We start from the raw sequence: 131,809 nt of genomic DNA, 5'->3' as shown, positions 1-131,809 counted from the left end.
TTTCCTAAGTTGATGGGCACCACGGCTTCTACTGACTTAGTTTTTCTAAAGCCCACGTTAGTTGGTCTTTCTAGGTAATTGCAAATCTTAGTTAAACTATTCAAAACCAGGGATGGATCCAGCCTGTAATTTTTGAGGGGTGCTGCTGAAATCTATTTTCATTCAAGGAGGTCCATCAGTGTGGCACTGTCAAAATGTGTCTCTGCTTTATTTGGCATATATATATACTGATAAGCATTCATGTTGTTTACAGATGTTTTTGTTTAATATTAATAAAGACCTGAAAACGGAGAAAGTGTGCATGAAAAACCAAGTCTTAAAAACAAGCATGAATGAAAAACACTTATGGTATAACAAAATTCAAGAACGTGATGAAATTTTGGGAAATATTCTAAAGTTTAAAAACATGAGCATGAGCAGTACAAAACACATTATTATTTCCATTGGTACACATTCCATAATCTGCACAGCATCAATTCGTTACATGCTGATATAAACTGATATTTTTTGGGGGTGCGCACCCCCCCCCCTTGGATCCATCCTTGTTCAAAACCAAATTCTCAAGTGAAACAAGGAAATAGAGTTCAGATACTAAGTTTCCCTTGCATCTTCAATTTTTTATCAACTGCATTTTTTATTTCTTCTACCATACATTAAATTATTCAAAATAGGTTCAAGTACATGAAGATCTAACATTAAATAGACACAAAAAACAATAATGTAAAGAAATACATAGAACAGCTTCAGTGTAGCAATGTGCAATCATCAAGAAAGGTGCTAATACTATAAACGATATCACTAAACAAACACAATTCAAGATCAGGCTTAGGGATATGGTAACAGATAGAAACTATTACTCAAGCTTTCACTAAACTTTGTTATAATTATTTTATTTTCTATGCAGATTCTTGATTCAACATATGTCAAGTTCAATTTACAATGCAGACTACCGGTATGATAGTGGCACAAAAAACAAACTATTTTTTACTACTATATATATCTAAGCTAGATCAAAGTGACCTATAATTTTTCAATTCAATGACTAAACTTACTACTTTCTGGTATATCCTTCTCACTTTGATCAACATTACCAGGTAGATGAACAGAATTGTTTGAAGAGAATGACACATTTGGTTGTTCATTTGAAGAAATAGGAGTGTCATCCATAATGACATCAATGCAATCTGTTCAACCAATCAAATCACACAAAGGTTCAACTTTACATTCGTTTGTCATGGCCTACAATAATATAAAGCTGGACCAACCAAGATCTCTCATCTGCAAATAGAGTATATAAAAAAAGAAACAAAAACCCCTCTTTAACCAAAGTGGGCAGAACAAAGAAACACCTCGGCCTAATTCTTTACAAAACAAACACTAAAGAGTTTACTTAGCCTAATGAATTAATGATCTACGGTACGGTACCTCAACTCAATAACGTTGCAAACGAAGTGTTGCAGGACTGGAATACATAAAGTCGTATTGATTCTTAAAACCCCAGCTGCACTAAGATACAAGTTCATAAAACAGTATGGGTTACAATTACCACACTATTCCTCAACAACAAGTTGGCAACCTGATATCGGTCTACTAGTGAAACAGCTGACTTGATAACGATTACACTGCTGACATCATGTTTGCCTGCTTTCTGTTGCTGAATTTAGTTGTTATGGCGCTGCGCAGTGCACACAGCTGCAGGATTTTTTTTGTATTCTTTATGACTGATCACTGAACCGTACAATCAAAAATTTATTGAATAAAAAATAGGGGAGATGTGGGACCTTTCGGACACAGGGACCAATCGGACAGCGGCATATTTCTGATACCACGTGACCGTGACGCGTTGTTTTTCTTCTATGGAACCGAGATTTCATTCTTTATCAGACCACATGTTTTTGTAAAGATTAAGCAAGAGGTGTGAATTTGCAAAGAGAAAAGTGATTTTCATGCTTCAAAGTAAAAATAGTGAACCAGATACTTTTAGAGTTTTTAGACATTTCTTAAATATTTTTGTAACTTTATTTATGCTGTTAGGTTAAGTTTGTTTAATGGTTACAGAATGAATAGAGTTTAGTTACAAACGCCTTTCTTACTTCAGAAAATTTTGTAACTTTGTTCAAAATGGCTGACAGGGGACCTTTCGGACATGATAAAGAGCCACTGTCCGAAAGGTCCCCACTATTGCATGTGTACTTTTTTTTCATAAATACAGAGTTAAGCTAATCTGAAATTGTAAAAATGCCAACGTTTAAAAAAGTTAAAGGGGAAAGAAGATTGTTTACTGATGCTCAGCTGCAAACTAGCCTTAAAAAGCATATTAGAAGGCAGCAGCAGCATCAGAAAAGCGGCTAATGATTTTGGTGTTCCCAAGTCAACCTTAGCAGATTATGTCAAACGTTCAAAGGCAAGTGATGGCTCAAAGTGTGTTTCAAAGCTCTCTATGACTACTAAGCAGGTACTGTGACGCTTGCTATTGTTTAATTACTTTTATCATATGTCATTTATAGTCTTTTAAGGTACGGTATACAGACATCAAAAACAACACTCCTTATACAGTAGCTTATGTTGTTACATTTAAGTTAAAAAAACCTTTCTTTCTGGGTTTGCCATAGGTTTAATTTTTTATATATGGCTACCTTATCGGTACGTCATCATTTGCTCATTTTCTTTTATATGCAGGTTTTCAATTCAGATGAGGAAAAAGCTTTGGAACATTACATACTTCAAGTATCAAAAATGTTTTATGGTTTAACAAAACTACAGACACGACAACTTGCCTATAGATTTGCTAAGAACAAAAATATTTGTATGCCTAAAAACTGGATAGAGCAAGAAGCCGCATGAGAGGACTGGTTACGTGGATTTCGAAAGAGGTCAGGAAATCTGTCTCTTCGTAATCCAGAGTCGACAAGCTTGGCCAGATCAATAGGATTTAATCGCCCTGCAGTGAATACCTTCTTTAGTAAATTAAAAGAAGTTGTTCTTAGAGAAAGTGGTATATCTCCGCAAAACATCTGGAACTTGGACGAGACTGGTGTATCTACCGTTGTAAAACCAAGTAAAATCCTTGCAGAGAAGGGAGTGAAACAGATAGGGCGCATTTCGTCAGCTGAACGAGGAGTGACAGTGACAATGTGCTGTTGCATTAACGCCATTGGCAACTCGCTTCCGCCGGTTTACATTTTTCCCCGAGTGCACTTTAAATCGATTTCGAGTAATGGGTAGTACCAAATTTAAGTCATAAGTAAAGTAGATAACCGGAAAACAGACATTGCCGTCGGCTGCAGCGTGGGTCAGGTGTATGTCGGAAGGCGTACACCGATGCATAGCGCTCAAGTCCGCTTTCCCGCAATGCAGGATAAAGATAAACAAACAAACAAACAAACAAGAGTCACATGTTGAAGGGTGCTCCTTCAGGAAGCTTTGGTTTGACTTATCCATCGGGATGGATGACCAGTGAACTTTTTCCCAAAGCATTGGGTCATTTTATTGAATTCATGAAGGTGAGTAAAAGCAACCCTGGTGTGCTACTAATGGATAACCACATCAGTCACCTTTCTGTGGATGCAATTGACATGGCCAAAGAGAACGGGTTAAGTTTGCTTACATTTCCGCCACATTGCAGCCACAAGCTACAACCACTTGATGTTGGTGTGTATGGGCCGTTCAAACGCTACTACTCTACACTATGCGATTCATGGATGACATCCAATCCAGGAAAACCACTCTCCATTTATGACGTTGCAGAATTGTCAGGCCAGGCTTTTCAAAAAGCATTCACGATCGAAAATATAACTTCTTCTTTCAAGTCCAGTGGCATTCACCCTTACAACTCTGACATCTTCACTGATGACGTGTTTCTACCTGCTCTTGTTACAGATATTCCTTTTCATGGGAATGCAGATGAAGATTCTTTTCCTGTTCCATCGACAAGTGGTCTGTCTGCAATCTGCATCTATAACACCTACAAGCCCAGCCATTTCAAATGAATTATGTGATAAAGTAATTCTCACCACAATCACACCATTTCCTAAAGCTAACGTTGCCCGAAAACGTTCCAATAAAAAAAGGTGCAAGAGTGCAATAATTACAGATACCCCAGAAAAAGAAATTATTCTTTCACGTCGCAAAAAGCTGCCGAAGAAACGTCCAAAAAGAGCTGTTTCTTCCAGCAGCGAAAGTGATATATCTGTACACTTATCATCGGACACTGTAAGTGATGATGATTCTATATTGAGTGGAATAAGTGAAATCTCAGGTGGTCCAACTTCTATAGAGCACAAGGTGGAAGTTGGAGATTTTGCTGTCATTAAAGTTTTTTCATCAGAGGGAAAACATAGAAATTTTATCGGTAAAATCTGTGCCGGGCCTGATGAAGATGGTGACTTTGAGGTAAATTTTGTGAAGCGATCACAGAAGATCAAAGACGGCTTTCACTTTCCTGAAGATGTAGATGCAGCATCAGTTACGTTGAATGACATTGTTCAAGTGCTTCCCAAACCATCCCCAGTTGCCACTATGAAACGACTACGTGAAGTTTTTAGGTTTGGCGCTGATCTGGCTTTGTATGGGTTGTAAATAAAATTGTGTTCTGAAGACGATTTTTATATAACCAATCTTCACAGTTTTAGTAACATCGGCAATTATTAACGTTGTAAAAATATTATTTCATGATATTTTACTTCATTTTTTTATGTCCGGAAGGTCCCCACCCTGTGTCCGAAAGATCCCCACCGGTGGGGACCCTTCGGACATTTGAGTCATCTTTTTCATATGTAAATAAAATTACTGTTATTATTGGGAATCGCTGTCTATGGGTCCGTATGAGTTCGTTATAAATGTAAGTGAATAAAAACACATAAGAACATTCAACACCGCTTTGAAAATTAGAAATAAAAAGAGTTAGGTCAATTTTGTCCGATAGGTTCCACATCTCCCCTACTTCTCTATTCTCTTCTCCTTCCCCTCCCTCTTTCTCGACCCAATCTTGCCAGACCTTACAAGTAAATTTCGAAAATACAACTGCATAATTTTCTTTCCACACATTCGTTCTACTAAATATATTTTCCACCTTTTAAGAACAGTTTTTTCAAAGCCTGGATGGGTTATTGATTGATTGAATCTTTATCCTCGGACTGGGAAAGCTATTCCTTCAGAGCTTAATCCTGGCAGTTTTGCATACTTGTAGAGCAGTGGTTCTCAACCGGGGGTCCGCGGACCCCTAGGGGTCCGCGAAGCAATTTCAGGGGGTCCGTGAAAGCTTCTAAATTTGCAGAATGATTGATAAATGGCGAAATTTAAAAATTGGTTGGTTGTAGGCTACTTTATTTGTGTATTACCTTGATTTTCAAACTGTACTTCCCAACGAACTGGTGCGATGTTCTTTGAACTTTCAAAGGACGTTGCACAAAAGTTTAGTTTCCTAACTAAAAAAATATCATAAAAATGAATTAGTTTTTTAATAAGGCTATGTTCAAATTAATTCTGTTGAGACAGCAGTCTATTGAACAATGCTTAACTTAGCAGCAGTCTATCACCACTCAAAGTTTTGCAATGACAAAGATTATAATAAATTAATATTGATTAGAAATGAAAAAATGGAGAAATTCTTGGTAACGGTGGCAAAATTACGCTATATTGATTTGCAGTGTTGTACGTTGACGCCGTCAAATTGACAGCGTCATTTGACGGCGTCAACTTTTTGTTGACGCTGAGGCTAGCGCCGTCAATTTATTTTTCAGTTGACGGAAGTGATAGCGCCGTCAACTATTTTGCCGATTTTAAGCGTCAAGCGCTAAGCGTCATTTTTTGTTTTCATGGAAAATCTCGTTTCACAATAAGAGTTTCACAATGTATTCTGGCCAGCGCGACTCATCCGAATTACCAGTTTTTGCGTTGGTTGGAATGGCTTCCTGGAATACATGCGGAAGAAGTTCGTCAAATGGTGATCACCCATGTGTTGAGAACGAGGGATCAGAGACAGAAAGCGAAAAATCAATGAATGGCATCGCGGACGTTGAATATACTTTATTTCAAGAGCTCTATGCCCTTGAAAAGAGCGGTGTTGGTGCAGTGGACCTCGTTAAAAGATTTATACATGCTAAACTATCACAGCACGCTTGGAACAGTGATACCTTTCCGACTAAACGTTTTCAACTTGTTTTTGAAATACAACACACCAATACCAACCAGCGCTGGTGTGGAACGCATGTTTTCACTTGGAAAGGACAATATGCGCAGGGCGCCGGAATCGGGGGTGGAGCAGGGGGAGCGGATAACCCCCTGCCCTCAAATTTCTGTAGATGGGGAGGGAAGAGGGGGCAATGGTGCTCTTTTAAGGTCATGTAAGCTACTGCACACTTTGCAATATAACAATTTATGCTATTCGCTTTTAGCCTAATTATAATGTTCTATTTTTGCCTCAAAATAATATTCACGACACAAAATTCTCCATCACAGTAAGTTAAAAATAGCATGATGCTTTTCCGTGCCATTGGTCTTTGTATAGCGGATACTTGTATCATTACTCGATAATGAGCTGATAGATGAGCATTATCGCTATATCTTATCTTAAAACTTAAAAAAAAAATTGGCCTTTCAGCAACAAAAGTGCCCTTATTTCATACTCCTGCCCCTCCAGTCAAAAATTGCTTCGGCGCCTCTGAATATGCGTCCCATACGCAGCAGATTGTCAGACAAACGTTTTGAAATGCTTGTTTTTCTGCAAGGAAATAACTAATAGGCTGAGCAGCTAATTACAATACAGTCTCAAAACATAATACCTGCTCTTTATTTATAGCTATTGTTAACCTGAACTTGGTTGAAATATTTGCGTTTTATGAGACGCTGGCAAAAAATAGCGCTAGAAATTAGCGCTGACGCTGACGCCGTCAATTTCTTTAAGAGCTTACGCAGTCCTTTACGCCGTAAAGTTTTTAGGCAATTTGCGCTAACGCTGACGCCGTCAAATTATTTCAATGACGCGTACAACACTGTTGATTTGTGATAAAAATTTATAGAAAAACATAAAATCAACATATAGATTACTGATTTTTGATGCTGTCTGCCAACATAAAGCTCATAACATAACTTCGTCAATGTCATCAATCGTCATAAATTTGTTGCGAGTTCAGCAAATTCTTCTAAGTGTGTGGCTTCGAAACTTATGAAACATTTGATTTCATTATAAGAGAAGCGATATACCAAAATTTCAGATAAATTTTTTTTAAGGGTCCGCGACCGCTTCGAAGGTACCAAAAGGGGTCCGCCAAAACAAAAAGGTTGAGAATCACTGTTGTAGAGGCTTTGAATCACTGACGCAGGCCTGGTCAGTGGTCAGCGGTCTCCGAGATTGGCATAGTGAAGTTTCCGATTGTTGAAGTCTTGTTGCCGGGGAACTATTCCATTCATTAGATGCCGCTGAATGGAGATTCTCATACATTCTCATAGCCTACTTGTAGTTGTAGAGGCTCTTGACGCAGGGTCGGTTACCGAGATTGGCAGAGTGAAGTTTTCCAATTGTTGAAGTGTTGTTGCCGGGGAATTATTCCATCCATTAAGTGCCGCTGAATGGAGAACAGTCCTGAAATGCGTTGCTCAAGCGCACACCCCGAGAGTCGAACCAGCGCCGCGTGACCTTGAACCGGGCGCGTAACCATTGAGCTAACAGGGCGGACGGGATGGGAAGGCAAGAAACCTTATCTTTGTGTCCATCTTCATAAATGTTTTCACTTGTCTTGCCAAAGACACAGCCACATGCTCTTGAACGGTGTCGAACCGGCAACCATTTGAACGCCGAGTCAAGACTCTCATCACTCCGCGGCAGCCGACTTCAAAGCGAATACCAGGAATACATCACTGATCTAATAATTGCGTAAAGCTGAAAATGTCTTTTGTAACTTTAAACAATGTTAAATTTTACAAGCTATGTCAGTAATTCGAGACATTCACGTTTTAAAGTTTTAATTTCTTTGTCAGACAAAGTGTAGGCCTATCATACAAAATAAAATTTTACTGGAACGTTACACCAACTAAAGTTCTCATTTTTTTTTACTTTTCATGATTTGTTTAATGAGCTCGCGATGACCCATCAGAATGCTACTTACTTAAGTTAACTTAAGTAGACTTATATGATGCCATGGCCCAGGCTTACTCAACTACTGTAGCCTACTATTAACAAAGGTTTAGTTTGACAAGTTGAATATTTTTAGCGGTCTGGTAAATAAGTCATTTCACATGCAATCACGAAAGTTAAACTATCAGTAAGATAATGGTGGGTCCCAATCGTCCTATACTGGAATCCAAGCATTGGGGGATAAGAAGATAAGGTTTTCATTATACTAAGCCTTCGGCACTAACGAGAGTAGGGTGGCCACTGGCCAGTTCCTTTCTGTCGGCCGCCTTTACTTCAGAAACTACGCCCACCCAACTTATTACCAGTGATGTACGTGCATACAAAAAATATTGACGCCGTCAGCGTAAACGCAAACGTTCGAAAAACCATACGCCGTAGGCTATGCGTCAACGTAACTTGCAAAAAAGTTGGCGGCGTCAGCGCATACACTAGCGTAAAATCATTTTGTTTGCTAGGTGCCAAACATTCACACGGTAGGCTATAAACCACTCGAAACAAACAAGTTTTATTTTGAATTTCCACCGGGGAGATTTCCACGAAGAAACACAAGCATCCGAAAGTGTTCATCTGACATTTTGCTGCGTTTTGGTTTCAATAGGCTGTGTCTTTGCCATTGAAAATATTCTTTCAACTTATTCAAAATTTGGAAATTTTGATAAAAATAAATGCAAACAACAGCTAAGACATTAAAAAGTATGCGTTGACGCTATGCGTTAAAAAACCGCGAAAACTTTACGGCGTGGCCCAAGCCCGCAACCAGGGGGGGCATTGGGGGCATTTGATCCCCCCGAAATTTTTTGAAAAAATTTTAAGCGTTCTATGCAGTTTGAAATGTACTATGAATAGACGTGCGTCGTACACGTACACTCGTACAGCCATACTGTAGAGCAGGGTTTCCCAAACTGTGGTCCGCGGACCATTGGTGGTCCGCGACGACTGCACAGGTGGTCCGAGGCGATATGACAAGAAATTAAAAAGTCACACATATGCGTTGTAGGCCTACAGTACGTAGCCTACCCAGTCAAAGATAATTGCCGCAGTTCTTAATTAATACAGAGTTGATTTTCTCTGACGTTACACAACGTTTGGAATTGCTTTCTGCACATTTCAAGAAGTACTTTTTAAAAGAGACATATGAGAATTTCGACTGGATTTTAAACCCTTTCGTTGTAACAAAGACTGATCTGTCAGGACGCGAAGAAGAAGAATTAGCCGAATTATCATCTGATCGAACTTTAATGCTTAGTTTCAATCAAACAGAAACAGCTATTGCATCTTTCTGGTTGAGTGTTGTGGAGGAATATCCATCGCTATCGCAAAAGGCAACTAAAATTTTATTGCCTTTTGCCACGACCTACATGTGTGAGACAGCATTTTCAGCTCTTACCAACATGAAGACAATATACAGGTCCAGACTTTCCGTGGACCCTGACTTAAGAGTTTGCGTTTCACAAATAACTCCCAGAATTGATGACTTATGCAATAAGAAGCAATCCCATCCGTCCCATTGATGTTGTCAGTTTTTTAAATAAACAAAATTCGGTTTTATTCATTTTTACCATTGTATTGGAATTGGGGGTTCGCGAATAAACAGATTCACAAATAGTGGTCCGTGGCCCAAAAAAGTTTGGGAAACCCTTCTGTAGAGTGTAGACTATCGAAACCGAAAGTAGGCTACGCTGGTTGGAAGCCATGCTAACGATTTTGTTTGATAAATTAGGCTGGCATCCTCATTATCTGTTTCGTTAGCGTATACATAATATCAGCATCCATCATCACCATAAAAAGCGTTTAAAAACAACTAAATAATTCGAGATCAAAAGCAGCTACGACAGCGTGGTGAATAAGCTACTCAGTTGGGCTTAGGCATTTGTAAATATTTGTATTATCGTAATTTTCTTCCTTGGGTAGTCATAGCTAAATGAGAAAAGGTTACAAAGGCTAGTTTCCTTTAATGCTGTAGCCTACTAAACAAAAACGTGATTGACATAAGTTATGACCACTGAACCGTAACATGGTAGTGCCACACACTCTTATCCCTTATCAATGGGCGTAGACATTAACATAAAAATGTCACAATGCATCATTTTAATGCTGGTTCTTTGATAAAATTTAAATGCCCCCCCCCCCCCCCCCGAAAATAGTTGCTGGTTGTGGGCCTGGCGTGGTCTCAAGCGACAACTACGGTATTCAAAAAAATGTGGCCGCAAGCGTTAGAGTAAACAAAAAGTCTATGCCGCAAGTCTACGGCGTAGAATTTGCGGCGTATAGCCTACGTAGGCTACATCTCTGCTTATTACACCCTGGGTAGAGGTGAGTGGTGTTTGTCAACAACCAGCATAAGAGGGGAGTCGAACCAGGATTGCATGATTGGAAAGCGAGCGCCTTACCTGCTGCTCCATCCCACCGCCCATCAGTAGGCTACCATCAGTACCGAATCATTTTTTTAGGCAAAATGTAACTCGACTGGGGTTTTTGACAAATTGAAATTGGTGGGGTCTGGAGGGCTTCGCCCCGGAGTAGAATAATCACAGAAAAAAGTGCTTCATTCCAGTAGAAATCTGTTTAAAGAGGCCCTGAAACGTAGCAATAAAGTTATTCTTCCGGAAGCTCGCGGTCCATCATCATCACTCAGAAGGTCCGGATTCGGACCTCGGTCCGCTAGTTGAGTAGACTGCCATGAAGATTGTTATTGGGATTTTGCATCTCTAAAGCCATGCAAAAGTATCTTTCGTTGCTGTGTGTCATAAGAAATACGTTTGTGCCATAGGCTAGGTAAGCAAAGTTAAATTCAGTTTGTTTTTATTTCTGACCACCACATGTTATAATACTTGGCATTCCCATAACAATTTAATCATCTGACCAATCCTAACCTTTCTTCATTAACTTTTGCATTCACCACATGCCCAGCACTAGCTGAGGTGAACGAGAGAAGTCACTTTTTTTACTCCGGTTCTGGTCCTGCTCCGAAAGTAATATCCGGCTCCTGCTCTAACTCCGAAATTCATTTTGAAGTAAAATAAGCGTGAAACTACCTTTGTCAAATAGTTTTTAAAAAACAAAAAAAAAACACCCGCGCTTTTTGCCCGGGATTTTCTCAAACCTACTTTTGCTACACTATGCCCCTCCCCCCGGACAGGAAAATAACTAACTTTTATGATTTAATTTAAGGTGCTTTTAACAGAACATTTTGCACGTAAAGCATTAAATTACCACTTTGGGCCCCTAATTTGCTCGCAAAGCACTCGATTACTTTTCTGGGCCCTTTTGCTAGATTACGGGCCCCCCAGGACTAAAGAATAACAACTTTTATGCTTGAAATCAGTCGTTTAGGATGGTTTTAACCAAACATTTTTGCGCGTAAACTATAAAACCACAACTTCGGGCCCCCCAACAAACACAAGCCTGGGTCCTCAAGGGTACGCCGTACCCCCCTCTCATAGGCATTTTCTCGGACCAAAAGTAGCGCGCGCAACCGCTACTTCGAATGATATCACCTTTTAGTACAGTGCCACAATTGTTTGCACTACCATTTTAACGTCATTATGGAAAACAAGTTTTCCTGCAGATGAAATTTTATTCCTATATTTCAGTGTTTCTATCAAAATCTTTAAAACGATCCATTTTTCCACTTGAATAGGAAAGTAGCGAAGCGAGTAGCGTAAGTATGACTGAACCAATGTAACGCCTCTACGCTACCGTCACATTGAGAAAAAGTAGCGTCGCTACTACAGTCGCTACTTTAACAAAAACGTGGCGCCGCCACCGCTATTGCTAATAAAGAGAAAATAGTGCGCTACTGCCCCCCTTTAATTTTAAGCAGTGCAAGATGGGAAGGTCGCGTTGATACTTTGAGATCGCTGATATACTGTAATTGTTCTGAGGTGTATGACTTTTCGATAGATTTTAAAACTAAAAGTCAAGAAATTTCACATTTCTAGCATATTTCCTTCTGGCATTGCTAGTTCTTTAATTGCATTCGAGATTTGAGAATATGTTCGTTTCGAATGTATCAGTTGCGCAATGACCTGTGACCTCTATGGTTGCAAATCTTGAGTAGTGTATATTTTGTCGTAGAAACATTTTGTAAGCAATCGATTGCCTGTGTTATAATAACAATGTTCTGGATTATTTATTATTGCTCTACGACTGTAAAGAAGTGCTATCGACAGGGCTAAATCCTTTGATTTTTGTATCATATTCAGGATGTCATCACATTATTACCCGACTTATTCTCACTGAGTTATGCAAGAAAGAACACAATTGGTACCGTGTTTAAAGTCTTCGGTTTAAACCGTCCGGGAATCGATTTCAGATCTACCAGCACTAAAACCGAAAGCGAAACCACCTGATGTTACGGTTTTATTTATTGTCGCTCTACAACAGCTAAGGTCTTTTAGCGACAGGGCTCATTTTTAATTTGTATCGGGTTTACGATGTTATCACATTATTACCCGACTCATTCTCACTGCGTTATGCAGGATGGAACACAATCGGTACCGTTTTTAAAGTCTTCGGTTTGACCCGACCTGGAATCGATCTCAGATCTACCAGCACCAGAGCCGAAGGCGAAACCACCTGGCCACTGAGCTGTTAAATCAACTTATTTAAAAAGCACAACATCCAAATCAACTGTTATAAGCAATCCTATTTGCTGTTAATTTGATGCAAATAAATTATCAAACAACGTTCGTTTAGTTTTTTTGTTTTTTTCCTTCTGCGTTTTAGCTTCAAGGCAAAATTGCATTTCCGTCTCTGTTGATTATTAAGTTTCAATCATTTCATAATAATTTTTCAGTTTGTGACATTTCAACGTTCATTTATGTTGATCTGGCAATTTCTAGGAATCGACTAAAAAAGTAGCTTTTGAGCTGAAATTTTTCACAAAGCTCAGTTTGAAAAAACAATATGGTCAACATGATTGGACAACCGGTAACGAAAGCTTTAGTTTGAGAAGGTTTTTGTTAATTTGAACAAATCTATTGTAGTCAGAAAGTATGCTTTGCGTAAAAGTATGTTTAATCAATGCCTTCATGTTAGTTACAGGCGTTCTTCAATTAAATTGAGAAAGTAGTGGAGTGGTCCACATTGAACCCACCTGGGGACCGGACGATTTTGGGGATATTACGTGGCTGGGCCTATTAACCGTAGGACTACTAAGCGAAGACTACTTACAGTACAACAATTGCACTTAGAAAAGAGTGCTTGTGATGAATTTGTAGGTTGACTTTTAATTCTTACTTGCACAATAAAACTCCTTTCAGCTGTTATTAAAAACTCACATTCTTGTGTAGATTTTGACAACATTTAATGTGCTTTATTACCACATTAACAACTTTATTACATTGAGTGAATTGACCTATAAATTTTTTTACGTAGTAGCTTTTTTGGATGACCATCAAATTTTCTACTGCACTGTAGTCGATTACTTTACATTGTCGATTTTACAAAAGCATACATACAGCTCGCTGCATGAGAAGCTGTTGTAGTGTAGACCTTCTGCATTCTTCAGCAAAGTTTGTTTATCCATAGATTGTATTTATTTTGTGTGACATGTCATGGTTCCTTTTATCTAAAACTAGATCACTGGTTGGTTGAAATCAATATGAAATTAAACAGCAATAAATTTTACCTACTGCATTTTTAGCCTATTAGTTTTATTTGGTGACGTTTAAGTGTTTTTGTTTACTTTTGTTCGGATAAATTGCATGTTTTCAGCTGAAGATAGAAAATGAGTAAAATATCAAAACTGCTTTCGCCACCAAAAAGTAAGTAAAACTATTTTAGCGTTTTCCTCATTTTATTTCATCATCATCGATGAGTTTTTTCCTCTCGTCGAGGGTTGGAGACAATGAAGTGCCAAGTTTCTCTTGTGTGATATTTTTCTTGCAGTTTTGTAATCAAGTCCTGACCAGTTTTTAATATCATTTGTCCAAATTCCTGGTGGTCTACCCCCATTTCGTTTTTCATTTATTTTTCCTTCTAATTCTTTGAATGGAATTATTGCAAATCATATGGCCAAAATACTTCAATTTTCTTGTTTTTATTGATTGAAGAATTTTCATTTTGATTTGCATTCTAAATAGTTTATCTTCGTTTGTGATTTTATTTCTATCATTCCATGAAATTTTAAACATTTTAAGCGTTTTATTTCAGCAATGCTACATTTAATTTACTCCTTATCTGACACAAATTATACAACTTTGCGTAGAAATCAAAACTACGACTACGGCGGTCTATTCTTTGGCTGCGGTCGACGATGAATCATATCTTCTTCTTGAATGCGTCGTCAACACCACTCAAAAAGAGTCTTTCAGTCCACGAAAACTGCTTCAATCACCTTTTTCCAGTTTTTTTGGGGGCGCAACACGTTCTAGACGTCGTCAATCGACTCCGGACAAATTAAGTCTAGTTGATGAAAAAACAAAAAATGAAAAGTTAAACCCTAAAGAGGACTTTTCAAAACGTCAGTCACCTGCTGACGATTCTCTGGCCAGTCCCAAAAAAGTACCTCGATTATCTGTCACCCCTCCTTCTTTGGCATCAACAAGTTCGGATTGTAGTCAACCTAATCCTCAAATTGTTGCTGGTCAAGTTCGAGAAGAAACAAAGGAAGAAGATTCAAATGATGACGTGTCAAAATCTGAAGAGCTCTGGAATCCCATCACTGTGTTAAGATTTCCTCGCCAGCTCATGACTGCTTCCGGAACTGGTAGGTTTAGAGAAAGTGCAGAACCCGAGCTGATAGAAAAGTTAAGCAAAAAACATTTTCAAAATCAAGCAATGATTTGTCAATCTGCAAAATCATCTCGTGCATCAACTGATGATGAAGGCGCCTCAACATTTCAAGCTCAAAATGCAACAGGACAGGTATCACTATAAAGTCAAAATAACTTCAACAGAATATATTTTCAGTATAATGTTGTTTTTATAACTTCACAATGTTAGATACACACGACCTGTTTTAGCCTGATGTTGCGAGTTCACTGTGGTAGTAGTGAATTGCACTAGCTTTCGAAACACAGTTCCAAAAGGTAGTCGCTACCACCACAGCAAACTCGCAACATCCAGCTAAAACAGGTCGTTAATATCCACATTGTGAAGTAAGCAGCGATCATGCTGCTAAAAGCGAAACTCAATCTATTGTTTTTGTTACTAGTTTGTAGCTTTGCTTTCTAACAAATGAATTGTCATCACAAGTATGAAGTTGATAGTGAATCATCAGCACTGATCAGGTGCTTTTGGATCTAAAGTTATTCAGTTTAGAAATAACCTGCGAACATCTTTGTGCGTTTGAATCTAGCGGTTAGAGTCTTGTCCTGACCGTGTTGATGTGATTCCATTAACCATGGTTTGTATTTCATCGCTTTTGAACCCAAACCGAGATAGTTCTAGGAGCACAGGATTGTTGTAATGGAATAAAATTTTAGGAAAACATTGAATAGTTTTCAACCATGTCTCGTTTGCAGCCAGCCCTTGATTTTTGCAGACAACCTTTGATTCTTCAGTACAATGTGTTTCCCCGATAATTTCACTAGTATTTTTGTATTAACCCTTTTTCTTGATTTCGTTTATTTTTTAATCAGATGTTAAGCGACGGAATCATGAGCCTTGTGTACTTTCATCGCTATTTGTATCTGATTGGAATTGTTGTTGATGGTAAAGCAACTGAGCTTGTTTATCGGACAGAACTTTTTCGAAAGGACGGCAGAAAACAACTTTGTCTGCAGTGGGAAAACGTTCCCCCTCTTCCAAGCCCATGCCCATACCATGCCGCCAATACTATGATTGATTGCACAGGTTTGCTACATGATATTTTCATGATTCTATTTGAATAAGGACCTTCTGATGATCCTCCTTTTAGGGTGAAACAGTCTGTCAAGGGTATAGAGAGTAATAACTACATTTGATATTCTTATGATATATATATACAGTGTTGTACGTTGACGGCGTCAACTTTTTGTTGACGCTGAGGCTAGCGCCATCAGTTTATTTTTTAGTTGACGGAAGTGATAGCGCCGTCAACTATTTTGCCGATTTTAAGCGTCAAGCGCTATGCGTCATTGTTCGTTTGCATGGAAAATCTCGTTTCACAAAAAACGTTAAATTTTGTTTGACGTTTTGACTTTCAGGCTGATAACAATGAACAACCTTTTTGTGTGGCAGCTGTTCGTCTATCCAATTATGCAGTTTCAAGTTTGTTTATTGTATCCTGGGTTAATCTGAGTTGACAAAAGACAAAATCGTCTTTCGCAGCTCAAAACAATCTTAAAAACCAAACTTGTTAGAAGTCGAATACTTCCGTTTTGTGAGACCCTGGCTAAAATAGCGCTAGAAATTAGCGCTGACGCTGACGCTGTTAATTTCTTTAAGAGCTTACGCAGTACTTTACGCCGTAAAGTTTTTAGGCAATTCGCGCTGACGCCGTCAATTTATTTCATTGACGCGTACAACACTGTTGTATATACATTATATTGATGTATAAAACAATAAAACTATTAATACTACAAAAAGTGTTCAATGCTATGCAAAAAAGCAAAGCAGAGCGAATTAAATCAAATATAGTTATTACTATCTGAATTCTTAACAGCCTGTTTCACCTCAAACGGATCATCAGAAGGGTCTGATTCGAATAAGACCCTTCTGATGATCCGTTTGAGGTGAAACAGGCTGTTAAGAATTCAGATAGTAATAAGTATATTTGATTTATATTGATGTATATATATATATATTTTGTGTATAACATACCAACAATATTTATGAAAAGTATGATGTGTACAGTGTACACTTCTACAGTTTATGTGGACGCAATTTGCCAGCAATGGTAAAACCGTTTGGTGATGATGATGTTAATGGTTGTGGTGATCATAATGGTGATATGGTATAGCAATGGATCGATTTAGATCAATCAGATATCAGTTTCGGTGCGCCATGTTTACCACTCTTTGCAGATGTTCTTGTGTTGTTCCAAGGCAGAATCAAACAATACTCCAAGCTGAATTGGAAAGTGACGGACATTTTCTAAGAGTAGTGAGCTAAACATCACTTGAAAGAAGACAGTATAGGCTATAAGGAAACACTATTACACTACATGATCTATTGCTTGGAATACAGGATAGCTTTTAGTGCTTGGTGGCTACAGAAAATATGTCAAATAATCTCAAAACAGTCGTTACGGCTAGAATTAAGGCTGCTTGATCAAACTGGATGTATTATTGTTGTTTTTCTTTGTTTTTTTCACGCTACTCTGTATTTTTACAATTATTTATCGTAGCCTACATAGTAAAATATTTTATGTGAAAGCACCTTAATTTACGTAAACGCATATTTTTTCGGTGCCTCTATGGTGTAACTTCCATAATTATGAATAAAAGTAATAGGCTACGTTTTATTTTCTGGTATTGCACATTGAAATGATTTTAGAGCTATGCCGAAATAAACTTGATTGGTTAATTAATTGGAGAAAACCAATTGATAAACTGTTTGACAATCTTATTTCACTGGACCAAAAATGACGTTATAAGGCAGAGATTCGTGCTATTCGGCTTAGAAAAAATGAAAAAGAAGAATGGACAACAATCAAGTGAGAAATATACAGGTTGGAAGTTAACAAAGTAAAGATGTTGCTATGGGCTGCTGAAACAATGAAGTCCGATAGAATCAGAAATGAATACATTTGTAGTAAATCAAACAGTGTTCCGCCAGCAACACTTCAACAGTCGGAAACTTTACTCCGTCAACATCGGTAACCGGTAACCGACCTTGCGACAGTGATTCAAAGCTTCTACGAGTATGCAAAACTGCAGTACGCCAGGAATAACGATTCGATTTCAGGCTTTGTAAGTCTAAGGCGGTGGGATGGCGCAACGGATAAGGCGTTGGCTTTCCAATTATGCAAACCTGGTTCGACTCCCGGCTTCAGCTGGTTGTTGAAAACACCGCTCACCTCTACCCAGGGTGTAATAAATTGGGTGGGCGTAGTTGCTGAAGTAAAGGCCGCCGAGAGAAAGGAACTGGCCACCCTACTCTCATTAGTGTCGAAGGCTTTTATAGTACAATGACAACCTTATCTTCTCATACCCGACACTTGAATCAAGTATGGGACCCCCCTTTACCTTTACCTTAAGTCTAAGGATAAAGATTCAAATTCAACCAACCAAACTAATATATTACATTAAACTAATATTGATAGTTGAGCAGAACGAATTATACAAAGTGTAGTCCTTATTCTTCTAAAAACGTTAGCAGATGATTTCACTCTTTTGAAGTCATGGAAAGGTTCTTATTCAAATAGAATCTATTAGATTATAAAATAAAAATTATTGGAATAAGAAGCTTTTGATGATCTCAACAAGGGTGAAACAGTCTGTTGAGGTTTTTAGGTGAATAGCAACTATACATGTAATGAGTACAGTATACAAGTTTTAAATGGTACATGTGATATAAGTATACATGTTATATGTGATACATGTGATAACCTATAACCAATATAGGTTACACATATGGTATGTCGTGTCAAGCTAAAAACGTTTACACCTTCAAATCATTTTTTTTAAAGAAATAATACCTAAATGTGGCAGACATCATGACTAATTGATTAACACTTCTAAAATTTTATTGTTTTATGAGACAAACAAACAAGCGACACTATTTATAAACTGGCACCCAAAAATGATAACTTCAAAGGCACATGTAGCCTAATCGAAATTTTGATTGGTTTAGCAGCCAATCGTTTTGCAAGATTACTCACAAATGTGTTTTTTTAAGAACCAAACTTTTTTCAAAATTTATTCTTGAGATATTTTTATCCACTTCTGTTTGACTGAGTCTTTTATCCGTTTATTTGTATGGTATAACATTCAAAATTTCAACTAATACAACCATGTAGTTATTTCTATGTGATAAATAATAGTGGATTGTCTAAAATGTAAGTGGCAGCTGATAACATAACCAGGTGCATGGCACATACAGTTGGTAAAGGAGCAGAAAAGGCGAATTGCATCTTACCCAAAAAACCACTGAACCTCAAAACGTGATTTTCAATCATTCAAAACCACGGCATTTGCATTACGAAGTTGAACAATGCGGATCCTTATTCGCGGTGCTTTTGACATGAACTAATCTTTATGTCACTGACAATAATTCAATTGTTTAAATTTAGATAAACTCGATTCAATCGTGGTGATTGGAGGAGAATCGGCCTCAACCCGTCTCCTTACGCTTTGCTTCACCGATGAGCGTTATGAGAAGATAATTGGATGGAAAGAAGATGACATGCGCCATGACTGTATAATAACGAGGATGAAGCATTGTTTAATAGCCAATAAAAGTGAGGGTTTGAAATTATATCTTACAGTTCTAAATTATCATAGGATTACGAAAAATTTAATTGAACTTGGGATTTTGTAATAACGCTAAAAGTTTAATGAAAGTATGGGACTGTTCATAGCGTATTTATTTAAAAACACTTATTCGAATGTTCAGCTGAAAATATCTTCTGTAATGGTGGACTATGTGACATTTCACAAACTAACCTGTGTTACTAGTTTATGCAGTTTTAATAATTTATCTGAGGTGATTTATCAAGTGAGTTTCACTTTAGCTTTTGTGAAAATTTTAGAGTGGAAATGTGGAGAATGTCAATGTATTCCAATGCATATCGATTACTGAAATTAGCAGTGTTGAAATGCATTGCTCAAGCGCACACCGCGAGAGCCGAACCAGCGCCGCTTGATCTTGAGGCAGGCGCTTAACCATTCAGCTAACCGGGCGAAAATAAACTATATATATTACGTTACATTGAAAATGTCTCACACACACCTTGAAGTAACAGTCATCGCAATTCAATGCTGGTTTATGTCAAAATATACATTGTTTCCTTTCAGTTGGTATCTATGTGTTGGGCGGTATGGATAAAGATGGTCTTCCAGTATTGTTTTCTGAAAAAAGCGTAAACTACCCAGAATGGGATTATGCGCCTTGGCATTTTGTATCTCCGCTAAGCCACGCAAAAGTATCTTTCATTGTTGTGCCTACGGAGAAATACCTTTATGCGATTGGTAAGTAACATTTTGCGATCCTTTGGATTGAAACTAGAAATAAAATTTACCAGTGGTCTTAGAATGTACTTTTGTATTCTAAAATTAGGGCTGAGCTTGAAATTAAAACTATCCCCCCACAACGATTAGCCAAGTTAATGTCTAGTTGTGGAAATGTTGAAGTTATAACAAAACAAAATGATTAGATTTGATATCTGTAGTTGGGCACGCCATCAATTGTCTTGCAATAGACATACTTGTGTTTATTGTAAGAGCCGAAAACAACAAAGAGAATGAGCAATGTACAAGTGGGTATTGCGTTTCGCTAACTATACCGATGTAGCAACGCTAGTCATAAAGACTTTTCCATAAACATTTGTTTGTTTGTTTGTTTATCTTTATCCTGCATTGCGGGAAAGCGGACTTGAGCGCTATGCATCGGTGTACGCCTTCCGACGTACACCTGACCCACGCTGCAGCCGACGACAATGTCTGTTTCCGGTTGTCTACTCTGCTTATGACTTAAATTTGGAACTACCCATTACTCGAAATCGATCACTGGGTAGAGGCAATTATCGTAAAGTTTCTTGCCCAGAGAAACAACAGCAGGTGCGGGTGGCTGGAGTCGAACACGCAGGCTCTCGACTGTGAGCCCAACGCGCTAACCACTCGGCCACTGCTGCCGGCTTTTGTTTTTGGGCTGTCGAGTTTGGTAAAAATTGAGGTAAGAATTTACAGCGATGGACACGTGTTTTTCCTATGAAGCTGGGTCCATCAGTATCGTACCACTAATTGATGCCACAGAGTTCTCAACTGCTGCTTTTGCCAGTCAAGGACTCCGACCATTATTGTCAATTCTTGCAATACTCGACTGTCGAGAATCAACAATATTAGTGATCTCTGTTAAATGTCTTCACACTTTTAGCATTCAAATTCACTTCTAAGAATTGCCTAAACTTTTAGCAACTACTTAAGTTTGTTCATTAACTGTTGAGCCAATGTTCGTGGTATGCTTTGAAGGTGGAAGTCATACAACAGAGAAAGGCGTCGTAACAGTGGAAAGATGCAAAACTAGCGGCGTATCACCTGAAAACTGGATAACATTAAATGGATTCCAATCGGATACCCATTGTTTGATTGGTTGTGTGATTGAGGACAACATTTGCATTCTCGGCGGGTAAGATTCTCAAATAACACTGGTCAACAAAAAAATGTTTTTCTTGCATGGGCTTTGAGAACTGATTTAGGGTAATTTTGGAGTGCTGAATCCGAATCTGAGCTCAGATTTCCTCCATCACATCACGTTTTTTTTGCAATCTACATGTTGTATATTGATGAATTATGTAAAAGTTGCTCATTCACTCACGAGTTTGACACCACACACAGGCCACTAAGCTCCCGGAGGCCATTACTTGGTGACCAGGACAAAAATTGGGCGCCTCATCATCACTACTTGCGCCGCCTCATCTGCACTACTTGCGCCGCCTCATCACTACTTGCGCCGCCTCATCTGCACTACTTGCGCCGCCTCATCTGCACAACTTGTGTCGAAACACTGAGGTCCTGGTCTCAAGGAAAAAATGCTAAACTCAAATTTGGTGTGCCAATGGTTTGGAAAACCGCAAAACAACGTAGATGTCTGCTACTTCTGCCTTGTAAACGTCAAGGGATTTAATAAGAAAAACAAGCATCACTTGCAATACCCCAGCATACCATCTGCTATACCTGGCATACCATCTACAACCGGTTCCCCAAAGTGATGAAATACCCCTACCCATTTTCACCGATCTCCCAGACTCTGATGAGGATGAGTTGACTTCTTCCACGTCTTCATCCAGTTCTTATGGAGAAGAAGAGGATAAAGCACGAGGCATGGGATGCTGATCAAGCTTCTCTGTATAGCCAGCCAGAATTAAGCAATCTTATCCGAGATTTAAATTTTCCAAAGCAATCTGTTGAACTGCTGACTTCCAGGCTACAGGAGTAACATCTTCTCAAAACCGGTACAAGCGTTTCATTTTATCGGGACAGAGAGGCCAAATTGAGAAAGTACTTCCACTCGGACGGTCAACTTGTTCACTGCACAGATGTTGAGGGGCTTCTTTTTTCTATGGGTTTACCTGCATATCATTCAAGTGACTGGAGACATTTTATTGATAGCTCGAAAAGAAGCCTAAAATGTGTCTTGCTCTATAATGGGAACAAGTATGGATCCATACCTATAGGACAGTCTGTCTCCCTGAAGGAGAACTACACAAACATCAAGGTTGTGCTAGAAAGATTAAAATACTGCAATCAACAGTGGCTGATCTGCGTGGATCTTAAATGGTGCATTTCATGTTGGGACAACAAGGAGGTCACACAAAGTATCCTTGCTTTTAATGCTATTGGGATATTAGAGCCAACGAAGAACATTGGGTAAGAAAAGAATGGCCACCAAGAAATACGATGACACCTGGAGATAAGAATATCATAAACATCCGCTGGTTGATCGGGAAAAAATCAATCTACTACCATTGCACATCAAACTTGGACTAATGAAGCAGTTTGTCACTGCACTTGATCGTTCTGGGGACTGTTTTGGCTACATATGCTCAAAATTTCCTGGTCTTAGCTATGAGAAGAAAAAAAGCAGGGATATTTGATGGGCTTCAGATTAGAACGTTGCTCAGGGACCAGCACTTCGTGACTACCATGGCCACCATGGAGACTCGAGCTTGGAATGCACTTGCTAATGTGGTTCATAACTTCCTAGGAAATAAGAAAGCTGACAATTACAGAGAGATAGTGCAGGAGCTTCTCATCAGCCTGCACGAACTTGGGAGTAGGACGAGCATTAAAGTTCACCACTTGCACAGCCACCTGATCGAGTTTCCAGAGAACCTTGGCGACGTAAGTGAGGAGCAGGGCGAGCGCTTCCATCAGGACATCAAAGTGATGGAAAAACGTTACCAAGGTCGATGGAACTGCAACATGATGGCAGATTACTGATGGGGTTTGATGAGAGATGTCCCTTATGCAGTTCATAAGAGATCAGCTACAAAATAAAAGATTTTAATGTCTTACCGTGACTGCGTTTGTTTGTACCAAGATATGCTTTGGATTTTTACAGCACTAAGCAAATGGTTTTTAGGTGACAGCATTACCTTTTCTTGCATATGTTTAGTTTAAATCTTCAAATTCAATTACGTGAGAAAAACAAATAACTAAGAAAAAATTAGCTTTTCGGTGGTGCCTTACCTGTGATGAGCACAGTGCTTAAAATTGTACTTTTTCAAATATATTTCATTTATTTAGTGTTTGTACAATATACTGCAGTCAATAATGATCGAAAAGGGTGCAATCACAAAAATAGTTTCGGAACAGCATAACAGCTGCCTCCCATTGCAAACATTATTCCATTTCGGCTACGGATGCTTAAACGCCACATAAATTTTATAACTTAAATCGGTAAGATTATCAATTTAAAAAAAGTTTTCATATCTCAAAAACGTGATGTGATGAGCAAAAACTTACACCAGATTCGGATTCAAAAATCCATTGAAAACTCCATGCAAGAAAAGTTGTGTTGATCAGTGTAATAAATCAAGATTTTAATTAAATGCATGAGATTATATTCCCTTGTGTCTACTAGCCGGCATTCGTTTGATGAAAGGCACAACTGGAAACTACAAGCTAAGTGATGGTGCACACAACTCAATGTGAGATGAAACTAATCGAACAATAACCTTTTTGTAGTTGACAAAATGTCGTTAGAAAAAAATTTAACGTGATAGACCGCGCTTTTGGCAATAGCCTTTATGTGATATTGGAAATTGTTGGGTTTCATAAATGACAACTTTTTGGCTCTGCTTGCCAATCACTATGACTGTAACACCAAGTTCCAGTTATAACTAGTTCGACATCCCTTACTCCTATGAACTCATAGTTCAGTGACGTAGGGTCGTAGGCTAACTAACAGAAACAGAACGCTTTACTGAAAAATTTCCGAAAATTGGTTTCCTTTCAAAATATATTTTGCATCAAAATTGTGGCGTGGTATTATTTTAGTAATGCTTGCCCTCACAATACAATTTGAAATGTTTATCTGAAAATTATAGGTTGCCCAACCATGCCAAACCACTACAAAGTATAAACTCCTTTTTTACATTTCAGGAAACCGAAAACTTTTGATTTGAAGTCATCTGAGGACGTTTATTCGATAACTTGGAACACGTCACCAACAATTTACCTTCCGACTATACACTTCGAGAATACAGTTTCTACTGTTGTCCAACATTCACACACTGAATAACTATCCAATTATATGTTGCAATGCTCCCTCAAAGATGATCTGTTATTTTGATTGATTTGTTTGATTTCACGCAGGCGCGGATCTAGGAGTTTTTTTCGGGGGGGGCCAGAAAATTTGAAAATCAATTAAACAGAAAGAAAAAGATAAAACAGATGTGAAAAATGATACTACGACTGTAGCGTAGCCAGGAATTTTGAAAAGGGGGGTTTTGATGGCCGGCGGGCGAAGCCCGTCGGCGTCTTCGCCAAAGACGACACCTAGCGGAGGGGGGTCTGGGGGGCAGCCCCCAGAAATTTTTGAAAAATTACTTTGAGTTTGGTGCATTCTGAGAGCATTTTCAACAAAAATGTGGGTATAAATATTCCTGTAAAATGGTGCTGTCTGGTGGCATAGCAAAAGGATAAGATCATGTTTTCTTCGGATTTTTCGGTAATAAACCTAAGTCTCTATGTTTTCTTGTTGCTAATTCTTGGCTGAAATATTTGAATGTTTAGTATTGGCAAAACTCGCTCTTTTAATGCAGTTTCGTTTAAAATTAGGAAAACTTTGTTTTAGAGACATAGAGACTGAAAGCACCATTCTCAATATCGTGATGTCACACGCGTGCCAAAGGGGGGTTGTAACCCCCCTCCCCCCTTGGCTAAGCCACTATACCACTATACTACGACATATACGATATGCCATAAAATAAAACAGACATTAAAAGAAACAGCCATTTCATCAATTGTGAATGTTTGAAAAAATACATTTTGTTTGAATAAAAATAATTGCTAAGCATGCAAAGTAAACTTGAAATCTGGTTTAAAATCCTGTATGCAGTGTCCATGACCAATTGGATGTTTGTATGTTTGCAAGCATAGACGGCAATTGATTGAAATTATAATGAAGGCTAAAAACTATAAAACAGCCATTCAAGGTTTCAGATTGTTTCAACTGACGTCATTTGGTTCAGCATTGGTTTCAGCTGAGTCAGCTCCAACAAATGTTGCTATTAAAATGCATTTACAGTTGTATAACGGAATAAAGGAGTCTGATCGATGGATGATTTTAACCATAATTATACCGTAACAAACAAAAAATTACCTCCCCCCCCAGATAAGTTAAGTCCGCCGTGGGACTAATATCAGCTGTTTAGACGTACATCAAACGATTTGATGCGGATACATAGAATTTCAACAATAATTCCTCACAACATTTCGGGGGGGGCCCGGGCCCCCTGGGCCCCCCCCATAAATCCGCGCCTGATTTCACGTATTACATATTTTGCATACAAGGATGGCTGTCTGTGTTGAAAGAAATTTTCGACTTGAAATGGAACAACTCGATACTGAAGGAGCATTAACAAACAATGCTTAGCAACACCATAACAATTAACATTATAACAAAACAAAAATAAATTACAATAGCGAACGTTTTCGATTATTTATTTAGTCCTTTACAAGCCTTTAAAGGCCAAAAACTTTTCAAGCCAAATACTAAGCATTTGATTTTACTATCACGGTTGTTTGCACTCGGAATGATTTTTTTAAACAAGCCCCCCCCCCCCCCCCAACTTAAATCGACTTAACTGATTTCGGTTTCACAAAAGAGAGCTTATGCTTGTTTCTACAACAATCTAACTTGACAATTGATTGAGCAAATTGTTACTTTGTAAATAGTTTGATTGGTTTTCGTATCTGTATCCTTGGACTGACAAACCCTTTCTAATTTTTTTTTAACTGTAGTGTAATGTTTCGTTGCACGTGTTTGGAAATGGTATACAGTAGAACATTTTTTATGCGGTTACTGTTACTGGTAATCCTTTTGTCACGTGACTAGTTGCCTTTGCCACCGAAATAACTCGCAACATACAAAATGAAGACATACGCAATAATCTATGAGGAATTAGGCCGAGGATTCTTGATTTTTCAAAATTTGGCAAGCGAGTTTTGAAAGAATTATGATTGAAATTAACCCATGAAGTACTGAACGCTCAAAATCACCAGCAGGCCTACGCCTTAAATCTTGGTAGAATACATTTTAGACTGTTATTAAAATGGTAAAAAAGTCCTTTCAAAAGTTAAAAGTTTTCTACAAATTACACAAGCCAACACACTTATTGTGTCAGCATAGTAAATGCCATTCTAGGGTATATTGTGGGTGCTGAATTCAAAAATCACATCAGATTTTTTGTATCACATCAGGATTTTATGATAGGCTATCTGAATGCTGTTTTGGCAAAAATTGGTAAAATTGACTCCTGATCTATATTGGTAGACTAAAGCATTTCAGGGAATTTGAACCTTTTTTTGTCAACAAGGTCTACGATAAAATCTAAGTTCATTACGATAAAGTCTAAAGCATCGTTTCTCAACCTGGGAGTAGCAAAGGTCATTTCATGGGGGTCGCAAAGATATTGATAAAAGTTTTTCTAAATTGCAAAAATCTCCGGATAAATGAAAAAATCTTTGCAGCAATCACTTTAGTAATCACTAATTGGTTGTACAAAGCCAAAGGGATACTCGAGAAGAAGTTATCTGCAAAAATTTTGAAATGTTTTCCATTTAATGATTGACATAAATTTTCTACCACGCTTTCACCTAGACTTAATTTCTTGTTCTTTACTTTCCCAGTGTATAAGTCGAATTGACACACATATCCGTTAGAATCAGCTCTTACCCAAACTTTGTACCCTCTTTTGATTGGTTTCTTTGGAATATATTGCTTGAAGCTGCACCTGCCTTTAAACTTGATCATCGATTCATCCACAGATTGGTATTCACTCGGTTTGTAGCACTTAGAAAATTGGTCATTCAATCCATCCAAAAAAGGTCGCACTTTGTACAATTTATCAAAATGTTCTCTTGAGGGCATTCGGCTATTGTCATTCAAATGGAAATTCGAAAGTAGCCACTGAAATCGCTTGAGAGGCATCGTGTTTGCAATATAGTGGTCTCTTATCATAGGATCAGAGGACCAATAATCTTTGTATGACGACTGTTGCTTCAGCCCCATCATAAAGTTAATCGCAAAGAAGATTTTCATTTCATTGACAGTTGTAGGAGAAAACGGTCTTTGCCTTTGGGTAGCATACAAATTTGTTTGAAATACTATGTGTCCATACATATCCGCTCCTAGCAAGATGTTGAAAATATCACTCTCTGACAGATCTTCCTGGCCAGTAGTTTCGATACATGGTCCTACCTCTTCGGAAAATGGGTAATTAGTGACAGTTTCTTCTCCACTTTGGCACAAAAACTGAAGCAGCTCCTACTTCATCGATATCAGGTTCCTCTTCATCAAGAGCTAGCTGATGAGCTTCACTCTGGCCAGCCGTAGTCTGAGGTGTATCTGAAACATGTATAGACAACAATTAGATACCATATGATAACCTTGTTGCAGTATTCAAAGTAAATGGTAGATTACAGTAAGTTGAGAGCAAAGTCAGATAATAGCTATAACATAAGTTTGGGAATATTACCATCTGACGGCTGATCGTTAGTGTTGATTAGTAAATCTTCTTCATCTTCACCAGCAATTATTTCGTCCTCATCTTCAGATACAACTGGAAAGTCCACAATAACTTCTTCGAACAGAGCGAATAATTGGTCGGCATCATTGATCGGAATTCCATTCATCTCGATTCAATCTCAATTCATCATTAACGTCTGCAGACGTTGAATCAATGTAAAAAGGACCAGTTTTGCTAGCTGGGTTAGTATGCTTTTTATTGCAAGAATAATTATCTCAAAAAGTATTCCCACTGTAGTCTACTAGGAAGGTAAAACAACAACCTATTTTTCACAAAAATGCTCATACAAAGTATAGATGCTATATATTTTAAAACTGGGTTATGTCACGGTGGTCAGTACAACAGTACAACTGACCACTAGATTTTGTTCAAAAACACAAGAAATACTGCAGCTGCAGATTATTAAACAATGTTCCGTATACACTTTATCTCCAACGAAATCACATTGAAATGAAAATATGCTCAATGCATAATTAAATAATTAAGAATGAAGAAAGTACAAAAAAACACAACTTAGGCCTACCTAGCAACGATCTTTGTGATTATGAACAAGAAAACCGCGAAACTGTCGCAAGCACGTGGAAAAGCAAAGGATAATCACTAGAGCGTGAAATTAAGTGGTCAGTTTTGACGCACACTGCCACACCAACGAGATATAACACAATGAGTGGAAACTCACTCTTCTCTTAGTGTTTCTCTTTTATCTCTCTAGTTTCTCTACGTCGTTCGTTTCATGGTTCACTGCTTGCACATGGAAGGCTACAGACTGCGACCGTACGGGTCAGGGTGGCCAGATTGGCCTTTTTAAGGCCAAATTTCTCGAATTTGGCCTTTTTTAAAGTCTGTTGGCCTTAGAAATTATACGTTTGGCCTTTTTCTAGATTTGGCCTTAAATTTGGCCTTTTTCTAGATTTAGCCTTAAATTTGGCTTTTTTTTAAATTTACTCTTCAAAATGCATAATAATCAATATTTCTCATATATCGTAACCTTACCAGATGAAACCATATTCACCATTGTTCAATACATGTTCTACTATGCTTGTTTAATAGTCGTAGCCTATTGTGACGCCGGCGCCGAGTCAGACTGCGCTCACCCACTAAGGCAGCCAGTGGTGCCAGATGTCACCACTGTAGCGGATTAAAACTCATCCGCTACAGTCCTTTTATACTTGCTACCTTTTGGGCTAATTTCAGAATTATTTTTGCTACAATTTATTAAAATCTGGTACAATTCATAAAATATCGATAAATATGAATATTATAGATATTATTTTGGAATTATAATGTCAACGTTCAAAAGTAGGTAGCCTATACAGAAACGTAACGTGTTCACTGTTCACGTTTCGAATGATCGGTAGTCTAACACAGTGGTTCTCAACCGCCGGTCCGCGGACCGGTGCCGGTCAGTGTAATTATTTTGCCGGTCGCAGAAGATCTTACTTTCTGCAGAGCTTATTTAAATGTGAAGTCATTAGCATATTGTAAAATTGTGATTGCACTGTGAAATATGCACAGCTGTAAAACTGACATATCTCCACGAAAAATTGTTTGATAATAAAGGTGAACTTTTTGAAGACCTAATTCTGTGCCGTTGATAATGTTTTTGTGACAAATTGCGCGTAGTTTTCAAAAAGTTTTGAAACACAGAAATACATAACCAAATGGGGAATTTTGTCCTTGATTTTGAAAAATTTTAAAGTCGTTGGAGACGAAAATTTGGAATTAGATAAATTTGAAGTTCCGGGATAGTCAGGCCTGCAATGGAAATTTGCCAAAGTCGGAGTTTAAGAAAGCAAAGATCTTGTTTTTCAAAGACTATGCGGGAAATTGCGCTTCGGAATAGAATGAAGACAAGCCGATTTGCTGTGAAAAATGCTGGTAAAATGAGTGGTGAAAAAAGTAAAAAGAGGTGCTGAGCATTGTGAGTCAACACTTGAAAGAGTTGGATAACAATTTTGACGATCATTTTGCGTAACATCAAGATCCTCGACATGGAAACTTTTGGATAAACAATCCATGCATCGATGAATGATGTCAACACATGCGACCTTAATCTTCATGAAAAAGAAAGTCTGATTGAATTACAATATGTTGTGCTTCTACTTTGCAGTCAAGATTTGAAAAACATCACTGTAACACTTTTGGATATCTCTTGCAAACGAATTCGTGCCATCGAATTGATGGTAATTGTTTCAACTACGACAATTCTTTTTCATCTCTAGCTTTAATAACAAAGCAAAGAAATCGCCTGGATGCCGAAACAGAGCTACGTGTTTTAGAAACTTCTTTGATATCTCGTTTTCCTCACATAGGCTACTGGCAGCGTACCGTAACAGTAGAAAATTTTTCCACAGACATTGATTTTGTATGCAAATGGATTGACATTTTTCTGTTTGAGTTGATTTGATTGCCGTTTTATTCCAATTTTTGTCCTGAATACAAATCATATGCTAAAACCTTGCATTATGGTGCGCAACAACAACTTTGCATAACAAAACGTTTCAAATATTCATTCTATTCACTACGATCTTTGGTTGCCGGTCCGCGAACAGTTTTAATTTTGCCGGTCCCCCACTGTTAAAAGGTTGAGAACCACTGGTCTAACACAACCGCCGGCTTGCCAGCCGAGTACTGTGTAATGTGCAAGCAAGGTGAATATATTGCCAAAGCTAGGCAACATTTCTACACATGAAAAAACAAGAATCACCTAAATAAAATACCAAACTCCTCTTAAAGTTCTCTCACTAAATTTGTCCATGAAGTCACTGATTCAGAAAAAAATAGCAGAAATGGATCTTAGTTTAACCATAGCGTGCTCAATCGATCACATTCGTGATGTGAAGAAGTATCATGGTAACATTTTCACTAGTTACTGTAAAAACAAAGCCTAGAAACAGAACACAAATTCAACTACTGGAAGTTGTCATAAGAATTCGTTCCCACCTGTTGGACCAAAAAATGTGTTGCAAAAACTTCAAGTGCACCCCAAATATGATTGAATTGCACAACAGTGAGAATTTGTATATTTCATCAGAAAATGAATAAACCAACTATTCAGAAGAAATTCTTCAATAATCCAATAAAATATAAGTAAATTTGTTAAATATATGTAATTATGTATATTTCATTATTTTTAATATAAACAGGTAAATATCCATTTGGCCTTTTTTATCTAATATTTTCCTTGTTTTGGTCTTTTTTTTTGAATTATTTTGCATTAAGACCTTTTCATAGTCTGGAAACCGTGATTACAATGCTTATTTTATCTTGTTTGAATTTGGCTTATTTTTGGCCTTTTTTCTACCTATTTGGCCTTAAGTTGGCCTTTTTTCTTGGTGAGTTTGGCCTTGTTTGCAAATTTCAGTCTGGCAACCCTGGTACGGGTGTACGGCGTGCTAAGAATGCACTAAAGCAAGGCTAAAGTGACGGCGAATACCACGAAGCAATTGGACTGTTCCGACCATCGTATTATTAATGTTAGGTGGTTTAAAAGTTTATTTTCGTTACCGCTTGTCTTTTCAGATTATTGTGTGAAATTTTGAAGTAGGTTAATCAGGATGTTACAGGTCAATAAGCAGGGTAAATACATAGGCTCTTGCTAACAACAATATTAAATTAGTATAGGGTAGCAAAGGTCTACGAAATACGATACAAAACGACTGACTGTAGGCTATATGGTTATCAAAGTTTATCTTATTCAGCTATAAACAACCAACAGGGCTAGAAGAAGTTTGGCTTTTTATAACAGTGCAATGGAAAACAGTTCTGATAATTTAACCGTCGAGTATCTTGTGGAAATAATCGAAGATGAAGAATTTCAAAGTATTCCCATTTCAACGAGCGCGTCTACAGTGCAACGTGAATTTGGGTAAGAAAGCGTTTCAAAGGACCTCGCACCTCTAATTAAATTGTGCAGTTGTGTGTTGAAAGCTGAATAAAATTGTTTGGATATATTATCCGGTATTTTTGCAGATGTCACTTATGTCCGAAAACTTACAAAACCAACGGGGGATTGCGTTTTCATGTCAAGTCAAAGCACGCTGGAAACACATGTAATAACACCAGAAAAGGTATGGTACTACAGTTCCGCATATTACCTGCCTGTAGACCGGCAAGACAACTTTATAGCCTGAATCGTCCATTTACACATTGTTTCTACGTCTGGCGACGACGGATCAACGTTAAAATCTGACTGCAGTCAGCCACTTGTGTGTAACAATTGCTGTGGAAGGCATATCCAGTCTGCCAAATTAAAACATATCGCAAATATTGCATCTATTCAACACCTGCCTACGTCGAATCGACGTAAAAAGGGTAAATTGTTAGACCACATTCCAGACGTCAAAATAGCAAAATGAGGCCCCTAATTTCTTGAAACGGAGGCCCATACCCCCTTCAGGTTGCAACTAAGACATCATATATCGCGTTTTCGTTTGCAGAGGGGGCATTGGTCCCCCTGACCCCCCTCTCGGGAGCCCTGATTCTACTGAATAGCGTCATTACACCAATATATAATGGAAACATAAGCTACCGGGACGCATCTTTTGAAAATGTACCATTACATAGGTGTATAGAGGGAATGGACCAATCAGAGGGTTAGGGAAAAGGATAGTAATAATATAGTTGCTAAGATCGAGTTTTCGACCAACCAACATGGCGTAGAGAGTATGCTATTGGCCAGAAGACTGGAGGTCGTTGGTTTGAATCCTCTATTTTGATTAAGATGTCTTTGATTTGGGAATTTGTAGACAAGTTTCCTTTTAGGAAACGTATTGTGGTACACTTTCAAAAGGTGCTACCGGGACATCCGCCACTACATGTAGTATTCATTACACACTTTGTATTTTTTTAGTGTCTGAATCAACAGTACAGAAGATGTGGTTACAAATTGGTGGTTCACTTGATAACTTCACTGATGCAGCTCTTCAATATTACATTCGTGCATTCGAATCCACCACAAATGGAAGCGAACTTTTTCACAAGTTTAGCTGTGATGCAATTGAAGTGATCCCAGGTTTATTTCACGGAAAACTTCAACGTTTGGAAGCAGTGGAGCAAACAAGAAAATTGTTTGATGTGTTTCTGAGGTAAAAACCAAACATATAGTGGCATTTTCATTCTATACCGATGCTATAGCTTGTTTAACCAATGTAGCTTATCAACAGTGATTTACATTTATTTCAATCATGTCTGGTACGACGAACGACAGTTCTGCCAGATTTCAGAAACTGCCTTCAATGATTAATATGCTTATCCAGTGATCTCGTGGGATTGCTGTTGACTGAGCCAATCCCAATCTCTGCGTCTTATCTTCAAGTACGAAACTTGTCTTAATTCAGTCTGTATTTATTGGTCGATATCCAAAAACTTCATATAAAGTCGCCAAATACAGGGTGGTCCACAAAAATGTGACACATTTTGTTTGTTCATAATTTCTACAAATCTGAAGATTTTTCAAAATCCTTTCAGCCGGAGATGGGTCATAGCTATAAGTTTTTGCCCTCAAAAGCACTGTTGAAAAAACGAACCGGTTTCTGTGTTATTTCAATATTTTATAATATGTTTGATCCATGCTCCTCGCTGCTTAATCATCGCTGCCACTCTCACATTGAAATTGTCCATTACTCTCCCTAACATGTCCCTTGGAATTCTTCTAATTTCTCTTCTAATGTTTTTCCTTCAGTCTGTCAATGGTATCAGGATTGTCCTGGTAGACTCAGATATCCCCGGAGGAAGTAGTCAGGAGGGTTAAGATCAGGTGAATATGGCGGCCAGGGGTTGTTGGTCCTCCTTGAAATCAATCGATCCCCAGGAAAGTACTGATGTAGATACTCAAAGGTACGATTGGAACAATGCGGTGGGGCACCGTCTTGCTGGAATACAGCTGTATTCAAGTCGGTCCCTCTTCTCCTCCTTACTGCTGGAATGAATTATCGTCTGAGCAATTTGATGTAACGTTCAGTGTTAACAGTCACCTGGCATCCCTCGTCGTCCTCAAAAAAGTAGGGACCAAAAGTGCCATTACGTCCTATTGCACACCAAACTGTGACTTTTGTTACACTCAAGGGTGCTTGCACATGGGCATGAGGTTGTGCTTCTGCCCAAAATCTCATATTTTGTTTGTTCACATGGCCACTCAAATGGAAGTGGGCCTCGTCGCTAAAGAGAAGCACATCCAAAAGACCGGGATTGTTTTCAATCCGTTCACTGATTTGCTGACCAAATTCAAATCGTTCATCCTTGTTGGCTTGACTTTGAGTATGAAGAAGCTGAATTTTGTATGGGAAAAGTTGCAAGTCAGCATGAATAATTCTATTGACAGAAGATCTTGAAATCCCCACTTCCTGAGAAAGTCTTCTAGTGGATTTCCGTGGAGACTTCTCCGCACGAGTTCGAACATCGTGAACTTTTTCGGGGGTTCTTGCGGTGGAAGGTGGACCACTATGGTTCTTATTGTTGTTACTCACACTGCCAGTGTCTCTAAACTTCTCCAACAAGCGTTTGATAGTATTCCGAGACGGTGTTTTTCTTCCAGGAAAGTCATGACGAAAATGTCTCTGGGTCAAGATTACAGATTTTGTCGAAAAGTAATGTTCAATGATTTTTGTCCGCTCAGCCACTGAAAATTGATATCCCGGCTCCATACTGCTACACATAAAACTTATAGCTGTACTCTATAACTAACCTGAAAATCAAGAGGTAGAATTAATTTTTATGGAAATGACAGATAAATAAAATATGTCACATTTTTGTGGACCACCCTGTAGATAACGCAATTGTCTATACCAGCCAGTAAATGAGACATAGGCCTACTCAAGATGCATAAAACGGGGCAAGATGCATATTTTAACTTTGCCTACATTACCGTAAAAAATACATTTCAGAGATGAAAATAGCAAAGTTTCACAACAACAACAAACGACTAATACAGTGCTTACAACTGATGAAATACACATAATAGAATATATTGGGGGATACGTGTTACGAAAATTGAAGCGCAGTGCCACAGATGAACAACAAGGCACTTTGTCTAAACTAGAAAGTGACACCAGTTGCACAGCGGGTTCATCTATGATTGACACACTACAAAACGACGAATACGGAACATTACTGAAGCCAAGTCCTACTCTGATGAAAATTTTGCTGAGGCTGAAAGTGGATTTTCGAAAACATTTCAGCTTTTGTAATACAATGCAGACTGTGTTTAAGGAGATATAAATGCTATCATTATTATTATTATTATAATTTCACGATTCAACTAGCAACAGTGCAAGACTATAGCCTAAGGTTTTAAAAACATTGTAAGACTTACGACGCTAGTCTAGACGGCTTATTAGAAATTCAGGTCCTTCAAAATTGATTAAGTTGCTGACAGGCTAACAGTAGCCTGGCTGGGTTAACTTTAGGGCTGCACTAGAGTTTAATTTTAGGCTTCTGACAATAACATAATGTTAAATAATAGGTTGAAAATAGCCTAACATGTGGATAGCACCTTACCCATGGTACAAAACTATATTACTAATTAGCCAAGCACCTTAGGCGGTGAGATAGCTCAGTGGTAGAGCTCAACGCACATAAAATCGAAGGAACATCCCATCTAAAACTCTTGTGATGTCCGTTTAATCTACTGCGCAAGTGTCTGTAGTGAAGCGTGACAGCCGACACGTAAAACGGAGCAAAAAGAGGAGTTTCCACTCATTGTGTTATATCTCGTTGGCCACACTAAAGAATTATTCGCTTGGAACGAGATGGTTAGTGCTACTGACCACAACTACTCAAAGGTAAACGTCCCATAATCAGTTACTGAGCTTTGGAAAATGAGGGTTCTCATTCTGGGATCCTAAAGGAACTTCTGTGTATTTTTTAAATATTGTGCATTTGTATCCAATCCATTTTGGAGATTCCTCTGTGAATAAAAAACATATCTTTTCTCGATGATTGTACCTACATTTCCACCTTAAGTTTTTCGTTTCACGGGTAGTCTACTGAGCCGATACGTTTCCTTTCAAAGGCTGTCTCGGTTCGTCAGCTGCACAGCCGAGTGGTGAGAACACTAAACGTTGAACCTACGTCCTTCGAGGATTGAACAGATCCTCCCACCATTCAGCTGACAACTAAATGAATCATTCCCTGCATATTGTTTTGTTTACCAAACCGACATATCAAACAACGCAGCCAGCCAAACAGGAAATGAAAAAAAAAAATTAACACGAAGTAGACCACAACCAAAGTAAGACGTACGTTTCAACTCTTCAAGCTAGTAATCAAGAGTTAACTAAGCCTTGATATCAAAGCGTGGATGGGCAATCGTCATTGCAGAATAGCTTAAAGAAACTAAAGATTAAGCTATTCTTCTTCACCTGCAACCATTGCACATGAGAAGGTGAGGCTGGTGAGCCATAGGCTAATGCTAATATACCGATTGATAAGCTTTTGCCTTGTAAGTAGGCCTAGCCAGCAATAGGCTTACCTTCTTTAACGAAATATTAATTTATGTAAAAACGTTCAATTCTCAAAGACTTTCACTTGTCAATTGTCACAGGTCAATTGCGTTTCCACTGTTCATGGATTGTAATAGGCCTAAGAATAGTTTACAGGGGGGGGCTGGTCAGAAGTGAATCATCTCTAACATTTAGGTATAAAACGCTCCCACGTAGACTACAAAATAAACTACAATGCTGTTTTGAAAAGACAAAAGTCTTCATCTTATTTAGAACATTTGCACAACTCGTTTGAAAGTTTTTATAGCTCGCATCAACTTTCTAAAAATGAAAAAAATATCCTCTTGGAAAATATCCCCTTAGAAAATATAGCCTACTCCCAGAAAAAAAACCACTCCCACAAATATGACCTCTCCGATAAAATTTAAGATGCAAGTACAATAGAAGGCAAACCTTTTATTAAATTGAAAGTCGTTGAAATTCTGACCCTTCAAAATTAGTTTCTAGATCCGCTACTGCCTCAAGAGATTCTTTTGGCAGTCTAGAAAAAAACGGTAGCCACTTTAACAAGTCGAAATTCTGCCACTGCGAATGACTACAATGCAACCGCCAACCAATCAGAACATGTTATAAGAGGCTACCGTCCAATTGTGACCCTTCTAGCACTCATCCAGAGAGTTAATGCTTGTTTTGAACTTTATTTGGTAATTACAGAAGAAAAAGAGCAATAGCAGTGGTGGGAATCGAACCCGCGTCAATGAAATGACTACTTTCTAGCCCTAACCCTAACCTCTAAGCCAACCAGCTGACGAAAAATCCATCACTTAATTTGCTTTCTATCATCTTCTTTTCACCATTTTTTACGTCACTTAAACCGTAGCTTAGGATTGGTTGGCGGTTTCATTCTAGTCAAGTTTAGTGGCAGAATTTCGACTTGTTAAAGTGGCTACCGAAAAAAACAGCGACCAAATGCGAAAGTGAAGACACGGCAAAGTACACTAGAGGAGAGCATGATAGAAAATCGTCCGCCCGGTTAGCTCAGTGGTTACGCGCCTGGCTCAAGATCACGCGGCGCTGGTTCGACTCTCGGGGTGTGCGCTTGAGCAACGCAAGTTAAGGACTGCTCTCCATTCAGCGGCACCTAGTGAATAGAAAAATTCCCCGGCAACAACAGTTCAACAATCGGAAACTTCACTCTGTCAATCTCGGTAACCGGCCCTGCGTCAAGAGCCTCTACAAGTATGCGAAACTACCAGGAATAACCAATCAAGGCTTTATCAGTCCGAGGATAAAGATTCAAAACTAAACCAAAATAGTAATTTATTTTCACCATGAAATCTAAATCATTTTTAAGCATTGTTCAGGCCTCAATGTGGTGATGCCAGTATGGACTCAGTTTGTTGATTTAAGATTCAGTATAGATCAGCTATTGTATCCTAAACACGGTTTGGGAAAATTGTCAGGTCGACCGCGTGTGCGTATTTTGCGGAGACTGTGTTTGGCAGGTCGTGGGTGGATGTAGATGTTAAAGAGCAGTGGAGCCAGGACTGATTCCTGTGGGACGCCATTTTTCAGGCGTCTCAGTCTGCTTTGCCGGTCGTGAGGGTGAAGCTTCCAATCCTGACAAGTTTCATGATCATATGGATCATATGTCGGTCTGGAAGCAGGTGAAGCACTTTGCATGTAAAGCCACGTTGCCATACGGTGTAGTAGGCAACTGTAAAATCTAAAAAGATAGCGCCGGCCTTTTCTTTGCCTCAAAGCATTTCTCGATTTCTTCAGTCAAAAGTGTGACCTGATCCACAGTGGATTTTTTGCGCCGGAACCCAGCTTGCTTCTTGGAAGGAGTGGGTCGATGATTGGATTGACGCGGACATAGATCAGTCTTTCGAGGATTTTGAAAAATACAGAGGAAAAATATCGGACAATAGCTTCGTGGGTGTTTTGGAGGCTTATAAATCGAATTTTCCACTCCACAAAGTCGTGGAAAAACCTAGAAGACACCCTGAGCCAGGACATAAAAACCGTTTCAGCCTATCTCCAGAAATGGCGATTGAAGCTCAAAGAAACGAAAATTCTGGTAACAGCTTTCCATCTACATAACAGGGAAGCTGATCGTGAGCTGAATGTCCTGATCTGAAAGTCACTGTCCTGCCTCGAATCAAAATACATCGGGATGACATGAAACAGATCGCTCACGTAGGCTACCGCCACCATTTGTTATCACTGTGCGAGAAACTGTCATCGCTCGCTGCGCTGCTGAAGCGCTTGGCAGGCTCCACCTGGGGAGCGAGGGCTGACACTTTGCGTATAGCAGCCCTCGCCCTTGTCTTCTCTTTAACAGAGTACTGTCGCACCTGTTTGGTGCCGCAGTGCTCACTGCCATAGCATCGACATTGCCATAAACAGCGCCCTGCGCACAGTGACCGGGTGCCTTCGTTCCACACCATTGGACAATATTCCAATTCTTATTGTCATCCAATCTGCTGAGATTCGTGGCAAACAAGCCACTCTGTCTCTTAGTCGACAGGCATTGTATCCCAACCATCTTCTCTATCCACCCCTGTCGACTGAAATCAACACCCGTTCGTGCCTGCCGCTCAACTTCTGATCAACGTAGCTGATGAACAAAACATCTCTGCGGCTAATTGGGCGGACCATAAATCAAACTCTTAATGAAAGTCAAGCACCACCAGACTCCATTAATTTATCCCCGATGCTGACAAAGGAGCCTACAAAGGTAGAGCCTACAAAGGCAGGCGTGTGTGCGCCTCAACCGTCTCCGTACGGGCGTCGGGCTTTTCCGCTCAGCCATGCACCAATGGGGAATGGCTTTTTTCTCTACTTATAAATGTGGAGCTAAGTAACAGACTGCAGACCACATCATCAACGATTGCACCATCTACAAGCTATACCAAGCAGTGGCGTAGCTAGGGAACCCACCCGGGGCGGATTCAGATTTTGCCGCCCCTTCAAGAAAAAGCATGTGAAAATGAAATGAGTTTTATTTAACAGATTAAAATCAAAATCAAAAATCGTAGTCTGAAAGTGCCGCCCCCAGACGTGCCGCCCGGGGCGGTCCGTCCCCCCGCCCCCCGCCCCCCTAGCTACGCCATTGTCACCAAGTGGAGTGGAAGGTCTGCGTGTCTTGTATGATGACGCAAAGACTGGCTGCTCTCTAGTAGCCTTCCAGCTTAGTCCTGGAACATCGTGAATCTGGAGTGGTAACAATATAGACCAGTAGTCGGTAACCTGCGGCTCCGGAGCCGCATGCGGCTCTTTAGCTCCTCTGAAGCGGCTCCCTCCAGATTTGACATGATTTGGTATAGCCTATGCGTTCGACTGTGATAATGAAACAAAAAAACGGCATCAAAACGTTGTTTACTAGTTGTGCAAGATGATGCAGCAATGAGCCAACTCTGATCGAGTGATAGCCTACTCTGTCAGAAAATAATAGACTTTTTTTTACAATTTTTGTTATTCAAGTTTTGACTTTATCAGGTCAGTTTACAGCTTTTGGCGTGAACAGCATACCCTTTTTTATCAGTAGCCATGCACAAATAAAAAATAGAAAAGTTTTAGGCGAAAACAGAGATGTTACTCAGCATAGACAGTTGGACATAAATATGAACTTTGCATTCAATGTAAATGATGTTGGCATATCTGCATGCTTAATTGCCTATGTGGGGAAAAATCCCAAAATAAATGACTTCAAAAGGCACTGTCAGAACAGCCATAGAGCATTAATTTTGCTGCACATTATCCCCTTTTGGAGATTAGATAAAGTAGGCAGTATTGGAACTTATGCAAAGATCGGAGCAGAGTAAGGAAGCTTTCAATAAATGGAAAACAGCCCCATGCCGCACCAATGCTGCTAGTTTTGTGGCAGCTCAATAGATTGTAAGCAAGGAAAGCCGTGCACAGATAGAGATGACTGCATAAAAAAGAATTGTTCGGTAGCAAAGAAACTGTGGTCTGATCTACTCGAAACACATATATTACGTTTTGTGGCTCTCAGCTGGTCATTTCTGCCAAAATATGTAACAGAATCGCTCTTTTGTTAAAAAAGGTTGCCGACCACTGATATAGACCGGCCCTCGGTCTCAGAGGCTCAATCGACGATTTCGACTTTTAAAATAACGAACAATTTAATTGGAGATAAAGCTACTGTCACCTAATTTTCAAAGCGTTATTGCATTAAATAACTTCTTTGAGCTTTCTGTGTTAGAAAGATCATTATAACTCAAGTGAAAGAAGTCCAAAAATTATCTTTTGTTACTTTCTTTTCAATAGGCTAACTTATTTAGAGAACGATGGTTTTTGTTTATCATCCCATTTAAGTTATTGGTCTGAATATCAAACACACTCTCTAACGCTTTACAATTACGTCGTATCAACGTTAACAAAACAGAGGATAAGTCGCGCGCCTCGGTTCAATAATCACGCTTGAACGAGAAAAAAGGCCGGAGTCTTTTTATGGCGGATAAAGCCGGAAGGGAAACTGTTTTGTTTATTCCAGAGCGCAAGGGCCTGTGAGCACACCTTAGCCTGTGCGAGATGCAGAGGTTAAACAAGAACGAATCAAACGGAATAACCAAAAAACATAAGTGGATCGGTTACCGTGGCAACTGGTATGACATCACAAACTTTGTAAAGTGGCACCCAGGTGGAATGGTCATCGAAAAGTTTGTTGGTCAAGACGCCACTTGCGTCATTGACAGCATGCACAAATATGACGTGTTGGGACAAAGGACGCCAGGTCAGTAAATGTGCAGCAGCTAATGGCCTAAGTTAGAATGGTCGTTTAAAAGCATAAGTTTTTAAAGCCCCGATCAAACGAAAATGAAAGACTCCATACTCGAGTTGCACTCTTGTTTGGGATCATCAGTGGTGCATACCCCTGTGTCTTGAGCGAGAATTGAACCTTAGTCGAATTTGTACCATGGTATCTAGTATGACGTTCTTACTCACTTGGCCGTGTTTCAAGCATAAGTTGTTTGAGCAATATACTTGAGCGTCGAACCAATTTTGCTCATCTGAAACTAGCCTCACTAAACGTTCAGGGTTTAATTTAGCAAGCTGAATTGAAAACCTTTAGCTTGGTTAAATTGAAGTTTCATAAATTTGAATAAACTTAACAAACGGTTGAACACCTAAGCTGCTTAAATAGCAATGATGCGTACTCGATCAAGGTAAGCTAACTTTTATCTTGGTATAACGGCCACAGCAGTTATGCTTCGGCTTAATCCAGTAGTTGAATAATTCGTTTGCTTTTTCAACGCTTTGAAAGATCACGTTTCGATTCTGGTAAATCAAATCGTTCTTTCAAACAATCTCTTCCTCACGTTGAGTCACTTCCTACGCAAGAGAAACTATTGAATAAAATATTCATATTTCAATGCTTCTTCAGTTTCGTCTTTCAATAGAGATTAACATGGCCTTACCCGCAACGTAGCCTACTTCCTTGTGTGAGAAACGAACTTTTTTAATCCAAGCACAGTGTGATGCCTTTTGTGTTTGAATATGGCTATTGCGCTAACCTATCTCAAGATATTGAGCAACATAAAAATTAAGCAAATGCATATATGCTCAATATTTGAGCCTTTGTGTACAGCTATGCAAAACTGCTGGTAGATTTTTCTTACTATTTTTCTACCACATTTTGTGTTGATTTAACGTTTTCAAGTGTTGAATCAATGTAAAAAATGAACAGTTACCCCAACTTGTACTTCAGTTGGAACCTACACCTACGCGCCGGGGCCGTTCGACCGCGCTATGAATGAATTGGAAACGAAATACAAGAAAGAGGGCTACTATGATGACAGGTTGGGTAGTTAGGTTATCTACACGTTTTTTTAACATAACTTTATACAATTTAGGCTTAGAGCTCTGGTGGAGCAAAGAAACAGAATTCATAAAATCTATTAATCTAACTTTCTTTTGTAGCTCTTCTGGTGGAGCAAAATTTGACCAATTTTATAGTGAACAGTTTTATCGGAAATATTTATTTAATAAAAAATAATTCAAGAGCCCAGTTTTACCAAGTCATTTAACGAGAAATCTGCAGTATTTCATAAGATATAGATTAGAGAGCCTTTGTAATAAAATTAAGAAAGCAACAAGAAATGACATGAGCCATTTTGTGGTTTGCTTGAAATTTTGGATCTCACTTGTGCCTCTTCCATGAAACACCTTGCTAGGCCCAATTGTAGCATAAGTCTCATATTTCATTATGTTTCCTCGTCACGAATGGAGCTGCACTGTTTCCGCTGCTCAGTTGTAATTTCCGTCTTTCAACTGAGGATAGGAACGGCAGTAGGCTGTAGCGGTGCAAGGCTGTTACGTATCTGTAGGTGCCAGCACTGAACTAGTGCTATTGAAATCAAAAAAAATACCTTTTTTCACGTTGTTTCAATGTCTGTAGACGTATACAATAGGACTGTAAGCATGCATATCCAACCAGCAAGTCCGTCATATTTAGGTTGATCTACACTAATTTCTTTGTAATTGGGAACTCGCAAGTCTTTAAGATAAATTGAACGCTGTATTTAATGATGAATTCGGTTATGCCATTTTGTTATTCGATAAGCTGTGGTGGTTTGTTGATTTTAATGGTTCATTGTCATGACGGCTGCAACATCTTGTTGGTCTTCAAAAGCGAAAGCTCGTTTGAGCACAGTCGTGAAAAGAAACAATTTTATTCAATTAATTATTATACGAAATCGATTTCTCGATTTTCACAATGAAAAACGACACAGATGTCGATTTTATTGTAGGTTAAATAAAATTTAAACCCCATAAAATACCATTCATTGTATTGCACCTTACTCGATTAAGAAAACATGATAATATCTCACGCGTAGCTTCAGCAGTGGCGGATCTAGGAGGCAGGGCGATCGCCCCTTTCCCGAAAACACATAAAAGTAATTTTATTTATGTATTGTTTCAAAGTCAGATTACTGTAAATCTACTCAGCATTTTGTTTTGTTAAAATCGTCCCCTCCCTTCTTAAGGTTGCTTGTTGAATCCGTCTCTGAGCTTCAACAAGACCACTGAACCCACGCTACTCGATTGCGTTCATTCCTTTCAGCTTCTGATCAACTTTTCATTAAAAGTATTTTTGGGACGAATAAGGGCTTTGTTAGAAATTTTGTTACTTAGCAACCTACGGACGACATAAATTCGCCTTGTTCAACGATGTTAGTTTGTACCAGTCTATTCATGTTTTTTTGCCTTTTACGTAGCCTAATGTTGGCGATAATGTAGACACCCAAAACACATTAAACAGTCTAATTAAATTTTGGCTAGGTCAATAAAGTCACTGTTATATTACATTTAGGTCAATTTGTTTGAAGTTTTTAAGGTCAATTAAAACTTGCCCTAGTTATGGCATAACCCACCAACACAACTAAAGTAGTTATGGTTTTCAATTGAAAATAACGTGGTTCTTAAGTGGTTTTGAAGTATCCTTGTTTACACATAGACCATGTTGTTGGCTGTGCAAGATCGTGATTTTTGTATTTGTTTAGAAGCGTTTTGTTTATGGCTAGAGGTCTTGACTGATGAATGGACAGTATTGTATTAAACGTTGTGACATCATATTTGAAAATTCCATATTTTCTATCGGTTGTGCTATTTCCATCGTACATTAATGGAATACACTTGTCAATGGCAAAGGCACATCATGTCCACTTGTCTAGTTTACGTCATTGATCTTAGATTACCTGCTGGTACTTCATAGTTCGATTGATTTCGTTAAAATCACGTCACCAGGTTAAACCTGAGTTTCAAGAACAACCCAGACAGCAAATCAACCGTCTTTCACATTGATTCAACGTCTGTAAACGTTGAATCAATGTAAAAAAATGGTTGATTTGCTGTCTGGAAACGATGATGGAAAGGTAATCAACAAATAAATATGTTTCTGCGTTGTCGAGTGGTTTGATCAGCGATTAAAGTACAAGGGCTGTGCCTTTACAAGACATTTAATGATTTACTTGAAGATGGGTACAAACATTAGTTTCTTTGCTCTCCTGTTTGCTTAATGTCGTTTGCTCTCCTACTTAGGACCATCGGGCAGTGACGTAGGTTATAGAAACAAAACTTAGGGGTAAAAACAACTGTTTAGGGGTAAACATTGTTATAGCTACTGAATGTCGCCAAACATTTATGACACATCATTCAACAAATAATACAATGTCATTAAAACGTTACAACTGTCTTCAATTCTAACGCTCTTGTCAAATCGTCGTATTTCAATGTTGCCATTCGCAGTTTACTCGTTAACAATTCTCCACAGCAGCATTATCTGTTAACTGGAATATTGTGATTATTACTTGTATTGTTTGTTTTTGCATGTTTGGTAGAAAATATGGACCCATTGATCTGATGTAAATAAATAAGAAAAATATTTGGATGCAAATAATATTTGGGGAGGGGGCAATTGCTCCCACAAGTTGTAGTTGTAGAGCGATAATGAATAAACCATAACATGATTATTATTAAGCTTTTCTGTTTTTTTCCCCCGTGGGCCAAATGAACATTTTTACCAAAGCTTATTTACGATTTTTGTTTTTTTTAGTTTCTGGTGGGGAGTCAGAAAAAGTGCATTTGTGATGTCACTTTTGGCAGTCAATATTGCATTTGTTTGCAATGAAAGGATGATGACGACTGCAATGGGACTCATTGTTTCTGGTTTCCTCCTTGCTTTCTTTTGGCAGCAAAGTGGGATGTGGATGCACGACCTCATGCACAGCCAAGTACGTTTCACTCCATTCATTCATAAAAATCTAATTTTAAAAATATAAATTATTTTGATTTACTTTTTATGTCGTGTTCTGTTTGGGTTAGTGGTTGGTTGAACAATTCGATTAAGTTCATGAAGAGAATCTGGGTGTTCGCTTTAACGACGTCTTTAAGAGCAAATTGTTGGAGCGCCTGGTCAACACAATCAAAAAATAAAGAAGTCAAAATGTAGATACTAAACTGATGTTCAGTAAATGTTTCGAAAACTAAATTGCTTTCATCTCCAAAGAGAGTGCTCAACTAGCTCAGTCCTTGCCCCTAGCACTGAGCTAGTTGGGCACTCTCTTTTGAGTTTTGATACTACAATCTGGTTATTATGGATTGCCCCTAGCACTTAAAATATATATCTTAATAACACTAAAGATGAAAACAATTTAGTTTTTAAAACATTTGTTTAAACATGAGTTTAATATCTGCATAAAACTATTGCAGTTCACTAGGGACAGATTGTTGGATGAAAAAATTGGAGTCTTTTTTGGAACGCTTTGCTTTGGAATGAGCGCCAGGTGGTGGAAAGATGAACATATGATCCACCACGCTCTGACCAACACAGTCGATTATACAAATAATTTTGTTGATCCTCAAGCTCTTGAAGAAGTGTGGGCACAAAACGAAAAGCTGTTTCCATATTTTTTAACTTCGTCATTAAAGCGCTTTTGTCTTCATGTGAGTATTTATGTTAAAGTTGCAAGTTTCTCTGCTTGCAGCATTTTCTACCATTTCATTTTTTAATTGATGCAAAATTTAAAAATTATCATGATGGTCATAGGATGGCAAACTTGAAGGCGGGTAACTTGGGTTGATTCGGCTAGCGATTTCGTATCGCTTTTAAACAATCACTTTGCATACTGCTTAGACGAGTTTTTAATATCAGAAAAGGTTGAGCGAGTAAGATTTTTTGAAAGTTGTTCGACTAAATTTGCTGATGTTCAGCCGTTACAATACGGGGCACAAAGGACGGAAAACCGTTTAGGCTATAAACTAACCAACCGCTCTTTCCTCAGCAAACAAAATGGACAAAAACCTTTCCATGCACAGCATGAAAATATTGAGCTACAATCGACAATCAGCACAATTTGTACAGACATTGACATCACAAACCCACAACAAGGGTGCATTGCTAAGAACTTGTGATCACAAAACATCGTAAGCGGTATGACAAAAACTGCCCTTAATGACGTAACAAAAACAATCGTGTATTAAAATTTTAATCAGCAACAATGATCTTAGATAACTATTTAAAGATAGATAAGAAAATTATTATGAAAAATAGCTTTCGGCACCCCAGAGTATTGTAAATGGCACTCCGGTTAGGAACCACTGAGCTACCAGTTAGCAGCTTATTTGGAATATTCCCTACCTCTTGCAGGTGCAAAGTAAAACCCGATTCAATTGTTGCAACGTTTGACGTAACAATGCGGTACGGAAACAACAAACGTGGGATGAGTTTCAGTCACAATTGCTTCCGCACAATGGCAACAGCTTCAAAGAAGTCGAGCAATTTACGCTTTATCTTGAACTTATCCCCTCTGTATTGAGTGTAAAGTAGGAAAAAAATTCTGATACTTTTATAAAGCCTTTGGCATGACCCTACAGATATTAACTACTAACCCTCTTACACTCACTCAGGCAACAAGAGGAAGCTATTTTTTGTCAATCGCAATTACTTGGCCTTCCGCAAAGAGACCGAAGATAAAGGTTCCCACAACCCATCAAAGATGATCGAGCACTCCAGTCTACAGTTTATAACAAGAGTTTTTCAACCTGTTTTGAGCCACGAAACACTTTATACATTAAAATAAGCTTGCGAACACCAAGTAATATTTTATAATGATGCCATAAAACAAACAACTCAACAACAATTTATTCACTTTTTCTCAGTGTGATATCTGAGGCTGTTTGGATGAGCACAAAGTTAGTTGGTTGGTTGGTTTTGAATCTTTATCCTCGGACTGATAAAGCCTCGATAGGTTATTCCTGGTCGTTTCGCATATTTGTAGAGGCTCTTGACGCAGAGCCGGTTACTGAGATTGGCAGAGTGAAGTTTTTTGATTGTTGAAGTGTTGTTGCCGGGGAATTATTCCATTCATTAGGTGCCGCTGAATGGAGAGCAGTCCGGAAAGTGCGTTGCTCAAGCGCACACCCCGAGAGTCGAACCAGCGCCGCGAAAGTTGATATTCGGGCAAGGACCCGGATAAAGATCGTTGGTCTATGGCGCAGTTCAGTAAGCCATAGCCTTAATTTAAGACCCTTAAGAATGGCTGTAGGCATTTCTCTCACTGGAGCAGCATCATCATCATCATCATCCGTTCAGTCGTTTACGACTCTCGGTCACTCTATACGTCATCTTTCTCCACATCTCTCGATCCCACGCAGCCTCCTTCAATTCATGCACTCCCATACCACTGTCATTTACAATCGTGTCAAGCCATCTTGTTTTTGGGCGCCCCCTTCCTCTTCCTCCGCTCACCAAACCAAGCATGATGTCTTTTTCCATTGATTTGCTTCTCGTTATGTGGCCAAAATATGAAAGTTTCTGCCTGACGATTCTAGCTTCTAGGGATATGTCCGGTTTAATTTGTTCAAGAATTTTCTCATTTGTTATTTTGGCTGTCCAAGGAACACGCAGTAACCTTCTCCAACACCACAATTCAAATGCGTCAATCTTTCTTCTGTCTGTTTTGTTCATTGTCCATGTTTCGCATCCGTAAGTTGCAATTGGGAATATTATAGTTTTGATCAGCTTCTTTTTTGTTTCTAATTTTATACCCTTGCTCTTCCAAATGCTATTCATTCCAACAAATGCATTTCTTCCCAGCGCTATTCTTCTCCTTATCTCTGGTGAGTTATTAGAATCCCAGCTTATTTTTGAGCCTAAAAATATGAATTCATTCACTGTTTCAATTTCTTGATTTTCGATCTTGATGTTTATGTTATCTGCTTTACCAGTTGTTATAATTTTTGTTTTTTTGATATTGAGTTTCAATCCAGCCCTTAGAGTATTTTGGCAAAAGTTCTGGGGTAGGTTGCCAGGTCTTTCCCCAGGCCAGAGCCGTTTAGCCAACGTATATAACATACGTTGTTGCCACCTCTCCACCACGTTGAGGAGAACGGTTGGACTTAGGAAGAGGAGCGTACTGTAACTGGAGCAGCGTACCGGGCATAATCATGAGAGAAATCAAAGGCTATAATCGAAGGGGCGCTACTCCGCAATCGACGGCATGCCTGTGTCCTGCCAAAGACACAGCCACATGCTCTTGAGCGGTGTCGAACCGGTTCCCTATCGAACGTCGAACCAAGGCTCTCACTACTCGACTATAGTATGCAGCCTGCCAGTCTATTACACAATGGGTCAGCAAGCTGTAAAAATGCGTTGTTAAGAAATTCCGATAAAATTTACACGACAACAACCATTTGTTTAGGTGCAGCACTGGACCTTCTTACCTTTAACATGTGGAATGGGAAGAATAGCCATTATTGTGGATTCTTTACGCACAGAACGTAGAATGGACGTTTGGATAGCTTGGATATGTCACTGGGGGTGGATGTTGTACTTTTTATCTTTTTTTCCTTCCAAGAAAGATGCTTTAATTGTTTATTGCATTGGAGGTTTTGGTGAAGGCGTTCTACATATTCAATTATTGCTCAATCATTATGCAAAAAAGTTTTACACGATGAACGAAAAGCACGAAGAGGTAAGCTAAGTCCTGGTATATGTAGTGTGATCTCGATAACAACTATTGGACTAGTCCACGGGGTGCTCAAGTTTGGCATGAATTATTCTCTGCTTTTTTAACCTCACTCTCTTTCACTCACACATATTAGGCTACGGTAATGGCCTATAACCTACACAGCAGCATGGGCTCTATCCAAGGGGAGGTGAGGGGGGTGATCACCCCCCCACTAATTGAAGTAGTTGGAATGACTAAGACGATTTTAGCCCACTATCCGAAAATCACCCCCTCGAATTCAAAAAGTGGATAGAGCCCCTGCACAGCAGCAATGCAATATGATAATTCTGACACAATGACACACCCACTCCAAGAGCATCATGTCATATTAGAAAAGCTCCTTAAACACAGATGTGTTGACAAGGAGTAGAAGGGGGTACGTTTTAACGGGATTAAAATGAGGAGATTGAAGTCTTTTTAGCAGACTTTGAAACAAAGAAAACGTATTTTTGGAGTAGGTTACTATCATTTCTTTAGAACTGTCTGTTTGTGGGGGAGGGGCTCTTGTTAATGGGCTAATCATCATTATTATGTTCCTTCCTCGTATTGAGGGTTGGATACAATGAGCCATTGTTCTCTACCATGAGCTGTTCATACTGCATTTTCATAACTTAATTTTGTCCATTTAGTGATGTTTGTTGTCCAAATCATTCTTGGTCTACCTTTGTTTCCTTTACCGTTTATCTTCCATTCTATTAATGATCTTTGTAACGAGTTTGGCCTTATTGTACCGAGCCTAAATTATTCTCTCAACAACTAATTAGACTTTAAGTGCTTGGCGTTTCAACTTCCAAGTAATGTGTTTGCTACACAGGGGAGTTTTATTACTTCTTCCTAACAATATTTTAGATTAGAGTTTTTTCTTGCAAGAAAATTGTAATTGGTATTCTCTTCGTGCATTGTTATAATCACAAAAACTCTTCTATGATTAAAAAAATTATAATTATGATATTATTATATATTACCATTATGATTAACAAAGCAATTTGATTTAGAAAGATCTTGGAAAAACCTTTGCAGTTGAAACTTTACTCAGATTCAATTTTGCTATTATTTTTTAGGAATACTATCGTACGATGGTAGATTGCAACTTGAATATCATAACACCATGGTGGCTGGACTGGTTTCATGGAGGACTTAATTTCCATATTGAGCATCATTCCTTTCCACGGTTGCCACGCAACCACCTTCGTGAAGTATCAGGTCATATAAAGAAGCTTTGTGCCAAGCACAATGTCCATTATGACGAATGCGGCTTTTTTCTTGCTTTGTGGAGACTGTTATGTCACTTATATGCCATGAGCAAACTTTTTCGGAAAAACGTTCATACAGAATCAAAATCAGCGACCTAGTGAAAACTGTGCAGTAACGTATTTAAAGTTCGCCTGCCTTTAGGTAAAATTTTTTCTGTTTTCTTTTCACTACTCTCGATATTATCTTCCTTGCTTTTATGCACACTTTGTTGCTTTTATATCTTTTTTTATTTCTCTGAGATCCAATGAAGAACTAGGAGCCAATATAACATAACCGATTGCAATCGCCTTGAAAACATTGTTTATGACATCAAAAAGAAAATTTCAAGAAAAGGTTGTTACGTCACAACAAAACGAAACACTGAACCAACAATGCAAATCGTTCGAATCAAACAACTTGTTGTCGACTTTTGCGCGATTATTCTCTTTGTATTTGTGCTGTTCGACTTTGGCGTTAGACCCAAACTTCTATTAACATTTGTGACAAGGATACCCTGGAAAAGCTTTGTAATCCCAGTCCAGGTAAAGCCGAAACAATAACATCGTCTCATAAAGGGCCGTTGAGAGAATAATTTGGGCCCGGTACCAATGAGATCTTCGGGCCTCGAATCAAAACATTTCTAGAAAAGCGCTTTATATCTAAAGAATACGCGTGGTTTGTTTAAGTTCCAGGGCACCTTAGAAAGAATTACGGGCCTTTAAACTCAAAGAGGGCCCGGTTGTAAAGTACCCCTTGGACCCCACCTGTCAACGCTACTGGTCCCATATTTGAAGTCATAGGAGAAGATGAGTTTTGGGAGGCGCAAACCTAATTTTTTTCGCCAATGTAATCAATTGAGCCCAAGTAATTTTTGCAACAAATTATTTATTTACAACTTAAAACTTTTTTACTGCCACCAGAAGCCTTGTATGTAAACTGACTTTGTCGACTACTTTGCCACATTTGCACTAATATTTAATGCCATACTTTTATTATCATTAAGCCAGGGGTTCTTAACCGGGGTGCTCGCACCCCTTAGAGGTGCGAGAGCTGTTTCCAGGATGTGCAAAGGTGCTGAATTATTTAGTTTAATTACAAAGGAATACTTAGGAAATTAGGATTTTTCCGCTTGTTTCACATCAAAACAAAACATAATTGGTTCCTTGGCATGCGAGTGGCACTCAGCACCAACACAGCACGATTTGATGACGTCATCAACAGGAAACAGCAGCAAACTGTCACTGAGCTTGTTGCACAACCACCACCACATCGTCAATAAATATCTCTCTTAGTTCCTTCCAGAGCATGGAATACTTCCGTCTCACCGGATCAGATGAAGATGGACATCTTTGTCCAACTTCTCCGCAAGTTTTACGATAACCCAGATAGCAAATGAGTTCTTTGTTGCATGAAGTGAATGTCTACAGATGTTGAATAAACGTAAAAAGGAAGTGATTTGCTAGCTAAAAAGTTCCTTTCTTCTTCTTTTTTGTACCAATTTGCTATTTAAGAACGCAATACTTGCTCTAATGTACAATATGAATTATTATCAATATGAATTTTAGCAGCAGCGTTTTTAGTAATTTTACATGTTGTGTACTGTCATGCATCTTCTGCTAATAATCAACAAATACTGCAAACATGGTAGACCTATGGTGATGTTAAAATCATCGGTTCTATAATTCGATGCATTGTGAAAACAACGCTTTTTTGCCTTCATACCTCATATAGACAAACGCAAGCTAGAAGCAATTCATTATGCGGAAGTGATTAGTTTTTTATTAGCTTGTCATAGCCTAAATGTATTATTCAAGCTTTGTATTCTATAGTAAAGGTATTCTTCTAAGTCTGCTTCGCCTTTAAGGAATGTTCAAATATCATATGACAGTGAACCAGACGGCTAATATAGGCCTATGTTAAACTGATATGATATTTAAACAGTCTCTTGATATTCCCGTGCATTTAATTAAGCTGAATGGCTTGCTGTGATACGTCGTTAACATTATATTATGGCTTTGTTGAAACTATCGGAGCTACTGTGAATGAACTGGAAAACCTGTTTGTGCTTAGTTGACAAAATTGACCCTCTTAATCTCCTAGTAGGCTAAAACGTTTTTACCCTGTGACATGCACAGTTACACACTGCAGCAAAAAAACACATTTATTGTCAAACAAAGGTGGGCTTCCGCTATTTAAAAAGCACCGCGGTACTGCTACTCGAACCAAAAATAGCACGCGCTACCGTTACTTTTTTCTTAAACCGATACTATGAAGCATTTTTTTTTGTCATGTGAGCCTCTGGGGCCATAACATCTTTTCACATATAAACTAGGTGGGCAATTGCCCACCTAGTCCCTTCGCTTGCCCCTCTAGCCCTTTCTTTGCCCCCCTAGTTTGAAACTAGGTGGGCAATTTTTAAGACGTAATTTTTGTTTAAATTTGATCCTAGTTTTATCTTAAAACAGCAAATCTGTAGTTTTTCTACATTCTTGTGGAACACTTTACTTTTGCAATCCACCAACGCTACCGAACGTAGAAATTCGTTGTATTTCATTGCAGTTATTTTTATATATTTATGCTATAGCAACATAGAGTGGCATCACTAGATGCCTACATCATTTCTTAGGAACGAAACCTGCCTGCCAACGCAACTACTTTGCGATTCTTACAGCTTTTATTACAAATTGTACCATTAATGACTCATAGACCCAGGATTCAGGAAGCTAACTTGAGAGTGAAACCCTATCCCTATGTCATCAAAATAGTCCTTTCCAATTTTGATGAAAGTATTAGGCATAACAGTTGAGAGAAAACTTTGCAGCTTTTTTCAAATTGAACTTTTTAGATTATAAATATGATCCAGTAACGTTTTTGATACTCTTCACATTTTGAACTAGTATATTTCTTTGGCAATTAAGGAATGAACATCTAAATGGAAAGCTTCAGCATAGCCAAAGATATACGTATACGGCGCAAATTCTACGCCGCAGACTTGCGGCGTAGACTTTTTGTTTACGCTAACGCTTACTGCCACATTTTTTTGGATAGTTGTCGCTTGAAGCTACGCCGTAAAGTGTTTGCGGTTTTTTAGCACATAGCGTCAACGCATATTTTTTAATGTATTTTTTTCGCTACAAGACGCCAATACCTTCCAGCGCTGCAGTTGAAAGAATGTTTTCAATTGTCGGCTGCATAGCCGAGTGGTGAGAACCCTGGAACGGCAATCGAAAGGGTGCCGGTTCGACACCGCTCGACGGCTCGAGCATACGGCTGTGTCTGTGGCAGGACACTTAAAGGCATGCCTGAAGGTGGACACGAAGATTGGCTTCCTTGCCTTCCTGTCCACTTAATCTAAATCTTCAACCACCGGGTGTAAGCCTGGATACGACAAACAAACAAACAATAATGGGCAAAGACATATTGGAACCAAAACACAGCAAAATGTCAGTGAACAAATGAATGTCAAAATGAACACATTCAGACGCTTGTGTTTCTTCGTGGAAATTCAAAATAAAACTTGTTTGTTTCGAGTGGTTTATACCGTGTGAATGTTTGGTACCTAGCAAACAAAATTAGTTTACGCTAGTGTATGCGCTGACGCTGACAACTTTTTTTTACAAGTTACGTTGACGCATACGGCGTATGGATTTTCGAACGTTTGCGTTTACGTTGACGCGTCAATATTTTTTGTATGCGCGTACATCACTGAGCATAGCCTACATCTTCTAGAACTTATGAGCCTACCTTTAACCTTAGCCTACTTATATAGGCTAATATCGTTAATGTTCCATTCAAGCAGATTATTATCAATGTGTGTTGTAAGTAGGCTATCTCAAACTTTGTGTGAGATTTTAAAAGTCTGAATTAGGTTACCGAAGTTTGTTGCCTGATTTTCATCAAAATGAAATACCAGCTCTTTAGAATCATCTAATTTGCAAAGATTCAACTCACTATAATACCTTAGCGGATGTTTGTGACTTGTGATATATTACGGTATCATAACTTAGTTGTTTTTTTTTAGTTTAGTACAAGAGACCTTTGCAACTAAATGTTGCTAGATTGAATTTTAATAACTTAGGCTACGGTACATTATTAATTATTATTTATAAAATATTGTGGGCGGAGATGAACGTAGGAATCAATTATAAGTCTCAAAAGTTTAGCCTAAGTATGATATGTCTTTTTACCCACAATTTTTCTGAGAAATCTACATTTTTACTTGTTTTACGCTCGGAAAAAATGCCTTTTTCCCATCATTAACGCGTAAAAAGTGCCCTTTTTAACATATTCGGGCGCTAAAAATGCCCTTTTTTTTAAATTTGCCCACCTAGCCCAAATTTATGAAAAGATGCTATGTCTGGGGCCGAGGCCCGAGGGTCTACCCTTTTACTACCCCAGATTTACGATGTTCCCAGACTGCGGTGAAAATGTAGCCTACCAGAGAGCAGCCAGTATTTGGTTTCATCAACCATCATAATAAAGGAAGCACTATTCAACTACCTTGTGAAGTCAAGTAACTTTTCCTTTCCGAATCGACGTTTCATGGTCATGCGATGACACCAACACACCAAAAAAATCACCTTTGGAGTCGTCACTCTTGTCGGTATCAACGCGGCTTGATGTTTCCCGCAATAGTCGAATGATTTCTGCTTTGATTTTCTCACGCATTCTTTCCATAAAAGATCTCCAAAAGCGATTCATGTTTTCTTCACTTTGTATTAGAAAGTAGCGGGTAGCAAAAGTGCGACTGAAAGAAATGTAGCGCCTCTCCGCTACATTGGAAAAATGTAGCGCGTTACTGCTCACCTCTGTTATCAAATGAGCGAGACGACGTAGCACCAGCAACAAGAACCAGCATTTTGTTGGCTTTTATTTGGTTTTACTACTTGTTAGCGGTCCATCATCTATTCCAAGACATAAACGCACATTAGCCTACAATGGGTTCTGTTGTCAATATGTGCGCAAACGGTCTTGTTCTCTTTCCTTTCTTTGGTCTAGGTTTATAACTCCATGCGAATAATAAGAAACAATTGTGCACGTCTTCGTTTTATTTCTCCAATTTTCTCAACTCTGGTGATAAGCAAAAGAAACGACCGTTCTGTAACTAAACCAAACTAAAACTCCTTGAATTTTTCTCCACGTAACTTAGTCAAAAAATGAATCGTGTGACATACAAAAAATGTGAGATCATCTGAAGGCAAGCGCGAGACAAATTTAGTTTCTCGCGCGAGCTTGCGGTGATCGAAGCCAAACGTCACAAATAAGCTTAATTTTGCTAAACTCGACCTCTATCGATTTAATAATATTTAACATTATTCAAACACTTATTCATTGATTTTTTGTTTAGCCTACTTCTGTTTTTGTTACATTTCAAGTTTTGTAGCGACGCTAGCTAAACCATGTAGCCTAACTCATGTTATTGGCGCCTACCTAAACATCTAATCGGCCACATTCATTTTCATTTATGGCTATTGGATGGTTCTCCGACTGTAAACCTCAGTGGACCGTGCTTCAATGGGACCACTAGGACTATTGCAGAACAAAGAAATAAAAAACAATCTTTGAAATTTAATGTGGTAATAAACTATAATTTAGTACATACATTCATACGAAGACGAGCTTACATAACAGAAAGCAAGCACTTTTATGCAACATTGAAATGCTTATCACGTCTGTGCACACACACGTGACACAATGGACATTATTATGAGATAGAACGGGTGTACGAGCCTAAGATTTCAGTATAAAATACGACAGTGAAGTTGCTTGAAAGAAAGGGCAAACGTTATCCAACATGAACCACTACAGTGGCAAACGTTGTAATGGTGCTAAAACACATTTTTGTGGGTGCAAGATAAAATTTTGCACTAAGGCCCACAGCTATGTCTCTCGAATACAAAATAAGTTGATAGAAGCACGTAAAACACAGTGGAATCAGTAAATACGTTGAGACTTTGTGTTGAACTAAAGAGTAAGCTAATCATATAAATAAGAACAAGTATAAAAATATCACTGAAACAGCCTCATCAAAACTAAAAGTACAGTCGCAGCAGCAAACAAGAACCATAGGCCAGGAAACTTGATAGATTCGTTAAATTGAAGTGACAACCTCCAAGGTGGAAAGCGCATTCCCAACAAGCACCTGGAAATAAATTGTTTATTTTAGTAAGAATGACTTATTGTAAAGGTCCTATACTTAGTTATTGAGCTTTGGGGAATCTTCTTCTTCTTGCTTATGAGGCAGCAATTCAGGAAACATCTCCCAATTGTTGCAACCAGAGCAATCTCTTCATATCAGGGTCTATGAAATCGACATGTTTTACATTTTGAAGAATGAGCAGATAAGGTTCTCATAATATTAAGCCTTCGGTACTAACGAGAGTAGGGTGGCCAGTTCCTTTCTCTCGGCCGCCTTTCCTTCAGCAACTACGCCCACCCAAGATGAAGCCGGATGTCGAACCAGGTTCGCATTATTGGAAAGCCAACGCCTTATATGCTGCGCCATCCCACCGCCTTGGCTTGTTGTAGCTTAACGTTGGTTCGTTTTTGAATCTTTATCCTCGGACTGACAAAGCCTTGATAGCTTATTCAACATTCATGGTAGTTTCGCATACTTGTAGAGGATTTTGACGCAGGCTGGATACCGGGAGTGACAGAGTTACCGAGAGAGACATCTATTAGGTGCCGCTGAATAGAGAGCAGTCCTTAGAATGCGTTGCTCACGTGCACACCTCGAGAGTTGAACCAGCGCCGCGTGATCTTGAAGATTCTTCGTTCACGAAGTCACGCGCTAACCACCTGAGCTACCGGGACGGACAGCATATGACAAAGTCCAGATCATACGATGGAGGTTCATATCTTGGAGAGTGCAACTCCCAAGAATGTGCTACATCGAAAGCCTTTGCAGGCATGTGGAATTTACCATAAGCCTTCATAACAGGCTTTCTCAATCCAGGAATAAATCTTCTATCGAGTCTTCTAAAGTTCGTTGATACACCACAGATTGACACATTCTTCCGCAACGGAGTTATACACTGACAGGTCCCACCTACTGCACCGGATGGTAAGCCGAGGGCAAACAAGAAGGTGGTCCGCTGTTTGGGGCTCGGTGCCAAAGATACATGCAACTGGGCCCGTGTCGTAGCCCCACTCCACCATTGCAGACTTAGTGCGTCCAACACCGGTTCAGAGTGGATTTAATGTTTTCCACTTTGCCCAAGGAGAGTTTGCTCCTGGGGGGAGGAACTCTGATGGTGGGACCTTCATTTCAGTGCATGATGGGTCATTTTCGAATTGTTGTTTCCATTGCTTAAGTCTTGTTTCTTCTTTTGTTGAGGTTAGTGGCTGAACGTGTGTTAGGAAGCTTTTTCTTGATTTCAACCGGGTTTGTGCAGCAGTTTTTCCATATAGAGGATGTTTTTCATCACATATTTGTGTTAGCCTTTCACCTTGACTGTTAACGTCTCTTCTTATGTGTGATGGTGCAAATACCAGCAAGCAGATAAAGTTTGTTGGTATTTGTGGGCTTCAGACACCCAGTACTAAGACGACAAGAATAGTTGAGTACCGAGTTAAGCTTCGATAAGTGACAGGGACAGGACCTGTTCCAAACAGGGCATACATATTCTGCTGTGGAGTAGCACAAAGCCAATGCGGTCATTCTGAGTGTTTGTGGATTAGTGCCCCACCCAGAGTTGGTAAGCTTCCTCAGGATATTGTTTCTGGTGTTAACCTTAGCCTTTGTGTTTTCAATGTGCTTTTTGTAGCTGAGAGTACGGCCTAGTGTCACTCCAAGGTAGACGGGGTTAGGGCAATGCTCCTGCTTTGTTCCGGACCAGGAATAAATATAATCCTTCAGTCTGCCAACGTTGGAAACGTGATTTAAAGTCATTCTAGTCCATGAACCTGTCTAGGATAATGTTAAGACAAAAATTAGTAAATTCAATTCGTACTGAATAAAAAAAAAACTTGCTTGGCGAAAAGCCACAGGGCTCTTTTGTATTTTTTAAGGCCAGAAACATCGCTGATACGTGTAAGCTGCATTCTCAGATTGCACTCACAAAAAACACCACCACTGTTTCTTAAATACTCGTATATTCATATCCAAAAATTTCAACACAAACTTAATCGAAGTCTGGTCAGATATTTCAAGTATCCGGCACAATCACTACTCCCTATCCGGTACTTATTACTATCCAGTACTATTCATTCGGATACTAAAAATCACGACTCTAAATCTGCAGTTCTACAATGTGGCGCTCGAGCATTGAACCTTTGAGAACACCGACGTCGCTTAGAACGGTGGTTATCATTCGCCTCACATTCACCCGATGTGGAAGCGATTGCGGCACTTGGAGGTGAATCCTGCCACCCTCGGTAACGGGGACATCACCAGATTAAAACTGGACTACGACACACTGCTACTCACGGCACGCACCTGTTTGGAGTCGGGAGTACAGATCAATGACGTCACTCTGTCTTTTAAAGGGACCACGTGTAATGGGAAAGGCTTTCTGACGTCATAAATGCAAACCTGCGGCAAATGAAAGTGATGAAGATTGAAGATGGTGCAATTTTCGCATTTTAAATATTAATAATATTCTTTGTTGCGTCTTCATCTCGTGCAGTGGTATTCGCAATTCAACAGGAAGTTTGAACAATTTTTAATAATAACGCATTCAGTTCATTGAAGTGGTTTATTTCAATAAGAATTTACGATGCTCTACAGCAGGGGTTCTTAACCAGGGGTGCACGCACCACTGAGGGGTGCGAAACCTGGATGCTAAATCATGAGAGTCAGTTACAAAATGACGCAACAAACCATGCCAGTTTGCTGGGATTTTAACTAAAATCTTCAATTGAAGATAACTATTATTTTTGAGGTACTTTAAAAAGTGTTCGAGAACTGATTGGTGATTTTAAGGTGGTGCCAACAAGGAGAAGGGTTAAAAATCACTGACATAGAAATTCAAATAACTCGTTGAGAGGTTTGCCTGGTTCGGTTTTCAAAGCTGAGAAGGTTGTGGTGCATTGATGTTGAGATTAACATCTTGTTAATGAGTATTGCATTAGGCAACTAAGGTGAACATCCAGCAAATAAACTAAAGGTTTTGTGATGTAAATGATAAATCAAATGCGACTAGACTCCAAATTCTGTTCAAATCTATACAATCAACAAGAACTCACCGCTTTATTATCAGTCGCGGTGGCGATGAACTTTCCACAACAACTGATTGTGACGTCACACTTGGACGCGCACTGGTGACGATTCAACTTGCGCATACATCTGGTGAACAAGGACATGGTGAGGGGGTCCCCATACAGGTGCTTAACCTCAGTGGGGTGAAAAAATACGACCCAAGATTCACTTGGGCCTTTTCTTAAGCAACTAGCCCACCCAATTTATTACACACCGGGTAAAGGTGGTGGTGTTTTTTAACAACCAGTTGAACCCGAAAGTCAAACCAAGATTGCATGATTGAAAAGCGAGCGCCCTATCTGCTGCCCCATCCCAGAGATGGTGAGGAATGTGTAAGTTATAATAATTTAACCGGGGATATTTTGGACACTAGTTAACTACGTCTGCGTCTACAAGTCGGGGGTACAAGATGATTCAAAGAAGAGTTTAAAAGATTCCCCGAACCGCAAAGAATTTGGGAAGTTTGAAAACCTTGCAAGTCAATGTTTGCATCTCTAACCAACTCAACACGTTGAAGATTAGACTGTGGCTTTACCAAACATCTATCTACAAACTTGAAAGTTGGTGTTGCACTTGCACACGCAATCACAGATGTGAAATTAACCAGGTGTACAAATCAGAAATCTGTTTGGCTACTTGATGTAAGTGTGCAAAAAGAAAGCAAGAAGAGGAACCTAAGATCACAAAGCATTGATCATAGATCATAAGATCTAAGCAGCCATAAACAACATATTGTTGGAAACAACTATAGACTGGATGGATAGGAATCTGACGTTATTTTTCCATTTATTACCTTTGAGATCTCAAATCCCACAGCTTGATACCATCCGAGGCTGCTGAGGTGATGAAGACGTCAGATAATCCACTGTCTGCTCCAGAAGAACTCTGTGCATTGCATATGAAAACAACGATTTTAAAGTTTCATTTCCATTCGATGCACAATATTTTTTTTTCTGTTTTCTAACGGAAAACTCAAAACTGCTATCCCAGTCAGCAAATTAGTCCTTCTACATTGATTCAACGTCTACAAACGCTGGAGATTTTATGATGATCTTTAGGCCAAACCATACATCATAAAAAGCAAAAAAAAAAAATTAAAAAGACAACATATGAGAAACCACGGCACTCGACATGTCATCTCCATCTTATGCACATGAAAAAAACGTAGTTTAACATAAAAGACGAGTGTATAACTAACGCAGTGTAAACTAACGTAACGCAGTGTAAACTATGAACAACCACCCACCACGGCATGGTGTATCGCGTGGACTGGTCTTGTGTGCACATCTTCAAACGTATATATGCGTCGACCAACATTCAGGTCAAAAACGTCCACACTTCGATCTGACCCGCCCATTAACGCGACATCTACGGAAAAGATTGAAAAATTGATTACACTGGAATTACATTTACAGCACTGCAGCTGAAGACAGTATAGTTTTCGAAACGTTTGCTGAACATGAGTTTAGTATCTACCTACATTTTGGGCTCTTTATTTTTTGATTAGATTCGAACTCTCTAAATTAGTATCTAGATTTTGAATTCCTTAGTTTCTGATTAGATTGAACACATTTTCAAACATTTTATACTGCCAGTGATCCTATATCAGCACATGGTCTTGTGAACATCTATAGGAGGAGTTCAATTTGATTATGCACAAACTACAAACAATAGTTCTGAACCGAACAGCAGAAACTAAACAGCACAAAAATAATAACAAGCACACAACTCGGCGAGAAACAGATCACATGACGAGTAAGATACAAGCATGGGAAGCAAATGACTAGAAAACGCATAATCCACTCATTCTAACAACTAAATCGCCATCAAACCCTCCTAGTAAACAATGGTATTACTCGGAGATTCTTCATCTATGTGGTCACAATAGCGGTAAGAATAATAAATAAGGCAATACACGAGCAATGATAAGGAATAAGTAAATAAGGTAAAATAGCGGCCATTGACGTCATACTAATTTTACGTCATTAATGCCGGATGATGCAAATTGTACATTAACTTGCCCTATTTCTGATAGAAAGAAATTGTTCTTAATTGTAATAATTGCGTTGGTTTGTGATTTAACAACTGAGTTTCAAATTATCTGAATATTTTAAGCGTTTCATTCTATTTGATGGTTTTGTTCTCAAAGATGACGTCATATTGGACACTCCCACGGTGACACTTCCCCTGTGACAGAGCTGACAAATGCAAAGGTAGAAACAATGCATTTAAAGTGTCAAAAACACTGTAATTTGTGTCAGTACAAACCAAAGAAAATATTTACCCACATGAGTATTCTTGAAATAAATTGAAACAGTCACTAATAATGATGTACAATTGTACATTCTATTTGAATAGGTACTGTAAGTGTGGAGGAGACTGGCATTAGATAGCTAGTTTACACAACTGGCACACCCTTCTGTTGCAAAACAAGTCAGTTATCACAAGATAAATTCAAATATTCACTTGTAACACCTAGTGACCATTTAGCTTGTTTTATACCAGAAGCGTGCATCATGTTCATGAGGAAATGCATTTGTGAGTCACCAAAGAGGCATTATTCGTGCCACTGTTTTTGAATAAGTCGTCTGTGCACTGCCTGGGCAAGAAACAAAATGTAGCAGTTAACTATTGTTAAAATTTCTTGTACTACATACATGAGTATACACTGTTCGGCGCAATCATGCATGTGGCGGTCTGGGCTGTTCCCATCGTCCATTCTCCAATCAGCTTCTGCTTGCTTTGGTTCAGGTATCTACAACAGCATGCGTGCAAAGAGTAAACCAAAGTGCGAAAATACAGCAAAACTTTTGAAAATTCGATGACTTAATCTTCTCTATGGCTTTGCATATGCGCAGCCTGGTTTAACGCAGCTTTTGTTAATCAAAGTAACAATTGAGACAGTGTATATATACAGGTAATTCGTGGCATGCTGCAAACCATTGCGGTGCTATCTACTTATGTAACAACAAATTACTTAAACTCTACCTCAAAATACTTTCATACATTACAAAGTAAAAGCAAACCTTTTGATGTCATCTTTTGGTCCTTCTTGAAGAACGAATTTATACAACATTAAGCAATTACCCAAACCAATTAGAATGAATTGATCCACGTAACAGAATTGAGCGGCAACGAGATCTCTTGGGACCTGCACAAGTAAGAAGTCTTTCTCATTACTTGTGACCAAAACGTACTTCGAACACAAAGTTAAGTAAATGAGTGTCACAATCAATATGCGTAGTCCCGCGGCAGGCTGCATTATAATCCTAGAATAGGTGAACTATTTTATTGTGTAATTCTTTACTGAGTTGTTGTTGTCGAATTCTGCCCTGAAGTAACCGGAACCTTTAATTACGCAATCTTTTATTGCGAAACTTACTACTAAAAGATTCTGCATTACATGCGATTCTCGAAACGACTTTGACTTGTTGACCAGAAGAATGAGTTCGTGTGATGTAATATTACCCTAGTTTCTGGAAGCTTCTGGTCAAGCAAACCTATTATAAATAGCCGACGAGTGATTAGAGTATGATATTAGAGTTGTGTATTATGGGGATTAGAAGTTGCAACGAAAAGTCTGTTGAAGAAGACGGTTGAGTTCTAGCCGATATTACATAGATTTTGAAAGTGAAAGTTATTGCCAATTGTAAAGTAGCTATTGCAAGTAGTAGTGTGTATTTATTTTGGAATCGACAAAGACGTTGCTATTCAGAATTTGATTTTTTTATGTGTTGGAAGTGGTGAACCATTCGTTAGTTCAAGCATTTCCTTTATCATCTTACATGTAGAACTATTCGACCATATATTTGACTGTTTAACGTTTGATATCCCAATAAACTACGTCATCAATCTTTCCAACGTCGCTTTACGTGTAAGAAATGAAAACGATTGTGACAGTGAGTAAAAGTTAATTTGATTAAAAAATAAAGAGCCCAAAATGTAGAGTGTAGACATTAAACTCATGTAGTTGATGAGTTTCGCTTTTAGCAGCATGATCGTTGCTTACTTCACAGTTCAAACGATCTGTTATAGCCTGATTGCCAAAAAGAACACGCAGCATCAGGCTATAACAGATCGTTTGAATCTACACTGTGAAGTAAGCATTAAACTCATGTTCAGCAAACATTTCAAAAACTAAACTGTTTCCATCTTCAGTGCTTTAAATGTTATTTCATATTTATATTTAACGTTTCGAAACCTGTGCAGAACATGAGTTTAGTATTTATATTTTGGGTTCGTTTTTTGATTAGATTAACCAGGAGTTCAAACCATTTTACTCCCATGAGTAAAATTTATTTTCTAAAGCAACATACCTTTCCTGAATATTCTGGTTCAAACGATAATATGGGTTCATTGGTGAATGGGGCACACCAAAGTTTAACCTCTCTGCTTCTTGAATAGGTCATCAACAAGTCTTTGGTATGTGACCAATGGCATCCGTCCACCGACTTGCTGTGGCCTGCGTCGGTCGCAATGAAAATGAGAGTATGTTCCGCAATAACGTGACCAAGACAGAAGTTGTCAGCCGAAATATACGACATATCAATACGCCAACAAACGATGAAAGATAAAAATTCTTGAATGTTTTAAACGTGCATGATCAGGCAACTATGCATGGAGTAGCTCTGTGGGACACTATAACTCAATTACATCATGCTTCTTCACCACCGTGTGCAGAACGAAAGCAAAATTACCGGCCATACAGTGAAATATTAGTTGAAGCTAACGGACGGTGAAGGGTGGAAACACCTCAAGAATTTCATGGAAACAGTTGCTCGCATCTTTGGATGCATGTCTGCCCCAATAGAACAAAGAAATAGGGGACAAGGGTGAAATATGCTTATCCCGAGTAAGGTAAGGGAAAACACTGAACCTCTTTTTGCTTATGTTTTTCACCAAAATTGCCGCGTTTGTATAAAAATGAGGAAAGTGGGCCGTTTACAGTGACGAATAGTCGAACACTCTCTGATTCAAATATGAAGTCACACTATTTTTAGGGTAGTGAATAGTCAGCACAACAAAAACGCTTTCATCAATACATCAATCTCTCGATAAAAGGTAAAATATGAAATTAGAATGAAAAAAACTTAATTGTGAAGCAACGCATCTTTATCTTACGCAAACAGATAAATTATTTTACTGTTTAAGCCTCAAACCCCAACCTCCAAACCTTACTTGTGCAAAGCACATACCGGTGATGACTTTAAACTTTGGGTTGATAGAACCAGTTTCATGAACGTCACTGACACGTATGCTTACGTCACTGAGGCAGCAGGCTACGTACCTAGACCGATCTGCAATCATAACCACTGCGTTTAAAACGGAGATATATCGAGATAATGTACTTGAGACTAACCGTAACGAAAAGGATGAAAATAGTGAAAGGTAGCCAATCAAACCAACAAAAGAATCGTGATAAGAATCAGCCACATATCTCGATCTAACTCCTCACCATTTACTGCAATGCACTTTACAGTTGATTCTTTTTCGCTGAGAAGTAAGCTTTGGGACACCCCTACATTTCCCAACCAATCAGGATTCGAAGTAGATTGCGAAGGGGGAGTTCGGGTAGATTTGATCGACTTAGGGATAGATTTTTTTGAAGCAGAAGTGTTCGGTTTAAACATTGTCATTCTGAGATTGCATCAAATACATCATTTTGCATTGTATTTTTAAATAATAAATAGTAAAGTAAAATAGTAATAGTAAAAGCATTATTTGACTTAGCAAGGCATGTCGCGGTGATTAAGGTTTTAGTTAAAAGGTTAATCAACATCATCAAGATGATCATCATCAGAGAACGCATGCAAGTCGGAGAGTTTAAAGACAAGCTGAGAGATCCACGCCTTAAATGGTTGGGTCAGGCCGTAAGAAGAGACAAAGATTATGTCGGAAGAAGAAGAAAAACAATTGAAAGTTGGTGAAAGAAAGCGAGAAAAGCCGAAAAGAAGATGGACAGATTGTGCGAGAGATATGGAAATAGTAGAGTGATAGAGAAAGATGCTGCTGACAGAGTGATATGGAGGACTGCAACCTGCACCAGCGACCCCACTTGAAGTGAGAATAAAGCGAGAAGAAGAAAACCATGAAGGTTAAGCTATGACCAAATAATTCACATTCGACAAATATTTTGAACAAAATACAAACAACGTAAAAATCTGCCGCAGCAACGGGAGATACCCCAGAATCATTTTATTTTGTTGAAGACTTCCAGGAATTGTCAAAAACGACGCAGAATATTAATTCAAGCAAATCGGAGACAATGCAATGTCATAATAGTCTGCTCGACATACCTCGGGGCGGATGAATACCCAGAACTTTTAACTTTGTTTTTGAAAGTGACTGCTTTGTCGCCCTTCGGTTTTTCAGGCTTTTTTAGTTTCAAGCTGGATAGCAATACTGACGACTTTGTTAACGGGGAACTAGAAAAAGTAGAAAAAGATTTTATAAAACCAATCGATTCATAATACAAATTTTTTTCACTGCCCCGACTGTATCAACTGAACAAATCACTTTCTGAATAAAAAAATGATTATTTTTTTATCATATCCAGGCTTACACCCGGTGGTTGAAGATTTAAATTAAGTAGACGAGAAGGCAAGGAAGCAAATCTTAGTGTCCACCTTCAGCCATGCCATTAAGTGTCTTGCCTGAAGGTGAGGCCACATGCTCTTGAGCGGTGCTCATCGTCTAATACCAATCTACTCAAGTCAAATCTTCAACCACAAAACGTCTACCTTGATTGGAATAAAAGGTATCTTGCAATAAATTGAAAAAACAATCGGTCAATTCATAACGAGGTTAAATCAAACACACCGTCAGTCTCACTAAGTATAGGTTGGCCGCACCAACAGCGGATCTTTTAAGCTAATCATATGATTAGTTAGACGAGAATCAGTTTGTGCAAACGTTATCTGTGGATTAGTAATCGCCAATTCTAATCAGCAGATTAAAGTTGGGGCATCAAGAGAAAATAATCTGCAAATTGTGCTTTTTAATCGGGCGATTTCGTTAATTCGTGAATGATTCATTGCTTGTGCATCCAACCCATAGTGCTACCTTGCTACATAGTGCTACCTTGCTACAAACAGATGCTACCTTGATACGAACGATATATCAGCACGTTGTGTTGATTGCGCCAAGTCGATGGTGAGGATAAGCAGCATGGGCTCCAACATCATTGCGACAGCACAAACAATCTAAACAGAAGTAAATGACATCACTTCAAAATCACATCTAAATAAGAAATCTAAAAATAATGCCAACAATGGTCTCATCTGGCTCTGGCAACACTGGGGTGATGCTATGATAAATCTCCATGCATTTCACAAAAAAAAAAAAAACAGTTTAAAATACCATTTAAAAGTACGACAGTAACGAAATCGGTCTAGGATAATTTACTTCAAATTTGCTTCCAGATTTATAAATTGGAATGAATTTAGCAATTTTTTGAGGACATCTGGATATACGCAAGAATTAAATGAATGGTCGAAGAGGATAGTTACAGGTAAGGCTAAGCTACTCGAATATATTCGAAGAAAAAAATGGAGATATACAAAGACTTCCTGATTAGTGTTGTAGATTACATCCTTGATAGAGAGTTTGTATTGTTGGACCATAGGCACACGAATATATTTCCACCTTTTTGGGCAAAGAGCGTTGTGATTTAAAAGTCAGCCAGTTATTTGCAGTGACCTTGGAGATTCTACTGCAGAGATTGTCAGAAGCACTGTGCAGTTTTTGTTTTTTTCTTGTTGATAAATTTAATATTCAACCATTGTATTTTGTTTAGATGTAAAATCACTGTATTTTATTCCTGAAAAAGACATGTTGTGATGTCGAAAACGTTTGTAATTTATTTCTATGTAGTTTTTCTTTTGAATACAATTTGGGTAGAGAGGTAACTCTTTTAAACCACAGTTTTCTTTTGAACTACTTAACTTTCTACTAACTAACTAACTACTTTCTACTTTTGAACTACTTTCTAATTACTTACAAACAAAGCGTTACCTTTCCCTGGTCATTTCTAGAGAAACAAGCATGAGAGACCACAGGTGGGCCCATAAATCTGGCCTCTTTAGTATAGGTGGATGATGATACGTGCTGAGTCTGGCAGTTGATGATAAATATACCTCGTTCGGTGGCGCACAAGAGACACCCAGTGTCACTTAATACACTGAAAAAGTAGTGGATAGTAATTCGTTTAACTTAAAAGAAAGAACGGGTTCGCCAATTGTCTATCAAAGATCTTTTGTTTTTGGTAAAGCATACTTAGAAGCGGAGGCGCTTAAAAATCCAAACTTACAACACCACTGTTTCCTCAACTGCAGCAAAAAAGAGTCAGTCTTTATGTAGCCTAAACAATAAAACTCACTTAATGTTATCATCAGGTGAATGATTATGATACATGAGAGCAATCACATGATCTCGCGAGGTGTTTCCATCATCTGAATAAAATATAGAAGTTGAAAATCAAAATCGAACACCAATAATTTGTTGTACCAATTTGAAAGAATGCTGAAACTTTTGTTAATAGCCACAAGAAGAGCAATATTGCCGCCTGCCGTGTTTTGTGGACGGATTCACATGAAGTACAATTCTTGTGCCTGGAACATTCGTATTCGAAAAAAGTAAATGCATTCTACAAAAACGAGCTGTTCGTGAGTAACTAAACAGAGCAAAGATGATCCCCATACTTGATATCAACCATAGGGGGGGTGAGAAGATAAAGTTCTCAATATAGGCTACTGGCCTTCGGCACCAACGACAGTGGAGTGGCCAGTTCCTTTCTCTCGGCCGCCTTTCCTTCAGCAACTACGTTACTGTGTAAAGTTGTGTGGTGTTTTTCAACGGCCAACTTAACCCGGGTGTTGAACCAAAATGGCATGATTTATAAGTGAGCGCCTTATCCGCTGCTCATTTCTACCACCATAACTATATACTGTACAATGCATGAGTAAATGCAGAAATAACCGAAACACAAAATAAAACTAAACACATTGTTTTATTAAAAGCAAAATAAACAATGTTTCGCAACTTGTAGCATTGTATTCCTCGTCCATGTGCATCAACTCTTCATCCAAGTCTATCTTCATATATTCTTTGAACTGCTTCTCCTTCTGGTGGAATAAAAAGTCTTCTACCTGGAAAAAATGGCAAATAACTAATTTCTTAGCATACCGTACTCTTTTACAATTGAAAATTAATGCAATAAACGTTTAAAAATTTTACAAACTGTGAAAGAAGTACAATAACATACTATACTAGATCATGTTCATTGAAATTTAGAAAAACCTTTCGTTTCTTAATTTAAACATTCATGCATATTATGATGCTTATAATGCTGTGCTTTGCTGAGCCTCTATCAGGCTATGGTGACACTGTCTGCTTTGTCAAGCTCTGAAAGCAAAGCCACAAAAATACAGTGGGTGCTATATAAAAGACATAACGGTATTATCGTAAACCCAGCAATTTAACTCCGTTAACATTCCAAGAAGACTTTTGCTTACCGTAGACATAGTTGATCCAACTGAGAATTTGTTGTAATATTCACAACATAGTAAACTTGTGAATGTTCGACCTTAAATGCAAGAAGACTTATAAAACACATTCTGCAATGTGTCATTAAAAACATAATAACACGAAACACAATTTCTTGATAAATTAATTAGTTGAGGCTAAACAGACGCCCAACAGGCTTCAGCAGTGGTGTGAGCAAACCTGATATGCTCTGAACAATGGACCAAAATTAGCCTTAATTATAGTTAAGCAAACACATCAAAGTGTGACAAATTACATCTACAACACAAGTTTTTCACAATTATATGAAGTTGCCATTTAATGTTTAATTGTTTATATATTTGGTGCAATGCATCACACGCAGTTTATGAAGTTTCCTGGAGTCTGGACTATTTAGATACGAGAAGTTATTCTATAAAGAGTTAAACAAAAGCTGTTTTCGGGAAGTGCATTTACTGTTCGAAAATCCCAGTGACACGAACCGATTTCTGATTCCTAGGAAAAATTCAAGATTTTTTTCAGCAACATTAAACAATAAACAAGTGATTGAATATGAAAATATTTGTGGCCACAGCACATGAATCAGGCTCACATAGCAAACCATCAGCAAATTAAAAAAATAAACCAGTTTCATTTTTCATGATTTTTTACTTTTGTTTCTAGTGTTTGTCTGGACAAGTAAAGATCAGTGAGGGCTACTTATCACTCCAAGTGAATTATGAATGAAACCTACTGTTATGTTTTTCCCAAATGGTAACTTCGTCATCGACATTCATCAATGTAATTTTCCCATTGTTAAAAGTTATCACAATTCGCTTGTCATCAAGAAACTCAGCAGCACATATTCCTCTGATGTTTGTATTCATGACATTCTAGAAAAGTCCAAGTAGTTAACAAATTATTTTGTTGCTGATAAGCATTAAGCAACGTATCACTTGCTCATAAGATTAAAAACAGCTTTGATATATACTGGAACAGGATATCATGTTGCTAGACAACTGGCCACGGCTGACCTGTCGCCAAGGCATCTCACCACCGGCTACATCTCACCACTAGATGTAAATTCCTGATTAATCCGATTAACGCTTTCTTAAAACTTTTAACTCCAATATCAGTTGATTTCAATATGCTGTTTTCTAAAGTACGGTATATCAACAGATGTCCTAGGTTCAAGCCAAACAAGCCACGGGCATGCTATGATAAGAAAGCGTTAATCATTAGTTAGGAATTTACATCAAGTCCTCTAGTGGTGAGATGTACCTTGTGGTGAAATGTCCTGGTGACTGGTTGACCCAATTGTCAGTTGTGTAGCGATAGGTCGGCCAGGACAGGAAGTCGTGTTCCCTTTGATACATGTGTAATGCTCAGATTTAAGTAAATTATGATCGCTGACAATGCATTTAGTTTTATAAATCAAATAAACTAATTTTCAATAAAGCGTACACTTTGTCAAGCAAAATATCATTTGTCACATTAAAATTTAGTCAAATGTTGAAATGTTTTAAACAGCAAAATGAAGATAATGTTTACTAAAATAAATTAACAACTAGGAATCCATTCAGATCAAGTATTACCAACTATTATGTCTAAAATATTATAAACTTTGTGTCAAGTATGTACTTTCTTAGTAGTGGAATCAATGATTAGCAAAGAGCATTCGGACACCACACAAATCCTCAAAGTACCATGCGATACTGATATATAATGGGGAACTTGACTGTAGGAGCACAAGACTTGTCCTCGTAGCGGTTGACCTGGAGAAGTACCAGTACGTATAAAACAAAACTGTTTTTGATTTACCTTCTCATGTAGTTCTTCAATGCTATTAGCATAGTAGCCTTCAATGCTGAACACTAAAAAAATTGCTCAACCAATGGAACACTAGATTTTGCACACTTCTGGAAAAACTTTAAAGTACCACTGGACAATGAACATTGTATAATGTATAGGATAGGTATTAGGTAAGCTATGCTATCACCATTTTGTTGTGCAACAAGAACTTCATTGATATTCCATGATATTATATAATCAGAGGAAGCAGAAAATAAGATTTGATCAGTGGAACCACCGGCTCCAAACTTTAATATGCTTATTGCATGACGATGACCACGTAGCACCACAGGTTCTCCCTAAATATAAAAGCAATTTGGTAAAGTACTACTTGTCCATTCAGCTTATACTTCAAAACCAACTCGTATTTTGCAGCCTTGAATGGTATGCCTGAAACTTTTTCTAAACATTAGGATATAGTTGCTCCACTCTTTGCGTAATTGACGACCGACATTCATTATTAAAATCAAGTCATAGTAAATGGTTGGAACGTAGACACATCTGGAAATTCACTCAAATGATATAGATTTGCTTCATTTCCCAATTTTGCCAAGACAAAATAATAATTCATTTAATATTATCACAAAACAATTATTTGAGTGAAACATTAGGGAACTGTGTTAGCACAGTTCGTTATAGCACATGATTAGGAAAGTCTTGAACAACCTTTAATCACTACTACCACAGTGAACTTGAAGCATCAGGCTAAATCAGGTTGTTATCTTCTACATTTCCAAGTTAGCAACGATCATGTTGCTAAAAGCGAAATTGAATCTATTGCATCTTAGATGTAGTTATGTATGATATAGCCTATATATATACTACACATACACAAAACTAACTTTTCAGCTTACTTGAATTTTAGTTTCAACAGAAAAATAATTCAACAACAGAACGTCTGTTTCTTCAGTAATAGCTAGGTATGGAAAAGAAAATGCTAAGGCTTTCAATGGATATTTCTTGAAACATCGGTCTTTCAACAACTCAACTTTTATAAACATAATTGCTAAGTAAAGCATATAAGGTCAATGTACGTATTTGCAACATTCGAAATAATTGCGTCAACTTGACAAATGTTTTGCAATTGAAAATAATTAAACAGAAAAAATTTTTTTAGAGTTTATTTATCAATATTGTTATCACAAGTTATGTAAGTTTTAGCTTTTCATGCCAACTAGCCTACATGACTTGTTTTTTTGGTTTTCAAATAACGTTTTCAGAAAAACTCTGTTTTTCAAAAAAATGGCATCCTGACTTTCAAGCAGCATAAAAATAAATATGTCAAGATGAAATGATCTGATCAAGGTTTGCATGTTGTTGCTGTCATTGCATTATTTACCGTGTGTCTTTTTAAGGATTGCTTTATTAAGCTGATCGCGCAGAATTATTCCACCAGAATGACAGTGGTGTTCGGACGCATTTTGAAATTAAAACCACAATCACAAAATGCGCTATTGTAATTTTAATACACACAACAATACCACCAAATTATAACACGCTTAAGAGTATGAAAATATCTTTCCAATTAAAGAAAAGAGTAACTATTCAAATTAACAAATTATGTGGTTTTCAAAAGCCCTTGAAAAAAATTGTTGCAAATACGCACATAGACTGTACATAAAATCAGCAAGGTTCTGTAACTTCTACAATCGTTAACAACCAATTGGTTTGCTCAGTTGGATAGCGCATAATTTCACAAACGAACAAGCTTTACGATCAAGCAACACTGGTTTGACTCTCAGGGTGTGCACTTGAGCAATGCATTCCATGGATTCCAAAAACGTAATGCATCGTTCCGTTCGGCAAAAATGATCACATCCTCTTACGACAAACGAAAATTACCCAGAGAAATTCTCAAATTCCAACAAATTAAAAAAACTCTAACTTTATTACTCATATTTGAAAAGACATAAAAAATTGGCTGTAGGCTACTGAAATTAAAAATTGACCACAAAAATGCAGCAGCCTAACGATTGAGTCACTTTGGATCAAAAAATTTAGTTAAAAAAAAAGAACACTTCCGGGTAGTATCGAACTCATTCCCTCTGGAACATCAGCCCGAGAACTATCGTACGCGCCACTGACCCAGTTGAATAGGATCATCGAATTTAAAACTTATGTATATAGGGACTTTTTTCTTTTCTTCTCATCTTTTGCTTTGAAAGAGAAAAGAAAAAGTGCATGTATACATTGTATAGTGATGTCATAATCGGTCAAAGTGACGTCATGCCGGTCAAATAGCCACTGCCTAAATATTTCCACAATTAAACATAAAGTACGATACTTTTTTGCTTTACTGTTAAAGCAAACTTGCTTCAAGCTCTCAGGCTTACACATACTGATAATGCCAATCAGGTTGTTAGCAATAATTTATTCAAATAATTTCAACAAAATTGTTTAAAATTACGTCAAATCATAATCTTTTTCCCAAGTGAAAAAAATATAGGTTAAATTCAAAATTGGCAAAAAAATGATATTAGTCAAATCTGAACTGATTCAATTTAATTTTTCATTGTTGCCGCAAACATGTAGAGAATGATACAGTAAACAAACAAATTCGACACCAACTAAAAAGAAACATGACAAAACCAAAAAGTTTGAAATATGCATTGATAAAACAGTGTTTGTAAAATATTAACAATGCACAGCAACCAAACCCATTGTTCTTTTTGCTTCACTGACGTTTCGCACACCATAGCAATGCGCATTTTTAGAACGCAAAACGTTAATTTAACAAATTATATGTTTCTACTTTTACGTTGCAATTATTGCTAAGGTAAATAACGCTGTTAAACATTCAAACTTTTCAGTCAATTCAACTGGCGTGGTAGCGTCATAGAATTAGAATATCTATGGTAGCGTTGGTAGCATAAAGGTTGGTAGCTTTTTCAAACAATTTTGTTCTAACTTGGGGGAATTACCAAAATTTAAAAAAAGTATATTAGAAAAAAATAAAGGAGTCATAAACCAATGAAAAGTTGTATGGCAACCTACACTTTTGCTAAACGTTATTAGCGAGAGAAATTAAATTTAGTCAGCTACACAAAAACCAAAATGTAATATTGAATCAACAAACACAAAGTTTAAAATATCTGTAGCCTAAATAAAACTTATATGAAACCAGTTGGAAGGTGTGGGCAGTGGGCACACCTTTCTGCTGGTTTATAACGAGGTCTGCTGCACAGCCGAGTGGTGATTGCCCTGGTTTGCCTTTCGATAGGGCGCCGGTTCAACACCTTTCAAGAGCATGTGACTGTGGCAAGATACTTAAAGGCATGCTGTTGATTGCAGGGTGGCGCTCCTTCAATTATAGTTCAGTGGTTCGCTGCGTGGTCGGCCCCGATAGCTCAGTGGTTACGCGCCTGGCTCAAGATCACGCGGCGCTGGTTCAACTCTCGGGGTGTGCGTTTGAGCTAGGGATTGTAGATCATAGGGATGCGAAACTTCATCCGCTTTTGGCTTATCCGCAACACTAGAAGGGTTACGTTTTATTCTAATTTACAAAATATTTTACTTTTTATGGGTTATATAAGAAGAGTTAAGTTGGTTTTAAAGTAATTTAAGGTTTTTAGTTGAAAGCAAGCCTGCAGTAAAGCGTAAAAAAATGTCAAATTGGCAATTGACTCTTCTAATGTTGAAGGAACAACGGAGTTGCGCGTCCCGTAATGTACCGTCCCTAGTTTGAGCAAGGTTTGAGCAACGCATTTCAGGACTGCTCTCCATTCAGCGGCACCTAGTGAATGGAATATTCTCCGACAACAATCGGAAAACTTCACTCTGCAAATCTCGGTAACTGGCCCTGTGTCAAGAGCCTCTGCTACTATGCGAAACTACCAGGAACAGCCAATCAAAGCTTTGTCAGTCCGAAAATAAAGATTCAAAACCAACCAACCAGCGGTTGTGACAGAAGTTTTTCATGTTAAAGTGGTTGCTAATTCAAAACCTTCCTTATCGGACTAGCCTATTTTCGCCCCGTTAGCTCGGTGGTTACGTGCCCCACTCAAGATCAAGCAGCGCTGGTTTGGCTCAAAATATCTTGTTACTTTCAAGTTGTTTGTTAAAGCACATCATGTTTTTTCTGCGATAAAGTTTCGGTCATTGCGCAAAAGCTTTTTCGAAATTTATAACGATCTTTTGACCACACTAGAAGTTGGTTGCGCTTTCTCAAGAAATGTAACTTGTGATTTCCACAATCTTCGATTTGATCAACACTTGCTGTAGGGGTATTTTTTGCATGGTATATTTTTATGTATTTTTTTTTTATGTTTTTATGTATGTATTTTGTATTTTTTTTTTTATGTATTTTTTTTTTATGGTATATTTTTGGTATATTTTTAGACCTGTCTAAAGTATTTGACACAATTGATCACAAAATTTTGTTAAACAAGCTTTACTATTATGGTATCAGGGGGGCAGCCCATGACTGGCTCAGTAGTTATCTACTAAACCGATTTCAAGTAGTAGAAATATCTCAATCAATGTCTACAAAACGCAAAATATGTTTCGGGGTCTCCCAGGGTTCAATTCTAGGACCTTTACTGTTTTTGATATATATAAATGATTTCTGTAACAGCTTACAACACTCTGAATCTGTAATGTTTGCTGATGACTCCAATTTGTTTTTATGTGGTAACAGTATCACCGAGCTTTATGAACTGGCCAATATGGAAATGTTAAATGTAACAGACTGGCTGGCAGCAAATAGGCTGTCGTTAGATGTAAATAAAACTAAGCACATTTTATTCAACAATAATAATAATACAAAGTGTTTTAACTTCACCCATACATTATCTGTGTACAATCAACCCATTGAACGTCTTAATACTGTTAGTTTCCTAGGCATTTTACTGAATGAAAATTTGTCATGGAAATCTTATATGATTCACTTGCTACAAAAACTGCGACGAAATTTCGGAATAATCTGCAAGATTAAACCTTACTTAAACACTGCGAATTTGATTTCTCTCTATCATTCTCTCATTGAAAGCAATCTAAGATATTGCATTAGTGCTTGGAAGCATGGTCATGTTACCATTGTAAACAAACTGCAAAAATTTGCAGCAAATTCATAAAAATGATCACTAAGCATGAACCACAATACAATGTCGACAGTTTTTTCACAATTGATAACCTTTATACCATCGAAACTGGCAAATTCATGTTTAAACTAAAACATAATCAACTGCCTAAAAACTTTAACTCACTATTTCAACTTAATAGCAACTTGCCTCACATATCAACTAGAAGTAGCAATCGATTTTTTCTCCCCTATTACTCGAAAAAGTTAACCCAACAATCCATCCAATTTAGTGGAGTTAAAGTCTGGAACGATTTCCCTAAACACATTACTGAAATCGAAACCTTTTCATTATTCAGCAGCAAGCTGAAAACCCATCTGCAAACAAAAAATCAAACCGATTAGCATACGTCCATTGTGTAATAGATACCACTTTTGTACATTTAATCTTTCATGTACTACTGTTTGACACCTAGTATCTGCTTAGCTTATTACAACTGTCAATGTCGTACATCTGCCATCACCACCTTAAACGGTTCAGTTTCAATAGGCTGCTATTAGATGCTAATATGTTACCAATGCAATACGCATTTAATTAGCCGAACTACGTACAATATACTTGTTCACAGAACCTTATAACTCTCTCTTACTTTGTTGTGTAGATTTATTTGGCAAGAGTACTTCAACAATGAAGCTGTAAGCCTATCACTCTCCAGAAGTTTGGTTGGAAATTCATTTCAAGAAACTCCATCCCGCTCCGATACCGAAGTCACCCGCATGCCATCTAGACCATTTTCATAATTATCATCTTCACTACATTTTTCATCATTCATGATCATCAGTGTAATATCATGCTCAAATAATAAGTTAATTAATCTAAATTCCTGTACCCATCAGTTATCAATTCCTATTCAATATCACACCACTGTCGTTGCTGCGAACACTTCATTTTACTTAAAACGATGCACTGTACATATTATTTTGTAGATGTAATATGTTTAATATGTAAATAATATGTAATATGTTTAATATGTAATAATATGCCGTATGTTCATTGTTTATTCTTGAATGCTCGTGTTGTTGATTTTTCTTTTTTATATTGGTTGTAAGGTTCAGTCGTCCCCGCATGGTTTCATCAACTGGCACACCTCCATCAGATGCTTTAGGTATGTGGAGCCAACTGGTTCTTCCAACTAATTCATCTACTTTAAACTGTTAGGTTTGGTGGCCGTGCTTAATTTACTTTCGTGTACGTAACCTTTAAATTTGCATCGCATGCATGTTTTAAACTTTTGTAGTTTTGCCACCTTTTCCTTTTGTTGGTTTTGTTCCCCTTCACTATTTGTAACTTTATCATTGCTGTTGTTTTCGGACAAAGAAAAATAAATTGAATTGAAGTGTCCATGAAGGCCCTCAGGATACACACACAGCTAGCAAACTTGAATGGTGACATCTTGATACAAATCATTCAGACAAAAATGAGAGTTTTTTTCAGAAACTTGCTGAAAGCGCTCGGACAAAACTGGCATTGTGCGAGCGAAAAATATTTGAAAAAATACGTTTTGCGTCCTCGGGGGACGATTTAATTTTCTTGAAAAATAATTATGCCCTCCAAATGTAAGATGCAGAGTCGTGTCGGTCATGTGCAGAGTAATGCTGAGTTCAATATGATTTTTTAGTTTGAGATCTTTCGGAATACCTAATGCCTATACGAGTGTAAGGTGAAATTAAAAAATTGTGATTGAAATTAAATAAGAGTGTCATAAAGCTAAAGAAAAATGGCTTGAAGAAAAATGTCTAGAAATTGAGAAACTTCGACTTGATGGGAAAAACATGTTCAAAAAGATAAACGAGCTTGTAGGCAAAAAATCAGCACCAACATCGAAGTGTATCAGAGCGGCGAATGGAGACATCCTTAATGACCCAAAAGATGTAACTCAGAGATGGAAGGAATATATACAGGACCTCTTTCGGGATGCGAGCAGAAGCAAGCTTACTGAAGATGCATCTCGAGATGTGACAGGTCCACCGATCTTGAAAGCCGAAGTTAAGTGGGCTCTGCACCAAATGAAAACAGGAAAAGCAGCTGGGCCAGATGAAATCTGCTTGGAAATGCTTAAAGCCCTAGACGAAGAAGGAATAGACATCATATGGAAGCTCTTAGACAGAATATATGAAAGTGGTGTGATTCCTGAGGACATGTTGAAATCAGTATTCATTGCACTACCCAAAGTTCCAGGAACACTTGATTGCGACAAACATCGCACTATTAGTCTGATCTCACACAGTGTGAAACTGTTGCTAACGCTCATCCTCCAACGCTTAAGAAGGCAATTGCTTCCAGAAATAGGGGGCAATTAGTTTGGCTTCATGAAAGACAGGGGAACAACCAACGCAATCTTCACGATGAGAATGCTTGGTAAAAGAGCAATCGAAATCCAGCAAGACCTATATCTAGCATTTGTAGATTTTAAAAAAGCCTTTGATAAAGTTCGTCACGAACAGCTTTTTGAGATGCTGAACAACATTAACGTTGATCAGACCTGCGCATAATTAAGAATGTGTATTACCAACAACAAGCTGCAGTTCGCCTACCGGAAGGTCTGTCTAGATATTTTGAAATTCAACGTGGGGTCAGACAAGGCTGTGTGATGTCACCAGATCTGTTTAACTTGTATAGTGAAATGATTCTCAGAGAAATAGAAGGTATTGATGAGGGAGTTTTAGTGAACGGCATCTCATTAAACAATATTCGCTATGCTGATGACACTGTGCTCATAGCGACATCCCCGGATGGTTTACAAACACTAACAAAACTTCAGACATCAGTGCAAAATATGGAATTGAAATTAATGACAAAAAAACAAAATGCATGATTATCTCCAAACAAAGTCCTGAACCTCACTTTGCACTTCACCAGGGAGGCAGCACAATTGAACAAGTGTCTTCTTTCAACTATCTTGGTTCTCTCTTAACAGCGGACGCACGATGTAAGAAAGAGATACGAAGAAGAATAGGCCTAGCTAAAGACGCTTTTAATAGACTACGACCTATTCTATTGGATTTTCTATTCTTCTGAAGGTGCGACTTCTCAAAGTGTTAGTGTGGTCTGTTCTCCAGTATGGTTGTGAAACATGGACCTTCAACACAGAAATTAGGCGTAACATTGAAGCAGCTGAAATGTGGTTTTACAGAAGAATGCTCAGGATTTCATATACTGATCACATTACAAATGCAAAATTTTTAAACCAGGTACATCAAGATAAGGAACTATTGAACAACATAACTCAAAAGACAACTCAAATTTCTCGGTCACATTATCAGAAAAGAAGATTTCGAAAATCTCTGTCTAAGCGGCCGCCTTCTCGGGAAACGTGCTCGTGGCAGACAAAGAACAACATTTATGTCCAATTTCAATACATCAATCAGCCAACCAAGAACACTTTGGGACACTGCGCGACAAAGGGAACACTGGAAAAATTTACGAACTGAGCATCTAGTTCATCAAAGGCCGCATCGGCTATGATACTGTTGATGATACGAGTGTACAAAATACTTCGGGTCAAAGCGGTGTCAAGGGGGGGGGGGGGCACTCAGGGGGCCCACAGATAATAGACTTTTGCATTTCAGTAACATGTTAATCATATTGTTTTCAACTTTTATTCTGATAGGAGTGTGGTTCAGTCACTGTTTTTACATGAATTGTTTTTGGTGCAGAGTCACCTGCAGTAAACTACTGATTTAAATGTAGCGGTTATGTGTTAGTAATGTTGACAAGTGTAAATGGTACAGTGTTTGTAGTTAGTAAAGAACATGCATGCTAAAACTATCAGTATTCTCTAGTGGGCTATCCTTTTCGATTGGTGGTGTCAGGGGTGTGGTTGCTGGTCAATGTTTTTTCAGTCAATGGTGTTTTGGTTCTTCAGTCAATGTTTGTGGATAGGTACAATGTTAGTAGTTAGTTTTAACATGTATCTGTTTTGCTCTCCATATTCTCTAGTATTGTTTTCGATCGACTGTATTAGAAGTGTGGTTCGGTCAATGTAGTTTCATAAATTGTTTGGTACAGCATCACTTGTAGTAAACTACTTATTTGAATGGAACGGTTGCATGTGTTAGTAAATGTTAGCAATCACAGAGGGTACAATGTTGGTAAGTGGAATCGATAGGGCTAATTGCTAAGCCCCTTTAGTATATGGCAATTAGGTAGGTTTATTTGTGCATGAGCTAACAATAAAGTGGTTTAAACCTATCAGGCAAAACATAATCACCACTTTGTGAAAGTGTTGAAATGTTCTTTTTGCTAAAGTCAATTTTTGTTGCACCCAAAAATGTTTTGCTCTGTTACGCCTACGGTTTTAACATAAGTTAGTAAAATTTCGAATATTTGTAATTTTGGAGAAAATTTGCTTGCATGTGTAGTTAATTACACTAAAATTCTCCCAATTTGTCAACTCTTGTCCGATTTTTAAAAAAATGAAATCAATTCAAGGAGCATGCCAAACTTTCATGCTAGCTTCCATTGTGCGATAGAAGTTCTGGATTAAATGATTCCAATACTTCATGACCATTGCCAGTAAAATTGTTAATGCTTTTGGCTTTCATTCTGAGCAAAGGTGTAGCTATGACATGTTAAACCTGTGTTTGCTATCACTTAGCCTAGCCTACATTTGTGTTGTTTTCAACACTGGTCAGGACATTTATTGAAGTGAACCACCTTTCCATATCAATGTAGTGAAAATACACACTATATTATGATAGCTTTTCTTGCCTGAAGGGGGCCCATAAAGGGCTTAACACAGCACTGCTTCGGGTGCTACAACATTGTACAAACAGATGTGTAGTAGGGTTACAATTGTGGAGATATAATACAATTCATTATTATATAGTTTCGGGAAAGAATTTGCTTTTTTATACCAAAGACAGGCAAGACACAACAATAACACATGGTTGAGCATTACAACAGTATGTATAAATTGTATATTACATATTTACAAATAGTTCAACATTCAAACGTTTTCGGCTTAACTTAAGCCTTCATCAGGAATCTGCAAATATTTATAAACTACAATAAATTTCACTTCTTGACAGTAACTAATGTAACTAACTAAACAACTAACCAAAAGCATCGAGAAACACGCAACGATTAAAAGCAATAGAGTGGAAAACCTACAGACAGACGAAAAGCAAATTACATTGCAAATTAAATTACATTGCCTTTTCTTAATGTATTTGCTTTTCGTCTGTCTGTAGGTTTTCCACTCTATTGCTTTTAATCGTTGCGTGTTTCTCGATGCTTTTAGTTAGTTGTTTAGTTAGTTAGTTACAGTAGTTACTGTCAAGAAGTGAAATTTATTGTAGTTTATAAATATTTGCAGATTCCTGATGAGGGCTTAAGTTGAGGCGAAAACGTTTGAATGTTGAACTATTTGTAAATATGTAATATACTGTTGTAATACTCAACCCTGTGTTATTGTTGTGTCTTGCCTGTCTTTGGTATAATTCATTATTTGTAGTCATTACAACAATGGTATGTGTTTAGCTGTTGACTAACGTATTGGCATAATACCACTTTCATTTGAGATCTTGTTTATTTGATTTCTGTAGAATTTGTGTCTGATGCAAATAAACGATAAAACTGAAGATGTACTTGCAAAAATAACATTTAATTTTGAAAATGAGACATTGAAAAAACAACGCAAATAACAAGAGTGGTAGGAAAGAAGATTTCGTTGAACACACAAGAATGCTTCTAAATGTGCAAACCATGTGGCATTCAACAAGAACTATTTGCAGCATCGGGTGAGAATATTGGCAAATCTACAAGAAACGTTAAAAACTCTTTCAGTCAAAAGCAGGCTCTTCTCGAACCGTGCGAAGCAGCAAGAAGGTGGCTATCTACACTGACACGTTCCAAGGTGAACAAGGGAAGTTCAACAAACCTTATAAGGCTAGACAGACTGACCGATCAGTTGTTGGCACTCCGGATAAGATGACAATATTTCGGTGACATTGACACTCTTTACAGCAATATCAACTGTATAGCCACATTCTTAGATTAAATGTGGAAAGTTTACCAGGCTTAGCTCAGTCGTCTATTCGCTAACGTCTTTTTAAATACCACAAATTTAAAAAAAATCCGATCAAATTGATACGATCATACGACCAATCACAATGTTCCAATAAAGTTAACAAGTTATCCGTTTCTAACTTGAACTAAAAAAATAGTCTTGAATACTTATTGAGTGATGGCGTTGTTTGCAATACAACAGTTAATTATAAACCTACGGATTGTTAGCCGATATATGAAAAATAAAGATAAGCCAAATGTCATTAGAACCAATATCTACCGTTTACAATGCCCCATCATCCTTTCTCTTCATGTGGTCTCAAAAGCAACGTCATGAAGACTGTCGTTTGCTTTATGCTCAAATGATGGTTTTTCAAACGATTGTAAATACTTAACAAATAAAAACAAAAGCAATATCAAGCAAATTACGATAGCACAACGAAATCAAAACAGCTAAAATAAAGTTGGAATGCAGTCGGTAGAAAACTACCTTCAATTCGCAAGCGACAAAAAGCAGTGAATAAATGCCACAGGTGTCCTCAATAAGGTAAACTACATTTCCAAAGAAAAACTATTTTGATACAGAAAGAGCGGAAAGGTCTAAACTCAAATAACAATTAAAAACTTGTGTTGTGAAAGATGTAGAAAAGAAGAAATTAAAATTTGAAGCATGTTACATAAAACACAAATTGTATGCATTTGCACCAGGTTATGGGGAGAACGAGCCAACAGAACATACTGTATACCACGTTGGAAGGCATATAATGCAAAATGCAAACTGCACACAGAGGTAGTTTATCATCGTAATTGTTGTCATCAGCAGGTTCTAATCAATGTCTAGCAAGCAGTCTGTTCAATCCATTAACCAATTCCAAGTGATTGTTTGTTTCCACACTGTCCATTGTTAACAGCTGTACTTCCGGTAGTGAAATGTAATGCAGACAATCCATTAGCGTCGCTTAACAATGCTACACTCGAAGAATTTTTACTATACCACCGTGTGTTGTTTGGCTACTACTATTTGGCTGTGTTATTTGGCTATCGCTATGGCTAACACTTTATCGGTCTCACTTATTCATTGCGTTCTACACTTCTTCACTTTCCACTTGTACAACCCACTACAATCTAAAGCAGCGAATGACAATCAACAGGTTCTTGCGATTCCTGTTGTTCTCCACTTCTCCACATTCACTGCTTAGTTGTGTGCAGGTTTAAACTTTGTGGTTTGAACATTTGAATCAAGCGAAAGAGAACAAAGCTGACGGCCGTGTTCGCCTCCAAGCATACATAGAAGCAAAGATGAGAAATTCTTCACTTCTTTAAAGAAGTTTACAGTCACTTTGATAATAAAACAGGAGCAGCTTTTGTTGATCTCAAAAACTCAGTGCTGAGGATGCAGTCCAATGCCGAAAATTCATCAAAGTTATAAAAAATGACGTCACGGCAGTATCGAATGACGTCATCACGTGAACAAGTCCTTGCTGGTGCAGGGTTCGCTGAAAGGTCCAAAACGTCCGAAAATATCTTTCCCTCGTACAGTAAAGTAGTAGACAAAACTTGAAGAAAACTGTGTCAAAGTGCACGCCATCGGAAGATCCATCGCGGTTATGGAATCTGCGAATACAAACAGCGCATTGAGAGATTGCTGAAGTTCAGTGGCGGATCCACAGGGGGGGGAGCGATTGCCCTCTCTATGACACAGAAAAGTAACTTCATGTAAAGTATAATTGCAGTCTCCTACAAGTCAGCCGTTGTGGACTGAGCAAATGGCAATTGACAACTGAGCTAATAACATTTCAGCAAATGGCTGAAGTTGGCAAATGATGAAACCGAGTATCACAAGTCAGCAAAATCAGTTTAGCAACCTATGACCAAGCAAGTCTGAATTGAGCAAGTAAATCTCATTTGCTGACTCGACAGTAACTGAAACGTACTTGCTGAGTTGTTGCATGCCGAGTAGTCTGACAGCCCTTTGCAATGTCGAGTTGTGTTTATTTGAGATCGTATGTTTGTATGTTTTTGCTTTCACTTTCACCAGATGAACGTTGCAATTACTGGGAGAATCAAACCAGTTGAACCAAAACAAACTGAAAGTGTTTGTGTTGACTTGTGCAACATAAATCCTTGCTTTGTAATGTCAAGAAATATTTATGCAAGTTTGCCGATTTTTTTTTTATAATTTCCGGCCCAATTGCCACTGAAAAGTAGCCCAATTGTCACAAGCAATAAAAACAATCCCAAAATATGAGAAAGTCGCGAAAAATAATTAGTCAAATTCAAAAAACGTTTGGTGAAAATGGAACGAAATCAAACGAAAAAAATCCGCAACTAAAATTTTCCCACGACCTCCAAAACAAGACTAACCCAATTCCACAGAAAAACTGCAGAACTGGCAACAATGGATTCATAAATCTTAGCATGTTATTTCAATTTAATTAAGGCGGTTTTAGGTTACTTGGAATGGTTTATATGTGCAGTGTTTTACCTTCTCCTATCTTCCGCCATTCTTTCCGCTCACTCTTCGAGTTTTCCTGAAAGGCATACAACTCGTAGCCCTTTACTTCAGCTGACACCGAGTTCGCATAAAGATTGCTCCACGAAAGAACTATCCCGCCATTGTTCTGCAATAATCTTAGATGTTACCAACACTAGCTTGACCACTGAATTTTACGGAGTTATGCTGGCATGTTAACATTTCAAAAGCAGGTTTCATTTTCAAACAAATTTGGTAAAACCACAAATAAATGATACAACAAAAACTTTTCTACCAACTTGCTCAAAACCATTGGTTTACTGCTATCACAGACGTTAAAGTTGCATGATATAATCATAGTAAGTGGAACGACCCCACCGTTTTCCAGTGAATCCGATGCACAACTTGTATGAAAAACAAACTTTCATTTCTCAATCTCACACGTGTTCAAACATATTGAATATTACATAAAAGCATAGAAGAAGTATCATGCGGAAACTACAGGTGTGTGCAGGATAATGAAGCAATTCCAGCAATTATTGTAGATTGGTAATCCTTTGTGGACGTCGGGCTAATGATTCATCATACTTATAAGCGGTTGCGATAAATATCCATTCAACTTCTAGTTTTATTCGACTTTTACAAGCAGTGAGTCTTCTAAACATACACAGTTCCTGCTGGAAACTGAATACGAACTTGTTTAATAGCCAGTAGTAGCTTTGGAGGAGGGCCAAGAGCTTTGGGGGGTACTCTACATCTTGTTGGAGGGGCTAAAGGTAAAGGGGGATATGGTAGATTCTTCACCGGAGTCTGCATAAACCAATAAAAAATGTGGTCAATAAAAGAATAGGTAGCAAATTTAAAATATTGTTAAAGTTCAATAGCAACTACGGGATTACAAAGCGTTTTTAAGACTTTTATGTTATACTATTTTTGTGATAAAGCATGAAGTCATTGAACATACAACACAGCACACACACAAGAACTATTACATTGGTGCCAAATCAATTAACGAAAAGTCGCAAAAAAAGCAAAATTCCTGTTTTTTTGGTGGAATAGGTTTTATTTAACACAAATATCGAAATTCAAAAATGGAAGTGCAGTGTGTTACTTTCACCTCTCCAAGTTTAAACGCAAACACATAAAGCAAAATAAATAAATATAATAACACTCACTATAACTTTCTTCTGTATTTGCATTTGGTTTTGTGGAGGCCGTCCAACAATTTGTCCAGGATTTCTAAAATAAAAACTTTACTTAGATCAGCAAACAAGCCGAAGTACTACGAATTAGCCATGTTCCAAGACCGACAACTTAACCTATACAGCCCATCGAACATAAACTACAGTACTAGGGTTTTGCAGATGACTGTACCGGTACTGAGTGTACTACAGTGACCTTCAAAACAGTCCGTACCAAAAATATTTTCAGAGCAAGTTGCAGCCGTTTTAAATAGATGTGTGGAAATAAAATCATTTCTTGTGTACCTTTTCAAGTAAACAAACCAATTTAGCGGCAGAGGACGGAAAAACGCAAGCATAGCGAGTAAAGTTGCTAAAAACGAGTTTTTAGGCCCAATGTGGAATTGCTTTTATAGCAAAAAAAATAGCATAAATTACACGGCACATCTCAAGTACTTGAAACCCAATCAAGTAAATCACAACCAACATTTGGACACGCCTTCTTCTGGTTCTGAGCACTTACGTTCTGCAAGCTGTGTTGTTGCTGTGTACAGTGTGTGTCGAGGCAATTGCTTGGTTTTGGTACATCATGCTTTGGTCCCCATAACAGACAGCATTACTTCCAAGTGCATTCTTTGGAACTATTGGAACATACTTTATGGGGGTACCATCTGCAAATGCAAACCGAATTTGAAGGCAACTGGTGCATTCAGGAAAGGCACAATTGTATTTAAGGCTTCCGGTAACGTAACAGCAGTGACACGTGAAAACTTATTAAAATAATTAGATTTAGACCAGCTCCTTTATTGTGAAATTTAATTAACTGTCAGTATGTTTACTGTTTAGCCTATTCCATATTAGACAGATAAAACCAAGCAACCACACAGCATTTAACATAATACATCAAACTGAACACAAACTATAAACTACGAACGTTTTCAGGCGAAAACGTTCGTAGTTTATAGGTTATGTTCAGTTTAATGTATTCTATGACTTTAGCAACTTTTTAACAGTTTAATGTATTATGTTAAATGCTGTGTGGTTGCTTGGTTTTATCTGTCTATGGTTGAAGAAAGTCACCTCTATACCAAAATTGTGCTATTTCATATCGTTCAATAACTAGGCTAGATACAATTTAGAATATTTTATAATTCATTCAATATAAGATTCTATTTGAATAAGGACCTTCTGATGATCCCCAGTAAGGGTAAAACAAGCTGTAGAGGTTTTACAAAGCATGGATGGATCCAAGGGGGGGGTGCGCACCCCCCAAAATTTTTCAAACTGCTATTATTTTAATAAACTAATGGTATTTAGATCTACTAGTATTACTTTATCAGCATGTAACGAATTGATGCTGAGTAGATTATGGAATGTGTATCATACCAATAGAAATAATCATGTGTTTTGCACTGCTCATGTTTTTAAACTTTAGAATATTTCCCAAAATTTCATCACGTTCTTGAATTTTGTTATACCATAAGTGTTTTTTATTCATGCTTGTTTTTAAGACCTGATTTTTCATGCACACTGTCTCCGTTTTCAGGTCTTTATTAATATTAAACAAAAACATCTGTATTAACAACATGAATGCTTATCAGGGGTGCAACGTAATTCGTACCATGAACAATTCGTACCGTCAGTTCGTACCTTGAAAAGATCGAGAGAAAAAATTAAAAAAGCCGAAGTCGCTGATCGCAGTTTCCACAAACATTTTAAAAAGGTTAGTGTATCGGAGTATCGGTTAGGTAAGATCGAGAGAAAAAAAAATAGAACATCGCTGATCGCAGTTTCCGTTTTTCTGCAGTTTCCGCAAACGTTTAAAAATTTCTGGTAATGATCCTTAGAGTTTGCCAAAGTCGCTGATCGCAGTTTCCGCGAACATTTAAAAAGGGTTAGGGTTGATCGGATTTTCCGCAAACATTTTAAAAGGGTTAGGATGTTTCCGTAAACAAACAAACTGAAAAAATCGAGAGAAAAAAATAGAACAAAGCCGAAGTCGCTGATCGCAGTTTCTATTTTTCCGCAGTTTCTGCAAACATTTAACAATTTCCGGTAATGATCCTAAGAGTTTGCCGAAGTCGCTGATCGTAGTTTCCGCAAACATTTTAAAAGAGTCGGGGGTTAGGGTTGATCTGAGTTTCCACAAACATTTTAAAATTTCTGGTAATGATCCTAAAAATTTGTGTTTGTTTGCGGAAAATTTTAAAATGTTTGCGGAAACTGCAATCAGCGACTTCGGCTTTTTTTAATTTTTTTTCTCGATCTTTTCAAGGTACGAACTGACGGTACGAATTGTTCATGGTATGAATTAGGTTGCATCCGCTTATCAGTATGCCAAATACAGCAGAGACACATTTTGACAGTGCCACACTGATGGACCTCCGTGAATGAAAATAGATTTCAGCAGCACCCCCCCCCCAAAAAATTAGAGGCTGAATCCATCCCTGTTACAAAGGAGTATTTGATGTAATTAAATGAAACGATACAAGTTCTCAACAGGACCAAGTCGAGTACAACATTCTAAATTTTAACTGACCTAGATCAGTTTAGTTTTATCTCACACGAAACAAAAAAAAAGCGCTTTTTAAAGTACCAAAAATCTCTGATGTTCAACCAAGCAAGAAAACTGGAGAAATTCCGTTTGGATGGCAACCGGTCAAACACAAAATTTAATTGCATTGCATGCAATCTGTAGCCTTTTTTCAAGTTTCGTTATAATATAGTGATTTCGCAGTAATACAAAAACACTTAAATTGCTTCTTTCTACTAAAACAATTGGAAAGTGCAGCTTCTACAATCTACAGTCCTTAAGAACGAGCAGCCATAGCTAAGCATGATCCAATTTAGCAAGGGATAATTCACAAAGCAGTGCCTTTCAAATTCTTTCATTCCGGTGATCAACAGGCAGCTGTTTGCCAAGGGAACATCGTATTTACCACGTGCTGTGCTGCAATCATTTTGAAGTGTAATCTGTTCTCTGGCATTGCTGATTTGGGCAATGCAAATCAGTTTTTTCCATGTTTGAAATGCTTGGCCGGTTTTGTTGTGTAATGTATTCTCTGCTATGTCGTATTTGACGCTGAGCAATGTAAATTAGTTTCTTTTCTTTTTTTAAGTTTATATATATATATATACCTTGATTGATAATGGCTAGATGTATATTGTATAGCAGAAAACAGTCACAATTTCATATCATGCTGACTGTCGTGTTGTTGCTAAGTTGCGCTTGTTAATGATTTAACAAGGTAACTTCTAATCAAAATTTTAAGTAACGGCTCATAAAACAGAAGTCATTGACTTATAAACGCCAATAAGGTTGCCACAAATCGTGGTAACCACAATAAGGTTCCACAAATGGTGGTAACCACAATAAGGTTACCACAAATGGTGGTAACCACAATAAGGTTACCACAAATGGTGGTAACCACAATAAGGTTGCCACAAATGATGGTAACCACAAATTACCGCAACCAGGTGGAGCATTGCTTGGATATGACGTTTGTACCGGGCCCTGCACACGATGAAAAGCATGATTCTGGCTGATTCGGTTGTTGCTGGGACCAGGTACAACCTGTGAAATAAAATGCTCTATTTTGCATAGTCATACTTTCGAAGATTTACATTCGCTATCTGACAGCATTGTTTTAAAACGTCAACAAAATGGTCTGTTACCAAACACAATGGAGCAGTAGTTGTAACAATGAACGTAATAAGTGCACAACAATCCGAATGGAAGTATAACATTGATATGAAGCACTTCCCTGACAATGGTCGTCGTAAACATCCAATGAAACGCAACACGTAGGGATGCCGATAAAGCAGTGAAACAAGTTTACTTTTATTGTTTTATTGATTGTTTAGTGCAGTTACCACCAAAAAGGAAATACGCTGAATTAAAATCAAAACTTTTTGAAGACTTTATACAACTGTTCTTGAATTTTCTCCTATCATCATTTCGCAAGTGCTTCAACAGATCAAAGCTATGCTACAGGTTAATCAACACATTCGTAAGTAGATTGTCTTACCTTAGAAATGGCTTGAGGTTTCTGAGAATGTCTAACTAACATTCGGTGATTAACAGGAGATTGATGACTTACAGCAGCTGCCTGCAACATGAAAAAGTAAATATAAACGTTAGCACGCAACGTTAACGTAAATATCAACGTAACGTAGAACGTAATGTTAACGTAAATATCAACGTAACGTAGAACGTAACGTTAGAGACAAGGAAAGGTAAAACAATAAAGATATGTAGAAGCAGGCTGGCCCAAAGCGACACGTAACAGACCAGTCCAGGGGGATTCTTGACCAAGGAACGAGTTTTGTTCCCAGTGGGCAGGCTTGTTTATCAGACTTTTACCCCACATTTTAACTGTAGATGATCAGTTAACTTATCAGCAAGGTTAAGAACCACTGAACTAACCAATCAAGTGGACTTAAGAGGTGGAGGAGCACAGTTTTCGCAGCAAACAAGCAAAAGTAGTCCACATAAAAGCTTTAAAACCAGTAAAGCCATCTTATGTAGTTAATGGTTGTGCAAACTGAGTTTAAAACCGTTGTTCACGAACTTGACCAAGTCTGTTTAACTTCAAAAAGAATTATTATTAGAAAGTTTTTATAATCCACCACTTATTTTTATCATTCAACCACAGCACAAAGCTTTTTTACATTGCAGTTCATCGTTATTGCTTATTTTCACATGGGAATGGTGAGATATGCTCAACGCTCATTGGGAGTATGTGTTTGTGTCTGATTGACATTTAATGGCATGCTTGAAAGTGGAAACAAAAAAATTGGCTTCATTCTCAAAATCTTTAACCACTCGGCTTAAGTCTAGATCAGAATTGGATCAATTGTAATTGAATGTAATCCATGACACCCTTTTATAATTGTAATTAAGACTTTTGTTGTTGTGTAATTGTAATTTCAAAAAAACTGTCCAAATTACAATTACATTTGGTAAGTTGCACACATAGCAGTACTTTTGTTGAGCCGTTAGTTGTGGTTCAAAAAGGACTTTTATATTGCAATTGCCACCTAACCTTTATCACATGCAGTTGTACTTGTCTTGACAAAATCAAACTGTGAAGAATTTAAGTTTTGTAATTGAAACGTGTAATTAATTACATTTGGAAGTAATTGTAAGTTGAAAATTTCATAACAATGTATTGTAACGTAATTAAAAAATTTGATGGTGTAATTGTAATGCAATTTAAGTGAAAATTATGCAATTGATTCAACCCTGGTGTAAATGCGACTAAATCCAATGCTTGGCAAATAGACGACAAAACCGAACATAAAGACTGATATTACTGTCAATGAAATCACTTGAATGGTGTGGAGTGTAATTGTTCCATTTATAGACTAAGAAGCCACTTGACGGCGGCTATTTTTATATTGCTTAGCCTAGTAGCCTACCGGACGGAATTAATTTCAGAAAAAATTAACACTTTTACTGTAATTTTGTTTCTGAATTGGTGTTCAGTTTGGTGGTTTCCCCAGTGCACAACATAATAATGTTGCCAAAATTAAAATAAACAAACAGAGTGAAACTGTTCACCAAGTTACTTTAATTATTAACGCAAGTTAATAATTAACGAAAGGAACGCAAGTTACTTTAATTATTAAAATAAACAATTGCTAAAGGTTTTATAAACGTCATCTAGCTTTTTGTAAACCGTCAAAATGCATATATATACGTAATCCGTCAACAAGTGGTTAATGCAACGATGATTCAGAAGATATAAACAAAGAAAATGCAAGTAAAGCAACTCACAAGCCTCTTCGCTTCTTTGTGGAGCGCAGCTGCTTCAATTTCGTTGGTTAAGTCAATGACGTCACCACGAGGTTTTGATGAAGGCTAAAAATGTTTTGATAAATTGTGTTTGAATCGTAGAAATAAAAGTTGTAATATATCAAGTTTTTTTTCGGTGTCAGGTAGAATGGGTAATCAAGCAGATCTGAACGGATGCGTATGGTTGATTTGAAGACAGTGCAGCACTTGTGATTATTTCAACAAACAGGGGTTGTGCATTGGAAAAGCTGTCACTAACAATGGAGTACGAAAACGTACGGATAAAAAAATCGAAATAACGTCTACATGCGACACCAAGCTTAATGCTAAGTCAACAAACTCAAGTAAATAAACTCGCTCAACAAGCCCAGGCCCTCTAAGCTCCTGGCGACCGTAGCCGCCTAGAAAAGAAGAGTGCAGCAAAAAAATCTCAAAGTGTAAGCACAAAGCGTATTTTTTTAGTATACAGTTTGCTTCTCCATCACTTTATCGTTCATTTAAAAGGCCAACGAGCATCAACCATGTTACCGGAAAGATGTTGTGCTTTTTAGACTTGCACTTAGATATGAATGCACTGCTGGCAGTCAAAGGGGTTTATTTACTTAATAAAAACGCCAAGCTAGTGATTTCAAGGGCAGTAGCAATTTATTAAACAAAATTTAGCTGCGGAGAATAAAACAAAAAATTCAATGGTCAGCTAATTGTATATTTTCAAAAATACCTCGGGATTGGCAACGTTCTTCGATGGCGAACTCTTCATCTGCTTGGGACTATAATATTGAAGCAAAAATTAATTATCTACGAAACTACAAGATTATTTCACGACATGGAGCAGTCTCATTATTTTTATCCATAAAGTTTCTGTTCTGAGTATGTATAATGTACATACACTCATACAGTCCAAAATACTGGTACCTGTTAAGCTGAGTGCCAATACCGATACTTTGGACTTACTGTATATGTACATTAGGGTGGCTCTTAAAATTGAGTTTTTGAATTTTGCATGGGACACCCTTTCAAATGGTGAGGTTGTCAGAAAAAATAACTCTTGCAAATTTTTTTTAAATTTGAAGTTGATTTAGAGGTGGCCCTCCCCCCCTAAAGTTCTGTGCCCTCTCTCGAAATACCAAATCTGCGTATCTCGAAAACCACTTGAGCTAGAGATACGGTTTTTGTGTTAAAAGATGCAGAAAACATGGTTTTCTATCTGCTTTCTGAACATTGAATGCATCTATCTTGAGTAGAAAAGCAGTTATTAAGAAAAAACGCATTTGACCAAATCTTGATTTTACAACCTTTTTTGTGACCACGAAACCGTCTACAAAATTTCGTTTTTTTTTCTTAATTTTTGCACCTTAGAGGGAACACTGGTAACGATATTCATTTCAAAATGTAATTCTGGTCAGTACTGCAAGAAGCGATATTATCGACAATATTTTACATATTGCCTTGCGTATCGTGACAGGATGTCTGCGACCTACACATTGTACACAATCGGACAATTTCCCTGTCCTTGCAGGCAACCAACCAGATGAGTTTTGTCGCGAAGAAGCCATCCTGTCTCTTTCTCGGCATTACGAACCCCAACCACTTGCTCCACTCAAGTCTCTACAAGTCTGTGAGCGAGCAATCGAGCATCCTCGCCAACTGAAATCGAGACACCCATTTGTATGTGACGCACAACTCCTGATGAAAACCGCTGAAAACCAATCCATCAGCGCGGCTACCTGGGAGGACAACAAATAGAGCTCAGAGAGGAAGAAGAACTCCTCAAGGCTCTAAAGTTTTATCTCCGACACCAGCCCCCATCCAACCAGAATGCATAATTTGCCAAGGAAGGCCTGGGTGTGGCACAACCGCCTGCGTGCTGGGCTACTGGAGTCAGACTATTCCGCTCAAACATGCACAAATTGGGGATGGCTCCATCCGCAATCTGTGAGTGTGGCATAGAGGAACAAACCACAGACCACACCATCTGTAACTGCGCCAAATGGTGTGCGTGGTCTGCTTGAACTGGATGACGAATCAATGCAATTGCTACTCGACACCTGCTCAAGCATCTAAACCACATCGGCACTGCCCAAGGGTGGTAAAAGATAGAGCCCCTTGACCCCTGGAGTAACAAAGAAGGTTTAAACAAAGAAGAATCGACAATATTGTTCTTGTTGGAATTTGGATTCAACAGTTTCCTGTGTTCAGTAACAACTTGCAAAAGAAACTGAAGTTGGTACTCATCTTCAGTTGAGAGTTTGTTAAAATTCGGGATTAGACTGAGAGCAACTCCTCTCTCTGCTCTGTCATTGACTACTGAAAGTCCCTTCGCCATGTGTAAAGCTTGAATAAATGCACCATCTTCAGTCCAATGAGCAGGATCCTTTGAAAGTCTAATTATTGCTTCATCTTCACCCAACAGCTGAAGCCATTTTGAATTAGAGGTGCAATACTGTTCTAGACCCTTATTGCTAAGAAACGCATCTATTTTGATGCTTCGTCTCCTTGGTGGACGTTCTGCTGTTTCATTTAACATGGTTGCCACCATTACCTTGTTACTTTCCACAGACAATCGAGAGTCAAACAAGGCTAGTTCAACCATTTCTTCAGACAGATACCATAAATGCAGACCAAGCTTTTGCATAAATCGCCTTCGCCTTCCAACAAGTGCAATGCATAGCACCTGAAGCTTGAAAGCAGATTCCACACTCAGGAGTTTCTTCAAGGAATATGACAAAAAACGGGCATTTTAGCTATTCATGAATGCATAAAAGTTTAGGAATACTTATTTCGTTTATTACTTTACCAGTTTTACAGGTTAGTTTATGAACTTTGTTTATTGAATAGCTTGGGCCACAATACTTGTTTAGCACTGTTTTGTGCTAGAATACCGAAAACAGGTTTTTTCTAAATAACTGCTTTTCTAATCAAGATAGACGCAATCACTGTTCAGAAAGCAGATAGGAAATCATGCTTTCTGCATCTTTCGACACAAAAACCGTATCTTTAGCTCAAACAGTTTTTGAGATATGCAGATTTGGTATTTGGGAGGAGGGCGCAAAACTTTAGGGGGGGAGGGCCACCTCTAAATCAATTTCAAAGTCAAAAATTTTTTTGCAGGAGTTATTTTTTCTGACAACCTCACCTTTTCAAAGGGTGTCCCACACAAAATTCAAATTTTTTTCATTTTTTGCCAAATAAGAGCCACCCTAATGTACATAATATACTTATACGTGATCAATATTACCACACAAAGTGTAATTTACATGCACAAAAAGCATATCAAACTGAAAACTTACAAGGCATTTAGTAAACACTGAGTTACGATAAGAGTTTACTGTTGTTTAAATTTTATTTTAAAAATGACACATCATATTGCTTTTGTTACTGTGTACGGTCACTGTTTTAGAGTGATTTTGCACCAAACAAAAAAATAATGCAATGTAGCCTATGTTGTTAACCTTTAAAATAATGTATGTTTCACATTTTCTTTTGCCTACAACCGCATTGCAGCAATAACTTCGACAATTTTATTTTGTATGTAAATCCCTCTGAGGATGCGCATTGTCATGGTGCGCGAAACGCCAGTGAAGCAATAAATTAACTTGTTTGTCTTTGCTTTCACTTTTATCAGATAAACGTTGCAACTAGTGCTAGAAACGATAATTATCCTGATGAACATCCAAACTTTACGTATCTAAATACAACGCATTGTTTCTGTGTTACGTATTCATGAAACCGTGATTGAGGGTAAATTGTGATCATTTGGCTCTTTTGATGAAAAAAATAGTGTTTCTCTGAGTGACATCTGAACAACCTCTCATGCAAAACAATATGGGATAGAATAAAAGGATCAAGACATAAACATTTTTGTCAAAATTAACTACAAAATAAAAACTTACGCATTCTGCAAAATGTTATTGCTCGGTGCGGTCATGATTGCTTTTAGTTCAGCCGGTTGTGCGGGTAAGGGCTTGGTATCAGTTGCCACCTAGACAAGTACATAAGAAAAAGTAATGAGTTTGATCACTGGTCGATGCAATAAAGGTAGTGGTAGAAGTAGAAAAACAAAAACATTCCACAATGTGTTATGATATGTGATGGTATGATTATATGATGATGTGATCATAATGATGATGTGATCATATGATGGTGTGATCATATGATGGTGTGATCATATGATGGTGTGATTATATGACGGTGTGATTATATGATGGTATGATGATGTGATCATATGATGATGTGATCATATGATGGTGTGATCATATGATGGTGTGATTATATGACGGTGTGATTATATGATGGTATGATGGAGTGATCATATGATGGAGTGATCATATGATGGTATGATCATATGATATGTGATATTGTTGAGACATCATCTTTTACGAAGTATTTGAAGAGTGTATAAAGCATGAGGAAAAGCGTCAAGAACTTCATCGTGCAACTAAGGGTCAATCAACATGATCAACTGAAGAAATTCTTCCAAGCGCACATAAGCTAATGAGCGCGAAGAACAAAACAACACTTCAACAATCGGAAACTTCACTCTGTCAATCTGGTAACCGGGCCTGTGTTAGTGGTTTTAAAGCCTCTTTAAGTACCGGCATGCGAGACAGTCACAAATAATCTTTCAGAGGCTTTCTCAGTCAAAGGATAAAAATTCAACCTAACTAATATTGCGAGAATACTTGCTGATAACCTCATTTTGAATTGAACATTTCTTGAACTTCTGAATAGGTTTGTGAAAAAATTAACGAAATCTATGATTCATTAACATTTCAATGGACACAACTCGTTGGAATCACCGTATCGCAATTTGTGGCTGTACACAATTAATTGTATTTATTTTTAAAAACACAAGGGTAAAAATGGTTAATAAAATAATGGATAAAGACAGAGTGAAACCAGGTATCATCCTTAACATCAGGAGGAAACCCAGTAGCCTAGCCTATAGTCACCAGAAGAACGCAAGTTACTTAATTTATCAAAATAATCGATTGTAACTTTGTATGCATTCCACAAGCTAGCACACATCTATCGTTGAAAATATGTTCATAGCGTGACCTATTCTCGTAAGGTATTGTCATTAACAATTAAGCTCTTAAAAAAACTTATTCTTTGCAAAATCCAAGATTGCTTTATTCATGATTCCAAACAAGCTTTTACCAGATTCGGTCTTTGAATGAGATCCGTCTGACAAAAAACGCTATGTTTTGTAGCCGTAGCCGGTTTCTTGGTTTGTATCATTTTCACATTCGTTTGTTGCTTATGCAGTGCAAGGGCAACTTTCTTAATCTGAAATACAAGTTAAAATTTGAAGAAGTACAACTGCTGCAATTGTTTTTACATAGTCTAGACAAAAAGTGATCTACTGAACTTAGAAGCTTTTCGTAGAACTTTTCACAACTAAGTGTAGTTAACATACATAATTCAACAATGCTCACAAACATCTATCAATGCAGTCAATTTCAAATGACGAACGGATGTAGTGGACTAATATTCAAATGACACATTCCAGGTGAAGTTGAGCTGTTAGTGACGAGCTCACACCCGAAGCTTAATTAGAAGCCAAAAATAGGTTACGTCCAAAGTTGAATTTGTTGCATGAATCAAATTGAAAATATCAAGGTGACCGGTATTATCTATAAAGTCCACACTCAAGCTAAATTTCAAGAAGCACCACGGACCCAATTCAAAAAAAAAAACGCTGCCAAAGTAACTTTACTCTGAAAGTGTTTCAACTTTAAAATGAAAAATTAGCAAAGTTATAAAAAGCGCTCCAACTTAGATTAAAACAAGCGGTAACCACTTTAGAAACTAATTCTATGAAATATATGAATTTTTAGGACTTACCCTTGCTTGTAGTTTATTGGCAAACTCAATCCAACTCTGGAAGTTTCTTTCAACACTTTCGTACTTTTCTTTCAGTTTCTCGTATTGATTGTTTTTTTGTTCCAGTTGGATTCGCAAGTCAACTTCTCTGCGTACAACTTCTTCCACAAACTAAAACGCGAATATTCTCTTTGTAGAATTCTGGCTTACCGTAGTTGTTTTTCCCAACAGCAAGAGTTGGCTGCATAGCCAAGAAGTCGCCGGCTGCATAGCCGAGTGGTGAGACCCCTGGAACGGCAACCGAAAATGCGCCGGTTTGACACCGCTCAAGAGCATGCGACTGTGTCTTTGGCAGGACACTTAAAGGCATGCTTGAAAGTGGACATGAACATTAGCTTCCTTGCCTTCCCGTCCACTTATTCTAAATCTTCAACCACCAGATGTAAGCCTGGATACGACAAACAACAACAACAGCAAGAGTTCAACTCTGGCAAAAGCGGCGTTCGATGGTATGTGGCATGAATTAGTGCGATGTTAGTGAGCGCGAAAAAATAAAAGCCCAGCCGCATGGGCGAAAGTGTATCGTAAGTATGATCATAAAGCAAAAGTATATCGCTGTCAATGCTTGCTATACAGAATTCATTGCTTTGTTAATCACAAACGCTCGGTTGGAATAGTATGGTCGTTAAGTTATACATATGTTAAAACATTGAACACACACGGAGAGAGCGACCATACACAGAGTAACACACAAGTGGAAACGTTGTTAAGCGACAGTTCGAATGGACATGGGCTCGATTGTCTTATGAAAAATACGGCTGTAACACCTAGTTGATTCAATCAAAAAATAAAGAGCCAATAATTTACATTATATTTACATTTATAGCACTGAAGATGAAGACAGTTTAGGTTTCGAAACGTTTGTTAAATATGAGTCAGTATCTACATTTTGGGCTCTTTATTTTTTGATGTCGTGACAAAATACAAAATGTATAATTAAATTCAAAAGTGGACACAAAATTAGTTTGCTTTCATGTTCAAACAATCTATAACTTCAACTAAAGAGCATCAGCAACATTATATTTTATGGAGCATTATAACTGAATGAATTATTTTAATACCTCCGCAATGTACAGTGCCCAGGTGCATAGTTTTCATTGTGGATGTGGCGCTATATAAATAGTGAATGAATGTGGCGCTATTTTTATTATTAGTGCAAGAATCAAAGAGCTGAAGTATTCGTACGTTCAATAGGCAGAAGCAATAATGTAAGTGTTCATATAACACTCACGTTTGTATAATACTCACTCAGAAATGCATCTAAGGTTATTAGAGTATAGAGTTCCTATTGTTATTTCTTATTCAATGTAAAATTAGTTTTCTTTCAAAGGCTTAATAAAGGCTACATGCATAGCCGAAAACGTTTGTTTTTATATTAAATGGTTTCGGAGAATCGAATTCGAAGACATCCCAATTAATTCGGAGACAGCCGATTCGCTAATTTCTTGAAAATCCAGCGACGGCTTCCGTAAATTTAAACTTTGAGAATTTGTAGGGTTATTTAGGTTTTTTGTGCTTACCTTTCCATAAAAACGAAATGTTTATTGTTTCAGGGAGGTAGATGCAAATTAACTGATATCTTGCGGGTATATAGCGACATCTAGCAAGGATTATGATTTCATAGGTTAGGCAATTAACCTAACCCGTAGTCGTTGATGTTAGAGTAGTGGATCATGCTACTAACGTTGAGAGAAGGGCGATTTTATACATCTGACACAGAAAAGTAGTTGGCCTATAGGTTAATAAAGTTAATTTATTATGTTTCAAGAAAGCGATTGCTAGATTCGCCACTGATGTATCGACCGTGGTAATGATTCATGCGTAATAAATATTGATGGGCAATTTGGAACTAGATCCTTGTATGCACGTCTGAAACTATTACGGTTTTGCCACCTTTTCCTTTATTTGGTTCTGTTACTGTACTTTATTACCAGAATATTGTTTCTCCTGCGTACTTTATTACCAGAATATTGTTTCTCCTGCATTCCGACAAAGAAAAATAAATTGAATAGAAATTTAGCAAAAAATAAAAAGCTACTTAAAATTTATTTTTGAACTATTAAATTAAAATGTTTGCTCACTGATGGTTACCAACAACGCTACTTTAGTTGAAACTTTTTTCGCTGAGACTTTACTTGATTAACCTCTATTATAAGTTAATTCCTTTGAATAAACAGATGCCGCAGTTCGATTTTCAAAATTTCCAAAAAAGGCGTCTCCGAATCGGCATCTTCGAATCGGATTCTCCGAATAATCTCAGGCCGGTTAAATGCAGTGTTGGTTGTTGCTGAGTTATGTTTGTTTAATCGTAAAAGTTCAAACAAATTACTACCACACAATTTTTCGTGTTACCTTTTCCATACTTGGTTGAATATCTTTAATGTTCGAAAGCTTGCTTACAGTCGCTTTCAACTTATCTTCACAGTTTTCTGCCTTCACAGTTTTGTTTTTCCCACCAGTATTGGTGGCATCTTTAGCAGAAGTGTCATTGGTAGAACATTTTGAAACAGTTTCAGTAATCTGAAATGCGTTAACACTTTAAGCTAACCTTGTCATGAAACGTGGTTTGTGAAAGCAGTTAAAAATTTGAAAAAAAAATAATACTGCGTAAAACATTTATATAGTGCTGGACTGTTAGTGTTAATGACAGATACGCATTGCTTTCAGGACTTCAAAGAAAACAGTGTACGGCGCTGACAAAAGCAGCGGTTGAGAACTATGTGGCATGAATTAGTGGTGCGATACCGATGAGCCCAACCTCATGGGCGAAACACGTGTCTATCTCTGTCAATTCTTGCTACACTCGACTGCCGAGAAACACGAGTACATTATGCCGGATTTCATTTCTTCAATGAATGTAAAGCAGAAATAAGATCTGATGCATTAAAAAAATCTCTGGCATGACAACATTGTATCAAATCCATGCCTACTGATTCATGGGCGAATAATCTAATCACCAAGCTGGTTGAGTTGGGCTCTCATATTCTAAATCTGCTTAACTCGTCTATATACAGTATATAATGGTAATTGCTCATTGCTCAGTTCAAGAATTTAAAACGAGACAGTGCGAAATTTTACTACCTAGAGACCCTGCTGCACTCACTTTTACCGCATGCATGTTTTAGCTAAGATATCGTTTTATAGTACAAAATGCTGTATATTATGCATTGTAATTAGTTTAACGATTTTTGCGGGGGATTGATAGCAAAATATTTTCAACAATTGAAATATATACAGGCGTATTTTTCAGCCATGTATTTCAGTAGTCCATTATTTCTTACTTATGTAAAGAGCAAGTAGCAACATTCATTTTCAATGATATTTTGGATTTGCAACATGTGTCGTACGAGTCAAGGCTAATTTATGTTTGTGTTACTGCAGCAGTGCAGCTGCCAAGGCTATTTTCTTGTCTTTTGCATGACAGATTGTTCATAATGCAGCTAGAGGAAAGCCCAATCAAAAGTATAGCTTTATCAAAACTAATGCATTCCAAAAAATTAACTATGATGTACCCTTCCAACAGATCATACATTTACATTTTTGGGGAAAAAAACTAAATACCAATTACAGCTTTTCTCGTTTATTGAATCAATGTCTGTGCATGATAAACCAAGAAAAGGGTAATGTTTTATTAAAAAGAAAATTAGTAATTTCCTTATCACACACTTATGCTTTGGTAACGTCTGGTCATCTGACATTAACATCTGACATTAACAGTTGTAGTGTAGCTGTTATTTCCGCAGCACGTCGCGGGCCAGTTCCGGCCCGCGGGCCGTAGTTTGGTGACCCTTGGTATAGACCGTTAACAGCCAAGTCAATGTTGTGTTAGACACAGCAACCAATCATCCAACATGCTGAGCTTCATTACAAAAAATCAGTTTTGGTTTAACTCAAACGCACTGGAACCTTTTCTTACACCTTTTCCAGTCACAAACTTCATGGCTTCACACTGCCAATGAACAACCCCATTGACTGAATGACACCCATTTGGGCCAACCAACAACTTATACTCACTACTCAGTGAAGTTAATGAACTGGATAGCTTTGCAACTAAGTATAAGAGCCACAAAACGAAAAGCAAAAATATTACCAAATATGCCAAGGCCCTGTCTATGAATGCCTGTTACCAACCCAACTGACAAGCGCCAGTAGAGTATAACTGTCTCTACACTGAAGTGGGGCTCATCCACTCAACCACAAACCAATGGGAACAAGGGACTGACATCTGCTTCCTGGGAAAATGGTGCCGAGAAACAGGCAAATTATTAAACAATGTACCATGCTTTGTCCACACAATTGTAAAGCTCAGTGGTCTTGAATGATGTAAGAAAAAAACTGGTTGTTCTAGTAGCCTCTCAATTATAGTCTGGGAAAACGTACACAACAACTTCACCATTATTGCGAATGGCCGGTTAGGTCAATTCGGAGAAATTCCAATCCGGAGACAGGCCTTTTCGGAGAAAACCAGGATCATTTGGGGAGGCGGTTATTATGTTTACCTTCCCATACCCATGCAAACCAAACGCCGTTTGACACCTGTTTTATTTTTTTTGCTGAAACTTTATTTGATTAACCTCTATGATAAGCTAATTCCATTGAATAAACAGATGCGCTGTGAGATTTTAGAAATCTCTGAAATAAGCTGTCTCCGAATTGGAATTTCTTTGAATCGGACTCTGCGAATAGTAGCAGACCGCCATTATTGCGTACGTCCCCAAAAATATCTTTTCTTTGCATTAATGTACTCAGCTGCGCCTCTATACGGCTGCATTGACACTGTCTGCTTTGTAAAGCGCTGAGGAGCAACGCATTCTGAGATGGATACAGCGCCATATAAAAATAAGCATTGTATATTACTTATTATACGCAATGATGCAACAAAGTATACAATTAAAGCAATTATTACAGAAACACCAAATCTTCAAGATTACGCACACAACCTTAACGAACATACCGATGACTTTGGCTTTTTGCACACAGTTTCGCTTCCACTATTATCATTTGATTGACGTTTTAAGTTTGGTGTGGACTCTGTGAAACAATAACTGTTATTATGACACATAATGATCGTTGAGTTCTCACAAACTCCTAAAGCTACATTTCAAAAATTCATCCTTTGAAACAACTGTAAAATTAAGTTTATAAAAGTTAGACAAAATATTCATAAAAACTGAAGTTGTTGTAGTATATACCAAATCAACATTCCATTTTACCGATGACAGTAACATACGAATCATACCCAACTTGTTTTCTTCTTTCGTGGTTGAAACTTTGTTAGAATTAAGATTTAGAACACTTTCAATGCTGCTTTTCTGCTTTTTGTTGTTAGCACTTTTTACCACGTCCATGCTTCCGTTTTGAACATTTTTTAATGAAGAAACTTCCGGGTTATCATGACCTGCAAATCTTTCATTTGGAGATGGGACTTCAGAAGATGGATTTTTAATGAACGATTTATTTTGAATATCCACCGTAGTAAAATTTGAAGCTGGTTTATTTGAATGTTGAACAGTTGCAACGCCATTGACAGTAGACAGCAGCAATTTAATAGGTTGTTTCTCTGTCTTTCTTGATGTTGACTGCATAGTTTCTGTAGACTTAAACGATGAGTCCTTATCCCCATCTGATGAAAACTTTCTCTTTGCTTTGACTGGTAAAACTTCCATGGCATCTCTAGAATTTTTGTGATCATTCCCAGCAGCAGATAAGGTACTCGTAGAATCCATATTTTTCTCAACACTTTTTTTACTTATAATTTTTATTTTGTTGTCTGTTAATATTGTGCTGGACAGAACAGACGTGTTATCTTCTTTTGAAGCATTCACAAATTTTTGAAATGCAGATGATTTACTCTTGGCGGAATCAGCAGAAACGGATTCCATGTTCGACTTGCTTTGATTTTCTGAGGAAGAACTGACGCCATCTGAAGCATCACCACTAAAGGTGTCAAGAATATTTGTTGATATCTGTCTTAACTTGGAATTAGTTGATTTTCTGGCAGTTTGGCGAGACTTGCTTGAAACTCCATTTCTTTCCTCGTTGTTTATCATTCTCATATCACTAATATTCACCACCAACGTTTTTCGCAAGCTGAAAAATTCAGAATACAAATTAAAAAGCTATTATTCCAGTATCAGGCAATAGTTTGTAACTATTTTAAACAGACGGAATCTATATCAGTATGAAAGTCTTTGTCTTAGTTTTGTTTTCAAGAAGGGGAATTTAATGTTGAGAATGTAATAACAAAAATCATCTCAAAGATTTGCCAACTGCCTGGAAATGCGAGTGTAACAAAATACGGCAACTTCCGAATATACCCTTGCAACACAAAATTAATTGTCTTTATTTCAAGTCGTTGTGAATGAAATTTTTTGGATAAGAATTTCGCATCAACTTGAAGCAGTTGGAACCGCACTAGTTTAAATTTTTAAAGAAACATGTGACTCTGACAAGAAAATGTTTAGTGTGAAAAAAATAAATTTCAGATACTGTATAATACTTATGATAATGCTAATGCAAGGAAACGATATTTCCCAGCTCAACAAACAATAAGTTTCATAGATTACCTACTCTTGTTACACTGCACCTGCGGTTAATAGAATTTACCGTTTCAAAGATAACTCAAACGCTTATGAAATAAAATTCAATGTGTGAAAATCATTGTGAGCATATGGCTCAGGCTGTTGAGCAAGTGAAAACTGAGCTAGTAACATATCCGCAAGTGGCTGAAGTTGGAAAATGATGGAACTGAGAAAGTAACAACTGAGCAAGCTGAAGCTTAGCATATCACAAGTCAGCAAAATGAGTTTAACAAGCGATCATTATATTAAGAAAGTCCGAATGGAGCAAGTAAATATCATTTGCTGGCTTGGCAGCAGCTGAGCACTTTGTTGAGATGTAGCTTGCAGAGTGGTCTGACAACCAAATTTTAAGTGGGCGTGTGAGAAGAGCAGAAGTTCATGTGAGTGAACAGCTTCTGTTAACACAACATCTGCTGCGAAAGTTCGAAGGGAGCATATTGCACGAATATTTAAGGCTCTGTACGGAAAAGGAAGTTCACTCGCTTAATTAAGATTCACAAAATATACCTGGTTAAATAAAGCTCTTTTCAGCATGCCAACAGTTCCAGCATTATATACATCAGCAAATACTAATAGTTAAGAGCAATTCTGCCTATTATTTGATGACATATTTCACGCTAAAAAAGCGGTCAATTAGAAACCTGTGGTAAATACTATTTGATCTGTTATTAAATCCAGTTATTTATCTGTATCCTGCAAATCACTCCAAAATGAACAATATGAAAAGAAACGTTGCACAAGAAAAGATAGAGAACCACAAATTTAAGAAACAAACTGTATATTCATGAATTCAGTCTTCAAAATTAGCATATTTTTACTGCGGTAAAAACATTGCTGAGGCCAAACAGCAAAAGTTGAAATTGCCCCAGCAATTGCTGTAAACATTTAATACGAAAAGATTGTACCAAAACATGTAAAACGAGAAACGAAAAATATACTAGAATAGTCTATCACGACCGCATTGTTTGATTTGTTGTGATGTAATAATACCAAAAGTTGTGCTTTCAGTTTGTGCTTTCAGTCCAGAGTGTCGTTACAGTTACAGTGCATCATAGTCAAATTTATCTTACGATTTTTCATTTTATGTATTGCAGATTTAATTCCTGATGAGGACACACGTACGTGTCGAAAACGTTTGAGTTTATTTTATTTAATTATGTTATATTTTGTGTGAAATAAAGTATGCTAAACCCGCTAAAGTTACTATGTTTTATTTCTCTATGGTTCAACACCAAAAGTAGCGATAAAGATTACGAAGTTAATTTTGGGTTGATTCAACGTTCGAGTCAGCACAAAATGGAATTAATTTTCCCGGCGGGTTATATTGCGTAACATTGCCCAATAAAAAATTTACGTTTGTTTTACATTAATTGGACATCTAGCGACGTTGAATTATCATAAAATAACGTTAATTGCTCAACCAGGCACCGGTAACAAATTAAAAGCTCCCTGCGAGAAGATTGCCTCGATTTACGATAAGCTAACATAATTTCGGCACAATTGGGACACTGCGAGCAACACAAAGTCTGTTTGATAAAGAACTAGTCTGAATCGGTATGATCAGATGCTGTATCAGCTGGACGAGATAACGGAAAGCGAGGCGCAATAAGGAGTAGATGCTTACAATAATTTGACGTCTACTGGCGTTAAATCAATGCAAATAGGGTGATATTTCTATAAAAGATTCAATTCTCCCAGATGGGCATGTGTCCAAGAGCAGGCGAAGTAGGAAGTAACCCAAATAAATCATCCAGCAACAGTAAGATTGAAGCAACATCCCAGTCTCCCGTGGTCTAAGAACATTTGTTTTTTGTAATCTTGTCGTCTTTACAAGCGTTCGTCTGGCTTCGGCATTTTTATTGCCGACGCTAATGCGCCATTCATGCATCTGCGTCAGCAATCACCTAGGCAATTGCCGACGCTAATTTTAAAAACTGTCAATTAGTGTAAAAAAAAGTGCTAAAGACTTACATTAAAGATAAGGGAAACTTCTCTTGTATGTCACTTAATTTCACTTTTGGCTCTGAAATACAAAAGATATAAATAACAAATGCAAATCCCGATACTGTATCAGTAATTCAGTATGATCACAACTGGGGCTATCAAAATAAAAAATATCACTAAAAAAGCACAGTACTAAATAGTTAGAACATTAATCGTACAATGGCCTGGACACCAAACACAAGGCTTCATAACTGAAGTCGATTGCAGATAAACATATAGTACTTGGGTAGTGGGTACTATAGCCTATTTGCCTAAAATACATGGATATTCACTGAATGCTCATATTTACTTTTTAATGTAACCTACCCATGCACTTGCTTTACACCTAGCTTACTGCAAAGGCTTCAAGAAAAACAGCTCACTAGTAAACGTTTAGCGGTCTTTTCAAAAGTATTCTTTAAATATAATATGCTCTACATAACATTTGCTACTGTCTTCAGTAGCTATAACTGCACCAGCGGCACTGAAAAACTTTCTGCAATTCAAAAAAGAACCGCATTTTTAACACAGTACCAACTACCGCCCTTCTAGTGTTGTCAGAATAAGGCAATTGCTGGAAGCGTTCGTATCCCCTTCTTTAGATATCTCTTGATTTTATCAAGCAATGTGTAAGCGCAATTCATTTTAAACATTGAATAGAATTCTCTATAAGTAGATTTAATAGGCTTCATTACCGGTATTACTTCATCAACTTTTAGTACCGGTATGCTAACATTCAGATTGCAAGATGAAAAAGGCATTGAACACTAAAAACACTTGAACATTTTAGGCAAATGCAGAACCCAAGTACACTTATCTACAATGGATTTCAGCCTTAAGTTCTGAAGGCTTGTGCACAATGCCCAGGCCATCTATTTTCATAGACATAGACCATGGCACAACCAATTGAGTATAATTTTCATTTAAACATGAGCATGGCTGCACACACACATGACACACAGCAATTTTTTACAAATTGCAGGTGCTCAAAAACCCAATTGGACAATCATCTCCACCATAAAGACTGTAGTGAGTGTAGTGTTATTAAGATATTTCTACTTCTTTTTTTCCTACCTTGGCTTAACAACCATGATAAAAAAATGTTTTGCAACAGTCAAATACAAGTAGTCTAGCATGTACCAAAACCACACCCAATTATGAATTCAGCTATAATTGCTTTTTAATAACAAACCTGATAAATCATTCTTTCACTACACATTATGTAAGATTAAAACCTTTTTTGAAAACATCATGCAGAAAAAAGGGAGTGCACAGCAGCATGTCAAAACTGCAGTGCTTTCTTGCAGTACACATGCAAAATTATTTGAATGGACATCAATATAATTATAACATGCAATAATAAATTAGAAGCATAATCAATTTATTGATTCACTGAATCACAAATTCGATTATATTATAGATCACAGACATAATGTGGACGACTAACAGAGTTATGCATTCTGTGTGCCATTGTCATTTTGTTATTGAATTTTTGCATACAGTAGTAGAGATTTCTAACAATCCTATCTCAGTGAAATACTGGCAGCTGAATTGTTTATTGATTACACTAATTTTTGCAGCATCTCATTTGTCATTCAGCCTAACTATTTTGAGCAAGGTGTATTTATAAAACAGATGGTAAGACAGTGTATCTTGTTAAAGACACGATCTCTATGCCAAGCTGTTTTCAACCCTATCTGGGGCTTTATGAGGACTCCCCACTCTAGTAGTAAATACTTCACAGAAGGAAATATGTTAGAAATGTGAAATTTCTTGATTTTTAGTTTTTATTCTTTGCGAATTTTCTAAACCCAAACTCGTCATTTTTCTACCTTCTTGCCCTTCACAGTAAGCATTAATTTTGTCTCAGGTGGCTAGACATTTTCGTGCAGTGCTAGTTAAATATATGTTAATGTTAGTACAATATAAATGTTAGTGCAATTACTTTGAAATGTAAAACCGCCTAAAAATGGCATATATTTATGAGAAAAAGTAACTTTTTGTTTAATTTAGCAGTACTTTATGTTATAATTTAAAATTTCAATTTTGAAGCTATTTTTGGGAAATTAGAATAAAAACCAACTTTCCGACGTTTTTTCATCTCAAACAATTTATTCCAATAAATTTGTTGGATAAAAATTTAATTTCCATACGCACAATACACATGGCTTTTATTTTGTAAAATATTTTGGCTCTGTGATTTTCATAGCTCCCGTTATTAGCGATTAATTAGCACGAGGCTAAGATAGCCTGTGACGTGCTTTTCGCGTACAAAAACAGCTCGTATTAAGATAGGGTTAAGTTAGAGTTTACTTTCTGCATTATTGGCTGCAAACGATTCATTCAGATTGAACAGATTTAAAATTCATCAAAAAAAGCATTTTGTTAAAACAGTCTCTATAGAAAAGAGCTTGAAAAACAATTGCAATGCATTATCCCATGAAGAGTTTTAGTTACGGTAACACTTAATATAAACAGCTAACATGCATTGAGCAAACAACAGAAAAATTGCTTCTTGGCATGTATATATATTACCTGGACTACAAAAGCAGTATATACCAGCCACCTGCATTTAAATATAATGCTATTTACTTTAAAAACAAGAATGACAAAATAGAAAACACATTTGGAAATACAGAAACAAAACTGGGCTAAGAGCATGATATGGAAACATTCTCCCCATTTCGACATAAAATGTTTAGGAATATGCACATTGCAAACATGTTTGGAATTTGTCTAAAATGGATGAAAAATAAAGGAAATTAAATCAAAAAATTATTAACACCATTTTGCAATTATGAAACCACTATTTAAACCTTACAAACACCAAAATGACAAACACAAAACTGCATAAGTTCATGTACTGGAGTGCATACAGTGTGTTCATAAAAAATAACAGCAGTGTACTAAATGACCATCCATCCTACCCTGAACCAATGTTCTTTGAGGTCTTGAGGGAAAGGCATTCCTAAACTTTTATCCAAGAAAAACATATATATATATATTTTGTAATACGTATAATATCCCAATATGCTTTTCACAAATTTTCAGTACAGATTAGAGTTGTTAGATTTCTCACAGTTTAGAGCTTTTTCTCATGGTGTGTTTACTGTTTATCTATATTATTATTTATATATGAAATATTTTTAAAAGCAATGCAGATTGCAGATCTATGCAATTGGTGAAAGTATAAAAACAATGTCATATTTTACTGAAATGTTTTCTTGATTAAACGCAGCATGGAAAGAGTTTAGAAATAAAAACAATAATGTTGGAAAATATCATATTATTGAAAAACAATGTAAAAGTTAACTCAAAATTTCTTGAAGTTGAGGAAAAAATTAAAAATGGCCAAGTCTGTGCCCCAATTTGAAATACAGTCATGCCAGGTCAAATTTGAAAAGTGGCCACTTCTGCCAAACTGGAAAAATTCCAATTTTTTTGGCCAACTTTTTTTAAATGACTATATAAGCATTAAGCAACATATAAATCTTGCAGTCCTGGTGCAAATCAATACTGCCATGCAGTGAGAGCAGTGTATGAAGTAAAACCAGGAAGGAGTAAAAAAACTGAACTGTTGGATATGTAGGGATGGACATTTTGGAATAGTTTAGGATTCAAATATATTCTAGAATAATTATATTGACTCCAGAATATCAAATTTAATTTGATATATTTTGGTCAAAGAAAATTATTCAAACGCCAAATAAATATAATAGTGTTATTTGGAGCACAAATTATGCCTATTAATAAGAAATAAATGTTATGCTGTGTTCATAGCTTTCCATACTTTTTTCTGTTAAATCTGGTCTCAATTTGATGGTGGTTAGCTTTGGAAACTAATAATATAGCGACGCAAGCAATACACCACTGTTCCAATACACCAAATTAAGATTCTCCCAAAAGTTTTGTTTCAACGTTTTTAGAAGCAAAAGTAGTTTTTATCTGAAGCCTCCTCAAACTAAATATTTCTAATTAAAAATTTTTACTTTTTTTGAAAAATCAAACAGCATAGCATGTAACTTTACATGGCAAGAGGTTCAAATCACCACCCAACATAGGATTAGTTATATATCTGATAAAAATATAAAAATGAATAAGTGCAAAAGTATCATGAATTGGTGCATAACCATCCCATATGAAGTATATATTGCATTCATGAAAATGGTGCGAGATGTAAGACCAACATAAGTCAGAATCAAGTTATTGCTTCTAAACAAATGTTGGATGTCAAAACCTTTGCATTATATTAAATATACTTGCCTCTTTCATGCATTGTATGATACTTAATCCAAAGTCAACCTAAACAAATAGCTGTTACCATTAAAGGTTTTAATAACTTTTTGTTATCTATTCTAATTGATATTCATTTACATTTTTTTATTATAACATTTCTTTTATAGATCATTTTTCTTACAATTATATTTTCAACTTCTTTATTTTTTACTATTCTCTCTACCAAGCCTATAAAAACCACAGAAATGGATATATTCTCAAACAATAGAAGCTATCTTCATACAAATTGCAATGTTCTAGTCACTCAATTTGCAAGATTTTTCGGACATTAAACCAGATTGTAATCTTGGTCATGACACTGGGACATGCAATAAAACCAGATTCTAATTATAAATTTATACTTTCTGTTCAAATTCCTAATAAAATTTAAATTGTTGTCTTAATGCAACCAAAGTTCAAAACATAGCGACCTATATTCACAGGCTTTTACAACGTGCAAACTATAGGCCTGACTGAAGGCTGATGCAATTTTGTTTATAAACTCTGAGCTAAATTAATTTTATATCCCTTTATAATGATAGTTTTGAGAATCTAAATTATGATAGCGTATAATAACTGAATTTAAAATCACTGCAAAACTCCTAATTTCACGTTAATATAATGACAGTTTTTCTCTTTTACCAGTGTTGCCAGATGCTCTACAGGTTTCTATTGTTTGTATTGTAACAATAGCATAAAAGTATCTCAAAATTATACAAAATGCACACAGACTTTATCAATTATACCAGTCAAACCACCACCCTATATTAGCAATTGACACTGCTTTTAAGAGTAGCACATCGACCTTCAGTCAAACTTGAAGCTTGCACATTGGCCTGTGTATAGATAAGTCACCATGGTACAAAGTTTATTTTTTTGTTCATAAAAAATGCTTATTTCATGTGCTTTAAAGACCTACTACATGAAATTTTCAAACAGGAATTAAGCATTAAAATGAGTAAACTGAACATTCAAGAATACATTTCAAAAAAAATTACCGAAAAAAAAATTGTTTTCAATGGCGCTGGTAAGGCCCAAAGTCCAATGTTTCATTTATTTTCATTTTTTTTTAAATGACCAAAAAGTGGAAACACTGCTCGAGAATACGTCACTAAAGACAGCAACAACAAAAGCCACGTTACCACATCTGATGTTTTGAGCAGCTGTCTGATGTTTTGATGTTGAAATGTGTTGTTTTGATATACATACATACATAGCCTACAGTCAAATCGCCCGCGGTAACAATTATTGCGCGATTGGCTGATTGCTATAGTCTGTAGTGACGTAACTGTACAGTCGCACGCTTCGCTGCTCAGGCCAATTTCGTTTTGAAAGCTCTGACAAAAGCACGCACGCAATGGTGGTCAGACCGCAATGGGGCAAAATTTTATTGAAAATCGTTTTATGGTAGCATGTTAAACACAAAGAGCGTGGAAAATTGCTAAGTCAGGTTTTTCCTGTACTACCCCTTTAAAGGCAAAATAATTTCAAAAAATTATGAAACAGTAAAATACTTAGCTACCTTTTTATTGAAATTAAAGCTGTTGCATATAAAAGTAATTTGTGCAAAAAATAAAGATCCCAAAATTTAAATATATACCGGTACCGTACTAAACTTATATTTAGCAAATGTTTCGAAAACTAAACTGTTCCAAATTTAGTCTCTTAAAAAATGACAAAGTGTTTTTGCTGCAATGCAAATGGGATGTTAAAAGATTTATATCAACACTTGATACTTGGGGAGATACCACCAAGAATTGAAACTTTCTGAAAATAGTCAATCATAAAACTAATGGACAATAGACCAGGGTTGAGAAAAACCCAGAGCATCATATTTGTCCAGTTTTTATTGGAAAATTAAAAAAATTTACAAAAACACAACAAGACACTTACAACAAACTTTAAATTAGGACTTAAGGATGTGATTGTGAAGTAATTTCCAAGAATAAACTGAAAACGTAGTGGATATTGCACAGTACACAAAAATCAAGTAATGTCACTTTGTGTATACTACACTAAAACTCATTTATGCAAGAAGGCCTTATAGTTAAATTGGTGAAAGTACTACTCTACTGTAGTCTGTATATATGATGTGAAATGCAATTTAGGAGGCTATTTACCAATTACAGATTCTGGATTCTAACGCATGGCTGTTTCAGAGCATTTGCCTAATTGGCCACGCAATCGCTCAATTGCTCATCCATTACTATATATAATATATATATAAATGATAAAAAATATTTAAACATGATGGCATAAATGCTCCTTGCCTTCAAATCTAAACAAATGATGCAATAATGTGATTTCTACCACGGTAGCATCAACTTGGTATAGAAATCAGTGGATGATGCAACATCCAACTTGATCTTGAAACTAATGGATGATGCAACATTCAAGCAACAACAGCCCTAGTGCATTATTTTATTGAGTTATGCAAGCATGTACTGTGAGTGAAAGGCACTTCACTCGTAAAAAGTAGTTTTGAGGTGAAATAAGCATGAATCTACTTTTTTTGCATCTTTTTTAAAAAAACTCAATAAAACCCAAAAAAGCCCGGGTTTTTTTAAAAAAACCCGGGCGGGTTGGGATTTTTTAAAAAAACCCGGGTTTTTTTATGGGTTTTTTTGGGTTTTTTTAAGTGGGTTTTATTAAAAAAACCCACCCGGGTTTTTTTGGGTCGGGTAGAATACCAACAACCCTGCAATAGACCAGTAGCATTCCAGGTCTACTAAACCTACTGCATTCATCATCATTAGGTTTTGTTTTTTAATGTGCAGGTTTGGTGGGGCAGATCTACACTCGTAAGCCCCACTCCAGATGACTGGCTAGTTGCATGTATGGCGGATTGCACGCATGGCAGATTGCACATCTGCTCTCCACTTCTCACCACCACATGGGTCAAATCCCAATAAATTCCATTCTCTCATTACTAATTAAAATCTTCTTATTGAAAACGTGATGTATTGTGCTGAAAAGTATTGGAAGCATTGTGATGTCACTCACTCTTGCTTCAGAGTTCTGGAATCTATTTAATCTGTGCAACCCGTAGGCTTTCAGTGCACTCTTGCGTTTCGGTTTTGCAATGGAATTCAAAGCACTGGATTTCCTAGCATGCCTAGTCGTATTCTGGCAATTACCTCACACATAGCCTAAAATGTAGTTTTGTAGTTTTATTACATTGTGTATAGTGAATGCAATGCTCCTGGCAGTACATTGCCAATCAAAACAAGGGTTTCTTTTTAAGTTGCTGAAACCATGCGACTCTTAACTCTGACTTTAGTAATGGAGCACAGCATAACATGGTTGGGATGGTTAATTTCTAATTTTGGGGCTGTCAGTCTTCAGTTCTAGTGTTTTCTGTTCAATGTTCTGGATTCCATTCTACTTGACATCAATCTTCGCTTCCACACTTGAATTTAGAACAAATCAGTACATGTAGCACTGAAGACTACTGTGTCCTGGTCACTCCTTGCCACCATCGTGCCCAGGGGGGTTGTCGTTGTGACGACTGTGTATGAGCAGGCGTCTTAATATGAAACGTGTTATGTCCGCTACACAGGCAACACTCATAATGGGTTCCAGTTCCACAAACACACATGATGACCAATTAGGCTACCAGAGAAGATTGCAACAACTTCAATACAATGATCAAGTAGTGCTTATGTTTCAAACAGTACTGCGACAAAGTTGATACAAAGGAAAATAATAGCAGCACGAAATAATTAAAATTAAGAACATGGATAGGTTTACGGAACTAATGTTGCGAGATAAGTAGGGTTGCAAAATTCCCGGGAATTTTCAGAGCGGAAACTTTCCATGGAAATTTTGGGAATTAACGGGAATTTTCGGGAATTTTCGGAAACATTCAAAACAATCTTAATTTGATGTTGAAACAGGGAAATAATGGCTTTTTACTGTTTGGAATAAAAGTACTATGTATAACTAAAATACTTAAGAACATACAAACACATGGTTTAGTTTAATAACTCCAAAAATGAATCATCACCAATCTGTTTTTTACAAAGAAAAACAATACTGAGTCAGTTACAAAGTCGTTGTTCTAGTTGCTGCCGGTTAGCATCTCCTCCTGCTCGGCTACTTCAGATGATGTACCGTACTAATGACTGTTCTGGCAGCGTCATCGACTTCAGAGTCAACTTTAATTTGAGTTGACTTGTCTTCACAGGGCTCAAACAATGCCAAGTTTGACCTCACTGATACTATAGTTTGTCCATCCTTTCATTTGCGAGCCTATTGCGGACCTTGGTGTGAGTGTTCCCAAATATGATCACTTGATCAGTATTTTTTTAAATATTGAAAAAGTGTGCATAAGCCTCATTCTTAATTAACACCAAATTAGTGTTTATAATAATTAAAGAAAATAAGAAATGCTTAAGATAGGTTTTTGATATTTTTTTCTAATTGATGAAATATTTAACAAATTTTTTAAACATAATAAATGCCAAATGAAAATTCCCCAATATTCCCGGGTCCTTCAAAATTCCCGGAAAGTTTCCAGGAAAGTTTCCAAAATTCCCGGAAACTTTCCACCCCTTTACAACCCTAGAGATAAGGAATTCTTGCACCCTAATTTGACAAAACTTTAAAGGTGTTGAAAATAAAAACTTATGGAAAATTTTGAAGTCCCAAGCAGAAAGCAAAACCCTAAATTTCACCAACCTCAAGCCAGGGGCATATTCTCAATGGAAGCAAGGGAAGCATTGCTTCCCCTGTCAAAATTGAAAAAAGAGATAATATTTTTAAGTAAAATGATTTCTTAATTTCTTTAAACCTGAACTCGAATTAAAACAGCTTCTAGCTCTTGTCCCCGTATGATTTCAGCTCGGTTTTAATTTTAAAAAAAGTTGGAAGCTTACGGAAGCAGAGATTCGCATTGTATCCCTTGCTTTCGTTTTTGCTATATGAAGAAACAAGTGAGAAACAAAGGGAAAAAAGCACAAAGTATACATGATTTACGTTTCTTCTAACTAATCTGTGGAACCAATTTCAGAATCACTTACTCTGTAGGGGTAGGCAGTAAAAATGAAGGTATTCAGATTTTAAATAGGACTCTTTTTTAAACAATAATATGATATGACAATGCAAAATCAGCAAAAAAATTTGAACTTTAGGCGTTTTTGGCGGTTAGCACCACAAAAACCTGAAAATTGCTTTTTCGGGTTGTAAATTTAACAAAAAATCACAATTTTTTGGAATAAATGGTTTTCAAATGTGAAATACAGCATGAACTTGTCATTTTTTATGCAAATCAGCTCTGTGAAGATGGAATAATAACTCAAAACTAATTCGGAATTTTATTAGTCAAAGAAAAGTCAAAAAAATACAAATAAATGGTAAAAAAGCATCAATTTTTTTATGGTAAAGTGTTCAGAAAAGGACAGGCCTATTGCAAAACCCTGGACACTAGAAGAGATAAAGAATATTATGGTATAAAATGGGGAAGCTTTCGAGGTTAATGCATTTAATGGACTTCTTGAACTGTTGATGGCATCTCAGAGGGGGGGGGGGGGAGGTTAGGGTGATGAAATAAGGATTTGGGTATCTTATTCCAGAGTCGTGCCGCTGAGGGAAAATACCTGAACTGACAGAAAATGACCGCCATCATGACTGACTCTGCGAGTAAATACCTTAATTCATATAATAATAATCCCATATAATAGCCTATTATAATAATGATATAATATTAATCCCATATTCTAATATGCATCCCTAAGTTGATCAAAAAGTACCCTGTCCTATAGTTCTCTGCCTTGTGATTGCCCCAAAATCTGTTAACTACAGACATGAAACAGGTCCAAGCTGTCTGTTATACTTTAGACAGCATCTCGATCATGAAAGTAAATGGAGTTTATCAGTCGCTTCACTTCAGATTACGTAAATATTCCAGCTTTGGTTTTTGCATCTTGCAAAGTTTTAAAACAGCTCTTTAATTGCTTGAATGCTCCGCTCCACCCTCTGTAGAGTTGTTTAAGACCTAGTTTTATGTGCAGAGAAGACATCAGTATTTTTGTTGCATCTACCGGAGGTTGTTGTTTTACATTATAAGGTCCAATCTCATAAGTGGTTCTTGGAGGCCAATTCCTCTTCTTGTGAAAAACGGTGTTTCTGTTATCCCAGAGACAAATACAGCATGAAAACTTGATAGAACCACCCGGAAGCACCATTATGAAAGCCACCATCTTGAAATCACCAACGACCTCCCAATTGTAGAGGTCCTACTTCAATGCACTCATCACGATTTTGATGTTTTAATGTTCTTCCTTTATATAAACTGAGTAAGCCGGAAGAATGGAGGGACACTTGTCTGCGTTACTCAACAATCCAGCTGTGATATTTTAGATGAGCTGTCGATGAAAAGCTTCCAGTCAAGGATTGCAGGAAATGCCTATTTAGCCTGAAAGACTTCTATATCATGGCAGTAGCATAAACCGTCTTTAAATGTGTAGAACACTAAAAAGCTTCTTTGTGAAATAAGTTGAACACTGTCATCCAATAAGTCCCATTGCTCTGTTGTAAAAATGAGTAGCTCAGCATTGGACTTTATCTATGACAATTTTCCGACACTATCACAAGACACAAGGTAGACCAAAACTTTCTTGGGAAGAACTTGTAAAACGTGACCTTGTAGCCCTGAACAATGGACTCTGCCAACCCAATAAATCGCGAGGTGTGGAGGGGAAGACTTAGTTCTTGACAGACAGACAGGCCACACCCTCATGAGGATTAATTCATAGCCTGTATAATCAAAATTGGTTGATGATGATGATCGTTTATGTCTTTTTAATGGCGATAGTAAGGGCGCTTTTCACCAGTAACTCAGAGTTGAAGACAAGACAAACACACTGTGTAGGGGTTGCATCTCTCAAAGCAGTAAATTTAAATAACTTGCTCAAGTAAGGTATGCGACTGCAAAAATGCTCAGCCCTTTTTGTTTCATCACAAAAGTAAAACCTTGCAAGGCTTTGTGTGCAAACAGAATCCAATTGTTACTTAATTATACACATTAGTAGGTAACTATTGCTGGAAGCAGCTGACAGTAAATTTTCAACGTTATGTATAGGCTATGCCTATTTTCATGAGAAATGAGAAAAATTCAAACTAATCTGAGGAACACAAACCTGAAGTTATTGTGGTACAATAAAGATTTTTTGTATTTTTTTGGCAAAATCAAACAGAAAACAGCAATTATTTCTCAAGGACAAAATTTTTTTCTTATTTTGTTACACTGTGTTATTGATGGTGAGTGGGATGTTTCCCAAGAAGGGAATTAAGAAGTATTTCTGTAAGATTCCTCAAGTATAGCAGGCAGTATCAAATATCATTACTTCATATTTTGGAAATTAAACTCAATTTTAGGTGTTTTTGCCTCAATATCTATGCTTTTTTTACCATTTTTTGGACTTTTCTTAGACTAATATTATTCCAAATTAGTCTTGAGTTATTGTTCTATTTTCACAGAGCTGATTTGCATAAAAAAACGACAAGTTCATGCAGTGTTTTACATCTGAAAACCATTCATTTCAGAAAATTGTGATTTTTGTTAAATTTAAAATCTGAAAAAAGCAATTTTCAGTTTTTTGTGGTGCTAACCGCCAAAAACGCCTAAAGTTCAATTTTTTTTGCTGATTCAGCATTGTCATATCATATTATTGTCTAAAAAAGAGTCCTATGCAAAATCCAAAGTTATTGCCTAAAATCCACCCTGTACTGCCTACCCCTATACTCTGTTGGGTTTTTGTGTAGTTTGAGTTTTTGGTGTTTTCTAATTTTTAATAAGTTAATGGCTGTTTATCTGTTACTAAATTTTATACAAATATTACCCTAAAAGTGTTTCCATAAAGCACTATAATCCATTATTTAAGTGTAATTTTGCAAAAAAAATTTGGGGGTGCACACCTACATTCGGACCCCCCTAGAATCTAACCTCTCACGATTTTTATTGCTTTTCTTGCTCAACCCACCAGCATACGCCACTGCCTTAAGCCTAACTTAACTCTGGCAACACCTGTGACGATACTACGCTTTTCAATGCCAATCAGGCCATAGAACACTTGGCAAAATTAAAGCTGACTGATGTCTTAAAATTCCTTTGTCCTTAGTTTACAATGTAAAAACTTTGCATATATTGTCAGGTTATTAGTTTTACATCGCAATGTTATACCATTGTTTTTATTTCTGCCATCACAACGAAAAAAAACAATATATGACAAACATAGCAGAGGTCCAGAAAAAGGCAAAAGCGAAAAAGTAGAACCTTTTAATACATTCCTCCTTGCTAACAAAGTCAAGGTCAGTGAGCTACACTGAATTCAGAAGTTTTTTCCAATCTCTAAGTTGCTTCGCAAGAACAACTGCAATAGTACAATATCGCATTCTAGCAAGCACTTTGATGCAATTCGTTTCTGTCCGCAAAGAAACGCAAACAATCACAGTTTTCGGTCGAACATGTACGCAACTCAAAAAGTCCTGCAGCACTTGGCAAATGCTATCTGCTTTAGGCCAGTGAGCACGAACAACATGGAAGTGATGTTGTTCGCCCTTTGTTTCCGCAGGTACTACATGATGTTAGCCTAATGTTCCATAGAAAATGCGAAGTGACGACTAGCCAGCTAGCCTATGACTCGATTTCCTAGTTTTGCAATCAGTATGAAGTTTTTGAAAGCCGACTCTGCATGGAATACGACAACGTACGGTGTCGGTGTGGTAGCATAACAAAACATGCCATCTTTAGAAATTTTGATTTTAAAGATCTGATAACTTTTGTGTTTCTTTTCATGCACTGCGATCTGCTTCACTTAGCCTGTATTAAAAACTTTTGTTTCGTGTTTGAATGGTCAACTCATTAGACTGACAGCCTATGCTAGGCGACCTGAATCAAAACATATTCGGTTGACACGCCATATAAGTTGATTATCCTAGCAACCAAATACAACAACAAGAAAGTCACCTCTTCACCAAAATTGTAAATACAACAACGTGCTAAACTGCAAAATTCAAAGCAACAAACAGTCTTAGCACAATGCAGACAAACGCACTTACTTATTGTTGTTGATTCTATTTCTTGCATGAAGTGCTTCAAATTTGCCGCTGCCACAAAGTTAAATGTTCTCAAAACACCCGCTTTCCACGGCAAGACACAACCACCCTCTTACACTCATATGAAACAACAGACTGTGCTGCGCTTACCGCTTTATTATAAGCCCACATGCCCACATGGATACATCAAGAAAAAGTTCGTGATCAGCCTACAGTGCTTCGTTTCTATTCGCCAATTGCTTCATCACATGACCCGCCGTTTCATAAACTCACAACTCACTTCTCACGCAGTCGTTGACTGGATTCATAAAAGAAAAAAATCGAACTCACTTAAAAAAGAAAAAGGCAACGTATTGTCTCCGACCATTCATATGAGTGTTACGTCATTTCCTGTCCGCCATGTGTGTTGACGAGGCTGAGTCACACAAAGAAATAATGATTGCTATATCAGGCCAAGTGTTGTTCAATTTCTATAAAAACCACGTGTTCTAGCTTCTAGCATCCAAGAAATACCAAAAAAATATTTTTTTGTGACATGATTACCGGAATAAGATTCAATATGCTTCGGAAGTTGACTAACTTTTGTACCATAGTGTTTTCATGTTTACTGCAGTGCATAGTGAAAGCTAAAGCAGAGGCTGCTTTTCAAACAACAATAGCTTCAACTACAAACATAATCACGAATTTGACCTTGCGAGTATCAGCAATTATAAAAAAGAAAGTGCGAAATTGTCGTTTTGTTTCAGAAACCAGACCCAACCAACTGCCAGCTGATTACTTTGTCTTCGAAAGACAAGTCAGCAGAGGCAGGTTTAGCCTATTCTGTGTGAACCACCAGTGTTGGCAACTTGCTGTTTTTGAAGAAAGAAACCAGCGTTTACTTGATAACCTTCTCTTCAGAGAATGAGCTTTGTTGCTCGCTTACAACAGCAAGCAAGTGTGGACAAGCCAGAAGTGGGCTAAAGTGACCAATCACTTCCAAATGACCGCTTTCAGCTGAGGAATTCAAGATGGCTCATTTACAGTGTCCATTTCTAATTACCAATCGATTTGATCGCAGAAAAGCGAAATGGTAAATGGTTTACTTTCGATGTAGGTTAACCAGAAAAATCTATCATTCAGAAGCGTTGTTTGCAAAATGCCTTTGTAAACCGCTGTCGTATGACACACTTTATATCGACGTCTGCTATGTGAAAAAAACTGAACTTAGATGAACTGCTGTGAAGGCTTTTTAAGATTTATTATGTGACTTATCGTAGCCTACATAGTGTTTAGGGAGTTCGTAGCCTACGCCTTAAATCGCCTTGTCAAATGATGAAATAAAGATTGACTTTTCAAACACCTTATCAGTTTCTGAAGAGCTTCCGAGCCTAACTTCCAAAGTGAAGTTAAGCGATGCCGAAAACACTCAAAAAGTCGCATGTTCAGTATGCTAAGCGAAAGTAGCCTACGAGACTGGTCCATTTCTGATGCACACATACAATCAACTTTCGCTGAACAAAGACTGCAAACATTTCCACACCCAGTAGTGAGACTTTTAACAACACTATACTAAAGTACAGCGCTTTTTAAATGTCCTGTTTTAGAAATGTGATTTAAATGGGTCTGTGTAGACAGGGCATGCAGTGGGTTTCCTGTACATTTTCGCGTTCCATGTCACAGCACAGTATTCTTACGTTAACTCATCAGCGAAGCGTTCCCGATCGGGATGAAGTTGCGTAACTGGTTAATAACTCGGCGAATGTTTGTTAAAAATAGTGTTTCACGCGATGACGATAAAAGTATCGGTAGACTATTGTACATGGATTTACGGAGATGGAAGCTCTATCAAGAAATTATACAAGTTTCTGAACCTGGCTGCTTTTGTTTACTTATTATGCTTAATCGTACGGTTGCATCCTAAATGAAAGATCTTTGTATAACTTTTCATCCTCAATAACATCGAGGAACCAGAATAGAGGTTGAGAGACATCGGAATCTATTTCTTTAATTAAATATAGCCTACATTGGTACTTGCAGATAACAGACAAATGAAAGCAGCGAAAGACAGTCATAGAAAAGTAGCCGCTCACTTTTTTGCCGTGTTTCGACAGACAACGCCATAAAACGCTTTTGATTGCGCGTGCGCTTACTCTATCAAAAACGCTGATCAAGACTTTTGGAAACAAAAATACTTCATTACCGATGCAAAACTTTTACCGATACCCTGGTTTGTTTTGTTGTGAATTCAAATCAAAATGATTTACTTATTATTTCAGCTTAACCCATCAGTGTTTGCAGTGCATCAGTGTTTACAGCGCCGTATTCGTAAAAAAAGCACAGGGTGTAGCCTACTGTCAGATTTGCCAAAATGATAAATAATACACAACTTGCAAAAAACTAATCTTGATTCCACCATAACATGAATTATCAACTTCAAAATTGGACGAGAGGTACAAAATTATTTATTTTTGGAAAACCAGAGGGTATAGGCTACTAATAGTTGCTCGAAAAAGCAGAGGGTATACTGCGTATACCGCCGTATACCCTCGAATACAGCACTGAGTGTTTGTCACAAAAATGATCATTTTGACACATTTCTTTTATCTTGATTTAATTTTGTTTACATTGTTGTGTTACGCGCTTTTCATACCGTCAAACATGCCGCACAAGCAAGTTGCTTTGGTAACGTTCCAGATTGTTTTATTTCTAATAAGACCTACTTTACAATAGATTCAGTTTCGCTTTTAGAAGCATGATCGTTGCTTACTTCACAATGGAATGTAGATATTAACGACCTGTTAATATTTAGCCTGATGCTGCGAGTCCGCTGTGGTAACAGCAAATTGCACTAGCTTTCGGAACACAGTTAATATCTACATTGAGAAGAAAACCGACTTTGTTTCACCGATGTCGCTAAAACACTGCTTGTGCTCAATTCACTGTTTTGTCCTGCTCTATGATTATTAGCATTCTCACTTTTTCTTCTCAAAGCTTTTCTATACACACCAGTCTTAACCCCTTGTCCACTTTAAAGCAAGATTATAGGCTACACGAGAATGATTCTTGTGAAATGCACTCCAATCTAGTTTCAGACTTTATTCTAGTGTAAATCTTGATCCTGCGACTGAGAAAGTATCTTTTCGTTATGACGTCAGCGTCATAGCGAGGTGAGGACAAATCGGAATAGGCTAATAATAATCTAATTGTGTTCACATTGCAAATATCGCACAAAAATTCACAATATTTGGAAAAATGTGTTAGAGAGTTTTAGACTACACTTGCTGCAGAACGAGAAGAAACATGTGATTTTATAAATTGAATTGAATATCTTTTTTGTCGTATTCAGGCAAATTGTTGCCTATTTGAATTAAGAAGATGGAAAGGGAAAAGAGGAAAAGGGAAAAGAGGCCAATTCTCATCCACTCCAAGCACGTGTTTACGTGCCTTCCCAAAGACACAGCCACATGCTCTCAACAGATGTGGAACAGACGTCCTTTCAAGTAGGTAGCCTACCATGCACTACAGTGTTTCTTATTAGGCTACTTGACTACATGTCATGCTAAAAAGAGAACTGAAAATGAGAACGTTTTCGGCTATGCGTTCAGCATTTGCTAAGTAATTCAAAAATTGCCTGAAGCTGTATTTTAATGAGATAGGCTTGAGAATAGGATGGGTAACAGTAGGCCTACAACGTGTGATGATTTAAATGGTTTGATGGTTTTGTGATGGTTTGATTGCAACTGCTAAACCAACAGTACAAAGTTTAACGTTGTGTTTATTTGACACAGAAAACAAATAGGTTACTGCAAAAGAACGGACAATGAAAGAAACAGAATAAAGAGCAACTCCGTGAACAGGAAACGGACATTGCTAGCAATGACGTCATCGGATGGACCATATTAAATGAATAATAAATTTGGAGCACTTGTAAGTTCCATGGAATCTAGCAGGCTATTCAAATGCAGTAATATTTAAAGTCACAATAAAAAATTCAGCCACAGTCGGCTAGCAAAAGCAATCATCATGTTGACATTGTTTGGACGTCGTCAGACGTACCAGCAATGCAAAAATAAAAACTTTTGCATTCGGGCACCAGAGCGGCAAAACGACCACACTGTAAATATAAATACACACTGTAAAATACACTGCAGGTTGGAAGAGAGTGGTGGATTTGTGTCACTGTCATTTGGAGATTGTCTTAAGGGGCTAGAGAGCTCTTCTGCACTGAACAAGATACACCTGAAATAATGACCACCTCAGTGGCCGAATGGTTTTGCCTTTGGCTCTAGTGCTGGTAGATCTGAGATCGATTCCAGGTCAGGTCAAACCGAACACTTTCACTGGTCACAGCCAAAGGCTATTCCCAGCTGACAAACGCTTGGTGAACGTCATCGATTTCGACGATTAAAAATAGCTCATTTTATGTACATAAATAAATTCTAAAGCTTTATGGCAATATATTATATTTATGGCAATGATGTCCACTATTTTAAGGCAGACCGGCAACATTCAAATCTTACTTCACTTTGTAGATATTAACGACCTGTTTTAGCCTGATGCTGCAAGTGGCATTGGTTGCACTAGCTTTCGGAACACAGTTCCCCAGTCATGCACTGTGACGAATGGTGTTGAAGCAAGTCAGTGAGTCGTTGTTTTATGCGGCTCTTTTGTTTGGCTTGCTTAATTTAAATCTCAATTAATCAGCTGTTAAACTTGTTTTATGAATTTTTTTGACTAATTTAAACTACAGTAATTTGAATTCAAATATTTTGAAGTGAAGTGATGTAAAAAAATCTTTGATCACGAATGACGTATTCCTTTTCACAAGCCCACGTTGGAAAGGAATTCCCTTTTTTCTTTTTCGTCTCGTTTCTCTCTTTTAGTTCTCTCTTCTTTCTCTATTTTGAAATCAATAATTCATTTTTACCATGTTTGACGCAAAATTGACGTTACAAGAATGAATTTTTGTTTTTACAAATGGAAGTGAATGAAGGTTGTACATCCATTCGTTGAGGAAGATGATCTCGAGTTTGCTAGTTGCTCTATTTTACACCGCTTCAACGTTTGCAGACGTTGTTAAAAGGATAACGCTTGCTGGTTTAAAATGAGGTTCTGAGGCAGAAAGAACTGCAGCTCCTAATATACAACGATTGTTTGTAGCCATTGCTACGGGCGAGAGCTTTCGCAGACCAATTCGTGATGTGTTCCACTTGACCGATTGAGCACCGCGTTGAAGACAATCAAAACGATTTTAACAACTGGAACCACACCCTGACAAGAGCGCACCAGTGGAGAATTCATCTTATCAATCTTGAAAATCACGCAAATGAAAACAAAAGTTTTAAAAGAAAATTCCAAATTTGTAACCTGTCGATGAATTCAACCTCAAAAGTTTGAAGCCTAGCATTACAACAGAGCTTCGATAGAAAATGCGCTTTGTTTCACCACAAACAAACAAAAACAAGCAAAGAAAAAAAACGAACGTTTTTGCCAAACCATTGAGCTATCATCAGACAAACAATATAATTGAAAAAATTGACCAAATTTGAAGTTAGCAGAACTATAAATTGTCTTTTTTTTTAGATATGGAGTTAAATTATGTCTTTTTCTCAATGTGAACCTTGTGTTGCATCGAAAATATTTGTTTTTTCATTTACATCAATTGTTTTTGTTTGATTAAAAGCACGAATAAATTCATCGCATCGTACCAAACTGAAGCTAAATTTATGAACGTTCAAGGCTGCCTATAGGTTAGCCTATTCAGCAAAATTTTCCAGATTTTACCAAATTTTGATGACTGTCTAAAATCTAAAACTCTAAATGAATTTTTCTGAACAATTAGATATTTTGACGTTTTCTTTACTGTCTTCACCGGGTACCACAATCGGCAACAATCGAAATTAGCCTACTTTTTTCTAGTCATGCGCCCAAAAAAACTATTTTTAGTTATTTCTCGACCATCTATGTCTATGACACTTCACTCTAGTCTGTTGTCTTAAATTGAATAATAACCATTTTGCAGCAAATATACCACATCTATCATGGAGGCATAGAAAAATTAGCGCTATTGGGTATGGCACAAGGAAAAAAAGCAAAGGTCGACAAAATTGACATACTTAAAAAGCTTGAATCAATAGGCCACAAACACAACAGTTAAAACTAATGATTTCATACGGATGTCAAATGACAGAAATGGTTGGAAGACCATGATCTCCACTCCAACGTCTGTATCAGATCAGGCACATAGTCAATCAACCACCCCTAACCACGTGATTGAATAAAACGTCACAAAACGATCGTTACCACGTGATTCACTTCACACACTGGTCACTGATAAACGTTTTTGTGATGTGTGAAGAAATTTGATTTTGCGCTCGTCATCTGATTGCAGGGGCTCTATCCACTTTTAGAATTCGGGGGGGTGATTTTTGGACAGTGGGCTAAAATCGTCATAGTCATTTCAACTTCTGGGGGGCTGCGCCCCCCAGACCCCCCATTGCAGCATCAGCTTCTTTCTGATCGAAGCATAGGGTTTCCAAGTCGTTTCACAAAGTATGTTTCGGAAAGGGCATTTTTGGGTAAGCAAACTGGTAGTCACTTAACAAGAAATATTTCTGGCACTGCAAATGAAAACTCGAACCAATCATTAACTACGTTTTTCGTGACGTGAAAAAGGGCGAAAAGAAGATGATACAAAGCAAATCAAGTGCTGGATTTTCTATCAGCTGTTTGTTTGTTTGTTTATTTGTTTTTCATATTTTTACCCTGCATTGCGGAAAAGCGGACTTGAGCGCTATGCATCGGTGTACGCCTTCTGACGTACACCTGACCCACGCTGCAGCCGACGGCAATGTCTGTTTCCGGTTGTCTACTCTACTTATGACTTAAATTTGGTACTACCCATTACTCGAAATCGATCACTGAGTAGAGGCAATTATACTCATAGTGAAGTTTCTTCCCCAGAGAAACAACGGTAGCCACTTTAACAAGTCGAAATTCTGCCACTGAAATTGATTAGGATGAAACCGCCAACCAATCACAAGCTACGGTTTAAGTGACGTAAAAAATGGCGAAAAGAAGATGATAGAAAGCAAATTAAGCTGGTTGGCTTAAGGGTTAGGGTTAGGGCTAGAAAGTAGTCATTTCATTGACGCGGGTTCGATTCCCACTACTGCTATTGCTCTTTTTCTTCTGTAATTACCAAATAAAGTACAAAACAAGCATTAACTCTCTGGATGAGTGCGAGAAGGATCACAATTGGACGGTAGCCTCTTATAGCATGTTGTGATTGGTTGACGGTTGCATTCTAATCAATTTCAGTGGCAGAATTTCGACTTGTTAAAGTGGCTACCAGAAACAACAGCAAGTGCGGGGGGGTGGAGTCGAACATGCAGGCTCTCGACGGCGAGCCCAACGCGCTAACCACTCGGCCACTGCTGCCGACTAAGTTGGCAGCTGGTTGGCTTTTTAGGGGTTAGGGTTAGAAAGTAGTCATTTCATTGACGTGGGTTCGACTGCTATTGCTCTTTTTGTTCTGTAATTACCAAATAAAGTTCAAAGCAAAGATTAACTCTCTGGCTAAGTGCGAGAAAGTCACAATTGGACGGTAGCCTCGTATAACATGTTCTAATTGGTTGGCGGTGTCATTCTAGTCATTTGCAGTGGCAGAATTTTTTCTTGTTAAAGTGGCTACCAAGCAAGCTAAGTTAAAACACAGTGTAAACGCCTGGCTTGTAGTTCAGGGTTGCCAAACAAAAAAATCATATTGAAATGAAATATATATTCATATTGATAAAAATTCAAAATGTGCCAACAGCGAAAATATATTTTTTTAAATTTGATCAATAAAATATCACAAAACCTTTTCAAAGCCAAATGAGTGGGGGGGTGATTTTGCATTGATCACCCCCCCACTCCAATTAGTGGGGGGGTGATCACCCCCCTCACCCCCCCTTGGATAGAGCCCATGTCTGATTGATTGTAAGAATCTTTTTCCTCGGACTGAAAAAGCGTCTTTGGAAGCACTTTTGTATATTTGTAGATACTTTGAAGTTTGAACCACTGAAGCAGGTTCGGTCACCGAGTTTGACAGAGTGAAGTTTCTAACTGTTTTGTAATGAGGAGGCGACTGATTCTTAACTAATTCATTTACCGTACTTGTTTTAAGTTATCAGGGTTATTATCGCAATATTAGATCTTTTCATGCACGTCTTAAATTAAACCATTAAGGTTTTGCCACCTTTTCCTTTTGTTGGTTTTGTTACTGTAGCCTACTTCTTTTTCACAATATCATTTCTTTTGCATTCTGACAAAGAAAAATAAATTGAATTGAATAGAATTGTTGAAGTGTTGTCTTTGAATTTCCCTTCCACTAAATAGTTCCGCTTTTGGTCCTTTTTGTACAATTTTTTTTATTCTTTTTTTTTATATTTTTGTTTTCTTGAACATAAAACTAAACTGTGACAGGCTTGTATGGTTCTGAGCAGAACGCAATGTTTGTGGCACGTAACAGAAGCGTGGAGTTGTGGCGCACGTGGCGATTGTTACAACACAAACAGTTTGCGTTTGTAGCAAATTGTCGCGTCTTGGAAGTTAACTTCGAAATTCTATCACAATTTCTTTCAACGAAAGACCGACGGTCATTGTTACGTCATATTGCAGTTTCTTTCTTTTTCTGTTGTGGTAAACAAACTATTGTCGACAACTGTTTCAAACCGACGCAAAACGCCTCAGAAAGTCAGAAATCGTCGCCTGCAGCGGTTGCAGACAGCGTGTTTTTGTGTAAAAAACACATTGCATGGAGGCAAAAAACAAAGAAAAGCAAATGAAACTCATGTCAACTGTGAATTATGAAAAAATAGAACCAGCAAGAGATGAACCGCTCAATGCCTGGAGGAACACAAATCTAGTTTATCTAAACGCCGTAATTACCTTTACACGTCATAATCGGTTCGCTTTTTCGAGTCCTAAACTGACTGAAAGAAATATTTTTACTTGCAAAAGAGACATTACAGTAAAATGTCGGAACCTGGTATTAAAGGTTGTGCAAGGATGATAGTTTGACGCGATAGTTTACAGGATAGAGATGTTAAGGAGGGGCTAGTAGGCCCACTTATAACTGAACAACTAATTGTTGGCTGTGTTTCGGTTGTGAAAGTGGAAGGCGATATTTGACGTTTTTTATGTTATGACTGTACTTGCATAGTTTTACTTTCAGCGCTTCATGTTTGAACCAAAGCAACGTCTCGAGTCTAGACTATATAAGCGGGAAAAGTTTAAAAATAAATTCTAGTAGGCCTTCATCAGAAATGTACAGGAACAGCAACCGGACCAGGATCTTACCGTTTGTTACGGGTCCGGCTTGAATCTGGATCTCGTTTTTTTGTAGAAGCCAGATTTGGATCGTATCTTAACTTGCGCGTTTTATTTTATAGTTTTAAACACAAAAACTCAAACTTTAAATGAGCTCCTGGCAACATTTCCAAACCAAGAGAAAGTTCTGAACCATGGAGTTTGTTTGCGTTTTCACTGTAATGTGCAGTCACTCGTGACATGCAAGTGGGGTATTCCACCAGTCATGGATGTGATGAATGAACATTGAGATTGTGGTCAGGTCAAATATTATGTTTCAAGATGAATATTTACTGCAGTGCAGCCTACCTAGACAGCAAAATCCGTCATTTTTACATTGATTCAACGTCTGACCGATTCTGCTATCTGGTCATGAGTCGAAATTGTTTTGAGATTAGAGAGATGAACATAGGTGAGTTGAGACGTAGTCTACTGTACAAGATGAAAGCTTCAACATTGAGTTGACGAATAATAATGATAGTAGGGTGGGCCTCGTGGGCCTGGGCCCACTTACTTTATTTTCTGGGTGGGCCTGGCCCACCCACTTTTGAAAGCCAAATTTCTTTGAAAAGGTAGTGAAAACGGCAAATTAGAGAAGGAGTTCCAAAAAAAAGCTCTTCACTCATTTGATATACACACTAGTTTGATTACACAGGCCAACAAAACAATTTTGACATAAAAGGTGAGAGTCATTTTAGAGTATTTCAAGGCCCCTGATTCCAAAAATGCACTTAGTTTTTTCGAATTTTTGAAACTACCAGGAATTAAATTTCGAACCAAGATTACATTCTTCCGTAACAAGGATAAAATTTTAAGCAGCTACTTAATTGATATAAATGGCCTTCGTACCTTGATGGGTGTTGCTCAGTAGGCCTATAGTAAGCCTACCATAACAAAGAATTGCGTTTGTTCGTCGATGGCTTTGTGTTGTTTATTCGTCTAGTTTGTTAAGCAAAACAATGTACGGTATGTATTTTATTTGTACTTAGTAGCTTAGTTAGTAAGTCTGATATTGTTAAAGTCAACAAATATATTAAGGTGATTGGTTTTAAATGGCGTTTATACAACTCAGAAATGTGCCTAGGATTACTTTCAGTTTTGTCTATGTAATAAACGACACGATGTTAAATCTATTGGGGCTCAAAATTGCAAAAAAAATGTTTTTGCTGTAGGCTATCTTAAAAACTAAAGCCAATTCGAAAAAAAAGTGCATTTTCGGAATCAGGGCCTCGAAATACCCTAAAATGACTCTCACATGCCGTGCCTTTAAAAAAAAAATTTTGTTTGCTGTGTTATCTTTGATAGCTCAATGATGAAATCTAATCTTTAAACTTTTCTGTTGAGCCCACTGTTGATGGGAAGCACGTGTGGGTGTGATTGCGTGTGATTGGTGGAGTAATCTATAAATCAATCTAATTGTTCTCCAAGGTTAAAACAATGATATCGTTACATACTATGCAGTGCATGCACGTAGGCCTACTGTATAATGCTGCAGATTATTTCTCCCAGGTTGGTATTATAACTGTGTGTGTATTTTGCCTTTTTATTTGTGTGTAGGCTACATCGCCATATTTTGTACAGCGCTATAGAGCAATTTAACAATTTTGTAATTTGTTTGGCCAAATCGGACCCAAAAACGGAACTTTTTTGCTGGTTGGCACATAAGGCAATCATGAAACACAATGTGTAAGCGATTTGAAGTATTAGGAATGCAGCAATGTTATGGGGGGTCTGGGGGGCTTCGCCTACCGTGGCTTCGACTACATTGACGCCGTTTTTTGTTTATAATATTTAAAGTGTAAATATTAGTGGCTACTGTACCAAAACAGGTTAATAATGTTGCAAGACAGCCGCAAACAGTTTTTCTGCTTTTGGTTCCACGTAAACATGGAAAGTGGTCTTTTGCGCATAACTGCACGCATGCGCAAAAGCGTACTGAAAATACAGATATTCTTTATTGAAGAAATAGGGAATAGGCTGCCACATTAAATTGATCCAAGGGTATTGTACAGCTTTTGCCACACAAGTATGCATTTTTAAGTACACGTATCATTCTTACAAAAGCAAAACTATAAAAACCTTCTTCGATATCATAGATATGTAGTCAATGACGAAGCCAGTGGCGTAGCCAAGGGGGGGGTTTTGGGGGTTACAACCCCCCCCTTTGGCACGCGTGTAACGTCACTATATTGAGAATGATGCTTTCAGTTTAAAAAAAAATTGCCTAATTTTAAACAAAATTGCATTAAAAGAGCGAGTTTTGCCAATACCAAACATTCAAACATCTCAGCCAGGAATTAGCAACAAGAAAATACAGAGACTTAGCTTTTTTTCCGAAAAATGCCGAAGAAAACATGATCTTATCTTTTTGCTATGCTACTGGACAGCACCATTTTACAGGAATATTCATACCCACATTTTTGTTGAAAATGCTCTCAGAATGCACCAAATTCAAAGTAATTTTTCAAAATTTTCTGGGGGAGGCCCCCCAGACCCCCCGCCGTTGGGTGGTCAAAACCCCCCCCTTTCAAAATTCCTGGCTACGCTACTGGACGAAGCCATACTTGTGTGACAGCAGCTTCACAATACACTTGAATTTATCAACTTAATGGGATACCCTATAGCCTACTCTCTACGTCTTTGTGACAGTATTGATCGCACTACGCATCCACTTGGATCATCGGTAAATTAAAAAAAAGATTTCAAAGTTCATTCACAAAGTTTTATTTTCGAGTTTTGTATTGAGGTCAAATTAACTAATAAAATAAATATCCATTTCAAAATTTTCACAGGCTTTTTGCTCTTTCGTGTAGTAGGCTACACGAATATCTTTGTAGGCTTATATTATTTTTGTGCAAATAGGCTGTCATGTAAAAATTTGCTCCACATTAAAGTCCCTGACGGTTACATGTTTATAATAGGCCTATGCAACCTTTTCTCCCACGATAGAAATAGCTTATTTTCGGGTAGCAAATAATTCTTGGTTCAACAATGTCGGATTTTCCATGGAAATATTTACCAGGATTTTTTTTTAAAGCACAGCCGTTTAATGATGTTATATGTTGCATTGTAACATTACTTTTTAGACACTGTAAAATGTCATTTTAGGGTAGGGGGGAGTTTGGACCGAAATTTCACAAAAAAAAAATTCCAGATGTCCCCCCCCCCCCCCCAAATGACAGGCCTGGCTAAGAAACTTGTTAATGAGGCTATATTATTGTACTTTGTTATTTTAGCCTGCATGTTTTGGTTATTTTTTTTTTATTCGTTAAACTATTCTGTAATTAGCTAAATATTTCAAGATGGATACCACAGATCTCAAAAATCAAAAGTCGGATCGGATCAGGATTTTAATAAACTTGGATCTGTACACCTCTGGTCTACAACAGCTACAATTGTTTGATTGAATCTTTATCCT

General features: G+C 37.5%; 7 protein-coding genes across 8 annotated transcripts; 4 read left to right on the top strand and 3 right to left on the bottom strand.

Moving 5' to 3' along the window:
• The first annotated feature begins 14,572 nt into the window (after positions 1-14,572).
• Positions 14,573-24,466, top strand: LOC145778368 (uncharacterized). The gene is made up of 6 exons (XM_082589842.1): positions 14,573-15,004; positions 15,721-15,934; positions 19,296-19,463; positions 20,020-20,193; positions 21,193-21,349; positions 24,328-24,466. The coding sequence occupies exons 1-6, from the start codon at positions 14,828-14,830 to the stop codon at positions 24,464-24,466; spliced, it is 1,029 nt and encodes a 342-aa protein (XP_082445968.1). The 5' UTR covers positions 14,573-14,827.
• A 7,221-nt stretch (positions 24,467-31,687) lies between these two features.
• On the top strand, positions 31,688-33,729 carry LOC145778365 (uncharacterized). Its single transcript, XM_082589840.1, has 5 exons — positions 31,688-31,845; positions 31,950-32,047; positions 32,830-33,064; positions 33,236-33,293; positions 33,661-33,729. The coding sequence occupies exons 1-5, from the start codon at positions 31,730-31,732 to the stop codon at positions 33,727-33,729; spliced, it is 576 nt and encodes a 191-aa protein (XP_082445966.1). The 5' UTR covers positions 31,688-31,729.
• Positions 33,730-33,907: 178 nt separating this feature from the next.
• On the bottom strand, positions 33,908-34,621 carry LOC145778364 (uncharacterized). Its single transcript, XM_082589838.1, has one exon. The coding sequence runs from the start codon at positions 34,619-34,621 to the stop codon at positions 33,908-33,910; it is 714 nt and encodes a 237-aa protein (XP_082445964.1).
• Positions 34,622-40,975: 6,354 nt separating this feature from the next.
• LOC145778363 (uncharacterized) lies at positions 40,976-53,725 on the top strand. The gene is made up of 6 exons (XM_082589837.1): positions 40,976-41,177; positions 42,153-42,243; positions 45,000-45,177; positions 45,656-45,889; positions 48,646-48,918; positions 50,016-53,725. The coding sequence occupies exons 1-6, from the start codon at positions 40,976-40,978 to the stop codon at positions 50,304-50,306; spliced, it is 1,269 nt and encodes a 422-aa protein (XP_082445963.1). The 3' UTR covers positions 50,307-53,725.
• Positions 53,726-55,366: 1,641 nt separating this feature from the next.
• LOC145778309 (WD repeat-containing protein 27-like) lies at positions 55,367-72,651 on the bottom strand. The gene is made up of 20 exons (XM_082589772.1): positions 71,593-72,651; positions 70,887-71,037; positions 70,529-70,662; positions 69,642-69,780; positions 68,899-68,969; positions 68,427-68,532; positions 67,764-67,836; positions 67,400-67,565; positions 66,488-66,588; positions 65,683-65,811; positions 64,842-65,023; positions 64,582-64,683; positions 63,703-63,848; positions 62,413-62,537; positions 62,044-62,141; positions 60,633-60,754; positions 60,180-60,271; positions 59,374-59,473; positions 58,625-58,720; positions 55,367-56,329 (listed from the first exon to the last, which is right to left on the bottom strand). The coding sequence occupies exons 1-20, from the start codon at positions 71,755-71,757 to the stop codon at positions 56,279-56,281; spliced, it is 2,349 nt and encodes a 782-aa protein (XP_082445898.1). The 5' UTR covers positions 71,758-72,651; the 3' UTR covers positions 55,367-56,278.
• Positions 72,652-77,588: 4,937 nt separating this feature from the next.
• Positions 77,589-78,116, top strand: LOC145778362 (uncharacterized). The gene has a single exon (XM_082589836.1). It carries the CDS (start codon positions 77,589-77,591, stop codon positions 78,114-78,116), a length of 528 nt encoding a protein of 175 aa, XP_082445962.1.
• Positions 78,117-81,402: 3,286 nt separating this feature from the next.
• Positions 81,403-119,291, bottom strand: LOC145778329 (uncharacterized). 2 transcript variants are annotated; one of them, XM_082589798.1, is made up of 18 exons: positions 119,062-119,291; positions 108,262-108,292; positions 105,715-105,766; positions 102,402-103,252; positions 102,117-102,193; positions 99,515-99,682; positions 97,124-97,273; positions 96,437-96,565; positions 95,170-95,258; positions 91,998-92,046; positions 91,259-91,342; positions 89,508-89,588; positions 88,948-89,053; positions 86,003-86,150; positions 85,474-85,537; positions 84,995-85,108; positions 84,311-84,446; positions 81,403-83,439 (listed from the first exon to the last, which is right to left on the bottom strand). In XM_082589798.1, exons 4-18 carry the CDS (start codon positions 103,216-103,218, stop codon positions 83,288-83,290), a joined length of 2,364 nt encoding a protein of 787 aa, XP_082445924.1. In that variant the 5' UTR covers positions 103,219-103,252; positions 105,715-105,766; positions 108,262-108,292; positions 119,062-119,291; the 3' UTR covers positions 81,403-83,287. The 2 variants fall into 2 exon arrangements, with proteins under 2 accessions (XP_082445924.1, XP_082445923.1); XM_082589797.1 differs by lacking the exon at positions 108,262-108,292.
• Between the last annotated feature and the right edge of the window lie 12,518 nt (positions 119,292-131,809).

The sequence above is a fragment of the Aplidium turbinatum genome, chromosome 10, assembly GCF_918807975.1.
Source record: "Aplidium turbinatum chromosome 10, kaAplTurb1.1, whole genome shotgun sequence".
Taxonomy (NCBI): Eukaryota; Metazoa; Chordata; class Ascidiacea; order Aplousobranchia; family Polyclinidae; genus Aplidium; species Aplidium turbinatum.
This window is presented reverse-complemented; position numbering and strand designations above follow the sequence as displayed.

Bases quoted from the DNA above. Each gene is read 5' to 3' on its own strand.
- LOC145778362 (XM_082589836.1), top strand. From the start codon at position 77,589: ATGTTCAAAAAGATAAACGAGCTTGTAGGCAAAAAATCAGCACCAACA.
- LOC145778363 (XM_082589837.1), top strand. From the start codon at position 40,976: ATGCAGAGGTTAAACAAGAACGAATCAAACGGAATAACCAAAAAACAT. The intron at 41,178-42,152 runs GTCAGTAAATGT...CTTGTACTTCAG, and splicing joins GTTGGGACAAAGGACGCCAG to TTGGAACCTACACCTACGCG. The intron at 42,244-44,999 runs GTTGGGTAGTTA...TGTTTTTTTTAG, and splicing joins GAGGGCTACTATGATGACAG to TTTCTGGTGGGGAGTCAGAA.
- LOC145778309 (XM_082589772.1), bottom strand. From the start codon at position 71,757: ATGCTTTACTTAGCAATTATGTTTATAAAAGTTGAGTTGTTGAAAGAC. The intron at 65,024-65,682 runs GTATGTCGAGCA...ATGCAATCTCAG, and splicing joins GGGTATTCATCCGCCCCGAG to AATGACAATGTTTAAACCGA. The intron at 60,272-60,632 runs GTGGGTGGTTGT...TGCAATGCACAG, and splicing joins ACGCGATACACCATGCCGTG to AGTTCTTCTGGAGCAGACAG.
- LOC145778368 (XM_082589842.1), top strand. From the start codon at position 14,828: ATGACTGCTTCCGGAACTGGTAGGTTTAGAGAAAGTGCAGAACCCGAG. The intron at 15,005-15,720 runs GTATCACTATAA...TTTTTTAATCAG, and splicing joins CTCAAAATGCAACAGGACAG to ATGTTAAGCGACGGAATCAT. The intron at 21,350-24,327 runs GTAAGATTCTCA...TTTACATTTCAG, and splicing joins AACATTTGCATTCTCGGCGG to GAAACCGAAAACTTTTGATT.
- LOC145778364 (XM_082589838.1), bottom strand. From the start codon at position 34,621: ATGGAGCCGGGATATCAATTTTCAGTGGCTGAGCGGACAAAAATCATT.
- LOC145778365 (XM_082589840.1), top strand. From the start codon at position 31,730: ATGGAAAACAGTTCTGATAATTTAACCGTCGAGTATCTTGTGGAAATA. The intron at 32,048-32,829 runs GTATGGTACTAC...GTATTTTTTTAG, and splicing joins ATGTAATAACACCAGAAAAG to TGTCTGAATCAACAGTACAG. The intron at 33,294-33,660 runs GTACGAAACTTG...TTTTTCCTTCAG, and splicing joins TCTCTGCGTCTTATCTTCAA to TCTGTCAATGGTATCAGGAT.
- LOC145778329 (XM_082589797.1), bottom strand. From the start codon at position 119,089: ATGCAAGAAATAGAATCAACAACAATAA. The intron at 89,054-89,507 runs GTAAGACAATCT...TTTATTTCACAG, and splicing joins AACCTCAAGCCATTTCTAAG to GTTGTACCTGGTCCCAGCAA. The intron at 86,151-88,947 runs GTAATTTGTGGT...TTGCATTTGCAG, and splicing joins CAATGCTCCACCTGGTTGCG to ATGGTACCCCCATAAAGTAT.